The sequence below is a fragment of the Motacilla alba genome, chromosome 1A (assembly GCF_015832195.1).
Source record: "Motacilla alba alba isolate MOTALB_02 chromosome 1A, Motacilla_alba_V1.0_pri, whole genome shotgun sequence".
Classification (NCBI taxonomy): Eukaryota; Metazoa; Chordata; class Aves; order Passeriformes; family Motacillidae; genus Motacilla; species Motacilla alba.
This window is the reverse complement of record NC_052031.1, coordinates 23,609,444-23,753,622: the sequence shown is the minus strand read 5'-3', so window position 1 is coordinate 23,753,622 and position 144,179 is coordinate 23,609,444. Positions and strand designations below refer to the sequence as shown.

Sequence of the window (144,179 nt, the reverse complement as noted above, 5' to 3'; positions counted from 1 at the left end):
ACAATTGTCTTTTCCCCTGAGACAAACTGCAAGCCTTCTGGTCCCACCCTTGCTTTTCTACCAGCCATCAGGCTCTGCTGTTGTACTGTCTGGTCCTTTCAAGACTCTCAAAGCCAACAAGAAAAATCACATTTAATTTCCAAAGAGAATTTCAGCTCAAATCCAGCTCCTAAGATTAGTCTCCATCAATCCTTCCTGAGCATTAGTGGCACCAGCCTGTGTAACCTTTCCCAGTATTTGTTTCACACTTATGAAAGTACACAGATGGCCAATTATGCCAGTGATGGCACTGAATTATTGTGTCTAATTACAGATGGGAGCAAGATTCTAAGATGAGAAAAAGAGGCCTGATTCTATCAGACTTGTGGGCTTGGAGAATTCAGCTGTTTTTCCTCTTATCTGTACATGTAGTGCTTCTGCACAGACATTTAACAAACCATTCACGTGATGAATATAAGTGGGGCCAAGGAGGTGATGTGAGGCACTGCTGCCAGGAGCCCAAAGGTGGGTGGTGGGTGAGAAGCAACAAAGGAGAGCTCAGCATGTGGCCAGGGCCTGCACAGCACAGACAGGGAGATGCACAGGACACTATTTTTCCTCTTCATAACTCTTCTTGACTGCAAGGTGTAGATTGCTCAGCGTCTTGACAAATGTTTCAGATTGAAAACAAAAAAAGCACCGTGAGAAAAATGAGGCAGCATTATTATTTATATAAATAAGATGGCTGAGGAGTGAGCCCACTTCACCTCCTACGTAATCTTGGGATGAATTAGTGGCATTCATTGCTACACTGCTAGGTTCTGTGAGAAACACAAGATTGCACTTTTCATTTTAGGGTTGAGTGGAAAGACTCGACTGTGAAAAGTCAAAGCTTTTTAGACAACTGCAAATTCTGATTTAATACTAAAAGAATTACATGCAGACTGGTATTTTGTTCTCTTCTTTCAAGTTACTCAAGTAAAAAAGTAATTAATTCTTCAAGCACAGTTGAACCTTGCCTATTTTACATTAAACTGGGTGACTCACTGGAACCTGCTAAGTTTTTTCAACTCATGAGCATGAAATCAATGAATAGCAGAAATTAATGCTTTGCAAACCATACTTATTTTCATTTGATAACTTTTGTTTAATGTCATTTCAAATACTTTGGAGTTGCTAATCAGTCACCAAAATACAATTAGGGTATATTTTATAAGAAATGACACCTCAATAAGTGGCCCATAAAAGACATTCAGTGTGAGTCTCTCCTGAAATGAGGGACAGACTGCTGATTTTATGAACCATCTAGAAAGTGGATGGAAGGTGTTTGATAACTACTTTTTAAGCAAATGAGCTACTGCTTCTTCTATATTTTTTTCAATAGTGGCACATATATTTAATGCAGCAAAATATAAATATTTGACAAAGCTCAATAAAGATTGTTTGCTTGGTATTTTTTTAAATTTCTATAACAAAAATTCAAATATATTGTTTGCATTTATTTTAAAATTTTCCTCCCTACTTGGTCAAATAAGGCATTTTTCAGCCAATGGACTTACCAAAACATTTCCTTAAACTTCCATTCCATTTCTAAAGGTCTGATCTTTGAAGAGCTATTACAACATTTTAATGCTGTATTTATGAAAAATAAAATATAAAGAATGTATTCATCACAATTTTAAGGTGATCAAGTTTTAAAAGATCATAATGATACAAGTACAAACCTCAGAAAAAAGCAATAAATGTGATACATGTGTGTCATGCAATAGTCCAGTCAATCTTGCTAATATGTAACAACATGTACTTAATTCTTCCTGTCATGCCAAATCTAAAAAGAGCAATCTTAAACATTTAACACAAGCATCTCCTTATGATACACATTATGTAATAATTCCCACAGATATATAATATATCCAAACCCAAAAGCAATGACAAAGAAACCCACAAACAAACAAACCACAAGACCAAGCCAAAAACAAGTAAGTAAACAAATAAAATTTTTAAAAAAAAGGAAATAACCCAAATTCCAAAACTCTACAGTGTCAGCATGACTTTTACATGGGTCTAAAGCTTGTTAGACGCTTTCTGAATTGCTGCTGTTGCTGAGTGAGCTCCACTTACACAGGTTATTATCAGTGAGCTCCACTTACACATGTTCTGCCTGCATACTGACAATAACCATCTAAGGCTCTGCTATTTAAGTGTCTCATTGTTTCTCATTCTCTCCCTCTCTGAGTTTTAGAGCACGAAGTACCTATTCTCATAAAAATAGCTGAAGTAATTATCTGATCCAAACAGCATCAGATTAGCTAAAAAGGAGTGTGGCCAAAACAGCTTTATGCTACACCTCAAGTATTGCCCAGCTTAGCCTTCTCCTTTCATGTAGAGCCATAGAGTCACTAGTCCAAGCTTTCACTGTGATCCAGAGGTTATTTTAATGCTCATTGGGTTGGCTTTTCATCCAGAGATGGAAATCTGGGCCTTAGTTTCCATGAGAGCCTATTGCTTCTGGCTCCCCAGTCAGGGTATCCTGGTGAGTATCCAGGTATGGCCCAAAAAGGGAAATAAAATAACCAGAGCTGGTCAGAAGACCGTCTTTTGTTCCAAATTGCTTTATTTTTGAAAGAAAAGCAAAGCTATGCTGAGCTGGGACACAAAAGCTAACAATCAGAACATTTTTGTGGGAGGGAAATGCCTCGGAAGGATGGAGATATTTTTTCAGCTTGTTTCCTGGGCTGCCCAGCTCCTCTGGCTGCCCGCTATGTAGGCAGGCTCCCAAAGAACTGAAAGCCTCCTCTGCAGAGAGGGATGGGCAGAGAGCATGAGGGAGAAACACTAAAACCTGCTGCCTACCAAGAGAGACCAACCAAGGGACCGCTGCTCTCTCCTTCACTGGGCTGATATGGAGACTCTGGGCAGCAGATACCCAGCTAACCAGCAATCTATTCTCCTGGTGACCAAGAGGCTGCTGCCACCAGGAGGGCCAGCATTTGGGGTGAGATTTGCAGAGACAGCCAAGAGAGCCCAGGAACCCCAACTCCAGTGACAATTTGAGTTAGTATTGCTCAGACACCAGTTACCTTTCCCTGCAACCACCAGCTGGGGGACTTGGTAACCCCAGCCTACCTCCAGGTCACCAGAAACAAGCAGAGACATTGAATAAAATCAAAGAGAAGATTGAGCTGGCAGAAGAGTTGGCTTGTGGAATTATTTTCCAACGAACTGTTATTTCTCAATGGAAATTATTGTCATAAGGAAGCTCTTGATCACCCCCATAACCTGAGGGGTTAAATACACTGAGGCTGAGTGATAGGCTTAACACATGTACTTTTAAGGGAAAAATGAGCTTTGATTAGTTTCAGGGAGCATCACTGTGCCAGAACCCACCAGCTGTTTGGTGGCCAAGAACCTACCACGGAAAGCAGATGTGGGCAGTGGGGTGTGTAAGGTCTCTTGCAGCAGGGATCTGCAACTGCCTGTGCTCTCTTACTAGTGAAGTGCCATGGTTTGCTGAGTTACAAAGCTGGGGTGAACAGTTTTGTTCATTAGGAACCTGATATGTTCTGGAAGAGTTATCACACAGCTGGTAGCAGTCTCTGAAATTTTCAATGGAATAGTTGTTTGCTGAAGAAAAAGAAGATGACTGTGTGTCTGGTCATGTAGTTCCTGTCTAAATTAGATCAGCTGCACCTGGACATTTCAACATTTAAGGTGAATTTTTTCCTGATGCTATTAACTGCCCAAATGTGGCCCAAGACAAAAATTAAGACTAAAGCCTCAGAATCATTAGATTAGCTGCCTGAAAAGAAACGGTCATTCATAAACTATCTAGCAATGGAAGTACATTTAGCAGAGCCTGACATCCTTCTGCTATACTTTTTACTGGACAAGAAGAGCTCTAATACCCCATATTTCTTGTTTCCGCTACTTTTTATCTATTTTTTTAATCTTTTTTTTTCTTTTTTTTTCTTTTTTTTTTATCTTTTTTTATCTTTTTTTTTCTCTCAAAGGGCTAAGATAAGCGTATTGAACAAATGTATTAATGTATTTTTAGCTTAGGCCTCTGATCACATTCTTTCAGGACAAAGGAATTGTAGATCTGCTTGCAAATATTATGTTACTTCTTTTAGTTGTCTTCATGCAATTTTGGATTAGGCTTTCAGTATCTACCTGCAGGGAATTCGTGCTGAGCCATAAAAGCCTATTAAAGGAGTGACTGGTGAGGCACTAAAAATACCTTAGTCTGAAATAGCTTGTTTCAGCTCTTTGTCAGACACTAAGAAAAGTGTGCTGCCTAATATCTCACAGGAGAAGGATGATTTCCAGAGGACAAACACAATACCTCTGGAAGTATAGAAGCAGAAAAAAAAGAGTGTGACAAGCTAAGCACTGGATGTCCCCTTTCACAAAAGCAGAAAATCTTCACAGCACAACTTTTATACAGCTGAGACAAGCTACCCTGGAAAAGATAGTCCCAGTTCAGTGTTCTTGTTCACAAACTTGGCCTGCACTGGCCGTTCTCTTATTCCTTTCTCTAGTTCAGCTTCATATTTTCTCTTCCTCCTTCTCTGCTTCATCATTTAATCTCCCTATAATTTCACAGTCATTCTTTTTAATGATTTCTCACCTGTTCTCGTCTTTCACCTTCTGATCCTCTCTCAGACTAATGTGCCGATACAGCAGTGATTAATTAGGTTTCAGTCTTCAGCTTTGGTTCATTTGTCCTTCTCTCCCATCATAAGACCTTCCCTTCCAACTCTGACACCCATTTCCCCTATTTCTGCTCCTATCCCACAGAGTGGACTACCTTCCCTCATGTGTATTTCAATTGACATGTTTTATTTTTACTATCTTCTATTTATTCTGTTTCTCTAATTTAGCTGAAGGCTGAGTCAAGGTCAACAGCTCAATGTATTTTTTATTCTTAGACCCTACTCACAAGCAGCTCTGCTGCATGAAACACAGCTGGGGTTTTCTGACCCTTCCTTGCCTGTCACAATCCAGGGAGCTCTTTCTTTCATAATACAGAACTGTTAAATGTTTTTTTGGTCTACAATTTACTAATTCTTCATGTCTGTTTACCAGTATTGATGTGACATTTGGTGTCACCACTAGAAATACTTAATGCCTGTAGGCCTTAGCCTTTCAGGAATTACAATAAGTCATAATCAGCTGAAGATACAGATACAGATACAACTCCAGATAACTATTCTCAGTTTTGGAGATAAAATTCAGTGTTTCTGTGAGACCCATTTGGAGATAAAGAGTGTATATCTAAATAAAAATATTTAGAGACTTCAAAAAATACTTAGGACTGTCTATAGTTTTCAGTTCAGATCTCAAACTTGGGTTGGAAATACAATTTTTTGGGAGTCTATCTACCTTTACGTGCAATTATTCCTTCCAGAAGTCAAGCAGTGGATATGAAATACCACCAGCCATGAAAATCAGTAATTCTGACACAGCAACTCTTTTACCTGTCATGACATGGTGTGACATGATTTAAATGTGACTTTTTAGCTAATCAGAAAAGAAACTATTCTCATTTTTTCCCACTGTCTGATGTTCCTACACTTCAGAGGCAATGCATTATGCAGCAAACTTTACCCAAAATAATGTGGCTGGCCAGGTAAGGTAGCAGCAGCAAAAAAGATATCTGATGCATTGACTATAATAATTATTCAGAAAGACTGAGCTTTAAACAGCCTAAATTGGTGAGAGCTGAGTGGCTCTTGCTCTAGCACATAAGGCCTTCAAGTGAAAAAAAAGAGCAGGTTCTGTAACTCACACATTATTATTATTTTATTAATAATCTTCATTTGTCTGAATAGTTCTGGTCAGGAAGGTGTCTGGGACATTTGGAAGCCCAAATTTTGCCTGTTTTTTTGCATTTCCTGAGGCCTGAGAAGCCACAGACATCCACTTACCTGCTCTAGGTGATCCCGAGCTCCAGGGGTCCCTTCCCACCCTAGCCATTCTGTGATTCTGTGATTCTGCTTGCTCCTTCTCAGTTCGTCCTAAGGTAGTAGGGCAGCTGCCCCAAGAGCCTTTCCTAGTTCTCATCCTGAGTAACACCCAGCTGTACCCTGGAACACCTTGCTCCAGGGAAGAGTAATCCCTGAGCATCCACCAAATTTCAGTGTTAAAGATACACTCATATTGAAGAGAGGCATTAAGTAACTTGTCCTTTGGATAAAGCGGAAGGCCCCTTTAGAGACCAGTTGACCCTAGAGAGAAATAGAGAATAATAAATATGAGATGCAGGAATTTTTAAATGCTCCAGCAGCATGAACCGGAAGATATTAAAAATCTAGAAAGGAAATGACAGAGCCTCACACAAGATCTACACAAAGTTCAGACTACACAAGCTAAACTTATTGTGTAACACCACCAGCATGTTCAGTATATCTTTTTTGAATGCAGAATAAATAGAGTTAATTAATTTATTAAGTGGAGTCTTCCTTCTCTGTTGAGGTTATGTGGAAAGATTTTGTTTTCTTTTGAACTAGATAAATAAATTACAGGCCAACCCCTGCCCTGTTTGCAACAATCCTTTCCTCTTCCAAGAAGCACCCCTGAATAAAGATACACTACATCAAGCAGCTCTATAGAAGGTGTCTTTAACACAATAAACCAGTTGTATGGTACTAGCATGAGGCAATAGTGGAAGCTCTGCTAACAGTAAGTTTTACATTAGCAATGAAACAGTTGAGTAAAAAGTAGGGTCTTAGCCTCCATTGTTTCTGCTTTTAGAGTTACAACCCCAGAACCATTTATTTTTCATGTTGCTTCTAATTGATGCAAGTGGAAAATCAAATCTAAGGGGTTTGGGTGAGCATCAAAACTGAAAAAATAAGCCAGAAAAGGCTCTGACTAGCTCTCTGCCACTGACCCAGAAGCCCAAAATATTACACAGTCCTTAAAAGAAAAAATCTGAAGAAGCAAAGAGAATACCTTTGTTAGGAAGTTTGATAAATATTTTATCTCCTCCTTAAATATTCCTCCTAAATTGTTAGTCTGACACCTATGAAGACAGTTACAGCAGGTTTGAAACAGAGCAGCACCCAGAGCAGCAAAAGATTTGTCACAGTCTCGCTAAGCCAAGTGACAATGATTATGTTATTATTTGATGTCATCATTAAGTAATAGACATTGTCACCAGATTACAGTGAACCTCCTAAAACTGTCCAATTTGTCCTTAGCAATCTGATCCTTGTATCTAACATGGAATTGTCTACCATGATGAGTCTCACATGTAGCAGTTTTTGTTAAAAAATATTTCTGTGAAGACCTATGTTGAGTGGTTTTATTTTGCCCCAATGACACATCTCTTCCACTACATGTACTTGCAAAGGATGCTCAAGTGAGTCGTTGGACACTCAGTGTCCAACTCAGTGTTATGTTTATCAGTCACATTAGGGCTGTTGCCATTTCCTCAGGAAATTCCTGCAAGCCTGTTCTGGCTCATCTCAATCTTTGCCCATCGATCAAACATTATTGATCTGAGTAAGGTTGCCTAAACACCACATGAATGGTAAGAGAACAGCTGTGGTACGAAAACAGGACCTTATCTGTAAAGACCAAAGACCTTGAGTAAAAGTTGCTGAACTACTGTGGAAATAAAAATTTAATCCTTGATCAAAAGCTGACCGAGGTCAAATCTCAAGCTATAGTGTTCAAAAGAGTTCTAGAATTCCCAAGGTGTTTATTGGGCTGGGGAAACTGGCCATACATGCTTGAGGGGCAATGGGCTCCTTCTGCTTACTGAAATGTGTGTGCTTTCAGGAATAGTATCAAAAAATGACCTTGTTACAACCTGCCCAGTAGCGCTAAGCCATCGTCATTGTAGCAAAGCCATCCTGCAGAGATACACATCTAACTACCTGAGTCCTTTTGAGATTCTGGAACTCTCCATTTCAGTGTGCACCCTTTGCATTCTTCCTGAAGGAGAAATATTTGTCAAAACTCTGAGCCATACTTGTTCAAGAAACTGAAATATTGAGAAAATATTACTGCTAGCTCAGGGTTTGGGCAAACCCTTCTCTTTCAGAAATCATCTTATCAAATCCTTTGTACAGCTCAGAAAGCTACTATGAGAATTACAATTTACTTTGGTAAAAATCTCCAGAAGCTACTGTCAAGTCTAAGCAGGCAAGTAATCTGTTCTAGATCTTTTGGTCACTGTTACATGCTATATGCATTGCTTAACTCTTGCAAACCTTAACTGCTTGCAGTGAAGACTTCCAGTGAAAGGCCTTGGTAGGAACTGACTTTGTTAACTGAAGTGTTCAGTGTTACCACTAGTGTCTGACCACTTTGCAAGCCTGGCTAGCTCAAAAGACCACAAATGAATATTAATCAAGCACACAAAATCTGTTTCAGATTTCCCATGAAAATGCATAGTAGTCTTTGTGGGGTTTGCTGATTTTTGGTTTGTATTAAATATACCTGGTGGAGCTCTGTTTAACCAGAATAAATGAATTCACTGAAAATGCAGAAGACAAACAAGACAAAAATGACTGTTGACCTGGTATTGTTGGCAAATTCTTTGGCTACATTTCTCACATTGGTTTCATCCCACCTAAAGTAGTGATGCCTGTGAACAACAGCTGTGATCAATACCATTACAGAATACACTTTTGACAGACACACTTTCCTAGAAAAGGAAAGAAATCATTGAGACCAAAACAGAAAAATGTAAGAACTTCCTGAACTCTGAGCCAGTCAGTCTGTATCACTGACATATAGTCATGGACCAGACAATGAGATGTTCTTTTCTCTGAAGTTGTCATCTGCTGACTTAGCTATGTTTGCCATAGATACTTTGAATTACCACACTTTTCATCAATCACCTGAGGAGGCAATCCAAAGCACTGGGGCCAGACCCAGCAATATACTGAGGCCAGCTCCTTATTTGAGCTCTGAGGCCATTTTTTTCTGCATCATTTCAGTGAAAAAATGCTTGTTTATGTTCTTCCAGTTACAAGCGCGATCATTTGGGAGACAGAATCTTGAAGGCTATAATTCATTACCCTCAAGTTGTAGGTAATTAAAGGTGTAGATCCTTGACTGTTGAGTAAGCAAACAAGGAGATATACTGTAAGGCACACTGCATCAAAGTAATGTTAACTACCATTCTGAAGAAGAGAGAAGAGAGGAGAAGCTTAGAAGACCTATGCTGGTAGTTGCCCAAGTTACCTGTACACATTATTTCAGAAAAAAAGTCATTTCAGAATACTGCAGGAACCCTGTATTAAAAATCAGAGCACTGAAAATGCAAGACTAGAATGAATAGTGTGTCAAGGAATAATTTTTGTTTTCCATTAACTAAAACAGCCTGGAAAGATCACGTTGGGCTGAAGTCTCTTCAAGGTTGATATGCTCCAGATCTTGTGACTCCAGCAGAGAAAAGGAGAAGAGGTTTCTTTCAACTTGAGGAATGATCTTGCACCAAACCATTTGCTTTTTTTCCCCTGAGTTCTTAATAAAGAGGTAGACGTTCCAATTAGTAAAAATAAGATGAAAAACTTTGTCTATACTGGTCTCATCTTATTGCAGAAGTCTCATAAATATTTCAGTACTGTATACAGGATATATGCACTAGGTATTTGGCAAAACAGAGATGACAGTCTCATTATTCCTTTAGGACAAGTTAAAAAAAAACACATTTGGGCATCTAAATCACTGCAGAAGCAGAAGATATGAAGGTTCAAGACAGTGATTCAAAAAGAAAAAATCCTGACCCCTCCTCTGATGCCTGAAAGTCTGTCTGTACCTAAGCCTTATCCAAAGAAAACTTACTGGGGTGCCAAATTCCATGTGTGCACAAATGGCCAGAGATATTATTTTCTTACTTGACCTGAACATATGATATAATCCCATCTCTCACCGAAGATTCCATCTCCATCCTAAGAGTCACAAAATAGGCATGCCTGTTAGGAGACCCATCTGGAGGCCTGATCTGCTCACACACTGAATTTAATAAAATGGCAACAGCAACGGCTGTTAATGGCAGTGGCAGCAGTGACTGATCACTGTTTATACAGTACCTTAGCTATCAGGGCAGTTGCCAAGTAAAGAGGAGACTGAAGATACTTTTAATCACTCAAATGTTCTCAACGAGATGGAAGACAGCCCAGTTTGTCTTTTCACAGGACTGAGCCACTTGGTATGTCTGAAGGTGGACATCCAAAAGGACAGTCTGAGCTAAACACAGGCAGCAACCTCCTCAACCAATGCCTGCCTATAGTGACTTTTGTTTTGAGCTGCCTGGTGGTGCCCAGGCAGCCTCTGGGGTCTCTGCTCTCCCCCAGGAGCATTCACTTTGGGTGCTGCAGAGATGGGTGACATAGCCTTCAGCTCCAGTCTGGGAGTTGCCTCCAGGATCTTGATGCAGAGGAATTTCTCCACTGCATCCTGCCAGTCAGTTATGGGGGAAAGGCACCCTGAGGCAGAGGTGGCTTGGGGGTGGCTTTCACCACTCCCCAGGAAGTGGTGGATGCCCCAACATTGGACACTCTTAAGATTCAGCAGACACAGTTCTGGGCCATCTTGTCTAGACTGTGCCTTTGACAAGAAAGGTTGGACCAGATGAGGTCCCTTCAAACATGCTCTCCTATGATTCTACGATTCTATGATAATCTCTTATTTTTTCCTTCCTAAAAGTTGTCTTGTTCAGAGCTTCTTGTTCATACAAGAAGCTCTGGTTTCACAGGCTTTTGGGCACTGTGTGCTGAGAATGACCATGCTCGGGTGCTGCACTGCCTCAAAAGGCAGCATGGCATTGGCAGGAGGTGTGAGATGGGCCTCCTTGGTGCTTCCCAAGTTAGCTGAACTTAGCTGCCACAAACAAGGTGTCTGCAAAAGCCCTGGTGGAATTAGTGTGTCAGAAACCATGGCATTTTCAATATTTCTGATTAGAAAGTATATATTCAAAGGAAATAATATAGAAAATGAAATATTTAAGGTCAAGCCATGTTTTCAAGAGTCAGTGGGATATTTGACACAGACTTTTAAAAAACAAGGATTACACTCTAAATAGTCTATTTATGATGAACAAGTGATATTTTAACGTACCAGTATTTTTCCAAACTGTTTCAGGAAAATTATTAATAACTGAAGAAATCTGAAAAAACCCAAAAATGTTGAAAAATGCTTAATTACCATAGCAACGCCTGCTTTACCACTGAATATCATAACTCTAGAGAGACGCAGAGCTGCCATGATCAGATGGCTTCTTTTAAAATTTCCTGACTGCTAAAATCAAAGAATTTTACTGCATAATCCTCTTTAAACACAATAACAAAAACAGCTTCCCTCAGCATTAGTCACAGTGTGCCAAATGGTTTTCCACACCTTTCCATACATGAACAGAGATCACCTTCACTTAAAGCTGTTAAAGACCACTTTTTGTTACAAAACAAAATACAGAATTGTGTTAAATAACAAATATACTGCATGATCTGAAAGGAATCTTTCCTTTCGTGACTCAGTCTCACTGAGGGAGGCAAACAGTCTGAGTTATCTATATATCCTATACACATGCACTGTGACACTGACTTGCTGCACAGTAGACAAATATTAGGAGCCCCCCAAAAGCATAAAATAAAATAAATTTGTCATAGTGTTATTATCAATGAACTTGTCTTGGTTATAGATCCACAAGTTGACCATCTGCCTCTGAAATATAGTTAGTAATATATGTGATAATTTTAAAGGCACAAAAATATTACTGATGTGCTAAAAGCTATCATTCTGCCCCTCAGAGGAAATGACCTAGCTCTGACTTCAGAAGGTTTTCAAACAGACTTTAGAATTTCTGAGCTGGAGGATTTGTGGTCAATGGGAGCCAGGCAGACTGAGAGGAATAAAGCTGGGCAGCACATCACTGCTCCTGAGAAAGTGTCATGTTCCTCCACTCTGGCCTGTGGCTCCTTGGAAAACAGATGTAGCTGCAGGTACTCATTTGGTATTACCAAAATGTGTTAAAATTTTTCTTATTCTAAGAAGATCTATTACAGAGGACAAGAACCACACACTCTTAGCATTGATCTCTTACAACTGATGACATTTTTTTGAGACATTGAGATTTTGTCAACTCAGAGCAATTTTGGCACACATGATGAAACCTTTTAGAAGAAAGATCATGGAAATGCCTGACATGCATGTATCTGTTTGCCAGCAAGAGTTCTGACAAAGCTGAGGACATCCTTGCTGGAGCAGACAGCAGAGGGTGCAGGTGGAGGCCTGGCTCAGTGGGAGCAGTGCAGCCGTGACATGGCAGGGACACATTTGCACAGCGCAGTCTCCAAACCCAGTTCTTTCCCATTATTTTTGACTGATGAGGAGCAGAGACCCTATTATAACAAAGGATTCTCCAGATACGCATGAAGTACCATAGGGAAAAACAATACAACTTTGTGGAGGCAGCAAGCTGTTTAACTTGATTTCTGCCTATTTATAGCTCACTTGAACATTTTGACAATTGCAAACAATTCTGTAGACTAGCTATTTAGGCACTCTGCTGAATGCATCCCAACAAAAACTTGAGGGGTTTAATAATTTTATAGCCAGAGAGAATTAAACTTGTAATTCAAATAAAGTCAGATACTGAATTTTTAAACTTCCACTTTTTGTAAATTATCTTTTAATTAGATTGTTATCTGCTCACCCTCAAGTGTAAGTCAATTCTTTTATATGCAACCAAAACCTCAAATACCTCAAGATTTCAGCATAAGAAATTGCACTAGTACTTCACTTAAAATCTTGAGCACTGATTTAAAGGAAAAACTTTTTGCAAGGCTGCCCCACAGCACCAGCTTTACCACGCTATAGGAGAACTTTCATTCAGCCATTACTGTCACCAAGGAAATTGAAGTTAATTCTAGCTTCCACCTTCTCAGATACAGACTTCTGGTAAAAATGTATAGCCTATTTTTGAAACCTCTGTAAATATCTCCAATGACTTTTGTTGCTGCCTAGATCAATTTCCTGACTAGCAGACTCCAAATAGACTAAATTAAAATATGTTTGATATTATGTGTCATTAGTAAGTGAGTGCTCTTACCTTTTCAGATAGAAGACATCTTTACAACATTTGCATTTGAAAGGGCTGAGTAATTTTCAGCTTTGAGAGAACGTAACTCTCACGTTTGCTGCATAATTCTGCATTCCACTTAAAAATTCTCTCTCCTGCCATATCTTCGTATTCCTTTATGCTTAGGTTTCCCAGTATCTCTTGCCCTGCCAGTTTATCCATATCTCTCATGAGTACTGCTTGCATACCCTCAGAGGAAAGATGAAAGCTCAGTCTTTCTCTGTTTGTCTTCAAATCCCTTCACCATTGTCTGCTGGGGATTATCCATGGAAAATAATTTACAAAAATAATTTATTTGCTACATAAAAGGCAAAATAAAAATAAGGTTTATCTTCTACCTAATTAAAATTTGTGCAAACTCAGAATTAGACATCTTTCTTTTAAGTAAATACTCATTCTCCATCTTTACAGAGTGCCAAACAAATCTGTTTCTACACAAAGCAAACCAAAGAAAAACTGCCCTGGACCTTCCCCTGCACATTTTAGCTTTTTTTAGTGGAGTCATTACCTGGTGCTTCTTCACCAATGGAAGCTAACATTGAAAAAATATAGAAGTCATCTCTTCTGTTTGGGTAAACAAAAGCTACTCTTCAAGAAGGATCACAGATCATCTTATGAACCTTTTAATAGTGGTGCCAATGAAAGGATGTTCTCTGTACTATGTACAGGATCTAAAGGATACATTTTGCTACTGAAAGTTCTGCCCCATCTCCTTTTAGTCTGTATGTAATGACCTATGACAAAACAAGGCAACATCCATGATGTGATGGTGAGCACCACATCCCTTTGTCATGTTTCACAGACACATCGTTATAATCATTTGCAAGAGTGACTTTTTGTTATTTGTGTAAATGATGTATTTGTCCTTTTCCCCCCAAATTTTCCAGTTGCAATTCTGACTTCTTGATTTCTTAAACCTTTATCTTGATAGCAATAAAGATCAAGCTTTGAGTAGGAATTCTCAGAAAATGGCTGTAGTGTATCATACTGTCTGTGTTTTAGCCAGTCTACAATAACAGTAAGTATTGCATGTCTGATGTTTGCTTTTGTTTTACTGTTACAGGTTTAACTACATTTCTTGTTTTATTTGTCTGAGATGAGTTGAATCAGGTATGAAGAACAAACTCCCTCTCCTAAAGAGATTTGACCCCTATTCTTGTGGACCCCACTGGTAGCTAATCTTGCTGCAGCAGAAGCGTAGCCTCCCTTTTATAAAGTTGTACTTTGAAAGGTATCAACTACATAGTCCTGTTCAGCTAGATGTCAAGAGAAGCAACACAAATTATTGATTCAAGTTATACAAACATTCACCAAAAATTACTACACCATTTTTTGTGGGCCACAAATTAAAAGAAACACTATTCCTAAACACTAGACCAGTTAGCTCAGAGCCCCATCCAACCCGGCCTTGGCTTTTCATGACTTCTCACTGCACAATCTAATGTTGTCATCAGAAGCCATTACTTTTGGAACAATATTTGTGCATTTCCATTTAGCTGCTGTACCAGCATCATCATCTTACTCTGCATTGCTGGGTTAGTTGCACTAGAAACAAGGACAAGAGGCTTAGCTGCACTTTAGTTTGTGTGGCAGGAATCACTACTTTCAAGGAATGACATTGAAGTAGAACCAGCAGAACCAAGTCTCTAAAGCTGTTTTCAGCACCTCTACTGAACTATTTTCTGCCACTTCTATTTTGGTAGGCTCAGACCAGCCTGTGATATATAAAATCACCACATGATTCCCCTATTTATCGAGTAGTACCTGTAAAGATGGGGTTTTTTCCAACATTATTTTTCCTTGGTCAAGCTTTGATTTAGTCAAGTTGCCAGTGAAACCACACTGACTCACAAAGATTTAAAATTAGCTTTTATTAAGTCTAGGCATATCTAATCATCTCAACAGGTTTAATAAAATTATTGTCTTCTAAATCTTCTGGAAACTATGCTACTTAATTTAAATTTACATACTTTACACTAGACCAGATAGTTTCTTAAAAGTGATGAAGTAGAAGGTAAATTCAACACAAATTTTATTATTTTGGTAATAAATTTCCATGAATATTGCTGTGCACTTCCTAAAAGAAAGGAGGGGAAAGCACACAAATAGAAACAAAAACGACCAGAAATAACCAGAATCACAGAAAAAAACATATGACTTTAATTCAGAGATTTATCTGTTGATATCTCTGCTTTCCCTACTGCTTTCAGATGATATCTTTCCAAGGCATTTACAAGACTATTTCAGGCCTGAAGTCTGCTTTGCCATTGCTGCTTCTTTGGTAAAATAATTATGAAGCATTCAAATAAAAGTCAATCTTACTTAACAAAAGAGGGGGGACAGGGGGGAAGAAGGAGAAAAAAGGGACATTTGCTTTGCAATATTATTTAACAAAAGAAAAAGAGGAGAAAAAAAACAATGTAATTTTGCTTTTCCAGCCACAGAATAAATATATGTAGAAGTTTTCCTGCCTCAGAAGGTCTCAGGCTTTGCTTCTCTGGGTCATATTTATAGGTACTTTCCTGACATTGCCTTCAACTCAATGGGCATACAGATACTGTGCACACACAGGCTCCTCTGGACAAGCCATCCTAGTTCCATTAAGTTTACCATCAAGTTTAACCCCAGGTTACCATGAGGCCACTACTGCAGCTAATAACAGTCACAGTTTTTATCTGTCCCCACTGTCTATCCACATCTACTTGCTCTTCTCATTGAGCCTAAAGTAAGCTTTAGAGCGACTCTTGGTATTATTTTTCTATTAAAATCTCCTGTAAATTAAACTCTCACACCTCCCAGAAAAGAAAAAAACCTTCAAATTAATTCATTTTATAATTGCTTCACTTCCTAAGGTTTAGGCTACATAAACTAATCCATGGCCAGGCTCATCTCTCAGTTCTCCATAACCTTTATAAACCAAACTACATTACCAGATCAGTTGATAAGCCAACATTTGGTTCTGTAGCCACAGTTCCTTTTGCCCAGACTGACCGGAAATGCCAGCACTCAGAAGGAGCAAGACAGGCTGTTTCTGGACTACTACTGCTTTTAAAGAGTATTTTGATTTTATAAAAAATGTTACAATGAAGTCTTTATTTCAATGATCATATACTATTTATTTTCACAGGCATTCTGACACATTCAGTTCATGAAGTCTGTGTTGTCCTATGGCAAATGAAGGGTGTGAACCCGAGGAAAATGTTGTCCCCCCCAACACCTGCCCCTTTCATTCCAAATCTGAGCATTAGCATCCAGAGCTGGGATTGTATCCCTGCATCTCTGCTCAAGCTCTGCACGGTGCTGAGAAGGTCATCCAAACCACAGTTTTCAAAAAGTGGCCACAAGTTATGCTTTCTTCATTTTCTGGATATCTAATATGAAACAGCTGTGGATGAATTTGCAGGCATAGTGAATACTCACAGCTCCAGGTGGGGGTGGTTCCCACTGCAAAAAACTTCATTAAATGGTTTCTTCACTAAAAAGTGCTCTGAAACATGATTTTCTAGGTGGCTTTCTAAAAGCAGCAGATCTCTCTGACAATGGGATTTTAGCATAAACCATTTCGTCAGGAATGCAGTGAAGAGAAGTTCACTAACAGTTGTGAATCGCTGCAAGTTTGCAGAGATTCTGGCAGTGAACAAATAGCCATCATAGTATATAGAGGACCCACAACTCTGAGTTAGTAATCTGCAAGAAACCAGAAGGTTTTGCATAAAACCGGTGCCAAAACTGAACCACATCTTCCCCTACATGTATATATAGTGTTACATGCACAGGCACACAAGCAAGGAGAGTTGAAGAAAGCAAAAGGAATAAACAAACTTTCCAGAATAAACTATCTGTAGGTATTTTTAAATTAAAACAGTTGTGGCAACACTGCAAGACTCTTTCCAAAGGGTTAGCTATTTGTCCAGTTTAAAAAGCTTGTGAAGCTCTGCCTTCCATACAGCATGAGGAAAGAGAGGCATCTCCCAGAGATTCCAGTATGTCAGGTTATTTAATGACAGCATCCAGACCATGTAAAGAGTGACCACTTTTACATTTCTCAGTGTGAGTACATACCCATCCTGCTTAGGTGGGGCTGGACTCTCAGCTTTGTGCACACTGTTTCCACAGAGAGGAAGCCCAGCCATGCATCACAGAGACTGTCATATTTGTTTCATAAATGACCAATATTATTTAAGGGATCAAGAGTTACATGTAGGCACAAGCTAAGCCAAGATAACCAAAAAGATACAGCAAAGAAAAGCTTGGATCATAACACCCACCTGTCCTAGCAAGGCTTTGGGAGGCTTGAGTTAAATTTCTTTTGCTGCCTGAGGGAATCTGACCTGGTATCTCCCACTTGGAGGTGAATATGCTGATCACTTAAGGTCGGCTATTTTAAGGCACAAGGGTGAGGCATCCCATTATTTCTGTTCAAACTGTTCCACTTTGCATGGAATGAATATTCATTGGGTTCCTGAGAGAATGGAAGTGAAGAAATGTGTCTATAACTGGGCTGTTAGGCAGCCTAGCAGAGAAGGTGGGTGAGAGGAACACATTCTTTTGAAATACGTGAGCATTTCTGGCTAAGCACAGCATGGACATGGTGTTAATGATCTGTGTTTGGGACTGAAATGTTGATACTGGAGACAAAATGGAATTTGAATGTTCAAATCTGATTGTGGCAGCAGCTTTCAGACACCCTACTGAAAAGGCTACCTGGAAATTAATAGTTATCTATTTAGTTCTGGACAATGTGAGGAAAATATAATGTGAAACTACTCACAGAATGATGAAAAGGCCTCTCCTAGAGCTGCAGGAATAAAATTGCTCCTTCTAAACTAGCCTTATATAGAGATCTAGGAGTACAAATGATGCTGGCAGAGAAGTAATTAAGTAGAATGACTGCAAAGACCTGATAATAGAATGTCCTATATTAGGCAAAAAGCCATTCATCTAGATAGTCTAAAAAGCAAATTAAATAACTGTTCATATGAACTCCTCTATGAAGGTATTTTCCCCTTTAGACTGTTGCTTTAATGACTGTGTAATTATTGGAATTAATTGGGTTTGAAGGAACACTAGTATTTTTAACATGGGTTTTATCAGGTAGTGACAGTATTTTTATCTTATTATAGGTTTGCATTTTCATTCTCAGATGCATTACTATTGGACCAAACTTTTCAACTGCAGAGTTAGTGATAAATTCATCTGCGGTAAAAAAGGCGCTCATATAAGTCTGTTTATACTGACTTCTGCTGTCTTTCCTCAGGAATGAATCTGTCCCACAAAACTTATGATTAAATTATTCAGAGAGATGTTGATGAAGTTACACTGTATGGGTAAAGAAATTTCTGTATATTGCCCTGAAATGACTTTGCTATAGAGAAAGGCACTTAGGGATGGCTTCTTTTAGGGACAAAATCCATAGAATTTAACAAAAGAGAGCAACACTGTTTTAAGATTCAGCAACAAAAATACTTTATGGGATCACTATGCACTATAAATTAGGCCATTTGGAATTACACTTTAAAAAATCAAGAAAATATATTCTTAGATTGTATTAGTTCTAGTGAGGAACAACACAGCATCCACAATAATGAGTGCCAGTTTACACTGACAGAAATCAGTGACTGCTCCACTAAGGAGAAGGACCTTACTGCTCTGAGTGCAGCCTATCTAGCTGGAAAGAGAGCAAGGTTTTAGCTGAGGAACACCCAGGGGTGCCTGTGCCTTTTCAGTTTAGTCAAAGTTCATTTCAGATTTCCTGGCTGACAAAAAGCAGCAGGTTTGCTTCTGAATGCACGTATGCAGCTGGTTTGGCACTACAACTGTATTTTCTGGGGGAGAGCAGTAGCAGCCATTGCCTTCACAAGAGCTTTGCTGTGTAATTAAGTTTTACTAATAAAGACTGAATGTACCAGATTAATAACCTTGTCTTTACACTGCAGACTGGTAAATTAGAGTTGGATTTCTGTCTCTCTAAGAATTGTTGCCAGATTCAGAGGACGGCTTTGATACCTTTAATTTAATTACCTACAAAAATTTGATGCCATTCATCTTACACAAAGTGCACATTCTAGCCAATGGAGGGACACTGATTTACACCAGGTCTGGGGTCTGTGTAGGAAAAATTTAAGTAATATTTTTTCAGGACACTTGAGAAAAAATATCTGGGGCTTTTGTTCCTGCTTATCCTTATCCACCTATAGACTGTGATAAATGTAAATCTTTCCCCTTCAAGGTGTGTTCTTTGCTGGAGCCAGAATTTACATTTGCCTGTTAAGTCACTTTGAGACTCATTATCCTAAAACCACAGAGATGCAGATCTGGGAAGGAAAACAGGATGCTGTCTTGTGTCCATCCCATGCACTGTCCCCAACAGGTGCTGGTATGAACTGTCCTTAAACACATCCAATAAAACACATTCACACATATTCTTAAATACTTCAGTATCAAATACTTCAACAGTCAAAATACTCCTTCTTAAAGGACTACACTAATTATGCAATTTAGAAATTACAATATTTAGTTGCAATAGGGTTTTTTGTCTTTAATTTCTGGTCTTAAGTAACAAGTGACCATTATTCCATTTATAATTATCTTCTTCAGATACTAGAAGATTTAAACATCCCCTTTAGTGTTCCCTTTTGTAGCCTATAGGAAGGGGATTACCTTTATTTATGGATTATATTTGCTAAATCCTTTAGCATTCCTTGCATCATACTGTGGATTTTTTTCGAAGTCAACTTTTTTAAAATGTGGTGTCTAAAAGTGGACACCTAGTCTGAGATCCAGTTGGCTCCCAAGCAGAACAAAACAGTTACTTCCCAAGGGTTGAATACAATATTCCTAGGAATGTATTTCTGACCAAGACTTTTTCTTGGAAAATATACTGTGTTGTTACTCATAGTCAATTTCTGATTCACCACAATCCTCAGATCCTTCTCTGTGTAAAGTCACTTCTGTTACATGTCTATTTTCATGTATTTGTTGAAGTTCATCTGCTCCTAATTTCAAAGGATGTCGGATTTTTTAGACTTATTATTTTCCAGTTTTGATGCTGTCAAAGTCAGAGCAACTTCTCCATTCATATTGACTGTAGATTTTCTAAACATATTAATTGAACTTCATCATTCAATCATTAATAAAACTACTTAGAAGAAATGGGACTCTGCATGAGAGTTCACATTCTTAATGTGAAAATTATTCTTGGCAGTCACTCCATAACCACAAAGCCGGGGCTCAGCCCTCACTTTACCTGGGTATGGGTAAACCACAACCGTGGCTGTGGAAGTGCCTAGCATTATAGTCTGTTATGACATCTTTTCCCAACATCCAACTTTCCAGAAAAGATAGGCACTGGGAGGAAGTAACAAAGATGGACCCAGTCCCTTCTCAGTCATTCCCAACAGGCTTCGGCAATGATAACAAGCTGAAATGTGGAAATTATACTCAAACACACAAGAATGTTACTTTTTTTTTCCCATGAGTGTGGCCAAACACTTTAACAAGTTTCCCAGAAAGTTTGTGGAGTCTTCAGCTTAATGACACTCAAAACTTGAATGGACATAGACCTAAGCAACTTGTTGTAGCTGACTCTGCTTGAGCTGGGCATGGATTACAGACCTCCTGAGGTCTCTTCCAGCCTCAAACATTCTGCAATTCTATGAATTTATAAGATAGTACTATTTGTTTTACATGTCCTTCCTTGAATTCAGAGAGTGTTTTGCAAGCAGTTTTAACTTTTCATGACAATAATGTCAAATAACCTGAAGTCATGGCCTGATCTGCAGCTGAAGGTCAGTCTGGGAACAAGGTTAGACATTTTGCTAGTCTCTGCAATATAACATGAATGACATGTAACATTTCAAACAGTATTTGAAATTCTGTGGTTGGCTCCTCTGGATACTGAGACCGCATCTTTTTAACCCTAGATCAAAGTCCTTCTCCCAGCTTGAGCACTGGTAATAAACAGTTTCCCTGTCACAGTATCCCTCTTCCCACCATTCCACCTTTAAAAAGCAGTATGTTATTTTTAAGGAAGTTGAAGCCCAGCACTGACATTATTAGTAAAGATCTTCATCCAAATTCATGACTCATATGACCCAGAGTAGGCCTCTGCAGTCAAATGGGAGTATTGGCAAGCATCACTTGTGACCTGGACTCCATTCCCTGTGTTCCCAGAACCTCACAGTCACTTCATTAGTGCCCACATGGATGAGTAACATGAATAGCATGAGTCACAGTCAGGGACTGGATATGCCTCAACAGTGTTTCCACTGTGCCTAAGGTTTTTGAATTAGTCAAGAAGCCCATGTCCCAGCAGGACGGTCAGACGGGCAGATGGATGTCTCTGGCCCCAAGACAGAGAGTCTCTAATCACAGTCATCCACTGAGAAGTTTGTCACTGGAGCAGCACAGCAAATAATAGGATTGTACCTTACTGAAAAGCTGAGCCAAAATGTATTTGTCTTGAAGCAGGAAATTTTCAACATTTATCCTTCCTAAAAGAGGGATTTCTGCTGCAATGGGGAATCTCTGGCATCTGAATTCACTAGGAATGGGGCCTGACTCTTTAAAGAACCAACAGCTTTTACAAATTAACTGACTTGGAAACTGATGGGGTGGACAAAATACTCTCAGCTAGTCTTGTAAACTGATTTTGATACTTGGCAGGAATTTTTAAGTATTCACACTCCTTTTTGTTCTCTTGTTAAACAGATTGTTTTTCAGCACTTTTCCACTTTCATGACAGTTTCTGGTAGTGAAATAATGTAAAATACACTTAAATATAATGCAGGGTTTTAAACTATCTGTTCAGACAGGGTACTAAAACATACCAGAAGCACATGCCCTGAACAAGAGTGCAATAGCAGAGTGTGAGAAAAACCCCAAACATTTACCATAACTGTTTCTATGCATATTTCTTAGTTATATAGTTGAAATCCACACTAATATAGAATTATATCATACTATAAGAGTGACTCTTTTTTTTTTAATGTTATGAACACCAGGTTTTTCTTCAATTATTGGTAAACCTGCTGGTAATTTCCTTAAAAGGCTAAAGGGGACTGTTCTGTTAAATCTTCCCTTGGAATTTAGGTGTCCATAAAGTTGTATCTTCTACTGAGGGACCTTCACATTTCCTTGCTCCAAATGAATGATTTTCCACAGAAAATAATTATCTATAAAGACATGAGCACTTTTATCTATAGGTGAGATACACATGTGAAAGGCCAAGTCTTGCCAGAGCAGGAGGTATGAGATGGACCCTGCGTAGCTGAGCATTCATTGTTTCTACAGAAATTTAAGAACTTGGGGCAACTCACCACTGGAAACTGAGGTGCCTAGAGGTTGTAGATACAAAGTAGCTCAAGAGGGGTTTGTGAAACTCAAAATTATGTGATTTAGGCACCCTGAAAAGCAGTTAGTAACAAGCCCTCCAGCAAATCTCGCCTCTTGACCTGGGTATTTTATCTTCTTAGCCAGCCTTGAGCTAGATGGGGAAATGGTGAAGCCTGACTGCTGAGGGAAAGTAGTATCCACACAGTATTCAAACCTGCCACTGTTTGTGTCTACTAAGAATTATTTTTGATCCTATGATCTCACACTTCTAAAACTCCTGTGTTCCCTACCAAAGGTTATTGAAATGTCAGTTTTTCAAAACCTGGCTGCCTAGAGCTTGTTTTACTAGCAGCATGACCCTCTAGTGAAGCTAATTCACATGATTTTTACCTGACTTGAGGACATATGGATTCACATTCACATAGCTAGTTTAGGAGCTTGAAAATTCAAACCCACAAGAGAAACACAAAAGCATGAGTATTTCTCCCCCTTTACCAGACAAAGCTCTCAGTAACTGTGAAGATAGAAGGGTGTGTGTGAACTAGCAAAAAAAAAAATTAAATAAAACCCTAAGAGTAATTCCTAAGAATATTTTTTGTTAAGATACTTCTGTCTTACTGCAATAAACTCTACAGCTAACTCCTTCCCAGCTCCAAAAAAAAGCAAACAATCTTGCACATTTCTAACTGCAAGTCAAGACTTCCATGAGGCATGTCCTTAAGTGCTCATACACCATTGGTTTCTTCTAAGTTATATCGGGCCAAAGCAACTGCGCATTTCTAAGATAAATCTACTGCTATAGCATTGAAGGCAGAGCCCCACTCTCACACAGACTCCACTTATTTCAGGAATCAAGAGTTTTTAAGAGCTCCCCAAGGTAAAATACAGCATCCTGTGTGCAAGCCAAGTTGCTATGGTGACACTGCTTTATACTCACACTACTTACTTGGTAATATAGGCCTTTGGTCTCCTATTTTCTAATTGCTGATGGATAAACTATCAAACTGTCTTACATTAATGGTACAGAGGTGGTGTGAATCGTATTTCAAAACATCAAACTAAACGTGGTGCAATTAAACCTGAGAAAAATGCGTCATCCCAAATACAACTCTGTTAACAGAGATTTTTGATTAAAGCATCACATTTTAATTTGAAGTAATAGTATTTCAACCTATTAGACTCAAAATATGTTCCAGAAGGTAAAGGTGGAAGAAAGAGTTACAGTCAGAAAAGCAAGACGTCAAATGTCAGGAAAGTATACCCTTGTCATCAAAAAACGACAGCAGGACAAACTAAATATTTCTAAGGTTCTGGTCTCAGTCCTGAGTGTCGTCTTGGTCTCCACCCACTGGGAGCTGAAGCTCATTGCCTACTACTTGAAGGAGTAAATAAAAATAGTATGTTCCACCAGATGCAGTAATAATAATATTTTTCATTTGCACATTGTTTATGTCTTTATTTACAATTTGAACAGTATGATGCTCGTGCAGAAAGCTTTCCAAGAAAGCAATATATTCAATATATTCCTTGTCTATGGCTCTAATAACGATGTTGTGAGAGATGGCAACCTTCTTTAGGCATTAAATAAGTAAAAAACTTCTGGATAGGGATCTTAACAGAGATCACAGCTCTTTTCACAGAGATGGTTTGGGTTTTTTTTTTAATCTCTACTAGAAACAATCAAAAATGTGTGAAAAGTTAATATATTCAAAAACCATTAGGCCTTTTGTTTTAGAATTTGCATATAGGCAGATGGAGCAATTAAGTAGTCCTAGTGCATTTTTAAGAAGCAAAATATAATCAGAGTAGAGATGCTTCTCAAACATCCTTTTATCCACAGTGAAGGAAGGCTCTGATTGCATTTTTAAAAGCTCCAGAACATGCTGCAAGTGAAGGTTTCTCTTCCGCCTCTTTTCAGCATTTGGGCTTTTCCCTTAGGATTCTGTGTCACTCAGCAGCTTTTGCTACCCAGTGACTTCTGACTAAATGCATGCCAAAAGAGAAAATCTGAGAGACATATTTCATTCCCTATCATTTGACAAAAATTATCCTGAGGTGACACTTTTTTTTTCCTTTTTTTCTGACATTTAGCATGTTGCAGTGTCACCATCAGCATGCAAAACCATTTTGTGTACATTTCACCTGATTAGATGTATCCAGGCATATTTTTAATTTGTAACAACAAGTATAATGTTCTAAATGTTTTTCAAAAACTTCATAATTACCTTTTTTCTGAGGAAGCCAGAATTTAGGCCCAGAACAGTAAGTGCTAATCCTTGGAAAAGGAACAATATGAGATAATTTATAGAAAAATCCCTTGACTATTGTGACAAGCTCATTGAGGTGACAAGTTGCCTTAAATGCTGATGAGGTCAATATATTCTTATACTCAGAATGCTGTTCTGAGAATACTGGGAATACTAAGCTGAAGGTAAGATTTTTCTTAATTTCAAAGTTTCTGTAGTTAATGGTTATAAGAAAATAACTTAATACTGTCCACTCATGTTGTTGAAGAAGTCTCTAATACATTTGAAATATTTGGGGGATTTTTTTATTCATGCATTAAGTAGGGAGTGGATAGACTGAGACAGCTGATTCACAACAGATCAAGAGGCACATTTTTAGGAATGAAATCTTTCAAATACTGCAGATTTCAGCTTTCACAAGAACATCTAGTTTCATCCTTTAATGTACGTTCCTATGGAGACCTGAGGAATTTGCAGTTCAAAGACCAGCAAAACATTTTCTGTAAAAAACATGAGTACATAGATCCTAAACAGGAAAAAATATGTCTTACTTGAGAAAGGAAAAGTAATTATGATAGTTACAACTTTCAGCTGCTGTCTTGAGTATCTGATGCTTGTGTCACGTGCTCCAATCTAACACTCAGACTTCTGAAAGCTTCACAGCCTTGGTTGTATATACCTTGCAGTAGCAAATTGAAAGAAATGCTTAAAAAAGTTGAGGCTAGTTAACTAAGAAAAATGTCAGGCAGTGAATGGACTATTTGCTGGGCAGGGAATGAGCATGTGTATGCAGATGCAGTAGTATCACTGTACCAATTAAGGACATGGTTTGGAAATTAGCCATCCCAAACTGATCACCAAACCCTCTAGTCTCTAGAGTCATAGTAATGAGATGCCACTTGAATCCCATGTTGATACATATCCGCAGTAAATTTAAGGTGCCCTGTACAGCATGACTTCAGGATGAATTCTACAGAATGCCAGCGTAGGAAGAGCATTTTACCTCTCACGACAGTAAAGATTTGCCAGCAGATTAGACAAGCCATGATAAACAAGCCATGTTTACCATAAGAGAGGAGATGACTGTAAAAGGGGCATTAACATTTCCACGCAAGGAAAAGCAGGCTATGAGGATCAGCTTCCATCTTGAAAAAGTTTAGGATCACCCGTCACAAAGGAGGTAGAAATTTCAGAGGAAACCCAGTCCCAGTACCTTGCTGCTCCCTTGTAGGCATCATCAAAAAGATTAAAAAGAAGTTCACCCACTCTTTTACAGTCCAACATTAATATACCATCTCCCAGGAATGCAATATTTGCATACTGTGTGCAAATTCTGCTTAATATAGATCATATGGACTGGGCAACTACTAGTGTTTATGGCTTGTGAGCTAGATGACTTCCAGATACAAGCTTAGGATCAATTGATGGTTTTCTTTAATGTTTGTAGCTAGGCTGTTATTAAATATTCACAATAGTAAACAGTATTCATTTGGGCATTTTTAAATTGAGTACTTTTGTTTGTTTGAAGTTTTATCTCTCTTGTATTATAAACTCAGAATATCTAGGTAAAATTAAAATATATTAATCCTATAAGAATATGTGACTCATTAGTATCAGTGTCCTGGGCAATACTCAGAGAAATACAAATACATTGCTCCACAATATTAAAAAAAGTACCAAGACATTCCTTTGTTGAAGTATTTTGGGAGCTGGATATGAAAAAGTGCATTCTCAAGACCATGTATTATCCACATAACTTTTATCTTGTACATTGTTTCCTGGGGAGAGAACTGGAACCTTGTGGGTTAGAATCCTAGATTCATAGAATCACTTACTTGGAAAAGACCTTTAAGATCTTTAGGAAACCAACCACTACTGTGATACTTCCAAGTCCCACTAAACCATGCTCCTAATTACCACATCTATTTTACGGGAAGGATCTGAAGGGGTGAGTCCTGAGAAAGGCCACCAAGATGTTAGAGGGATAGAGCAGCTCTCTTATTAGGGGAGGCTGAGAAACTTGGGATGGTTCAGCCTGGAGAAGAAAAGGCTCTGGCAAGACCTTATTGCAGCCTTCTGGTGCTTGAAGGGGACCTACAACCAAGATGGGAACAAACTTTTTAGGTTTTCAATTAAAAGAGGGTTAATTTCAATTTGATATAAGGAAGACTTTTTCACAATGAGGTGGTAAAACACTGGTTGCCCAGTGAGGTGGTAGATGCCCCACCCCTGGAACCATCCAAAGTCAAAGGGGGGCTCTGGGAAACCTGATCTCATTGAAGAAGTCCTGCTCATGCCAGGGGCATTGGACTAGAGGACCTTTAAAGATTCCTTCCAAATCAATCTTTTACATGGTATGAAATGCCCCCAGGAATGGTGACTCAACCACTTCCCTGGACAGCATTTTCCAGGGCTGGCTGTGAAATCTTTTCACTGCTTCTAGTGAAATTTTTTTCCCAATATCTAATCTAAACCTCCTCTAGTTTGAGGTCATTTCCTCTTATTCTAATTGTTTCTTGGGAAAAAGAGACCAACTCCCATCTCTCCCAACTACTACTTTCAGGTAGTTTAGGAGAATGCCTAAAGGTAATCACTTTCAGAGCTTGTAGGGAGACTGGTAGGTTGAGCTCTAAGTCTGTTGTAGGGATACTCAACCTTTTTCAATTTGATGGGGAGTGTGGAGTGACATTAGAGGTTTGCTGCTCCTAAATTTAGGCTCTGAATTTTAATTTGGCAGAATTCACCTCTGTATTGATTATACAAAAATTATGAAGAAAATATCTTATTTCAATGGACTTAATTATCTTCAACTTGTATCAGTCAAGACAGATGTAAATAAACATGGTGGTGTGAGTGTCATTCCAACAAAAGATTATAGTATTTAGAAGCCCTGCAGAACTGTTACTGGTTTTCAATATGAACTAATGAAGGCTGTCTCTCTCCTTTTTATGGGTGGGCCTTCTACATCTGCCTGGAGTAGACAGCAATAGAACAATGCAGGACAGCTTGAGCAGTCACTGCCAGTGTTGTACCCATCCAACAGACAAAAATAGGAAGCCAGTCTTCAGAGTTGTCAGCTTGGTAACTTTCAAAGGCATTTCAACTCCTGGCAAAATTAAAACAGCCTTTTTCAGATAATGCCAGAAATCTTGCGCTGTGGCAAGTAGGTAGTAGTAAAATAAGTCTCTGTGCTGCCTTCCAATGTAAAAATAACTCAGTATGTCTGAGTATGCTACAGAAGACAAAGCACCCTAACAGTTTTTTGTATTAACTAGGCAATTCCTAGATGTTAGATAAAGATGTGCTTTAAACAGTGTACTTAGATGAAATGTCATGGGACAGATGTGTACCTGTTCTACATTTTATCTACCAAAACAACTATTTTTAAAAATTACATGGACTTAACTGATACTCATGTAAGTTCCTTCTCAGTCTCACTGACAGATGCATCTTAAAGCAAATGAAAATGCCATTTAAAAGCTACAATGAAATAATCACAATTATACTGCATTAAAATTTTATAGAGGACACCTTATTACCATGGACTTTGAAAGACTTTTCCATGCTTTCTACTTTCGTACGTGCAAGACCTTAAGTAACAGAGGACCCTTCTAACCTGGTTATGTTAGGAAAAGCTCCCGAGACCCATTACTGACTCAGAGGCAACATGACACATATTTGAAGAATACTATCAGGACAGCAGCACTTTGAAGTCATTCTCATGTACAGCGATAGTCCTTGATAATTCTTCAAATAATTCTTCTCTAGATAAAACAGACACAGGAAAAGAAAATAAGAGTACTTACACAGATTTTCTAAGGTTGTCAAGGAAGACTGGTAAAGACCTTGGAAAAATACTTCATTAGTCATTACTCCATCCTTCCTCTCTGATTATGACTTTCTGCTGATAAAGTCCTGCTCTAAATTGAATTATCAGTTAATTAGCTTTCAGAAGGCTGGCTGAGAAGACTCAGAAGCTGCAACCTACTAATTTGAAGCAGAAAGTCTTATTTTTTCCTAGGTTTAATGCACAGTTCTTTCTGGAGGAAACCCCTTTACTATATCAATATGCTGTATGCCTCATGAAGTCTGTTTAGGGACTTGTAAAGCAAAGACTACTGTATAAGTGTTACAAAACGTGTTACCGCAGCTACATGCACTTGTGGGACAAAATTAGAGGGAAAAGACTCCAGGTTGAGGGCACAGTAACTTGGTAATTGAGATGTTATCCACAGCATCCTTTAAATAATGAGCCAAATGCTAAAGACTTTATTATAAACACTGCTTATTATTTCCTTTGAAGCAGTGTTTAGAATAGAATACCAGCTGGTAATGTAGGATTTTCCCAACTGTTTGTATACAATTTTCTTTTTGAAATACAAGAAGAAAAGGAAACAAAGGTTTCCTGATGAGAACAAACTGAAATACAAGAACTTCTGCAGGAAACTGAAGGAGTAACAGGATTAAAAGCAAAAAATACATGCATCCCACAGACTCCCTTCTTGCCTCTGAGGCCTCTCATTCAAGCACTGACCAGGACCACTGTGGCTTTGTTTATGGCATCTAACAAGCTCTAAGCCTCTGGCTGTAGGACTGCATTATGTACTTTTTAAAGCGCTTTTTGAAGTTCTAGGAAACAATGAAACAGTATTATGAATCAAATTCAGCTTTTTCATGCTTGTCAGCACTCCATCTATACTGTTAATGTAGAGGTAAATGTATTTGTAGGCATGGATAGATGTGTATATATACATATACATGTTGCATGTATGTTGAAATACCTTATTTACCTATAACAGAATTGCTAAGATATCCCATTTATTTACATTAGAGAACTACAGACAATTTAATGTGATGTGATGCTTTTATATTCTTGTTTTGTAAAACTGATCAACAAGATACATATATTTTTTTAAATTATATTTAACAGTCATTCATAGCATCTTAGCTTAAATGAAATAGCTTCTTTTCCATATTTTAGGGCTTTGGGGAAGTTTTTAAGAATTTGAGTAAGCAAATGGATTTTTAAGGTTTATTTTAGCACCACTGGAGCTAATAACTTCTCATCAACCTCAGCATCTGGAGGACTGAAGTCCCAAAATTCAGATGGCTAACAGCTGTCAGCTTGCCCTCTAGTGGTATTTCTTTAAAGCCACCACTGATGAAGAAAACAGATGGACAAAAGTATTTTAAATTTAAGAAAAACATAAATTGACTTATGTTGCTGCTGGAGAAGAAAATAGCTATAAAAATGCCTAATTATTCTAATTTCCCCTAGCATAGCAGGCAAAATAAAGCTGCTACACAAACTCTGAAAACCTCACACAGAAGTTTGAAATTGTAGGTTGGGCAACTCAGGTAGCTTGATTTATTTCATTGTTACACAATACCCTCATTTTTTTTCAACTTCTCCAATATTTCAATGTCCTTCATCCCTGCTAAGAATATACTACCATTTTATTTCCCGGGCAGGGGCTATGGACTTGTTGGATCACTAAATATCATGTAGTTTAGAAAGGACTGAGAGCAAAAGTTAAAGAAACCATCTTAACTGTGGGAATTCCTGCCTTTGATTTTGTGCAGGTAACTCTCTGGCTTGCTTACAGTATGCATAGAGGCAATGCTTAGATTCAAAACCTCCAGGAGAGTGGAGAAGACAAAGGTCTTGCCAGGCTCATGGGGGAAGAGGCGGCCAGGTACTATTAAAGAACTTCTAGGCAGGCTGAGCTGAAGCTGATTCACAGCAAACAAAAGGGATGCAGCATTGATCTAATTTATTTCTCACGTCACTTCTGCAGTATGTTACATGCTTATTATTTTATGGTCTCTACTTGCACCGTTCTGCAGGTAGAAACAAAACAGGCTGAGGGCAAAATCAAGAGAAAGACAAGTTGTTCTTAGGCACAGAAGACACTAGCCTATAGCCACCTAGGAGTTAAATATCTTTCTTAAGGCTTGTCACATGCTTCTACCTGGATTTAGAGTGGAGTAGCATGGTTAGGCAGAGGTTTGGAGAGCTGATCTAACTGCACCCCAACCCAGAACAAGAGCAGATGATTTCTTTATAACTAAATCAAGCCTTCAATTCACCAAGTAAGTCACAGGATTGATTTAAGAGAGAGAAGAGCTTCCCTGAAAATCTGGACTTTGAACAGCTTCATCAGCAAAGCTGCAGCTGCAAAATCTAGCAGGTCTGTGAGAACTAAACTTGCAAGTGTCTACTGTCATAAGGTATTCTCACTTTTACAGATTGAACTTAAGATAATTAGAGTCAGATATTGACAGTGTACTAAGCATACATGCCTAGCAATTCTCAAGACTTGCAACTTAAATCCATTCAACAATTCCTTAAAATGCTTTTACATTTTTGTCTGAATTACAATTGAAGTATGTTACCATTGGAGGCAATGCCAGTGTATGCACTTTATCTATATGTGGATGTACATGCATGCCTATTTTAATGCTTAAGGCATACATGTAGATATTATGTATGATATATATAGAGAGATATAGATATATTCATATAGAGAGATATAGAGAGATATATAAAGAGATAGAGAGAGAGATAGAGAGATAGATAGATAGATAGATAGATAGATAGATAGATAGATAAACAATTTGTAATGGTGAAAGACATTTCAGTTGTTAGAAAGTTCACTTTTGTTTCCAAGTAATGGTAGGATAGTTAAAACATTTTCAAAGACCTCTCCAAATACCAGTCCCACAATGAAGATGGGACTAGTAGTATAAATGGAGAAAAATAGTCCCCAGCATAAGCATTTGCCACCTGGCAGTCTAGCCACTGACTTGATCACAAAGTTTCTTGCTCATACTCTGACCTAACCTGAGCGGCACCAGTACTACTTAAGAAGTACTGGTAGGACTTAAACACTACTACTAAGAGACAGGGAGCTATCATGCAGCTATCTACAGGCTCTGAATAACAAATATTCTTGAACATACAAATGTAGACACAATTATATATTAACAAAGAGAGAAAAGGAAGGAATGGAAGTACTATGCCTAACAAGTGAGAAGCAAAAAGGAGATCTGTGAAAGTCTGTGATTATGCATAGCTGACCTTAAGAGGCACCCTACAGATGGATGTGTCTTCTCTGCAATGAGCCAAATTTCACCAAAAATGCTCCATCTGCTTCCTTCTACCTGAACTGGTACTGTAGGACTACCTCAACTCCAGGAGGACACTGGTAAAATCGCTCTGGTCAGATGGAGCTCAAAGCTCCATGAGTTCAGTGACTGAAGGAGAAAGCCTACACAAAATGGAATAATGGTCTTGCCTGGTCTTCGCTGTAGGACAAAAAGGGCAGCAGACTCTATTACTCACCACCTAGGCTTTGGTGTGATTTAAAGCTGAGAAGACACCACCAGTCAGTCTCTCATGTCCTGGCCTGAGAGGTGGAGACAGATCTAACCTTCGACAAAGTGAAGTCTTTAGAGACCTTTGTTTCAGTTTTGAGGGCTGTGTTTCTATGGGCAGAGGTACCCATAATAGAGCACAGAAACACAGAACATGTGATTACTGTGTGCCAGATCTCTGGTGAGAGGGTAGGAAGTGTTCATCTGCATATGCTGTAAGAGTTCATTAAACATAGTAAACTGCCTGCAAAATTTGCATAATGAAAAGTCACCATTTCATTTTCTGCTCTCCATTTAAGACAGAGAACACCAAATATTTCTCAGCAGTCATCATATTAAAGGATTGTGTTCATTAGAGTACCTGGTAACAGTTCAGTGGGGTGAGGCTTTAGCCTTGCATTTGTCAGCTGCTCTCAGGTCCTTAATTCCAGAAATCAAAAAAATATGCTCCTAAACTAGAAGAAAATTTCCTTCAAGATTTTATGCAACAAATCTTCACCACTACATTTGTTTTATATAACTTACACACTTGTAGAGTCATGTAAGTGCAAGAGAAAATATCACAACAGCAACCTTCAAAATCGCTGTGAAAAAAATAATCAATTGTCAAGAAGCAGGACTTCATTAACAGCATCATACAATAAAGTTTTGCCATCCAGTTTGGGTGATCTCAGGTTACCTGTCATTTAACATTTGAACTCTGTCAGGAAACTGACAGTCATTCCTATTTTCACTAAGTTACTTCCTCCAAAACAAGTCCTTAAGCAGCCTTCTCCTGCATGTATTTGCACTATATAATGTATTTGCACTATCTAATTATTTTAAACCAGAAAGAACAAGATGCATCCAGTCATCTTGGATTTCAGTGAAAATTACTCAGATTGAAAGGGATGCGTTATTGTAACTCAATCCTGTTTATATGCCCCAAAAATATCACCCATTGTGGGTGGCGGAGGAACCTCCACCATCATGCTGATTTGTTCTGTTACTACATGTTCTTTGAGATTATCAACAGCCTGCAAAAAATGAATTTGCCATATGTCTATACTCAGCCATTCTCCATTCGGTTGAATGGACAATTCCTATTTTATAGAGATCTGGATTTTACTCTCTTGAATCATGCTGAATGGAGAGACTTAGTACCCAAGTAAATCCAGTGATCCAAAGCCAAGCAGGACAATTACGATATCTATCTGACCTTCTGCACCACATAAAATTCTATGTAGTCGTAGCTCAGTCAATTTGTGTTTGAGTCAGGCTGTCTATTTTAGGAAGCTATCTGCCCTTTTAGTGAGCTGCAGAGAGCCTATAAGAAACAGGCAGAGCATCAAACATTTTTCTAAAGGAACTGGAACAAGCAGAAGACATCGCCATGCAGTCTCATCCATAGAAAACTAAACTTTTAGGAATGCTGAGAGAAATCAGCGTTTTTGCAATAGTGCATCAGGTTTAGAATATATCCTTAGCTACTGTGCAATGCTGCTGAAGAATTTCAGGTTCTCTGTGTATCTTCTTCTTTTGTCTCCTGCCGTTACATGAAGACATAACATTTTCTATAAAGTAATGATGGGTCCAAAAATGTTTGGCATGTCAATTAAGGGCAGTCAGATCAGCCAACTGCAGGAATACTTCTGGTTCCTTCACTAATTCTTTGGGGAGCAGACTCCCTTCAGTCACTGTGAATACTTTTTCTAATCTGACATATTACATCAAAGCACAAATACAAACGTGGCTTTATTATCTAAAGTTACAGGATACACCACATTAACTCTTATTTTCTATCAGGTAAGAACAGCTGTAGCCAAATAAGATTGACCAGATCTTAAACACCACCACAGTAGGCAGTCGAGGTTCTGGCACTATTTCACAGGGTTTTGTGCCAATCTTTGATGAGATGAGATCGGAATCTCCTTTTCTATTGTTTTTTCCTCTCTTTTCTTGTACCACATCCATCACTGAATGCAATGCAGAATTAGTTTCTTCTGTCAAATCAGGAGATTATCACAGTCTGCCAGACAACTATTGTCATTTTGCAATCCCTGCCGGTCACCATAGTGCTCAGACCTGCCTCACTCTAGTCAATATTATCACTAGTCTATTTTCAAGACAAGTAGTATTCTTTTTTACTACATAAGTTTCTCTTTGGTTCCACACTCATGAACTTCCTCAGACATCAATATTAACTGAATGACAATGCCTGCCCTTGACCCTATAAACTGCTTTTGTGACTCACAATGTTCTGCAAAGCCTTTCAGGAACCTCCACCTAGAAGAACAGACATATGGACTGCAGGCTGCACCTTGGTATGGGCCATGGCCTATGAGAACAGTGTGTGCTATTTAATGGTGCAAGGCTTACCTTCAGTCTTCTCTGCTCACCGTACAAGAGTGAGCCAGCTAGAAGAGAAAAGCAGCTACACCAGCAGAGCTTCCTCATGGCTGCTGCGGGGAGCCAGGGGCAGGGGAAGAGAGATGATATTTCACTAGGGGATGCTATGTTCATGCCAAGCACAGAAGCAAGAATCCACCAGAGAGGGGCAATGGCACCTGGAAGACAGAAAACTTGTGGGAGGAGGACTGTGGTTGCAAGGACTTGCTTAAGGAGAGATATGAATAAGAAAGGAAAAGCCAGGTACAGGATTATGGAGGTGAAAAGCAGGACATTGCACATGTGGCTTGGCTGAGGTGGAAGTCATTTCTGAGGGGAAGAGGGACAGAAAGCATTTTGGCAGAGAGGTGGAAGATAAAGACTGAAGATCTGGCACAGGCCAAACCATATGTCCATCTAAACTATCACAGCAAGGAAACTTGGGAACTGCTACTTTAGTGAAATGACCAAAAAGTAAGAATGACCTCTAATCTTAGTTCAAATATTGATTCAGTCTATTGCCTTCGGCAAGGAATTGGTTAGATGGAATTAATTATGTCTATCTACCTATTTCAAAGCACTGCTGCAAGGATTAATTCGTCATTGTTTGCAGATTTCTTTGAAGATGAAAATGCAAAACTGTATAATGAAATGAAATCATTAGTCATAAAGTTATGTGACTTTGATGTTTTCCAAAAATACATAAATTAATACCATAACATCTACTTCTATTTCATTCTTAGGCATATTTGTAATCCTGGATAAGAATTAATAGTGCCTGCAAAACATTACTACACAGTGGTCACATGAATGAATTCCATTTTAAAAATAAGGCTTGACTCTTCCTCTCCATCAAGAAACTTATTGATTCTTAATTTATTCAGGAGATAACATCAGTACTCACACCCCTCAATCTTCATTGCTTTCACCTTATCAAACATATCTTCATAACACAATTGCGTCATATTTGTATTTCAAGACATTCAGAAAGTCTTGAAATATGTTTTAAAAATCTCTGCCAGGCAGATTGTTTGAACAAAATTTTCTTAACCAATGGCAATGTGCTGTTTTTCCATACCAAATGCATTTTGGATATTAACAATATGATGAAGTTTTATCTAAAGATCCCCATGATTTATGGAAGTTGCTATTCAAGTGACATTGCTCATTTAGTCTAAGTAATTACAGCTCCTAGAGTGAAATTGGGAAGTCATGTTATACAACATCTGAACTAGATGAGACTATATACATGTAAGAGCTTTGCAATTTAATAGCATACTTACATTTCTAACAGAGTGATAATGCTTCCGAGGTACAGAATAGAAATCAGATTCAAATCATCATGGGTATGTACATGAACATAATGAACACTGAGTATGTTCTTTGAGAAATAAACATAACGTCCTCTTGCAAAAAAATAGCAATGCTTTTTAAAATTATTTCCTCTTTAACACAGCCCCTTTTCCATGTGCAGAACAGATCATCTCCTGTTTAAATACCACAATCGTGACTACAAAATACCAGAGTCAGCCAATACTAAAAACACTTACATGCTGTATATGTTCATAATAAAGAGCAAAAACACGAAAGCACTTGCAAAAACAGATTGTGCACATCAGCTTCAGAGCAGCAGAGACTTGCACAGTGACAGCCTTATCTTGCTACTGTGATTTAATTTGCAGTGGCCTTTTTTGCCAAAGAGTGGTACCTGCCCCATCACTTATTTGACATAAAAAAATCACAAACCATTTTTGAAAGATGTATAAAGACCCTAATATGTCAGGCCAGTATCACCAGGAATGGCCATGAATATCATTTCCATTCTAATTATTTATTTCAGATGCCTGTAATTATCTTTCTGTTTGTTTGGTTTTTTTTAATTATTTAAAGTCAGACAAGTAGGTGAGGCCGATGACAATAGTTACTTACGTCACATGCAGCGTCCATATTCCACTCTAAAACTTCTCTTTCTGAGGCTGAAAGAGAATGAAGGTGATTAGCAAAGTCCTGAAGTCTCTGGAAAGGACATGAGAAGGGGCAAGATGGGGAATGATCTTACATATTCTGTATCAAGTTACATGCTTGAGGAGGAAGCAGAAGAGCCTTCCTCAAAGACCAAAAGGGTGTTGTAAAATAAACAATTAGAAATTGCCTAAAACATAGATCAGAAATCTGATTTTTTTTTTCCTATGGGTGGAACAGCCCAGCCCTAGACAAATTACTTTTCTTTGCATTCTCTCTGTAAAATACTATAGAAAAAACCGTAACAGTTATTTTCAGGTGGAAGGGAGCTTCAATGATCATGTAGTCTGTCTAACCGCTTCTGGGCTGAACAAAAGTTAAGGCATGTTATTAAGGGCTCCAAAATGGAGACATTAATACCTTCTTCCCTCTGCACTTTCTCTTGACTATTCATTATGCAAAGTACTTGTAGCCAGAACTTTTTCTCTCTCTCCACATGCCTGCATAGAGGGTTTACCATAATGAGGCCCTAATATTGACTGATGCCTTCTGGAGTCATTGTAATACCAATATTTAAAAATTAGCTAATTCCTATTTATAGTTCCACCACTGAATTCCAAAGAGATTCTGCTATTTCAGTGAACATCTATGTAGTTCAATTTGCAGATTTAGTACATGATTAGAAAAATATTTACCGATCATTTTGAGACATGGTAATGCTCAAGTAAATGGAAAGAGTAATCTTAGCCTCTACAATAAATGAAGCATATGAGTCTTCAAAACATTAATAGCAGCACCACACCCAGCAGAAATTGAGTAAAATATTTTTAAAAAACCAATATATTTGGAAATTTTATGCCTTCAGGATGGGTTCAACATTCAGTGACATATATATTTTTGTCAGACTACAAAGGGAGTGCTTATGAATTGTACTTCACTCATTCCTCTTGCTATTCAATTAGATGTGGCTGATATATTAAGTGCTTTTCAGTAAGAACATAAGAGACCAGCATGGATGGCTTTCAACAGCATTAATCAATAATGCAGTAGCACAGCAGATGATAATGAAAAGGCAGAAGCTACCAGCAGTCAGCACTGTGCTCTCTGAGACACTGCTCCTCTCTCATGTGAGATACTGTGCAGCGCTGGTAACCCTTCTACACCAGAGCCAGGTAAGCAGATAAGACTCCAACAGAAGGACACCTCTCCAGGCCTTTTATCATTGCCCCCCTCAGCTATCACAGCACCACAGATCTGCAAAACCTAAGCAGCACTTTCATGTCAGATGTTAGATGCACCAATTCAAACAGCCCAGAAATTTCACAGAGTTTATCTGTGCCACCCATCACTCCAGAGTCACAATTAAGCCTTGGACACGTGATCATGGTATTCTAAGGACAAATATGTTTCCTCCTATTAAAAGGGGGGAAAACCCTAAGCACTGTGCAACTTGCTATGAAACTGATCTGCCTCAAACAAAATTCCATCTTGTCATGACCCAAAGCCCTGGTTTGGTTTTTTTTTGTTTATTTACAAAGGTGTTCCCCAATTTAGACCAACTGTACAAACAGAAAGCCAACCAAAATTATTTTTCCTGCTGTCACTTGCTTTTACATCTATTAATCTCTGCACTCATAGTTCCTCCTTCCCCTCCAGGTGCCCCTGTGCTGGCTGCAGCACAGTGTCCAAGGTGCAGCATATAGAGTTCTCTTTTTCACACCAAAGGCCTCAGTGCTGAGCCTGCCATTGGCATCAGCTGCCCACCCGAGTGAATCACGAGCTACCACAGCTGGGACAAGCAAGGTCCTCAATAAAGCTCAAATATCTCACTGAAGCTGTTTTTTCTCCCCATACATTAATCAACCTCAGTATCTCAACAACAGCAGCTAAAAAGACTCATCACTAGAAGGTGCCTCAAGTGCCAGCTGAAACATGAACCACAGGACATGAAGAGTGTGCCTAAAAGTACAAGCATGTACTCTGGCAGTGAACAAGGATGCCAGCTGTGATTACCAAGGAGATCATGGAAATAATAAGAGAAAATACCCAGCTGAAGCAGTAGCTTGTAAAATCCTAGGCTAGAAATAATGAAAAAACAGACAGCCTGCCTCCAGGCTCTGAAGAAAGAATAGCATCTGCCATCCTCGTGTGCCACCTCTCTTCATTCTGTTGGTGCAATTCTGTTTCTTGTTCTTCAAGATTTGCTTTTCACAGCATAGCCTACTGATAAGAAAAATAGCCTCCTGCTGCCCTCTGGTCTTATGCCTTTTATCAGAAAAAAACACAGTGCCTATTAAAGGAAAGCAGGTAGTCCTATTTATCTTCTGATCCTGTTGATCATTTTTCATTGGGGTTTCCAGCAAGGATTCCAACACCACTTCTGGGCAGGACAAAATCTGCAGTACAATCTTTTTCCACTCTCATAATTGGTTCAAAGGTCCTGGTGCCAAAAGACTGCTCTGTGGTACAATGGATAACCTACTTCAAAAAATAATGATGCTATATAAATTACAAAGCAGAAATATATTGATTTTTTAGTGCAGTCTACATTATATCTGGCAGCAGGCAAAATGTAAGTCACCTCTGAACAGAGCCCTTTGACAATGTGCTGCTCCTTTTACATGGTGATTATGTGCCACAGAGCATAAGAAACAAGAAGTGGAATGGGGTCAAATGGGCATCTCTGCAGAGTATTAAGATAAAGGACTTTATAATTAAAACTGGAAGATCTAGTCATCTTAACGCAGACTAAAGATTAGGATCAGTGCTTTTACAGGACGATGAATTATACTTTGAGAAGTAGGGAATCTATCAGAAGGAAAAACCTGCTTCATGAAAGCAATTTAGCAAATGCAATTTTACATATGACTGTAAAAACGATTCTATGACATGCTAGTAAATGTCAGTTACTTGAAGTTTATTATTTATTCTAGGTTCAACAGAATTGTCTTTATGTTCTGCTTAGAGCAACTGAAAACAAGAATCCATTTGCTCTGTTATTTTGTAGTAGGTACACAACCCATTACCAATGGCATTTTTCCTACCAATAGTTTGTAACATCCCCTGAAATTATCAGCTAAGAGGATAATGGTACTGAACTTCTACAGCTGCTATCCATTTCTTCAGAAAAAAAAAAAAAAAAAAAAAAAAAGGAGGAAAACGGAAAAGAGTTTGTTTTCCTGCCAACAGAAACATGCAAAGTTATTTTTTATGCTAACACAGAAAGTAGGGATATTCTCATTAAGATTGCTATGGTATTTTGCATATTTTAGCAAAAATTACTGGGGAAAATATGCACTTTCTCATATAAAGTAGCACTTGGAGTAAATTTTTTTTAATGATCCCCATAACAGCAGTTGCTATCATAACAAAATTTAGATCAGGTGTTTGTTAATGAATTTCTAAAGATAAATAAAAAGTACTTTGAGACCTCATGCTACAGATTTGTTTCTAATGCATTGCAACACATTCACGGTCTACCAGCCCTTTTCAGACTGTTAACTTTCTATGATATTTTCCAGTTGTTTTACTGCAAACCCCTGTCATTTGATATAATAATATACATGAAACACATCTCAGCTTAGATTGCAGCTAGTCATTCATGAGATGAGCGAGACTGCTACTTTTCTCCAGCTACCAGAAAAAAAAAACAACTATGTCCTTGCATTGCTGATAATGGGCCCTAAAGTCTCTACAGATTCAGAGGAATAAAGCAGAGGTGAAAGGATGTTTGTGTTTTTCCTGAACACATAACCAATCATGTTTAGCCAGCTTAGGTGTGTATAAACTGAAGACAAGCTAAAGGGCTAAGTTCTTTCTATGAAGTGATATTCTTCTGGGCATGTAGGTGAAAATCACAGAGATTTAAAACTTTGAGTCTCAGAAAGTATTAGAAAGGCTATCGGATTAAGTAAATGAAATATGTGGGATTTGGAGATGCTTAGTTTTCTTGTGGAGTACATACTGCCTGATTATTCTTCTTCAGTATGTACCACTCCATTATTTTCTAACGCAGGTGCTATTTCTTTCTTGAGCAGCAACCAAAGGATGCAATTCTTGTTGAGCAGGCTGACAGATGTTACTAATTTGGGGAGTCTTGTTATATTAAATTCTTTAAAGCTCCTGTTCCAACAGTCATCAGGTGATTATACTAGATTTTCAGCTTCCAAGGAAGCTGGAGGAGTAAGTCTTGCATCTTTCTCAATCTGATCTGACAGGGACATGGCTTGACATGTCATGGCACAGCAAAGAGTGGTCAGGGCCCCTCTTCTCACAAGAGCATCACAAAGCCATTTCACCCTTCAGCATGGCAGGCTCCATATAACCTGGCTACTGCTGAGTAACTAAGGAAAGCACAGCCAGCAGCAGCTAGCATGGTTTAAGAGATGTAAAATTGATAAGCATTATACAGTGACAAGCAACAAAGCATTTACTGAGGCATTCTACCAGCCTTAGGCTAGATAACAATTCTGCACACAGCTGTTTGCACACACACCTTACAAGTACTATTGCAGGGTTTCCTCCCTGCCCTGGCAGACTTCAAGGAAGCTGGAAAGTGTGCAGGCATGATTAGCTGGTCACATATTCTGCAGAAAGCATAACATGGAGCAGTCACTTGCCATAGCAACCTATAAGTAGGGAGAATCAACAGCAGAAATAAACTGATTTTAATTACTGGAGCAAATGTAATTAGCAAGTAAGCCATATCTAAACAATGTAAGAGAAAAGGAAGCTTTTTTAAAAGGGTCTTTTGTTTCTTCATCTGAGAGCTTAATGGGCATTATTATTACTTATATGTCCCCAAGGGCAGCTCTGCAGCAACTGAGGAGAAGGAAGGGGCAAAGCGTTGCTAGCTACAGTCTTCTGATCCAAATGTTGCCAATGCTACATAGTCACCAGAAATGTGTCTGGTCTAATACAAGCCTGAACCTGTGAAATGTCCGTGTCTGTGGCAGTCACAGTAGGCTCGCTTTGTAAGCACTGGAGAAACACAAGTCTCTTTAGTGAGGAACGCATCTCATTCTCGGGTGGAAAACTATTTTCCTGTGTGAAGGAGGCGAAGGAGCCTCGCAGCGGCCGAAGAGGGCGGATTCCCGGCGCGGGCCCCGCTGCCCGGCCCTGCCCTCAGCGCCCGGGCTGCGCGCCAGGCGCGCCCCCTGCTGGGCACGCGGCCGAGCCACAGCTTCGCGCCTTCCCTGCCGGCGCCGCGCCCTCCGCACCGGGCACAACCTCCTCAAAACTACTCAACTTGCACGCCCAAGTTGTAATTTAGCCTGCCAAACCTTGCTCCTGAAGGGGAGAGGCCGCCAATATTCCCTCCACCCGCCCCAAAAGGTACGGGTTTAAATTAGAATTCTCCATTTCCTCTGTGTGTGCAGGTGTTTTGTAAAGAAGAAAACGAGAGCAGTGGTGGCTTCAAACAGGAGACCGAAGCTCAGTCAGGGCTGTGAGAAGAAGGGCTGAGCCGCCTGCCTTCAGGAACAGCCTAAGAGTAGATGAAGCCAGGAATTCTCTCTTCAGAGTTCCTTTATACTGAGGGGGCTACCTGCTTATAAGCACCTGGTTTGGCAAAGCCTGGGCACCAGACTTCAGGAGTCCGCCTTACTCTTTGGTTTCAATCTTCCTTTGTAAAATAAAACCAGTTTTTTAAAAAGCCCTTCTCTGGTTTTCAGGGACACTCATAATATAAACAGATAGATCAGAGATCCGTGACATCAGGCGTTGTGGCAAAGTTCTGCAAGTATTTTAAGATTTCGTCCTGTATCCTTGTATCCCAATGATCTCATGCTCTTGGCCTTTGAGAATGTCTCTTTACAGAGAGAAAGAAGAGTATGAAAAGGAAAATGTAAATCCTCCTCACAAAAACCCTTTAGCCTCTTACATGAAATACAGAATAATTACTGCAGTCCTGGTCTAACCATTAGTGGAAATTGTTAAGCTTCTTATAATAAAAACTTAAGAGGATGAGACTTATGTAATGCCCAATTCCAAGAGTATTTTGTTCTCTGACATCTTTTGTCATGTTTCTGATAAAGGCTGAGCCATTGGACAAATTCTTTGGAGACTGCTTTGGTGTAGGTACCTTCATAAGTGCCAAAAACACCTATTTTTTTTTTTTTTTCTGGCTAATTTGCCTTAAAAAATTAGTTTTATTTTCCCTGTGGTTCAGGTAACTATAGTATGCAAGAAAACATTTGGCACACTAGGAGAATAAACAATAGCATTCTCCTTTCCAGAAACTGTATTCTCTGCAGGAATTAAACCATGGGCTGGACACCAAGTCCTAGTTTGGACCTCTTGCCAACTTGTCTCTTTTACTGAAATAAAAAGAAGTAGGACTACTGACAGGGACAATCTAAACTGGGATGTTGGGAGGAGACACAGCCGGGACAGGTGACCCAAACAGACCAAAGGTATATTCTGTACCATTTGACATCACGCTCTGTACATAAAGTGGGGAGGAGGTGAAAGGGGGGATGTTTGAGGTGATGGCATTTGACATCCCAAGTCACCATTATGTGTGATGGGGCTCTGCTCTCCTGGAGATGGTGGAACACCTGCCTGCCCATAGGAAGCAGTGACTTAATTCCTTGTTTTGCTTTGCTTGTGTACATGGCTTTTGCTTTCCCTATTAAACTGTCTTTATCTTAACCCAAGAGTTTTCCAGCTTTTATCCTTCCAACTCTTTCCCCCATCCCACTGACTGGGAAATGAGCAAGCAGCTGTGTGGGACTTGGTGGCTGTGTGGAAGGGCAGCAGTCAGGCCTCCTTGCTGCCCACCTCACACCAGCAGCCCTCAGGAAACCAAGGGAGGATTACATGGCTCCCGTACTAGCAAGACTCATATGAATTTACAGGTTGGAAGGGATCTTAAAGATCATCTAATCCCAACCTTTCCTGCAATGGGCAGGAACACCTTCCACTAGACCAGGCTGCTCAAGGCCTCACCCAACCTGACCATGAACACTGCCAGGGCTGGGGTATCCACAGCCTCCCTGGGCAGCCTGTTCCAGTACCGCACCACCCTCACAGTAAAGAATTTATTCCTGATATCTAACTTTAATTTCCCTCTTTGAGTTTGTACCCATTACTCATTGTCCTGTCACTGCAGTCCCCGAAAAAAGGGTCCCTCTCTGGCTTCCCCGTAGAACCCCTTTGAATACTGGAAGGTTGCCGTGAGGTCTCCATGCAGGCTGAACATTCCCAACTGTTACCCTGTCTTCATAAGGAAGGTGCTCCAGTCCTCTTATCAGCTTCATGGCCCTCCTCTGGACTTGTTCCAACAGTTCCATGTCCTCCTTCTGCTGGTAGAGCCTGTGACCCGTGTAGGGTCTCACAAGAAGAGAGGGGAACAATCAATTCTCTTGACCTGCTGCCCACACTGCTTTTGATGCAGCCCAGGGTATATGGTTGGCCTTCTGGGCTGCAAGTGCACTCTGCTGGCTCATGAAGAGTTTTTCATCAACCATTACCCCCAGGCTTTCTCTGAAGGGCTGCTCTCAATCACCGCTCCCCTCAGCCTGTAGGTGTGTCTGGGATTGCCCCAACAGATGCAGGACCTTGCACTTGGGCTGGTTGAACTTCATGAGATTCACATGGGACCATCTCTCAAGCCTATCCAGATCCCTCTGGATGGCATCCTTTCGATGACACCACACAGCTTGGTATCATCGCAATTTTGATGAGAGTGAGCTCAATCCCCCCCCCCCCCCCCCCCCCCCCCCCACTATCCATGTCGCCTATAAAGATGAACAGAGTTGCCCCTAGGACCGGCGCCTGGAGGGCCACCACTAGTCACCGGTCTCCACGTGGACAAGGACTCTTTGACCTCGGCTCTTTGCCCGCGGCCGCGGAGAGAAGAATCGCTGCCGCAGGCGCTGAGGTCGGGACAGCCCTTCCCGCCTCCCGCCACACCGAGCCGCGCCCCGGCCGCTGCCATGTGCCGCGGAGGGGGCGCCGCAGCCCCCCCCGCGCGGCGCAGGCGATCGCTCGTTGGTACGGCCCTCTGCCGCCTCCGGAGCGCTTCCTGCCCCCCGCGCCTGCGCGGCCCGCGCGTCAGCGGCGCGCGCCGGAGGTGGCGGGCCCCGCGCAGAGCCGGCCGCCATGAGCTCCGCGCTGGAGAGCTACATCAACCGTATCCTCCGCCCGCCGCCCGCCCCTGCGCCCCGCCGGCCTCTCCTCGCGGGAGGTCGGCCTGGCAGGCCGCAGGCTCCGCGGAGCATGGGGTCCCCTGGAGCAGGCAGTGCTGCTGAGCTGTGCCCGTGAGGGGCGGGATTCGCGGTGGGCCTGCTCCCTTAAAGCGCTGTTAACGTGCGTTTAGATAACAGCTTCGCATCACTTGCTCAAAACCTGTGAGCTGGGTTCTCGCGACGCTTTTGGTGTTAGTTTTTTTGTGCTTCTTGTAACCCATGGGCGTTTTCAGTTTTATTCACAAATAGAAAGCTAGTAACCCAGAATTAGTCAAAATGATGAATATATGATCATCAAATTGGGATAATCACATGTTCAGGACCACGGGATGCAGAATACTAGCCTCGAGATCACCACTGCAGAGCTTTTTTTTTTTTTTAAGTTTTTTAAGGACTTAAAGTGTTTATGGAACTGATGTTTCCATTTTAAGGCAGTGCAGTTAGTAATGGGAAGAGAGGTGAGCTCAAATCTGTATTCTGTTTTTAAGGCTTTTCATGTTTGTGTATGACTGTCCATGGTTGGGTGAAGAGAGACTTTCAAGGAGATGTTAATGAAAAATACTGTATTGTCACATGTTAGTGTCAGCCATACTGCTTTAAAAAAATGTGCTGATAGGCATTTTATGCTCTAAATGGCTCATAAAAGCTGTATTACATATGAACGCTTCCAAAAATGTTAATGATTCTATTCCAGATATGACTAAATGTTTCCTTAATGAAATATCAGGTACTGTTGCAGTAATTACTTCTGATGGAAGAATGATTGTGGTAAGACTTTTTTTTTAACATTTTATTTTCCCCCATAAAGACTTCCCATCATGGCAGTAAAGAAGCTCTGTTGGATAGTCTCACATATTTACACTACTAAATTATACAGTGTAGAATAATTGCCATAGAGGTTAAGAAATAATTTTATGAACACTTACTGTTTCTTGCATGTGGTGTCAGCTTTCTTCCATTGATAATTTTGTGTGTGCAGATGCTCTGGCCTTTTTGTCAAATGGCTTTTGCTGTGGGAATACATCAAAAAATGCGTTCCTCTTCTGTTCAGTAGTTTAGTTTCTATCTAAAACATCCACTTTGTTCTGTAGGCTCTTCAGCTTCCTTGCTAAAACAATTTCTTCCCTATGGCTGTAGAAAAACATCAGCTGGAGAAGTGTTGTGGGCTTCTGTTTGTACCTGAAAACCTGAAGATAGGCCAACTTAATCTATTAGGCTATTTTTGGTTTTATTGCTTCTGCATTCTGGGGCTTTTTGTTCTTGCATCGCTTCCCCCATCTGTTATTCTTGTGTGTTTTGAGTGTAACTATGTAGTGTGATTGTTGCAGGAGGATTGTATCCTTCTGTCTGCACTTAGCTTTGTGCAGCCTCTGGAAAGAGAAAGCAGAAATCTGTTGGCTTCACCAAATCTGCTTGGCTGAAGTCACTCTGGTAAACTTTGTGTGTGTGCTACAAGATACTGCCTATCAATAAAGGTTTGAATGGAGTTGCTATCTATGACTCGTTGTTAGATGATAGCAAGGCATATTATGGCTGTTTGTAGGGCTGTTTTATGTGAGTTTGAATTTCCTAATCAATTAGTGGTGGTAAATTTATGTTAGCAATTTTCCAGACATACTTAAATGCCACAAAATCCTGTATTTTTAAGTTTTTTTAAAAATAATTTAGTAAACACAAGGTAATCTCCTTAAAGAGATACCACTTAAAATTGCTTATTAGGAATGGTTTCAGTATTGTTGTCCACAAGAATCTAAAGCTGTTTTTTGTTTATTTAATAATCTTTTTAATTTCTAGAAACATTCATACAAAAAAAAAACCAGTGTAGAAATAGTAAAATTGGTTGTCTAGAGGAACATTATTGATAAAATGAAAAAATTAATTTTTTTTTAGTAATAAAGCTTAAGCTTGTTGTGCCTTTTAGCACACAGTAACACATGGGTGCTTTTAAAAAATGGTTATTGCTTTTAAAATCTCATTCTTTAACTTTTGTGTTTAAGCCAAAGAGTAAAACCTGCATAGAACATCTGTTCTCCAGTACCTTTATTTTGCCACTCTGTTTAATATATCCTTGACAGCAAAGAGGAAATTTCTAAGGACAATGGCAATGTGCTTTTTTGTGTTTTTTTTTCAGGGAACACTCAAAGGTTTTGATCAGACCATAAACTTGATTTTGGATGAAAGCCATGAACGAGTGTTCAGTTCATCACAAGGAGTTGAGCAAGTGGTGCTGGGCTTATACATTGTAAGAGGTGATAATGTGTAAGTGTAGCATGTTTTCATTTAAATCCTTCCATGCAGACTTGGTGTGTGGATCACGTGTGCTTGTGTGTGTATATTTACAGATCCATAATCTTGTAAATCTTGATAGCCCCACACACCTTGCATCTTGGTGGGTAGCACTGAAAGTATTGTCAAAGCTGAAGGTGTTGAAAAGCTGTGTAGAAGTGACACTTGGGGACATGGCTTAGTGGTGGACTTGGCAGTGTTAGGTGAATGGTTGGACCTGATCTCTCCCGACAAATGACTGTGATTCTGTATTCAATAGCAAACTGCTTTTACAGAAGTGATTGCCTTGTAATGTTGAGATTGAAGATGATCTCAGGGCTGGAGCATCTCTCCTACAAGGACAAGCTGGGAGATGATGAAGGAAAAGACAGAATAATCACTAAAAAATGAGATAGAGCTTGTGTGCAGAAAGTCAGCAGTCTGGTATACAAAGCTGACTTGCAACAGTTTTGGTTTTTTTGGGGTTTTTTTTACTTTAGAGCAGATGTTCACAGTGAGCACTTTATAACCTGGAAAATCCTTGAAGGTTCTGACTTGACGGTGTAGCAAGTGTTGAAGCCAATGTAGTGATGTGTCAAATGCATGAGTTGGTATTTGATATAGAATTCCTTTACAAAATGGAAAGGAATGAGGGTGAAAGCTCATTGAGTGCGGAGGGAAGTAGCTGGTGTGCCAAACCCAGGGGAGGATTACAAGAGAAGTGGAAGAGGCCTGGTAAGTGGGCCAGCTTCAAAGATTACTTTTGCAGCAGCATTGTGAAACCAATGGCAAAAATGAGATTATTTTTTATCACAGCTGGGAGAAGAGTATGTTGCAGTGACCAGCACATGAGCCTGGACAGGACTTTTCATCTTCTAATTGTAACGGATACTTCTGTACAACAGAATGCCAAGGCTTAAATTGATATCTAGGTGCATTTATCTAACATCATGGAGAAAGTGGATCACTCTGAATACTTTCATCACTTTTGACCTAAACTTTTAAGAAAAACTAATTTGCCACATGTACAAATGTGGGACTATGTATGCCACTCTACCAGTAGCTTTTCATCCAGATAGTAAAAATGTGCATAAAACAGCAAAAAATGGTTTACTACTTCACTGTTTCATGATACAGTTGAAATGTATGATGAAAGACATCATCATACAGCCACGTTACTGAAATGTATTCAGAATATGCTTCTGTGATACAGAACTATTTTTGCATTCTTAACAAATTAAAACATTTTATTACAAGTAATAATTATGTATTCATGCAACTCTTCAGCATGCTGAAACTCAGTGTCCTTATAGGAAGACGTAAAAGGAATCAACAGCTAAGTAACAGTAACTTCAAAATACAGGACTCTCATGAAATAGGGAAGCTGTTGAAAAATAAAAGAAACAGTACATGGTACAAAGTACATTAGATATTCCAGTGTGCATCACTAGAAGCTTTCATGGAATAAACAGCATCAATCAGAAGTTGGTATAGTTCAGCAGGAAGTAAGGCTTGTTAGAAGATAAAATACAGCTTCTGTTGTAGAACTGTGTGATTTGCTTTCAACAAATAATAACCTGATTTATTTTTTTTAATTGCAGTGCTGTGATTGGTGAAATTGATGAAGAGACAGATTCTGCTCTTGACTTGGGGAATATTCGAGCAGAACCTTTAAACTCAGTTGTGCACTGAAAAGATAAAAATGCACAGGGACTTTGTAAATCTTTGGTTGTACAGACCTGTTTAGCAATGTGGACAGTTTTGACAAATTATGTTTAATTTGTTTAGTCACCAGTTTTTTATTATGAACATGTTGTAGTTTTGCATGTAAATTAAAGTTTCTACATTTTGCTAAAGATACTTTTATTGAATTTCTTTTGGGATTTCATGCTGCATAATTTCACTGGGAAACGCAATCAGTATCAGTGATGGTCCTGATACTGTGTATGTATACCTTGTTCTTAAAATAAGATCTCATTCCTGAAGGTAAACCAAGGTTTTTTTAAGTTAACCCAGGATTATTTGAAGGTAGATGTGTGACAGTCACTTCAGCCATCTCTAAATGTAGTTGTGGCTGTATGTAGAAAACTAATTTTTTTGTGTATGTGTGCAGTGCAGAAAGGAAGAATGTTAAAAGCTTTCACAGTAAAATTAATGACTTATGCACATAGTACTTTTTTTTGTGGTGTCAGACCTTGCTGTTCCCCAAGACTCCACTGGAGGTGCAGGAATTTGTAATGCCTTAATCCTTGCAGATAAATTGGAGAAACAGACTTTTGAGCAGGAACAAAAAAACCCAAATGCATGCATTTATTTGAAGCCCATTAAATTCCAGACCAGCTCATTCTCTGTCTTTACCTTTCAGCAGCTGTTTTCTTGCTCAAAATTTGGATAAGACCTACAGAAAGAGAATTTTGTGTTTGCTAATGTGTGAGCATTAGAATGTAGTTCAGAAGACTCAGAAGTACTTTTGGTATGTAAATTATTTATTTTGAAAGAAATTTGCCTTAATATTGACTATAAGGATCCCATGTAACAATGATCACATACCGACCTCTTGTACATCAGCCACAGCCAGGCTGAGTGGGACAAGCTCTGTGCAGCATAGGGTGTTGGATGCCATAGCAGCATGAGGTCTGTACTCTTGAACAAAGCTCTTTTTGTTCTCCAGTGTCCCACAGGTCCAGTATTTTCCCCCTGTATATAAATGTGCTGTCAAAACAAACAAAAAGGAATTTTAATGTGCATATTAGGAGGTTTTATACTAATTTTAATATTAAGTGGGATTTGGTACTTTTCATTGCAAGTTCACTGTTTGGGAACCAAATACATTGGAGTGAAGATACTTGTTTTCCATAAAATGTGTCCATTCTTGTAGCTTCCACCTTTGTTTTCTAAGATTGTTCTTGGTGGAGCACATGAAGCCCAGCAAACCTTTTTTTGCCTTTATCCATCTTGAGATCTAGTGTGTTGTGTTCTGTCCACATTTCTTCTGGGAACTGCTGAGCAAACATTGAATAAGTCAAATTAGGGTTTTCCTGTGATCGCCAAAGTCAGTGCTAACTGGCTATAATTGATTGTGTCAAGAGAATCAGTTTCATTAAACAGTCAAGAAAAAAGCCTTTTTGCTACTGAAATGCTGATACCTTCACAAGAGAAAAGAAAGTATAGGAACTGAATTGTATTGATAAAGAATATTAGGTGTTTTAGAGCTCAGCAAAAAATGTGGAGGCAAAGAGTGGAGTCAGGATGAGCAGATTGTTAATGCACTACTTATTGGATGTATTAGGAGAGTTACAGTTGAAACATGGATTGACTACTTCTAGTAGCACTGGAAAAACTTTGGAAATATCTTATAGCTGAGAAATTATGTTTGAAGATTAATCATGGAATGCTAATGCGTTTTGGAGACCATCTACCTCAGACACATTGTTTGCAATGGTGAAGGGATCGAAGCCAGTAGGCTTAGTCAGAAGGGATTTCTTAAAATCAAATGTAGGACTTGATAATTCTTTTAAAAATTTTAAGATGCAGTTAAAGCTTTGTGAACTTTCAGGAACTCCAAGCTATAGTGGCTAACCAGGTACCTGTAAGTATAGAGAAATCACTCAGTAGAACAATATTTAATGCATGAAGTTAATTATAACCAATCTGAAAGAGCATTTTCATTGAATCAAGATTGTGTTACAGTCTAGGCTAAAAAACATCACCAATGAGAATCTTCATTTATGAAAACAGTGACATAAATTAAAGATGGGAAAAATCAATGCAATTGAAACCACGAAGTGTACATAGACTAGGCCTAGCACTAGTGATTCTGAAGAGTGTTAATCCCCAGAGGAACAGTGGGGTGGAAGCTCAGCACATTAAAGCCTGTGTATGTGTCTTCACACTAGGGGAACTCTGCATGAAAAGGTACAACAGGGTAAATAAAGCAGAGCTGAATTTTTGAGAAGAAAACTCCTCAGATGCTGAAAAGGTATGAAAGAGGACTGGGTGGAATGAGAAAAGAGCACCATAGATAACAGTTCTGTGTTGAGCAGGGCTATGTTGATCGCTGTTTGCCAGCTGGCTGGGTTGAAGGATCTCCTATTTAACACTGATTGCAGAAATGTAGCAAAGCAAAATTTCTCCTGGGAGATAAGTAGTATTGTCTGCAAAAAGCCTTTGCTTTATTCTTCCTGGAGAGACAAGTACTCTCAACAAAAAAAAAGAGTAACTCTTTCTGGAACTGAAGGTACTCCCTAAGAATTCTGACTGTTGGTGCCTTAAGACTGTCAGCTAGTTCCATGGGTTACATGGAGAGCCCTGCTGAGATCATGAATACTTTTTTCCTGAAACTGTCTTCCTGCAATGAGCCTAGATTAAATATTCACTAAATAACAGGGGCTATTCAATAAAATCCAGTGAGTCCTTGCAGAGTAATAAACATACTATACAAAAATAAGAAGGGCAGAGAAAGGTGATACTAAGGCCAAAAGGAAGTAATGCTGAATTGGAGGTAATTGTCATATGGCATTAAATTTCCTGCATTGTCAGAGGTTGGTCACTTCCTCCTTTTGTTTGGTTAGTAGAGATCTTAGAGTGAAAGGACAACTCTACACTAGTAGTGGAAAAATCCTCCAGTGAAATGAATGAGCTGGTTTATCAAGAGATTAAGTAAATTTGGTGTGCATGAAGAAACACAGAAACTATCTTCTGTGGTCCAAGGGCAATTTCTCTGACTGCAATCCACGTTAAATTTACCTCCATGTCCCTTTCACATACTTGCAATCAAAGTGCTTCAAATATTGTGTGGCCTGCAAGCACGTTACTGGCTGTACTGGATTGAAGGAACACGGATACTGTTTGGAGGATGTAATCCCACAATGCACAATTTCTGTACAACTTGACCTTTCCTATCAGCTATAGCCCATTGTCCTTAGCTCTGGAGGTAGTGTTTGTTCTTCAATCCATTTTATAAGTAAACACTGAGATACACGTCAAATACTCGGTGCTAGAACTGAAGATGAAGTGCAGCTTGATGGTATTTATCTCATGGCCACTACTGCTTTTGTAGCAGATGTTCCAGATCTCTGTGCCTGAGTAGGTGTTTTGTACCTGTGGCAACACAATTCCACCAATCAGCCTCTGCTGCGTGCTGCTGCACTCTGCTAAGAATTTTATTCTGCAGATTAATACAGAAATTATCCTTAAATACCAGGGTTGTGTTCTCCATGCATTGGTATGAAAGGATTTAATTTATTCCATTGTTAATGACAAATTCTAAGTCATGGGCTGTTGCTCCTTTAGGAATTAAATTACAATGACAACAGCACTTCTCAAGAAGGTGAAGCCTCAGTTGAAGATACTTGGAAACTGAATGTGAGTTATGGCTGTTAGAACACCAAGGTGTGTTTGCTAGTTATATTTGGTCTATGATACATTTGTGGCACCTGTGTATGCTACTCTACTAATTTTTACTAATGGATTCTTATTTCTGCTTTCTAATTGAGAGAGCTGCAGCTTATTGATAAGAATGATGAAAATAATTCAGTGGAGTAAGTGGAACTTGAAGTAGCCAGAAAAACTGTGTCATATCAATTGGTTTTAACTTCTCCATTGCTTAAATAATAAGGCATTATAACTTCAAGTATCAGGTATTCATGGGCAAACAACTCTGAAACCCAGATGTGCCAGAAGTTCAGGATTGTTGAGGTGAGGGAGGGAAAGCTTGTACCAGACCTAGATTAAAAATACATGACAGAAGATAGTAAAGAGCCAGGTATTTGCTCTGGAAATCCTGTTCCTGATGGCCTCTCTCAGAGTGCTGTATTTTACCTTAGGGTCCTTTTCAGGGGCCTCTTTTTCTGTAATTTTTCCAGTACTGGCAGAAATGCTGATATTTCTTACATCAGTAGCATTTTCCCTGAAGGAAATAAAGGCTCCACTGACGCAGGTGAAAACCAAAGCTGAAAACACAATAGCATTCAGACTTTTGCCAAAACCTGCTTACTAGCCATGAAAGCAGGACTTATCTACTTGTTAATGTTCCTTCCTGGAGCATTGCGGCACGTTCCAGGAGCTCTGGAACTTGCTTGGAACAATGTGCTGCTGCCGTTCAGCCTTACATCAGTAACAGTGCCACCGGATGCCAGGTTTCACTCAGTGCTCGACTTCTTTCCGGCTCCTTGCACCGTTAGATAAAAGGCTTTCATTGCTTTAGAGCAAGCACATGTGCATGTACTGCTTTTGTCTGCTGAAACCTCTTCAATGGCTTTCCTGCCATCTTGTTTTATACTCTAGGTTTATTTTATCTTTGGTGTCGAATCCAGCAGTGATGATTACAGTGCGTAAAAATGGGAGTGGAAATTGTTCAGTGGAGAAATTGAAGAAGTTGGACCTGAAGTACTCTAATGCATGAAAAATAGAAATAATTAGGATAGAAACCTGCTGAATGTGAACAAAGTTGGGCTTTACAGCAATAGTCATTGTAGTGAAATTCTCTTAAACAGGTACAGTTACTGTATCTGTATAAATCATTCATCTTATAAGAAATACTGAGAAATTGTGAGAAAACATTTTCTATGTAGAAGTATTTTAAAGCACTGGAATCTTATATGGAAGCTTCCTATCCTAAAATGGTACTTTTCAATTATGGTTATTGTTTTGTATTTTTGTGCTTAAATTTTTGGTAATTCTCACTTGTGTAATTTTCAGACTTCATCTCTGTTTATGATGCAGGGGGAAACCTGTATGCACATAAATTGCTGTCATGTTTCTGCAAATTGGCCAGAGCTGCTGGTGCTGTATGGCTGGGGTCTGCAGCACTGACACTGATGAACATGTGTGTGATGGAGAGACCTTTGATACAGGGGATGGGTTGGCTTGCATTCAAAGCCATGTGCATGCAAAAGACCAAGAAAAAACATGCAGCAATAAACCCCCTAGCTATCTATAATTGTTGCAAATTTGATTTATAGCATTTCCAATTAATAAAACCATTTCTTGCCAACTGCCACGTAAATACCACCTCATCTGTACCATTTCATGCATACAGACCAAATGTCTAGCTCTGTTTTGCACTGAGTTACAAGACTGAACAGAAGCCAAGGCAGGAAGTGATAATGGCTAAGGAGCTGATGCTGATTGAAAATGTGTGATGCTGTGGAGGAAACATCAGACAATAGAACCTCAGTCAGTTTGGAAACAGATTTAAAAACCAGCACATTAGGATGTAAACAGTCAATAGGACTGGGGCCAGCCTTTCTCCTAACAATCAGATCATTAGCAGTAGGAGCGTGCAGAATGATTTCCATTATTAAAGTGCAAAACCCACGACCGTGTGTGCTCATCAGTGCTGAACGGAAGCAGCCTTCTTGCTTTTTGCTGTGTTTCTTCTACAGGTTGTCCTAACTCATCCTGGATACAAGAGTCAGGCGTAAGTGCAGTTTAGATCTAGGAAGTGCAAATAGTCAAGGACTTTGAAAAGAAAGGTTTAAGATTATTTTGTGTAACTGTAATAAGGTAGGATCACTCTGGAATTGCGCTTCTGATTTTCAAGACAGCTTCTGTGAAAAGTCATCAGCTCACATTCAATTAAAATTGTCAGGATCCAAGTGGAAACAGTCTCTGGTTGGAAATGGAACAGAGCGATTGCTGTAATTTAAGTGATGATCATTATGTGGCTGAAGGGGACAGCTTCCTGATTTGTCTAGAGACTAGTTTAGCTTCTTGCATCATTTGTAACATCCATGAAGTAATTTTGAGTTTTATGCTGCATCTTCTGATTGCACCATTTAACAGAAGTCGTCAATGCAGAAAGGAGTAAGAAAGGCAAACATTAATATGTTTGTATGTATCCATTTCCTTTATGGATAAGACATGCACAGTGTTTTATAACTACATGTATGTGTCAATAGTTTTGAGTTTGGTTCTAATTATGCTTTTTCTGAGTTTCAACAGCAAAGTGCAGATGGCAGCAAAATGGCCCTTAGCTAAAAGGGAATTACCAGGCTACCCTACTGTTAATGCCACTCTCCAACACACAGGTATGCCTGAGCAATGCCCTCCATCGTCTTGGGTCGTTAAGCAGCAGAGCATTCGTTATGAAAGTACTGAAGCTCCCATGCTGTCTGCCATAGGCCACCTGAGCCCTAGTAATTTAATGAAGTGAGAAACTTGTAAGATGACAAAGCTTCTACTACAGGACACATTTGCCTGGCCTCTGGCTGTTAAGATCTGACCAGTTATTAAAATTATTAGAGACAAGCCGCTGTCTGACTAGAGGTGCAAGCGAGACCGTATGCCAAAGGCATTAGTACAGATTTTTATTTATCAGTAAATGTGAGGTAGAGAGAGAGAGAGAGGCAAAAGACAAGTGGAGGAGGAGAGAAGGGAGACTGAGAAATAGAATAACCATCAGAAGTATCGCCACCCCATAGATTCCAATGAGAGCCTGTTGGTTCTCTTGTCTTGCTGGCAGTTGCAGTCCTGTTGATGTGGTGGTTGCAGACTGTACCCATCACGTGGGGAGAAAAGAGCTCACAAAACACCAGGTCCATGGGGTTTCTAGTAGCTGAGGCTAAGTGGAAAAGCCCCTGTAGTTCCCCTGGATGATGCAGTACTGGATCATGGGACATTCCATGAGTCATTGACATCTTCTAAGGTGTTGCAGCCAATTAATCATGGCCCATCAGCTGAGATAAATACGTTCATCCTATGGTACTTCAGAAGGGAGTTCTCACAGCTGAGCCATTATGTACGGGAAGATACTGGCATGGTAAGAAGGACTATCCCACTTTGCAGGATTTGCCTCTTATCAGCCTCTTCCCTTATCTGCAAACCCAGTTTGTAGGCTCAGGTGTGCACACCCACCTGCACTGGGGAGGCCGCTCTGCATCACTGGCCAAGCACCCAGCTGATGGTTTGAGCCAGTCATGTGTAGCAGGCCAGTCTCTTACAGGGGGACAGGCAAGGTGCAGCTGAGAGCACTGCAGAGTTCTGTGAGCAGGGGAGGGGTGGAAAGCAGTGTCAAGAAGAGGAACAATAAAACAAAGCCATGTTCTAGACTGCAAAGTTTATTAAATATCAAGTTCAATTAAATACAGTGTAATAGCTTCACAAAAATGTATTCATATAAAAAGGAAGGGTGTTACAGCAGCATTTAATGCTTTTCTCACTATCTGTTTACTCAAGTCCTTAAAATAGTGGGTAAAACCCTAAAATTCTTTCAGTATTGATTCATCTCAGTACAATTATTCTTACTTTTCCAGAACTGGGACTTTGTTCTATACTCTGCTGGTGACTTTTGCAGATGGGAAATGACAACACACATCTTAATTAAAAGCCAGTAACTCCCTGAAATAAGTAAAATTGCTTATATAGTTGCTATCAATTTTCCACCACATCTGGGCTACAGACACCATATCATCAGCTGCTAGCAGCAACAAAAAGATTGGGTATCCTATCACAAAAGTTCTGGAGAGTACTGAGGAGTGTTGATAATATTAATGCTCCTTTTCTACCCCTCCCACGGAAAGTGTTTTCAGGTGTACCATAAGTGTTCAAGGAAGAGCTGCAAAAGTCTGAAGCTGCAGCAATTTTTAATACAGAAATCAACACTAATACCATGAGAGGTACTGAGTTTGAATATCCCTCATGATATTCAAATGTACTGTGACAGTGACTGATCATGAGGCAGGTTGCCTATAGAGGCTTTGGAGCCTCCATTTTTTCAGTAATTAAAAAACCAACACAGATCTGGGAAGCTAGCTAAAGGTGGTGCTCCTGGAGCAGGAGGGCTAGAAAAAATAGCCTCCAGAGGTCCCTTCCAACCTCACTCATTCCGTGATACAAAATAAAAATACCAAAAAAGACCATAAAACAAGTCTTGGCACTACTACACACAGTCATTTTAAACTTATGTTGCATAAAGTGACAACAATGTAAAGTGCCCTTTTCTCCAGCTGGAAGTAGAGCCTCTCATTCTTTCACTCTAAGTTAATTAGCAGAACTTAGTACCGCATCAGGATTGAAGCACTGGGCTCAAAGAACATCAGATGATGTCCTAAGCACTGAAATAACACTGGAGAACTTACAAACACATTGAGGGAAAGGATTAAACAGAGCAAAGGGAATGCTTTTGCTAAAACACAGAACACGAATAATGCAACATAATGAAGCTACTGTAAGAGAAAACATTTCTGACAGTTGTGTCAAGCTCAAGAATCCAGATCAGTCAATCTCCTGGACAGAAAAAATGGATGTGGTTCTTATTGTGAGTGCAAAAGAAACCAGCTATGCAGAAAAAAACCAACAGATGGGTGCACTGTGCTTGACATCCATTTAATGGAGTTTATATTCAGACTGCAATGAACAAGTTTTCACATCTGAACTGGGGAGAAGGGAAACCATAGATGTGCTTTCTATAAAAGCAAAAAGGGTTCAGAGCCTTTCCATAGCATTTCATTCAAATCATGTAATTTTTGGTTAAAACATCACGGTACTCCTCTATTGCTCTGCAAAGGGGATCCTGGTCCACATGAAGGTTTTTGGAAGATCCAGCACATCCAGTTTCAAGTTCAGCAGTGGCTGAGGGGAAAAGAGACAAGATTTCTTATGTTACTTCTATAGCAGACAGGGAGAAATAAGGCACTGCAAGAGTTGAGAGTCTGCATAACTCAAGAGTCTGCAATACCAAACAAGACTTTAAAATTTCCAAGGACACCTAATAAGGGAAGAGCTGGGCACAAAGGAAGAAACACATTTTGTGCACATTTGTGTATCAGTCAACCGCATTTTTAAAGCTAGTGACAGCTAGAGGCTACACACTGAGCATCCTGTGGGACTCCACACGCCTCCAGTGGCCCTTAACAGTGCTTCTTAATGCAGACCCTGCAGAGCTCTTCAACCTGAAGTCTGCTTTCCTTAAATGTTCAAAGCCATGCTTTATTACAACACTACAACTACAGAGCTGCAGTCCCTGCAAAGCAGTGACTCTGGAGGACCAGCTAGCATGAAGCAAGTGGATTTCCTCTTTGCACACCTGGCCTCAAGTTACAGAGCGTGTTTTATGCTCCGTGTTGCAAGCACTGAACTCATGTTTGCCTAAACACTACTGAACCGTCTCTTCCTAAAGAAATGCTGTCTTTTATCCCTGATCATGTTCTTCTTAATTATTCAAAACAAGACTGACTGCAACACCTAAGCTACAAAGACAAGCCATGAATCACAGCAAGAAAAATCAAGATCTAACAGCAGAGAATACGTACAGTATGGTTTAGTACTGAATGCAATTCATGTACAGGGAAGAAAGGGATGGCTGAAGTCTATAAAGATCTCTAAAAATCTGGGGGCTTCTTTGATGATTTTGCTGGAGATTAACTCTAGTGAATAGCAACTTCCTCCAAGTGTTTCTGAGTGGAGCAGTGGATGAATTTTCTTTTTGCTTGTTTTTTCCTAGGCAAGTGCATAACATTCTATGCAGTATTTTGGGAAGCAGGCATTTTTCACATTCAAGTCTAAAGTAGAGAGCTTGCAGAAAAAAATCTCTGTACTTAACAGAAGTTGAAAATAATGGCTTGCAAGCCATAGAAGAAGCCAAGAAATAGACACCTTTTCCCTTAATAACACTCCAAATGTAATGACACATTACCTTCTTTCAGTTCCTTAGTGATTTTTTCATCCAGTTCCTGTCGTACCTAGAATTATACATCAAATATACAGTTAAGACATAATACACATAATATGACCCAAATGTAACTGCTAAACTTTCTAAAACATTCTTACATCCCATGGACAATGTGATAAAACCTAAAAATATCATCCCCAATGGAGATGATGGCCTGTGATGGCTAAGAAGATGCGAAGGCCCTGGACCACATGAGCTATGTGGAAAGGTGAGAGAGCTGTGACTGTTTCAATGCTGGAGTAGACAAAGCTCAGGTGACCTTGTTTGTGTGTATTAACTACCAGGGGCGTGGGGTAACAGAGATGGAGCCAAACTCTTCTCAGTGGTACCAAAAGAACAACTCTCCCCAAGCCTCAAGTTTTTTTGAAGCATGGAAATAAAGCCAACACATGGATTTCTCTGAAAAGGACGGAAAAGGTCTTTGAATGAAAATACACCTTTGAGGACTGACAATATTTCCACTTCTCCTCTGGAGAAGACGTGAAGTACCAAGGACTAAACAACAGGCCCTAAAGAGGCCTCAACAATTGGCCCTTAGATGAACCTTCCAACCAAATGTTATTTTTATATCTCTGCTCATTAACCAAGTGTTACATGTGTGCATTATTGGCAGAACATGTATCTACCTTTCCACATCTACAAACTAGATGAGGCCATATCTGGCCTAACCAAGGGGGTATAGGATCAAAGACTTGAATTCTCCTTCAGCCCTGGCCAGGTGCTGGGAGAAAGCCAACAGGTGAATGAAATTACACATTATGTCAGCTTGTTTGTTTAACAGTATAAAAGCTGGGCTATTTTCACAGCAAAGTTGGGGAATCCTGGTAGCCTGCAAGGTGGATGCACCACGGGAGTTCCCATTTACCTTGGTTCTCCAGTCCTTCACTGTGACACCTTCCCCTGACAACTGAGGTGCCTCAGACTTGGATTATGGCAAAGTACTGGAGTAACTGGTGATGTATCTTTCTTTATCACCATAGGCATTCTTTTGTAGTAATCATTAGGTGCATTGCAGAGCTTGTCCTTTATAATTCTTTGCTAATGATTATATGCTTTGCTTAGCTGAGCATATCCTTCCAGAATTCACTGCAGTTTCACATTACAGTAAATTCCACTATTCCTCAAGTCAGTGTCTGTGTCCTGAGCAGGTATCTCTCACTGCTTAGCTCTTCAGGCAGTAACATACTGGGTCACTTGCAGCAGTCACCACCTCAGTAATTCAGTTTCAGGAGGTGATGTTCATTTACTGCTTACTCACAGGGCTTCTTGAGCACACAGTGAGCTGGATCCTCCAAGACTCCATGAGATGATACTCAGGGTCTAGGAACTCGACTTCAGAGCAGTACTGCTACTGCACACACAACTGCTGTTGCTACCCAGACCTTCTTGACTGTCAGAACAGGCAAGGGTGGTAAAGAGCCTTCTCCTCTAGTTTAACCAAGTTCCATCAGAAGAGGTGAAATCCATACACACGGTGCCATCTTACAGAAGCTGAGCTACCACAGAAGCCATAACTTCACAAAGACACAAAGCACAGAACTACTGGGCAGCAAGTCCCTCTTTTACTCAAGAGAAACCAGCAAGTTCAAAGTGGCTCCAGCTTTAGGCCAATGTGAATGCCTCAGTAGGTTTGAATCAAACCTAGCAGCATAAATAGACAAAACATTTGCAATAGCACCCAAGGTTAAACAGTACAGGCTACAAACCTTGTCATATATCTGGCTGCAAAGAAGAGAGACATATTTTTGATTAAGGATCTGAAGATGAAAGACAAACAGCCTTAAGTTCAAAGGTCTTCAGTGAGACACAAGAACATGGCCTACATGTACATGAGGCAAGGAAAAAAGCTCACAATAGAAAGACCACTAAAATACAAGAAGGCAGCTGGAAAATGAAACCAGAAAAGGAACAGAAGTTGAGAGAGAGCGTAGGGAGCTGACATTCCCTTTCTCACATTATGTAGGGAAACTGGTTTCATAAATGCACCACTTCACACTGGTTGCAGCTAGCAAGAGTTCACTATTCTTTTCTACATCAAGACACCCACGTTCATTTGCAGCAGCCTTTGGCACAGCTGTTAGGATGGAAGCTTGACAGTTTGTAAGTATAACAAGTGGCCTTGAGTCCCAAAATCTTCTTGCAATACTTGCAGCAAGTAGACAGACATTCTCTGCCTTGGGCTATGCACTACATTTCCAAATTCTGGTACACAGACCACCAACAATACTTCCTATTTATGACTCAGAGAGGGAAGACCTGGTTTTAAGACTTCCCTGAACACACTGAACATTGAGGTACTCGAGGCTACAGGTGGTGCCATGACAGTCTCAGTTGTTCCCTAACTGGTGATTTCAGGAAGACTTATCACAATAGAATGTGCAGCTCAATTTAGTATGAAGGCAGATAAATTCACAGCAGGAAATCTGAGTCCCAGACACCACCCTTCTGCTTTCATTGACAGAAATCTGGCATGCTGAGATTTCCATCTTTCTCTTAAAAGAACCTGGTTGAAATGGTAAGAAATAGGTACATTTTCTGTGGGTATAGCAGTTGTTTGTCTCACCCTTATTTAAGGAAGAAAACTTCAGAATTTGATACAGTATTAGAGCTCAAAGGGAATCCTAAGAAGACAAACTGTGTATAGTGAGAGTGAATTATCCTCGGCTCCTCTGGTGACAACAACCATAGGTTGTGATCAAGAGCAGAGAGAACTTCAGGGGACTAAGTCCTACCAACAAAACTGCACTAGGAAGGAAAAATATTGGTATAGAAGCCCCCAAATTAAGAAGAAAGTACTGGACATCAGTAATTGAAGACTGGGAAAATGTCATACATAATTGTTCAACAACTTCCTTGAGAGTATGCTCAAAGCTGTGAGACACACATGCTCTGGAACGAAACTCTATGGGTGCTCTTGAAGTCAGGACACTGAGAGGGAACAGTATCACCATTCTCAGATCTAATGCAGACTTGTCTTGGAATCAGCTCAAATATTTTTCACAAGTAGATTTGGAAGCATTTTTCAAAAAGCATTGAAGAGGCCTACACAGCAGTTTGAACTACATATCTGTATTAGCAGCTGTATAAAACAATGAGCCACGAAATAGCCTGGAGAAATATTTCATTTCTGTAATTAGATTTCCCTACTTAGGGGAAGGCAGCAAACCCATGAAGGTGTTCTATCTTGATACTGACAAAAATTTAAGATTCTCAGAGAGTCCCAGTGTCTTCTGGAAAATGAAAATGGAAAGGACTATCTGAAAACTGTAGCTGTAATTGAGTTTTAAGAAGCACTGAATACTCCCACTTTCTTTCTCTTCACTGTCTGTCTTCTTCATTCTTCTCCAAAAAAGCCAAAACTGTTAAGCTTTTCCTTGTAACCTAGGGCAGCTTTTTTTGCCTAGAAAAGGAATGGTTTCCTCGTTTGCCTTTTTTTTTTTAATGTCTTGATCCTATCTGTCCTTTCTTTCCCTCTCTTGTTCTGTGCTCCCTAGCGCTCTTGGTCTGCTCTTTATTTCCCTTTCAAAGTGGGTCCCTGAATTTTCCTTCCTTTCTAGTGCTTGTATGCAGAATAGCCCCTGCAGATGACACAGTACTAACAACTTCATGAGTTCTTTCAGTAATGTCTGTCCACCTCTGCCCTCAAACGAGTGTTCATGGCTACACAGAGAAGTTCATCTCTGCAACTGCCACAGCTACACATTTCCAATGCTGCTTTGGTGCCATCTGTTCTCTTGGCTTGTTTTTGTAGAACAGGTGCTCTATGTAGACACATGGTTCTTTCCAATGAGGGGGGACCATCAAACTGAGATGGACTTAAAAGCGAAGAAATACTTGTCACATTCCCTTGACAGCAGAATACAATGACTCAACCGAGAAGCTTGGCCATGTTAAGTGGATCTCTCACTGATTACAACTATTGGTGTGGAGTTTTCACAGCATAATGTTCAGCCTCCTGTGAGGCATGTGCTATCACAGTGACTGCTAATTACAGGGCATACTTGGACCAGAGGCATTGCAGAGGTTGCAGCATTGCTGTAGAATCAGAAAGCTGCAAAGACTTGCCAAAGAGTAGGTAATTTTACCATTTCATGAAATAACACATGGTAAGAACTACAAGGACAAATGCCTCCTACGCATAGCATGTATTCTGCAATGAAGTGTGAAAGCAAAGTTATGCCATCCCATTCATATCATCCTATTTTTGAAGAGTCCTTTTGTTGGTATTAACATACTAATGCAAGTTCTGTGAAGAAACTGCTGGAGTGAAGATCAAGGAAGAAGAAAAAGGTGTCTCAGAGATGTCTGACTGGATTTGTCACTCAGCGTGATGTTAGCCACTCTAAAATTGGGTTAGCCAAATCATACATTGGAATTTCATGATGAGCTTAGCTGGGAGCTCCCTATGTCACAGTACTCCTTGTCACAGTTCCTCTTTTAAAAGAATGTGATGGCACAGTTCACTGCTTTGACTTAAATATTTTATGGCCTTGACCCTCTTGAAAATTTTTACAACACTAATGACCAAAAATCTTCAGCCTTAAAACATACAGCTGTGCACTGTTCTGAGGATTAGCAGTTGCTTTGACCTATTAGAAAATGTGGCATGGAACAATAAATGAATTCTAACTTCAGGCTAAAATGGAGAACCTTGCATATGGCTACTCTTCAGCAGGAGTTGAGAACAGTATTTCAAAATGCTTACCTTGGCCACAAAGGCTGCAACTCTGTTTCTCGGGGATAATGTGTTCTCAGCTGGGGTGAGGAAGCTTCCTCCTAGACTGAGACTTCTGCTCAGTCCCAAATTGTTGCCAAGATGTCCCAGTGCAGTTGAATACAGAACTGGAGATGCAGCCAGACCTCCGCTGACAATGCTGCTTGTGATTAATGATTTGCTTTTATGGCGCTCCCGGAGGAGCTTAGCATTGGCTTCTTCAAGTCTCTCATTAGCTCTGAAATTTGGAAGCACACAAACAGTCACCTTTGGTAGCAACACTGTCCCAAAGTTACTCTCCAGGTTCTTGATTATTGACTTCTGAGATAAAAAGCCTCCAAAAGTAGTACATCATTTGACCTGAGCGTGTTTGGGGGGCCCATTTCTAAGATGTCACACTAGGTGCAAGGAGCAGCGTCACCAATGCTTAGGAGTGCTCAGCATGAGGGCTTGAAAGCCTTCTGTGAAAGCCATGTGTTTACAGAGCTGCTTCTGGAAGGTACATCACCTCTGTAACAACTCTGGGCTGGACCCCCTTCCCAAGGAAAGCTCAAAGCTCAGAGCCACTGCTTAAACAGAAGCCAAAAAAGGTAATTTCTATTTTTCCTTCACAGAATCCAATTCTGTTCTCTGAGAGGCCCACCTTATTCAAACAATAAAGGACATTAAATTAATTTAGTCTGTTGTACAGAGGATGAGATTATAGAGACTGGCAAAAAAAAGCTGCCAGTTAAAACAACATCAACTTGAAAATTCTCCTGTTAACGTCATGATCAGTTGTGTTCCTGTTGAAACACTGAAGAGAAATGAAGGCCTGCTAATCAGGAAGGGTCTTAAGGTACTTTTCCCACAAACATGTCATCATAGGCTTTCAGTGCTGGCCAGGTGCAGAAGAGGAATTAACAAGAAACATGCATGAGGAAAAAGGAGTCTCTTATTACCAGTCCAAAAAAAGCACAGACTTACCTTTCCAGTTTCTTTGCTAGGCATCGTCTAGTTTTCACTTCCTCCAGATACAGCTCCTTGTACTTTTCCACTTCTGCCTGTACACATTCTTTTGGAAAAGTACTGTCTTGTTGAGTATTTTTGATCTTGTCCAATTCACATTCAAGATCTCTAATTCTGTCTTTTAGCTGGCTTCTCAGAGAAGCATGATGACTTGCTCTGATGTGTTCTAGTCTGTCCTGGGAGGCTGCCTGTGCCTGAAGGAGACAGTGCACCTTCAACACCACAAAGAAAAAGATAACTCTCCCCACCTGTCAATTGCATGTACCCAAGGTCATGGGCCCAGCTTGGCTCAGAGAGGCAGCTGTGCCTCTTCACTACCATCAGCAATCAAGGCAGAACCCTGGAGCTATCACTAGGGTAAATAATTATTTTCACTGAGGATGAAGCCCAAATCAGTACCACAAAGTAATAATGAAAGGGCATTATCTCTATAGGACAGGGCATGGAGAACAGGATTCCTCAAAGACCTTAGCAAGATGCCTCACCTCCTCCCCATGTCCACACCTGCACCTTCAGTCACTTGTTTTCTGAGCACTCTCCCCTGTACAAGGACAAAACCAGATCTGTAGGTCTGGCCGTGACAGCTGGAAGGTGCAACACCTCTTCAAGCACAAACAGCAAGAAGAAGCAGACCAGTGGACAGAGACAGCCCCAAGCACTGTGGAATGGAAACCTACCTTGGGCAAGCTTTTGCTTCAGGGACCTGCCTTCAGGGACATCACACACCATAAGAGCACTCCTGCCCAACCATATGCCCATCTCCCACTGCCCTTTGGCACAGACATTGACACACACAAGTACAGCACTAACATACTGCAAGCAAAACACTAAAAAATGGTGACCACAACCAGAGTCTACAGAGTGCCTACAGACACACATCAGAAAGTCACTCACTTGCAAAAACAGATTGACTTCTTGTAGTTTTTGTCTTATTTCTTGGCCTGCTCGTTCATCAACCTCTCTTTTATACTGTTCTATTTGGCTGTGATCCACCATGTTAGTCTCCAAGTGATGTTGGAGTTTTGCCACTTCTTCTTTCAGCTGGCATTTGCTCTTCTCCAGTTTTTCACAGTTCCCATGCAGGGTAGATAGCTCTTCCCGCAATTCCCGGTTTTGGGCTTCTAGCTGCATGCTTTTTTTAGACTCCATGTCCAGCTGCTGGGAAAGTTCAGCAACCTGTACGTGGGGAAAAAAAAAAAAAGAAACTCAGAGGCATCTAAAGGCAGTGAATTCTGTTAAAATTGCTCAAGGGGTTGTCCACGGAGACTGTATTTATCATCTGTACACTCAGCCCTGACCCCTACCCATGGACATGATGTCCTGTAGGACAGCAGAACTGCCCATCTCTAAGGCCTGCCCTGAGGATCTGCACTCTTGGCTGACCCCCCTGCTGTCACCGGACCTGTTCTGTTCTTCTTGGTGAGTGCCTGTGGGACAGCTCCTTGGCCCATAAGGTCATGGACCCTGCCACCCTTGCTGTCATTCTTGACTTGCCCTTCCTCTGCATGACAGTCTGCCCTTCTGGTGCCTTTGCAGATGCTGCTTTGCACTTAAGGATTGCATCTTTACCCCTAAGGACAACTACATCAGTATTAGTATAGTCACCTGCTTCTCTAACAGTAGAAAAACCACTGAGACCAATCAAATCAAAAACACAGCCAAGGAAAGCAAATCATCAACATGACAAGAAATACAGGCAAAGCTTCACACAGGTTTGAAAAGAAGTAACACCACAACCAAACAAACTCCAAATTAAGCAGAGCTCACCTTTGTTCTCAATCTATCAACTTCACTGACCATTTCAGAATATCTGCTCTTCATTTCTCCCTTCAAATTAAGCTGTGACTCCATTTCTCTCTCCTCATACACCTTTATTTTCTTTGTAGCTCTACTGAGAAGTCTCTTCAACCTAAATAGCAGATCAGTTCAGAAAACAATAAAACACAGGAATAAGCAACCTTCTCCATATGCTCTCCAGTAAGGCATGCAGAAACAGCTTTCTTCATCTTTAACATACTTGAAAGCACCAGGAATTGATGATAAAAAACCTGCTCTTTCTCTGCCACAAATCACCTGGCACATTCAAATTTCAGCTGAAAAGATAAATTGAAGAGTACCTTCCCCACGCCTGAAGAACTGCAGGGCAACCTGGATAGGCAATTCCTCTTGCAGCTGTTAAGTATAGGCTCATGCACAGAGGTACCTTGCAGGAACTAACACAAGACTTCAGTTTGTTCAGAGTACTTGTACCTATTCTTACATTACTGTTCAATAAAACTGGACTTCTATTCAGGGATATCTCTTCACCATGTCAAAAAGCCATACCTCTTCAAGTCTTTCTGCAATTCTAAGTTTCGTCTCATTTCTTGGTCCAGACGGAGTTCAACTGGGCGTTTTAACTCTATCAGTTTCTTCACTTTCTTTCTTTCACTCTCACACTTTCAAAACAGAAAAGACACATGACACACACAACATGTAAGAACAATAGCTACGTGCAATATGTGTCTCTAGCATTTTCCATGGAGAAGCTGCAGGCCATCTCTGTTAGCCAAGTTAAACGTTAGGTTTCACAGCAAACTGGACCAATACTGAAGAACAAAAATAGATGCCTCCACTGAAACAAAGGTGGAAAAGATGCTGGACTACTTTCAACTCATAGTAAGGATCATCTAGGTATGCTTATCATGGGAGAATACAAACTAATCTAAAGCCTTTACAGGATCTTGAACAGCAGGCAGAAGAATTTGATCTTTGGGAATTTTTTCAATATACTATTCCCTTCCACCCCTTCTTTGTGGCTACTTATGTGCTAGTTGCTTTTTATTTCCTTTATTCCTCTACAAAGAGGGAAAGGCCGCCCCATTGCAACTGTCAGCCATTTCTGGTTTCCCAAGCACTAGTTCATTTTCCCAGAATTTCTTCACTGTTTTTCTGCAAGTCTTTTAAGCATCCACTACCCTGAAAACATGCTGCTGCTACTCCCTGCACTGCACTGGAAAAATGAAATAATTCAACCCTGCCCAGAAAACAAGGGGTCAGAAGATGGCCAGAAGGAATCCAAGAAAGACCTGAGGAACTGAAGCCCTACTTGATGTGTTTGATGCAAACCATACTGGAACCAAACCATACTGGGAACTCTTTCAAAGAGAATCACTCCAGAACTTACACAAGATACCCAGATAGCTTTCATTTGCTTCCTGGATGATCCACAAATCACAACATATCCAGAGCCTGAATGGCAGGGGTAATAAAAAAATGCTCTTTATCTAAGAACTCAACCAAAAGGTTAATGTGGTTCTCTCAGGTACTGGCCTAGGTCTCTGGAGAATTTTCAGGATTTACCTGTTCAAAGAGGTCTGCCTTTTCCCTGTCAAGTTGAGCAACACGCTCTTCAAGGTTTGATCTTGACTTAAACTGCTCTTCCCACATGCTCTGCAAGTCCTTTGATGTCAGAGCCAGCACATTCTGCTTTTGCACCTGTAAAAGCAACAATGGCAGAACAAGAAACTAAGGAAACCATAAAGAAAACACTGGAACAGAAAGCTGTAACTTAAATGGAAACTCTCTCCCCTCCCCATCCCATGCCTATGGTTAATGTTAATGTGGGATGTAAAACACAGCTTGGGAAACATAACCAAGAAGAGAAACTGAAGATGGTAAAAAGAATGAATGTTTTTCATTCTTTCACCCATTTCATGCTTTCATGAATGCTTTCATGCTTTCGCCCCTTTCTTTTCAGAACAGGGGTGGTTAGATGAGGTTGAACTTTGGGGAATAACAAACACACACATAAAATCACCCTGTAGCTTTCTTCTAAAGGTTCTCCAGAGTTCATTACATACTTTCTTAATGCAGTTTTTTCTAGTGCCTACCACACAATATACCCTACCCTCATGGCTTCTCTGACAGCTGTATATCTCCTCAGAGCATGAAAATATTTTGAAATTGACAATGGTATTGATGGTTCTATCTAAAGGGACAAAGATTTGCCTAACAGATGCCTTTGAGTTGAACACAACTTGCTGATGCAGTTCAACGATAAAGACTGGAAGTTGACTAGATGCTTTTAGTGGCATTTTTAAGGAAAAAAATATTACAAAAGCAAAAAAGGAAAAAACAAGAGATGCTTACTGGCTACAGAAAGTGACAAAAAACACTTAACACAAAGTCTCAGGTCCTCACAGAGGAGGTAAAACACTGGGTCTCATGACAAAAACTGACATGGCCTCAAGACCAGCTCTGACCAAATTACAAAGAAAATATGGATCTGTAAAGTCTGTTCTCCTCTCTCAGCTTTCAACCACAGATCCCCATGCTGTCCACAACATCCACTCCATCAGCCATCTGCTATGGCTTAACCCTGGTAGGCAGCTAAGTATTTCACAGCCACTGGCTCACTCCCTGCACGTGGCATGGGGAAGAGAATTCATCACATCAATCACACTGATGAACACAACTACCTTGCACGCCTCAACACATACAAAACACAGAAGGAGGAAAATGAGGAAATATTTACAGCCTTTTCCCTTGAGGGTACCTTGCCCTAAAGCCAGATGGGTATTTAACATCTGTGTGCTTACACAGCCCACATGATCTTTTCATCAATTACCTATACACAAAAAATTCAAAGACTAAAACAGTCATTCACAGAAGCCTGTCATGTACCTGCTTGTGGTGGTCCTCTGCAGCTGCCTGTGCTGTCTGTAAGCTCATTATCAAGTCTTCCAGGCGGTTATGAACCTACAGAAGCATTACAAGAAGCAAGAAGGCACACTATCACTTTCTAGATTGAAGTTACACCTCACTGACCAAAGTAAGTATTACACAAAACCTCTAAACCTCTTTATTCCTACACTATTTACAGCCAGCAGCAATGGTCACAATGGCCTTGGTTTGATGCCACTGTAAAATTGTTAGCAATCATCACCTCTGCCATTTGATGTAGAGAGAGAGAGAAAAGACCATATGGGATATAAAGAATCTTCAGTGAAAACAGGCAGGAGTAGCTTCTCTCATCCCCAGTACACTTGAAAATCATGCCCTATTAATCAAAGTGGAAGGATTTGTCACTGCCTTCCCACTGGCAGTCACAGTATCAGTACATCACAAAGTTTGACCATCACATGTAGTGATTTTCAAAATATCTTCAGCTATAATTGATAACTACCATCGTAACAAGAACCCTAGTTCAGTGGCTACAATACAAAAAACCACCACCAACAAAAAACGTCTTAATTCAGGCCACAGATGTTAGCACCTTATCTGAGCAAAAATTAACCACTGTGTAGAAGCTGTGGTAAATGCCAAGGCTCACACTGAGTTTTGCAGATACCACAAGCAGTCCTCTTCTCTGTTTCACAAGAACAGACACAAAGCAAGTAGCCAAAGAAAAAGCAATTCTGCACAGCAAAAGCTCTGGGACATGTAATTTTTGTTTCAGTCTGATGCTGTCAGCCAGGTCTCTGGCATAAAGGGCTTGGCATCAATATACCCTGTGGAATTTCCACCAGTAAACTTGATGAATACCTTAAATGGAGCACATTGCAGTCCCCAAAGCAGCATCTGACGTTATGAAGGGTCTAAAGCAGACAACAGTTACACCAGTGTATTGCTGTTAAATCCTTACCTTTTAGAGTGTTATGTTTGACTTGCTATAGCATGGGAAAATTTTCAAAGCTGGATGGCTGGAAAGTAGAGCAGGCTGCTTTCTGAGCAGCCTCTATTCAGAGAGAATGCAGGCACTGAGCATCCCTTGACTCTCCAGGAAAACCTCACCATAAAATTTCCCCACAGAAATAGGTAACTAGGCTCAGGAGACACCAAAATGGAAATTTATGAGCAGCTTACCGAGGCAGAGGCTTGCAGGTCTCTTTGCAGGGCTTCAATCCTATTGCTTTGTTGCTGGACAGTGGCTTCCAATTTCGTGTTTTCAATTTCAAGGCTTAAAAAGAAATACAGGTCTTATTATAAAAATCTGCCAGAGCACCAATTCCAAAAGAACAGTGCAAAATAATAAAAACCAAGAACATTCTTCATAATCTTAATAATTTGCTGTGACACAAAAAGGCTCCCTATCTATGCTGTGGTTTCCAGCCAATCCCTGCAAGTGACAGATACCTCATCCCACTGTGTTCTCTTACTGTTGCACGTGTTCTTCCAGTTGTTTTATAGTAGTGTTAGTCTCAGAAGATGCCAACAGCTGGTCCTGCAGTTTCTGGGCAGAAGCTGTTGCTTCTCTTTCCTTACCATCCAAGGCAGTCTTCAAGTCACGAACACAATGTTCAGACTGAAGATACTTTTCTTCCACCTCCCGCAACTGTAAAATCACATAGAGTCCACAGTTGTCAGGTGAGCTTTTATACAGGGCAGTCAGCTGCTGCCCAGGAATTCAAATGCTGCGGATATCTGCCCATGCCCTCTGCCCACAGAACTGTAATCATCTCAACTTTCAAATCTTCTACTAGCAAATGAACATAAGCTGTGTTACTTCCTAATCTTCTACAGCAGCCTCTCCCATCCCTCCACAGATTTCCTACAGCACAGTTTTAAGCACTGATGCTGCTGCTCTGACCCTTTTGGGGACCTGTGCTGATGCTCTTTGTATTCACTCATTTGCTCCTCTGTGAAAACATGAATTAAGAAGTTCATCTGTAGTGACATCACAAGTCCCTCATAAGAATCAGATTTTAAATTATTTTCCTTTTAGGCTCCAAGGCCTCTATTTGTCCATACCATAGAAAAACACTGTAAAAGGTAGTCCCTAACTCAGAAATAACTTATTTCCTTGCAGGAAAGCTACTTAAGGATGGCAAATTATAGCAGGGCCAAAGGGGAAAAATGCAGAATAACTTAAAAAGCATTCAGAATTGTGTTTCCTGGTGACAGGGCAGGGTGGGAGGAGCGGGGGCAAGGGGAAAGCAAGAGCATAGAAATGTCCAAACACAGCAGTCCCAATATTTCTACTGTTCTTCAGAAATCAGACAATCTGCTTTGCTAAACCAAAGGCATCAATATGGACACAAATTTATTGTGAGAAGTACCTTCGCAAATAAAAAATTTTGTCCATGTTAGGGCATAATGTCTGCATGTCAAAGACGTGGACACCAAGTTTATAAAACAATGTAATTGATTCACACATCATTAAATCGATCCTGTTTATTTTTTTCCTGGGGTTTTAGGATAACATCCAATCCTACTTTTAACAGCCACCCTTTGATTTATTAATATAATTACAGACATTATGCACCTTGGTTTTAGCCTTTTCCAACTCCTTTTGCAAGTGCAGCTTGTCCTCCTCCAGGTCACTGCGGTAGCGCGTAGTAACTTCAAGTGAAGCTTCTGACATAGATTGCTTTTTAAGAGCATCAGCAAGCTCCTGCTGCAGCTGTCTGATCATGCCCTAATGAAACAATTAAATGAGCGTGAATAAAGTTGTAAGAACATGAAAAATGCTTTACTTTGACTTATTTGATAATAGAGTTAGACTTGTCTTTGGATTGAACTCAAATGAAATTGTCTGTCACCAGCAGGCATGTGCACAGACAATCACCTCTCCCTCTTTCTCAGCTGAGCACCCCCAAACTGTCAGCAGCTGTTCATGAGGACTTCTGTTTCCTAACACATAAGAAAGATCCAGATATTGTTCTTCTCTGAAACCATGCATAAGCACACACTACAATCATGGGAATTGTACCAACATAATCCAAAGAAATCTGTTGTGATGCAAGAGCCATAATGTGACTGCAGATACTATTTTGTTGACCAAAGGTAGGACTTGTATCACATCATTTTTTGTTCTATCCCTACATTTTACAAACATAATTAAATGAATACCTATATTTAAAAGCTCTTTTTAGATATACTCTAAGAATATGTTGAATCACATCCTCTTACAGCCGTCTTAATAAGCATGTTTTAGAATAACAACTGTCTTTATACTGACATATTTGGTTTGCTAAAATCTTGATAGCTCATACAGTTATACAGAGTATAACTGTATTTCCAGAGGGAACGTGTTGTTTTGGTATGAAAAATACACAGCACTTCACAGATTAAAATGACTGACAGTATTGCTGGAGTTTTCTCCCCACACATACCTTACAGTAACTGATAAATGAAGAATAAAGCAGTTATCTCACATATGCCTATATTTATCTCACTCAAAGATTCTGGACTTGTTAGGAAGAAGGAAATGTAATTTTAAATCACTGCTCAAATCATTAAAGGCGACAAACCGAACACCAGTGTGTCTAAATATTGACTTTTATTAGCTCCTATTTTCTAGAAAGTAAGGGAGATTAAACAAAATGGGTAAGGCAACTTTTAAGTCATTACTCTACCTGAAATTGGCCAGAACAGTCTACCACAGAATACCCTACCTACTCCTAGCAACACAGATATTGATGCAGTCTCTAGGCAGACCCCTTAGAGCCCCCAGAATATTCATAAATTAATACCTGGACACTAAAATACTCTTCAATTTTGATACCAACTTAGGGAGAAGCAATGTTTTTCCTCTGTAGGAACTTAATATTAAATCCATCTCACACCATTCACTCATCTGCATCTTCATTTCTCAACTGTCGTATATTAGATCATTCTTCCTTTTACATCACTCTTACTTTTGTCATCAGTACAATACTTAAAAAAAATCATCAAATACCTAAACCAATTCTACAGGGCAAAAAATGGACTAAGGAAAATATATGAAAGAAGTTCTAGAGAAAGATCACCTTTCTTGATCAAAGCAGACTTGGATACCTTCTTTCTGCTCTCTGCTTGGATCTGAGCAGTAACAGCCCATTTACCAAACCCATCCACATTTTCAAAAGAAACACAACAAAACAGAACAAATCATCATTACCTGGTCCCATGCATATGGCTCATATCTGATACACTTTAGAAACACAAAATAATTTCAAGAACTGGAAAACTTTAAATTGCTGTAAGTCTGTATTTTACCTCTCTCTCTATTTTGTCAGTCTCATATTTGAAGACTTGTTCTCTTAAATCAATACACTTGGCATTTAATTCCTTGTTTCTCTCTTCCACTAGGTAAACTTGCTTTTCAGTATCAGCTCTGAGTTTGTTGAAAATATCATTAAACCGATCTTGCACATCATTAACTACTTTTTCTTTGATGATCCCCCTGTTCTGCAGATCTTCCAGTTGCTGACGGAGCAAAACGTTTTCACTCTGGAGCTGGGCCAATCGCTCCTGCATGGATTCCTGCTTTATTATAAGTTTGTTTACTTGTTCTTTCTCAAGCTGTCGAGCATGATCATATTCCTTTGCCTGACCCTGGGTTTGACTTAATTCTTTTTGTGTCATTTCTAAAAGCAATGTTTTCTCTCTGAGTGTTTGTCTTAACTGGTGCAGCTCATTTTCTAGACTATTAGCTTTGCTTTCAGCTTTACTCAGCTGCTGGGACAAGCTCTTGTTGGCTTCTTGCACATCGGAGAGGTCATGATGGAGCTTGTCTTGCAGGCGAAGCCATTCATCGCGTTCCCTCTGAAACGTTCGTTCAACATCACTTCTTGATGACTGGTGACGCTCAAGTTCTTGAACAGTAGTGTTCAAGCGGGAACGAAATGATTCAATTTCTGTCTCTAGTCTGTCTTTGCTTTCTTTTGTCTGCTCAAGTTTGGAAGTTAGCATTGCAGATTCTGCCTTTAGTAAGTTCAGTTGTCCATTGTACTGAAAAACTGTTTGTGTTAAGGCTTCCTCATTCAGCTTAAGTTCTTTTTGGAGATCTTCATTTTTTTCTTTCAAGGTCTCATTTTCCTCTAAATATTTTCCTTCTTCCTCCTGGTGCCTAAGTCTTATTTGATCAAGTTCTAGTCTTAGCACGGCAATCTCATCTTGCAGTAACTGATTTTTGTACAACAGATCCTTTTCTCTCTCAGTGTCGGACTCCTGAATGACAGGGAACATGAATAAATATCCAGGTGGGAAATAAATCTACAAAACCACTTCAGCATTAAACTGCATTTTAATTTTTCTAACACTGCAACATGACTGCAAAGATGAAAATGAAATTTCCTATAAGACATAAGCTACTCTATGAACCAGTGTATGTGTCCAATGCAGGCACAGAAGGAAGGCGTAACATATTCATAAATAAACAAGCCAAATACATAATGCCTTTATTTCTGTAAACCAGCAACTAAATAATAAAATTATTTTAAATATTTCAGGTATAAAGGTTATAAAATAACAGTGCTTTCTTGTGTGTGCATGTCTTAAAAATTTTCCCTTTTAGATTAATTTAGCTGTGTTACCAATCTGGTAAAATCTCTGTATACAAGGCTAAAAAGGGTATTTTCCTTTTGAAATGTTTTCTTGACACTTTTTTTGGCACTACTGAAAGTTTGCTCTGCACCTGAATCATCTCTGGAATGCAAGAGTCTTGTATAGTGCCTGTTTATTATATAAATTATTTTCCATGTAAACATATTCACCCTATATTTATTAGGCAGCACAGCCAAGAACAAATAATTCTTCCATGAATCCAGTAAATTCATTAAACTTTTCAAGACTTCTTTTTTTTTTTTATAGTGTCCATGATTGCTTATTCTTCTTCAATTATTTTAACTAGCATTGAGAGTTTAATTTATTGGTGATCTTAATTCATAAAATTTTAATACGTGGAGGTGGAAAGAACTTCATACTTCAAGTTTGATAAGGGAATAAATAATTTAAAAAACCCCAAGTAATGGGAACACAGAGTGAGTGTCAACTTCCTTCCTGGTCAGTCTGGATGTAGGTAGCTAAGTGTTTCACTACTAGAAACCTTAAAAAGTGATGCTAAAATGCCAAGGAAATAAAAACAAGACAGTTTAAAAAATAGTGTAAATAGTGCTTTCGTTAGCTTTCTACTTGTACATACAGCACTGATACTGCTTTCCAGAATCTTTAAAGACAAGGGAAAAGAGAAGAGGTATTTGCACAGCAAAATTACACTGTAAATAATCCATCAAGAAGCAGAAAAAAAGTTATAAGTTATAATAAAACTTTAGAACAAACATGGTGAAATTGAATTAATTAGGAAAAAAAAATCTACTTACATCTGAACTTTTTGCTATAGTTCTTCTTGTCTCTTCTTCTAGTTCCTTTTGTCTCCAAAGGTGGTTGTTCAAAATGCCTTCTTGCAGGGCTCTGGCACTCTTTTCCTGAGAGAGCTGTCTCTGTGTTTCATCACGCTCATCTTCAACCTACAATAATACAATTAAATTACTTGCACCTTCAGAAAAATTAAAGCTAGCAATATCGTCCCACTCTCTCTTTTACTCTTGTAAATATTTTAAATTTACATTATAAAATATTTTAAACATTTGTTTTTAAATATTTTAATAATCCAGATATAAATTTTAATTTTCTTCTGAAAATTAGGAAGAAATACAGAAAAAATTAGTTATTTTAATTATCATTTTGTAATAATTTTGAAAAATAACTCAAAGTTAGGCTGTGAAATACAAACAAAAAAAAGGGAACACACTACTTGGAAACCAGCTGTTCGCAAAATCTGGAAATAGTTACCCAATGCCTCTTCCATGAACAAAGTACCTCTCCTTTAGGCATACTGGAATTCAACACCAATTAAAAAGAAGCAGAAAATAAGAAGACAAGTGTTTAAGTCATTATCTAACATACCTGTTTGAAGAGCTTTCTCAATGTTACTAACTCCATTTCTAAATTCCTTGATTGTAACTCAAGTTGCTGTTTCTCCTCCATCTCTTTACAATATTGCTCTTCTTTCCTTCTGAGTTTTTCTTTTGTTTTCTCATATAGTGTTTCTACTCTGAGCCTCTTTTCTTCTTCTTGCTTCAAAGTAAACCTGGGAATTAAAAGTATAGTTGAGAAACTAAAGCACTGATATAAAAATTAGATATTCTACACTATGCAGAAACCTGCAGAAACAACTCAAACCATAAAAATGTTAAATATTTTCAGATTTTATATTTTTACTCCAATTTTTAACTTTTTATAGAATTCTATTGTCATTCTATTATCCATGGTATCACATTTACAGTATATGGAAATAAACTATTGACTGTTTTATCACTTGTAAGTTTATCTAGGTAAATATACTGTTACAAGGGAACACGTTATCAGAACACAAGATTACGTACTTAAGGCTTTGGATATCACTTTTCCATTCCACTTCTTGATGAGCCAATATGGATTTCAAATCTTGAGTCTCTTCTGCTATTAATTTTGATTCCTCCTTTTCACTTTGCAATTTTCTTACTTCTCTCCAGACGGCTGCATACCGATTTTTTTCATGCTCTATTATTTGTTCATATTTAAGAAGTATGTTTTGAATTTTCAGTAAAATAGCAGAACCTATTTGAGATAGAAAAGACAAAGCTGCACACATGCATAAATACTTTCTATGTGTAAATTATTTGATTTGGTGTGGGTGATAAAGTTTTGGTAGTGGGAAGACTGAAGGAAGGCAGTGGGAGTTCTCTGTGAGAAGAGGCCAGGAGCTGCCCCATTCCAGACACAAGACAATGGACCAACTGCAGGGCACAACTGAGCCTTTCAGCCATGCTGGTGGCATCTCATAAAAATATATTTAGGAGAAGACGAAACCACCACTTGGGCAAAGGCAACAAATAGGAAAAACAGCTGCTCTGTATACACATGGGTCAGCGATGAAGGGGGCGGCGGGGAGGTATTATCCTAAATATAAATAAACCAAGATAACTAGGAGTGCACATAAAGAAACCATGTTTTAAAAAAGAAACTTGTAACATCTGAGGGAAAACTGACTTCAGAATATACCTGTATGATCCACAGTAAGCTGTTCTAAGAGCAACACAGCCTCTTTGTAGGTAGATGTTGGTAATTTGACGTCCTCTGATGTTGTGTCAGATGAGTGAGTTAAATCGAGGTCATCAGTTACATCCATTTGTATGCTGACCTGCAAACAATACAGTACTTTCTGTATACAACTATGTAATATTACAGATGCATGAATGACTCATTCTTTCATTCACAGTCTGTATCTGATTGGTCCCATCTGAGTGATTAAAAGCTGATAAAACTATTTATCAAGAAACTAATTTTACAGTACCTTGTTCTTTTCACTCGCTGTTTTTGCTGCAGGTCTGGAAAACAGAAATGTATTTCAGTTCTGGAATGTTTATCTTGCATTAAGAACAATATCTAAAGTTGTTTTGAAAATATAATTTCAGTAGGGAATTAAAGTAAAATTTAATACATTTTAGACATAGGTGAATACTGGAAAAAAATTATCATCTTTATTGGAAGAATATTTTTTCACAAGATATTAAGCAAGTAGTGGAAATAACTGTTCACTCAAAGAGACAGGAATCATATAGCGACAGACATGGAGATATACAGATAGATAGTTATGTGCATTCCCTGTTTAATACTACAGGTTTAGTTCCTCTTCAGTATTTAGACTCTTTCCCTTACAGTCAAAGAACTGCAATTTTAGATTCTTGAGTGTACTTAGGCTGACTGGAGTAGAGTTAATTTTCTTCAGAGCAGCCCAAACAATGCTGTGTGTTACATTTCTGACCAAAACAGTGTTGACAACACACCAGTGTTTTAGCTATTGCTGAATAGTGCTTGTACCCTGTTGACAATTTCTGTTTCTCATTTTGTCCCCCACAGTTAAGTCTGAGTAGACAAGAAGTCAGGAGAATATACAGATGAAGAAAAAAAAATAAAAAGAAAAAAACTCAAACGCTAAGATGCATGTGATGAAATAGCAATTTTGTTCTTGCATAAGTCTCTCCTCTCCCTTTTTAAAAAGATATGTTTACATACACACTGACCTTCAGGTAATTTTTCAGCACTTGTGCACACTGTCTTTTTAATAAACTTGGGTAAGATGTCCAAAGCACATAAAGCAAAAAGGTTATGTTTTGGAACACAAAAGGTATCAAGTCATATTGGCACATGAAGGAACAAAAACCACTGTGCACATCAGGTTTACAAAAAAACTTACCTTTGGCCTTTACCCTCAGGTCAATTTTTATCATTAAGTAAGTTTTAGTTAAAACATTTCTTATATTCAGTACCTTCCTTCCTCTTGAGATGTTTCACTGGAAGTGCTATCATCTGGTACTCGAAAATTCTTCCCACTGGAAGAGTTCATCTGCTGATTAGCCTTCTGCTTTGAAGTCTGTCCTTTATTGCTCTTTGCAACATCATGATTCAGGGCAAATTCACTACATTAAACAGGAAAAAATTTATTTGAGTAATTGAGTAACTTTACAGAAAATTGAGTAACTACAGAAAATATTTCCTTGAAACAGACATAAGGTGATGTCAGAAACTGTCAGATCTCAGAGATTAATCTGAGATTAAAAATATCTCTGACAAAACACAGACTTAACTCCAAGGGTTGTGGAGTATTTAAAAGTATTTAAAAAACCTTGCCCTAGGAATGAGGGGGGAATGTGGAACATGAACGAGATTCAGGCAGCATCTTATATCCATCCACATTAGAGGAAGTAATAAGAGCAGAGATTCCTCTGAAGGACAAACAGGAAAACCCTTCTGCTTAGAATTTCATAAAAATATCAATGTCTCCTTCAAACTTTTCATATTCATTTGGTAATATCTTTTCCCTCTTCCTAAAAAAAAGTGTTTTTCTTAAATGCTTGTGAAGCAGTGGTCTGCTGAGTATTGCTTTCAGCATCAAAGAAACTGCTTTAATTGAAGCAATAGAACTAGAACAATATTAGAAAACCTAAAAGATACTTAAGTAATCCTACAAATATGAATTAGAGATCATGTCTTTAGTTTCTACTTTCATTGGCATTTTAATAATTTCTGACCTCTCCTCAGGTGAAAAATTCTTGACTTTCTCTTCTGTAGTGTTTTCATCCTGCATTTTCAAAGAGTCATTCTTCCTTAGTGAAAGCTTTTCTTTCGTTTGCTGATTAGTAATGTTGCCTGGTGGTGTATTTAATTTATCAACATTTTCCTCTTTTGCTACTGTCTGCATATTGAAACATCTTTCTTTGTTTTTTTCCTTCTCAACCTACAAAAATAAAGTAAAGTTTCAAGTATTAATCAGTCTTTCCATAAAAGAGAAACACAAAATCCAAGACTGAATAATTCAGGGTTTACCTCTGAAGAAGTGTAAAATGAAAAAAAAAAATACAGACAAGTATTTTCACAAAAAATACATTACAAAGTGTATTGTCATTGAAAGTACTTCAAATTCACTCATGATCCCATGATGTAACAGAAACACAGCCCTTAGAAAGAAAACAACGGTGCATCTTAAACCATGAACAACAAAAATGCAAAAGCATTACTGATGGATTAAAGAGTTAGAAGGACTGCACAATGTTTGTTACAAAAACAAGAATTAAAAAAACAAATGGAAGTGTGCTTGGTTACTGCTTCCTCCATGGAGGGTAGGCAGGGTAGCAGGGAAAAAGATGCCAAACCCACAAGTAGAAACAACTCCACTCACAGCAAACAGAAATTTAAGTGAAGGGCAATGAAGACACACCATGCAGAAATCACAGTAAATGAGTTCAGTCAAGACCCTGTTCAGAAGCTATTTTCATTCTTTGTTTCAGAATCAAAACTGATTTGATTGTGTGCACTTCTTTTTATGTCAGTGAAGTGATAACTTCTTACACTGGAATTGAGCGCCACATACTGTTAAACTGGAACAACAGTGCATTCTGTGTTTTCTGAAAAAGGGAAAAAGGCAACTCTCCGCTGCTGTCTTTATTCATAAGTATTGTATTTTCATTCAAACAACGACTAATTTGCACAAAGCATCTTCATTTAATGAATAGCTGAAGTGAACAGGACCATTGATATGGAGAAAGACTAAAGAACAAGGAGTAGCAGGTGAACTACCTCTTTTTGCAGCTGTACCTTCTCTTTCTCCAAAGCCAGGAATACTGTTTGCAGCAATCCTACCTTACTCTTAAATCTTTCTATATCTCGTTTTAGCTCTTCATCAAGATTTCTTTTCAGCATGTCACACGATTCCTGAGCACTAATGAAAAGACTTTCAGTTTCTCCTATATTACTGTTGATACAGCAGTCCTTGGGAACATCATCATTAAATCCAGAGTACATTTTAAGTTTCATTTCTGTTACAGAAGGTACACTTTCATCACTTGTACAAACAGGTCTTATTTGAGGAAGAGTATTAGAAATGTCACCCAAAATACTTGATTTTAAGCTATGTCTCAGGGAGTAAGCAAGCCCTTCCTCTGCATTTCTACTATTTCCATTATCATTCTCTTCTGTTTCCATAGTAGGCATTTTCTTTTTCTCTCCTTTAGCTAGAGACACCTTTCTGTTATCTACATTGTTAATGTCAGATTCTTCATTTGTATTCCAGGTATCTTCTCCATTTGTCTTTAAGCTATTTTGATCAACCAGAACACCATGACTTGGAAATACAATTTCCATTTGGGGTATTTTTCCACCTAGTGCAAGTTTAATATCCCCAAATTCACCTTGTCTTTCTAAATTATTACTTGATTCGGTCACAGGAGATGAAAAAATGTGAGAACTCTTCAATTCTTCACCAAAGCCATCTTCTGGTATTTCTTCCATGAGTGAAGCAGTTTCCCCAGCTTCATTTTCACCAAACAACTGCTTCAGCTCTGCTGTAATGTTTTTGAAATTTGTTTTCAATTCCCTTTTCTCATTTTCAACCCACATTCTTTCATATCTTTCTTCCCAAGGTTTTCGATTTAACTCTTTGTCAGCACTGTGCGATTCCTCATTTTTTGTTAGGGCTTTCTGATGTGAAACTTCTGCTTTGTCGGTCTGATTTCCATGTGCTGTTTTTTCTATCAGGTTGGTAGTTTGTAAAATAAATTTATCCTTAAGTAAACAGGTACAGACAAAAAGATTACCAAGGAAAAAAGAAGTTAATCTAGGCAATTTCCATTGCAAACTCATCCTATCATGTAACAGAAATAACAGCATCAAGATATTCTGAAAGCAATTTTTATAATATAAACAAGGGATACTAAATTAAAGGTTCGCTGACTCACCTTTTCCTTAAAAATAAAGGACTTACTAGCTACTAGGACTTTATTAGAGACAACAGCTTTTCTAGGATTGGAGTTGGCTAGATGAGGGTTACTTTCACCTTTAGGCCTGCCTGCTTTCTGTAACCAGTGGCCTTTGTTAGAAAACAATTTATTTTTTCATGTTTGCTGCTTTAATAGCATTTTTCTTTGGAACTGCCCATGTTTCCTCACCTTCCTTCCTCCATACTGTCAGGCATTTTACAATCCCCTGCCAGCTAAGCTAATATAGTGTTAATGAACATGAAAACCTTTTTATTGTCCACCACATAGAGAACTGGGCCTATTTCTTCACCCAAGGCACAGAAATGTTAAATTTCATTCCAAGATCCAAAGAAAAGTGTTTATGAGGGAAACGTGTCCATTCCTTCCCTCATCCCAAAAGTCAGGAACCCAAACTTATGTGAAAACCATACCATGCCTCACTCAACACCCCCCAGTCTCCTCCCGTCCCTGACCCCACACCCTGCTCCTCACATGCTCCTTTTCCCCATACGTTTCCTGGTGCCTTCCACGCAGGCCTGCAGCCTCAGTCCCCAGGGGCTAAGACCATTCAACTGCTCTCTCTTGTTAGCCAAGCCCTTCTCTCTCTGCCAAAATTCCTGGTTTCAGAAAGGGAAGGAGCACCTCAGGCAGCTCCCCTCTGTCTCAGCCTCACCATTCCCCAAATTCACTGCCCAACCACTACCACTTCCAGTAGGCCTAAGTTCCATGCTCTGCCTGTCAATATTAAGCATGTTCCTTTTTCATCATACCTGGGTATGGGGTAGAAGTGATTTGCTCCACTGTCGCTTGAGGTACTACAGAAGACTCCAGACCCGTCTACCCAGCCCTCTCCCTCTCCTGCTGTAGGCCCAACACAAACAGGATGCCTGCCTTATTCCTGTCTAAAATGCCCTCTGAAAAAAATCTTTTCAAACATTTCCTAACACGGCCAAACAAGCACATATTTTGCAGAGACAGGGAAAGCATTGAGGTCACAAAATTTAACTTCTTTTTTTTGTTTCTTCTTCTGTTATGAAGTGTAAGACCAGGCATACTTAATCAAATACATAACATAGACAAATTTCCTTCTTTACTTGAATGTGCATTTTGCATAGGGGGGAAAAAATGAATTTGACTGCACTGTTTCTCAGCACTGTGCAAAAGGAAACACACTGAAGAAAGTCTAAGCAAACCAGCTGGAAACAAATTAGTTTAACAGCAAGTATCAAATATAACAATAAGGATTTTTCCCCACCATAAGAAGACTGCATCCCATTTTACTTCAGGCTGTTATACAACCCTTTATCTACAGGATTCTCCAGAATTATTCATTCCTCCACTTTACACGTGTATAATATATAATTCTTTACTTTACAGTGTACAATACAATTTACTGTTTCAGACTTCTAATTCAAAACCTTTGGTGCTACATACCCACACTCCACAGTTTTCAATGGCATCCTTATCTTCTTTTTCAGCTGCTGATGACATATGAAAAGTAGATCCTGAGTACTCACCTACAGTGAGAAAACTGTATCTTGATAACCAGCATGACCCAATACTACTTATTTACATTTAGAGTGCATCTTGAATTATATTTGTGATAAAAATCTTAACACAAAATAATGCATCGCCTCTAATTTGTGAGCTCTTAGAGACAAAAATTACCATAAAGCAGATTGAAGATGTATCTGTGTACGTTGCTTTCTCACAGGGCATTTAAAGGAAATTTTCTGAAAATTGCTGCAAGTGGTCACAAATCAACCAATCCTGTTTCTTAAAGGTGCATTATCTTGATCTTTCTCTTTGAAACACTGTGAGCCAGTAAATAGTTACATGGCTCCAGCAACTGTAATTCCCCTATGTGCAGTACACAAAAAATCATGAAAAAAAAATTCCATCTTTGAAATATTTTAAGGCCACATCTTTATCCATGAAACAAATCTGTCTCTAGACATATATGGAACGAGTATTTCAAACTGCTACCTTATCTGTTGCAGAAGACACTAATGGGAACTAAAAGGCAGATTTGTGTAATGCTGAGAAACAATCCATGATCTGAACACTTTGCCTATACTGTTGGAAACCGGATTCCACTCTTCCCTCTCTCAGAATTTCTACATAATATGGGGAGGTCACAAACTTCTCGGATGTATTCACTCGGATTGGCAGCCTACCCTGAATCTCTGTTACACCAGAGAACTGCACTCCAGATAATCCCAGACACAATCTAGAAGCAGCACCTCATGTCATTGTTCTTGTGGAAGGCATATTGTACACTTTCAAGTGACAAGTTTTCAGAAAGAAACGAGTCTTAACAACTCAACTGAGGAATCTAAAAACAAGCGATGGAGACTTTTCACTCTTATCACTCTGCACCTCCTGTCTTGCTCCATAACCCCATGGATTCTACACAGTAGCCTTCCTATGTACAAAGTTTCACTGCTAAGAGGGACACAATATTCTTCCCAGAAAAAATGAGCCAGACTGAGAAAAATACATAGATATCATCACAAAAATACAGAAGGGCGCAACCTCACTTCTTGGCGTCTTCTGCTTTAGGTGAGTACTTTTGCAAGCCTTCCTTGAAGGGTTCTTAACATTTGATACAAGCTCAGAGTTACAACTTTATGTCTGAACTGGAGTCTGAGTTCCTCAGTCTAAGGTCTCCAGAGGTCAATTCTGACCCCAAGTTACACAGTGTGAAGTAACAACATTTCCTCCCACCTCACTGCTGCGTAAAATTTCTGACATTTTTGTAGATTTGATTGTTGGGTATTTCAGTACAAGGCATTACACAACGGTCATTAGTGGATTGACAGCACTTATTTCAAAGGGTTATGATGATCTCTTGATAACTCCGATGCATTTCAGATAGTCTGATAAATACTAAAGACAATAATAAAAGCAATAATTAGGGATTATCTAAGGATAATGTTCTACATGGAACACAGGCATTTTTCCTTTTCCCTTGTTTTTCAACAAGAGGAGCTTTAGACTTTACTCATGCTTATAGATATCCCAATACCAAGCTGTTTGCTGGTGCAGATGAAGGCTCCAGCCAGCAGTAAAACCAGACAGATATGCTGGTGGTTGAGCAACATTTGTAGGTAGCATCAGAGAAATTACTGCAGAGGGAATCCTAAGTTATCACTATCAATACCGCTGTAATCAAAAGCAACTCAAACTCCCATTTAGTCTTGCTCATCAGAGAAGTTTTCAACAGCAGCAGTTGAGTTTGAGGTCTCAGTTTTCAAGTAAGATTTTAGGATCTTTGGAGCTCATAAGACCGATTTCACATAGTGTTTAATCAATCTTGAAATTTCTGTGTAACTGGCAGAGAACAAGGGAAAAGGCAGGAAAGACACAAGGCATCAATGTTCCTCCATCTTCAGGACTGCCTGAAAAGGGGAGATGACAGCATGTATGCTGGAGGAAGCCAGCATCATGGAAGGGTAGACTGTAGGAGGGAGCAAACATGTACAGGTGCATATCTCAGTAGTCCTTCTGCTTCCAGAACACCTTGTTAGAACCATTAATTTAAAATTAAGAAAAGATTTGCAATTACAATGTGTCTGTCCATGAAAGAACATGAAAAAGAAACTGTCATTAATACCTTCAATATCCTCAACATCTTCTAAATCAAATTCCTGCAACAGATCTGCAAAACATAAAACAGATGCCTTATTAAATACTCCTAAAAGATTATGAAGCAAAATCCAGAACCACTTAAGGCAAATATTACCTGATTTCTGCTGCCTGTTTTCAGGAGAAGTTTCATTCATTTCCAAAGCAGATATGGGAGTCTTCAGCTATGAAAGACAATTCAATGATAAAACACCAAATTCAAAGTAACTACAAACTACTTAATGAGCAGAATAAGTTGTCAGTCTAACATGAACAAATACTTACCTGTGAATTGTTGGGTTTCTCCAAAAAGCCTGGAAGTGAAAAATATTTTGGGAAATGTTATTTTTTTAAATTGTGGGTACGTTTTACTCCATTCAACATCAGCAGTTTCTACAATTAAGTATTAGTCACAAGCATTATTTCATCAAGAGTACAATATTGAACATTCCATTTACCTCATCGTGCAGCATGTGTCTTAGTATACAAGAAAAGAACAATGCATACTCCCCATCATACACCTTGGATTTAAAAAATTACCATCACAGAACTAGGATAATATAAGTAAAGCAGCAAGGTCATGCTTGGTACCCGAACAAGATTAAAAAACTTAGTCCTTTTGAGGAGCTGAATCCTGCTTTCTAAAAGGATTATTCCAAAAGCCAAAGCTGGTCTGCTACAATGAATGATCATAAAACAGCACTATGACTGTGATTATTCTACAAGTGCTTAATATTGAGGAGCATTTTCTGTTCCATTGATGGGACTAAGAAAGCACAGGTGTAGACAGAGAAACCTCACATATGTCTAACAAGGTAAAATCAAGGTAGTGTTCATCAGATTGTTGTGGTTTAGCTTGCAGGGGAACAACAGAAACAAATGTTGTCTGGTTTTAATCTACATTTATAACATAGTTCCAAATATTTTTTTTTAAATTTTGTCCAATATTAAATCATTCCCATACCCAACACAATCCCACCTATACTTCTCAAATCCTCTGCTTAAGTCATCTTATGGTTTGAGTTCTCTCACTAAAGAAGTATGTGAAAGAACACTTAGAATTATTAAGAATGGTTCCATGGCAAGAATTTTACATTTAAATAAAATTGTTTACATTTTATATTAAAAAAACTCCCAAACCAGCATTAAAAAACAAAAAGTATTCTATTTCAGAAAACCTGGTGGTCCAGCAGTGTGGAAAGACCTTAGAAAGATTACCATAACCACCTTTTACCATCTTTTCACACTGATCCTGAACTTGTCCTAGTAGAATTCTTGTCTAAGCAGAATTCCGTGACAAATAGTTAACAACTACACTTGAAACTCCTGGAAGCTTGTAAAGTTTTGCTCAAGATACTCCAGAGACAGTGTCACAAACTACAGGCATAAATCCTCAGCAAAAATCCCTGTACTTGTAGTCCGCTTTAGCTCCTAGGCAAAGCACAACATAAAGCTATCAAACTGCTATCAAAGGTTAAGCCAGGAGCGACAAAAATGCTAAGCCAGATCATAGCTGTCTTCTGCTGCATTATCATCTAAGAATATTAAATGTTGAGAAAAGTCAGTCCTAACAGACATACACTGTCATTGCTATGAAACAAGAACCTGAATCAAAAAAACTAGATACTCACGGCAAGAACACAAATAAGGCAAAGATTTTCCTTTACAAACTGGCCAGCAAGTGCTGCCATTACTGGCATTAGTTAACAAACAATAAGCACTTCATAGGTATGGTTTGCACTCACACCAGGACAGCATTTCTAAGACAGACACTGATAAAAGTTTACTTTAGCTTAAAAATGCTTACAGACAAACATTAGCCCACCAGGAAGTTACCATTGTCACTTTCCCCTGAAACAAACTGGGAGCATGTTCCATGTCTCTCTGCAGCTGGGAGCAGCACACCACATGGTATTTTGCTTGGCATTTCAGAATCTGCCTGTGTAACCTAAAACACATAAAAGAGAATTGGTAAAAATGCATTTTCAATTCATTTCTACACAAAAAGTTCCTGCTAAACCAGTTCATGTAGCACGGTATCAAGTATATTCTAGAACCAAAAATGGTTTTTAAGGTCCTTGGCAAGAATCCATCAAAACACAGTATATTGGAAAATCACAGCAATTGCGTTTGTTTTCAGATCTTAAGCAAAAACCTCATGCCACTATTCTGCCACTAGACAATCACAAACAAGAATTAACATGGTAACTCAAGATACAGGTTGTGAACCAACAGCTACATGTCTGCAGTGGTCCAACGTTTGTATTGAACTTGTATATGACATTCAAGTTGGCACTGACATTCCCTAGGCATATATCCTGTGGTAGTGAATGAACACAGTGCTGCTCCCAATTGCAAGAGCCATTTGGATTGAACAAAGATTAGCAAGGCAGAAAATTACCTTGAAACTAACAATGTTTGAGCCTTGTATTTTTAAGAAGGGGATGGAAAGAGTTCTTTTTTCCCAAAAGAAGAACCAGAGGGACTTAGCTACAGACCTTGCTGATTGCCATGGACAGAAAGAATGAAAAAGGCAAACAAGGTCAGCATGTGCAGTGCCTCTGTTGAACATGATTTTAAAGAGGGCCAGAGTACACCTACAAAAGGTAGAGAGAAGCAGCTGCCATCTGTTCAGAAGCAGCTAGCCATCTAGTTAGCCCCCAGGGCAACAGCTAACCAGGTCAGCAGACTAGGGCTGTATGGTGAAACAGCAACAATCCTGCCAGCCTCTGTGAAAAGGTCAGAATATTTTAAGCAGCAAGGAACTTCACTGTTTCAGGACTATACTAGAAACCAAACTCAGCCAGTTGCTGTGACCCAAGCCATTAGCTCAACCCAACTTCATCCCAATCCTAACTGAGCAGCTGGCCTACAGCAGAATTATTTCAAGGGTCCCCAGTTACGAACATACAGCAAAGAAATAAGCCTTATCAACAGTAGTGTCTAAATGAAAAGGAAGCTCTCAAGTGATTCTGGATCTTCTACTTCCTGCAGTGGAAACCCTTGTGTCCTTCACAAAAAATACCTCAGAATCCCAGGGAGATTCAGCATCTTCCTCTTGCTCTGTTCCCACTGTTGGGAGGGCATCTACAAATAAGATGAGAGATGCTTGAGTGTTTGTACATCCAAAGATGGTCCATTGATGAGGACAAACTAAGAAGCAAGTTTTACTCAAGTTTCTTCCCACCCAGACACATCATGTTATCTCCTTAACACTTCTAGTTCCTTTTGCTTCCTTTCTATCAGAAGATGGCTATGCACAACAGTTAACAAAGCTACAGGCAATATCCAACATGCTTGGGTAACATTCAGGAAGATATTTCAGTATCCTGCGGTTTTGCTGTATACAGAGTTAAGGCCTCTCCAGCCTACAGCTCCAAAATTTGGCATTTGCTATCACTTTCCACTGTAGAGGGGGTACCACAGAAACACTATACAAAACCTCCTCACACTAACATGCACAAAGTCACCAAGAAACAATCTTCCCAATCGTCCCAGACAAAGTTGTTACCCTGCCCCTTCCCAGAAGCTAGACACCTAAGCACTGACATTTAAAAATAGAGGCTCACACCTCAAACACTTAACCCAAACACACAAAAGCCATTTCTGTCTTGGGGGGGGGGGGGGGGGGGGGGGGGGTGTTAAAGTTCAAACCTCTTCCCTACAATTTCAAGGTTCAGTCTCAGGGGGTTACTAGACAGATTTTACTATGGTATTTCTATTTTAAGCTACTCCATTAGGAAAAATTGATTCAGGATTCAATTGTGTGGATACATACACATAAAGAAGGGGGAAGGACCTGGATGCCTGTGAGGGCACCCACCCCAGAAGAGGCAACTGCTGGTTCCAGTCTGAACTCTGACTACTTACACTATGCCAAATACATACTTACAGTAAAACACATATAAGGCTAGAACACACAGATGAGCAGGGATAGGCACAACACTAGAATACAGCAGGTTCTGCCAGTGCCCCCTGCGCAGCATCTGAGCAGCAGCTACACATGCTCTAGTAACATCTACTACAACAAGATACTCCCAGAGGATAGACAATGGAAATGGGGCTTTGTCTTCCTACTGTCAGACCTCAGTAAGTATCAAAGTGCTCTACTCTGACTAGGCTGGTAATGTTTTCAAGCATACACGTGTGGTGCTGGAGAGACCTTCTACATTTTAAAACTGGACAAGGTGAGGGACTGGAACAGCTTTCTCTCAGCTTGACTCAAATCCTTCCCTGGCTTCAGCCAAGAACAATTACAGCCGTTCAGTGTGACAGTACTCGTGATAAAAGGGAATACTGTTGTCACTTGAGACATTCTAGTCCTCCTTCTCTTTGTCATCTGTGCATTTTGTTCAGATCACTTCAGAAAGAACACAGCAACAAATCAAGAATGGCACTGGCTTCATAGTGCATTGCTTCATACCCAATGCTACAATTTCAGTTCTTTAAGAATGAATGAAAAGCAACACAATCTGCTTTCCTTCTCTGCCAATGCCCACTGAGACTCACAGGAAAGAGAAAATTTTGCTATTGTAGGAGTTAATCACCATTGTAGTTCATTTTCTATGCATGAATATTTGTAGAGGAAGAACTTGGGTCAGGATTTAGAGTCATTTCTCTCACCACAGTTGTCCTTTGAAGCTTTGTGGACTTCATGCCTATCATTACAAAGAGAGTTTTTCACATCCTCAGCAACTGCAATTTTTAGCTTTTTGCCAGCACCCTCCTTCTCTTCATGTTCAGATGATTCTTCCTAAAAGAGATCAACCAAAACAGCTGAAAAGAACAATAACAAACATCACCTTTGCTGTACCTCCATAAGCAATTCCTCATGTCAGTATAACTCCAGCTTCATTTAAGTTCCAACATTCCAGCGCCTATTTCGTTTTTTCCTCTACTTTCTCCATGGAAAATTATTAGTTTCCTGCTCTCAATCTTATTCAAAATTCTTTTTGTTTCCTCACTTCCAGCTATCGCATCATGAATTTTCCTAAATGGTAGAAAAACTTCACAGATAAAAACTGTAACACAGAACTAAGAAAAATCTAACAGATTCCAGAGTCCACTGCCTATTCTTTTTCCATACTATAATATATTACCATACCATAGCAAAGTTTTTGTTTTGACTCCAAGTAAGACACCAACATCAAAAAAGGATGATCAAAAGATGGATATATGTGAGAAGTAAGTATTAGGAGAAATCTGGTTTAGTATGTGTTTCTTACCTATCTGAGCCTTAGAAAATACCCTTGTGATTGAATCATCCTTATATACTTACTTCGCTACTTGAATGAAATGCTGCTCTCAAATTTTCTTCTTGCTTATTTAAGTGCGAGTTTTCACTTTCTTTTTTCAGTGGTTTATAGACTTTATCATCTACTCCTTCATATTCCTCTTCTTCAGTATCTTCACCATCCACATGTTCAAGCAGGACAGAAGTTGGTCTTTCACTTTCAGGTCCCAGGGTTTTTTCTGCTAACCAAGAATTATTGCCACTTTCAAAGCCATCACTGAAGTTTGACCTTTTCTCCTTAACACCACAACTATCTAAGAGAGGCTGAGGTATCTCTTTTTTCCAGTCTGTCACTTCAGAGTTTGGAAAACAGGAGTCAGCACTTCTCTGAAATTTCTCCTCAATCACACCTTTTCTGTTCCAGCTTTCTTGTGTACCTTGCAGATTATTTAGATTTTGAAAGACAGCTTGTTTTGGTACTGACTTGCAAGATACTTCATTATTCATGATCTTTGGAGACACTGCTGTTTTATTTTCTTGAATCCTTTCACAAGACCCAGCTATGAAAGACACAGGAGTATCAACAGATTCTTCCACCTTTTCATCATGTTCTTTATTTATTTCATCATCATCACAGACATTTCCCATTCCACATTGAGCATCCCCTTCATACTTTGCTTTACTGAAATACTCTAATTTCTGATTAATTTCCCCTTTAGGTTCTGTTTTCTCCTCCTCCAGTATTTCATTAGACTGAGTTTCTTCATCCTTCAGTTCCTCCTCCTCCTTTTCATCTTCAGTAAAATCTTCACCATCATCCTCCTCCTCCTCCTCCTCTTCCTCCTCATAATCTTCATCACCATCTTCATTGTCATTTTCTTCCTCTTCCTCCTCCTCTTCCTCCTCCAATTCTTCTTCATCCAGGTTGCTTGCAGCTGAGACATCTTGATTAAACAATTCTTCACTGTCCCCTTTGTTCACATTTGCACCTGATGGCATTCTTTGTTTGAGACTTTTCTTTGGTGACTCAGGACTTTCAATTCTAGAACCACCACCATCATCTTAAAGTACAAAAAGAAAAGAAAAATGCATGTGAACAGAAAGAATTAGGTAAACAGTAATAGGCATGTTATCAGATTAATGTACAAGAGAGAAGCCATTTGGGAATGTCTAGAAATGAAGAGGTTGGACAGGATGGAGGATGAACTTGATGAAGGGGCTTAAGAGGTGATTAATATCTTCATTTAATTGACTTATTTTATTCTGAATTATTCAGTGCCATGTTTACAAAATGCCACTTTTCTCATTTACTATTTAAAAAAAAAACCCCAAAACCCAAACTAACCAAAAAAACCTACTTAGCAAGCCTACTTTATATATCAATATATCATCCAACCTTTTGCAAATTAACTTACTGTTTTTCCTGAACTGCTGTGAAGCATTCATTAACAGTGTCAGGTTTGGCTTCTGCAGCTTCTGTAAATAAAGATTTAAGATTTTTTTTTTAACAGTAACAACAGCAAATCCTTTGTTCACATCAAATCTTGAACAGTAAATCTAATCAGACCATCCTTATGATAGAAGTATAGGATGGAGCCAGCACTAACTACACAAACATTCCTCTCATATCCAATTCAGTAAGTATGTTCAGGCACCCTTCTGCAAATTGTTTCCAAAAATGTTTGCGTGCATAACTGTTCTAAAAATCTGTTTCTAATATGTGTAATACTTAAGTAAAATTCAATTATATTTAAAAGTGCATTTTCAGGATGCTTACTTGCAAATGTGCACAAGGTATTTAATGCATAAATTCAGTCCCTGCAAGTACACTTAAAAATACCCCTAAATTTCGAAATCATGGCAGAAATATGTATAATGTCTATTTAAATCAGTGCAAGAAAATAAAATCAAGTTAAAACTAAACATGCTTGCATTTCCAGCATTAGAGAGTGGGTTGAACTACCACACTCAGGTTCTACATGACAGCACAATGCCAATGCAACAAATGATGCTCCAGACATCACTCAGAAGTTCATAATTCTACAGATCATTAGTAAAAACAGTAGGCATAAGAACTTGTAACTAACAAAAAGAGTACTACTCGAGCATTAAAAAATAAAAAGAGGAAAAACATGCAGTGTGAGATCACATGCAAGTACTGAATGTCATCTTATAGAAGAAAACAGATGACCCATGTGAGTAACTCATCTGTTCATTGAGCACACTTGAGGAACCTGCTGAGGAAAGGCGAACTAGGTGATGAGGATTTTCACAGATCTTGATAAATAATTGTCCTTTATCACCTATGAATCTATCCCCAAATTTAGAGAAAATAATAACAATGACTGGACAAGAACAGGATAGGTTATAATAATAACTTACAAATTTTTGAAGTCTGCAAATCTGACTCATATAAACAAGAAAAAATACAAAACTGTGTGGTTATCTTGTCACCTACAGCTTTTTGGCTTCAAACTACAAATCTACTGCATACTCTGTCACAGCTACAGGTCCTTCAGGAAAAAAACTCACAGCAGAAGGAAGGCTGGCTGGCCAGAGATTACTTTAAAGAGAAAACAATATTGGCTGGAGCTGCAGTTTCTTTCAGTTTCAAAGAAAATTTGCCTTTAAACCCCTTATTTTTACAGGATATTTTTCCTGTAAATGCACCATACCTTGGGGGTAAAATCAAGTTCCTCTTCCTCAGAGGTATGCCAACTGTCATCGCTCCCCTCTTTCTCAGAGCTTCTTTAAAAGCAAAGCAAAATGAGTACCATGTCTCTCAAGTCATTCCTCAGGTAGGTGTTATTATTTTTAAAGTCTCACCTTATTGAGTCTCCTTGGGAGAAGTCATCTATTGCTGTTCAAACATTAATCAACATGTTGAAGTTAAATTTAGCATGCTAAAAATTAACTATTTGAAAGTTAAACATTTTACATGGACAACTCCACACATCATAATAGAACGATGCTTTGGGTAGTAAATTCAGTACAAGGTGGCATAAATGACTGCATTTCCAAGACAAATATGCATCTTCAAACAACACTGAATTAAAAAAAAATAAAAAAGGAAATAAAAGGACCAGAGCTATATCTCTTCTGGAGTCTTATACCTAGAAGTTTAAAAAACATAGAAACACACTAAACTAAAAATAGAAAAAAAAAGCATAATATTAATATCCTATATTAGTAAACAATTAACAAAATGGTGGTGGTTTAGCGAGACATTAAGAACTTCCAAAGTACTCATCTTACACACAAGTACACCTCACATGCAGAGATTTATTATTTTATGCAGCATTATGTATAACATTATGCTAGATATTACACTATCTGCTACTCCACCTAGTTACAGATTGTTTTGCAAAGGTAATGAAAATCAAAAAGCATAATCAAGCTCTAAACTCAAGTAGAAGAATCACCAACACTTCTGTACACTGCATCAAAAAGGAAATTCAACAGACAAAAGTGGCAAACCCAGGGCATTCTATAGCACACTCCAAGCTTTCATCAGTGTTACAAACGCGACTTGCACATAGGATAATAGGATAAATTGGGTCGGAAGGAACCTCAGGAAGTCTCTTAGCCAGCCTTCTCAAAGAGGGCTCAGTATGAGGTCATATAAGGTTGTTCAGGGCTTTATCCAGTCTGGTCTTAAACACTTCCAAGGAGGGAGACTGTACAACCTCTCTGTTTTACTGTTCCCACATCCAATTTGAAACTATTTTGTTGCTATTTATGCCTCTTATAGCTATGCCTCCGGTCAATGTACCACTGGGAAGCACCTGGCTTTGTCTTCTCACATATACTATAAGCTGCTGCTAGGTCCCTGGCAAATTCACTTCTCAAGGCTGAAAAATTCCAGTTTCTTCAACCTGTCCTCAAAGAGCAAATATTCCTGTCCCTGATGAATCTGATGGCTTTCCACTGAGCTTGCTAACTTCTGAAAGACAAATCTCTTGAACTGGAGGCTCAAATTACACCCAGAGCACTGGACATAATCCAGAGAGTGCCAAGTAGAGGTGGATAATCACTTTCCTCAATCTCTTGGCTATGCTGCTCTTAATACAACTCAGGACACTGTTGCCAGGGCACTCTACTGCTGGCTCATTCTCACCTCACTCTGCCAAGACCCATCAGGCTTTCTCAGCAAGGCATCTCTCCTGCCAGGCAGTGCCAGCAGGTTTTGTAGCAAGGGGTTGTTCTTTTCCATGTGTATATTTTGCATTTGCCCTGGCTGAATTTTGCTAGACAGGCCTGAGAGTTCATTTACACAGTCTGTCAGAGTAAATGCCTCTGAATGACAGCACTGCCCTGAAATGCATCCACTGACCCTCCTACCTGAGGGCTATTTGCAAACTCATTGAGAGCGCACTCTAGCACATCACTGGGCCACCAAAGAAACCTGACCTCTAGGAATCCAGCTTCAAGAGTGCTAGAACCTCTCAACTATGAACAGCTAAGATCATATAAAAGGGCTCTTCAATTCCCAAAACAGAAGGGGAAAATAAACACAACTTCCAATAGTACCTATTTCAGCAGTCCTCAAGTTCTTGATAATTCTTGTCAACTATCATAACAACCAATCCAAGGTCTTTGGCAGAGTCATTAAAGGGAAAAGAAAACAAAGGCATATAATATGCCTGAAGACATCTCCTTCACTAGCATTAAACACAAAAGAGCAAGGAAATTTTGTGTGTTCTAAAGACAGGGCACATGTATAAATGTTGCTGAGTACATCTCCTGACCTGCACTGGGCTTTTGGACAATGAAATACATGTGTGCATGTCATGCAGAGAAAGCCTAGAAGCTGAAACAAGGACAAACTAACAGTTAAAAATACCAACTGAGTCTCTAATTTTTACTGTTTCCTTTTGCAAACACACAATATTTAAATAATATTAATTACTTGTACCTACCACAGTTCCTGTTAATCCAATCAGTACCAGCAGTCTAACCTACCTGCTGACTTCCCAAGCTGAGTAAAAATGTCTCCACCAGTGTGGAGCAGTCTGTTATTGATGGTGATGGGTGACTTCAGTTATATTTTCAATTAGTGCAGTTATAAGTAATTAAAAGAGCTGAGTAAGTTTTCTGAAATTTTGCTTCCAATGAATAGATTAACTCAGTTGGGTAGAGCATGGTGCTAATAATACCAAGTTTGTGGATTCAATCCCTGTATGGGCCAGTCACTTAAGAGCTGGACTTGATGATCTTTGTGGGTCCCTTCTAACTCCAAATATTTTGTCATTCTGTAAATAGTGACTTTAAGCAGTGATCAAGAACAAATCACATTGTCCTTTAGAAGGCAAGAGAGGAAGTTCATGAGCTACCTCTCAGACAGAACTCTGATTACAGTAGAAACGGGATTTAGAAAAGCAGTCTCTGAGGATTGCTTGTTTCCACTTTAATTCAAGCCCATTACCATTTCAGAGTAAAAAAAGGGCTTATTTAAAAAATTATTTACTATCACCAATGACACAAAGCAAACACTAAATTCAATAATAAAGAACCAAGGCAAAACATGCAAACAAACAAAAATCACACCAAGCCTGCTCTCAAATGTAGTTCATAAAACCAGTACCACCAAAATAGGGGCCTCCAGGATAATAAACATCATAGATATGTTGATATCTGTATGCTACACAACATGTTTCATATTTTAAATGCTACTGTATAAAATACCTTTCCTTGATTTTCCTGTTCTTGATGTCTGGTTAGGAGATTGCTGCATTCCTATATCCATTTAGGAAAAGGCATGGAAAGGACAGATGGAACAATGACATCAGAATAAACTGAAATTTCCAGAAACTTGGAAAACATAAGCAGTACATCAAAACAGCTACAGCAATGGGAGAACATACTGTGACTATCAGCCTATTCTACAGCTAGAAGTGCTGGAAACAACCCAACCAGAGTCTAAAGACCTCTGCTCCCAAGGGACAGTGTCAAACAGTCACTTAATGTACTTGCTCCAAGTAAAACATCCATATTTCAGTATTTCGAAACACTGAAACATATTATCAGAAATATAGTCTCCTGACAATTTTGTATTTCCCTAAACTTGACTGCCTCTTGTCTAGCAGAGGTGTTAATTAAATTCCTTCATGGTTGTAGAGTACCTTACACATACAGCACACAAAAGTCCTTATTCTAAGCATCTCAAAAATCCGATGTGTCAAGAACCAACTTTGGAAACTATCCAGAAGTTTCAAGGAAATCCTGGCTCCCTGTACTCAGACCAGCATGCAACTTGGAGACATTATGTTACTTACACACACTTAAGTTACAGTTTTAGCATGTTTGTTATCCCTTGCTAAAAAAGGAACCCAGTAACTTGCTGCCTTAAACCAGCTCATCTTAAAAGTTGTGCCAGTTGGTGCCTGATACAAATATAGGCCACTTCTACCTCAGTTTGAAGAGTCCTGCTTATATTTATTTGACCATGCTGAACCTTGTCAGACATGACAAGAGAGCAGCATGTTCCTCCAGGGCTACAGAGCAGGCCACAACTGGGCCAAAATGGGTGCATTGACTGGTGCATCAAGCATGTGCGTTTGTGTGTGTACACGTCTGTGTGTTGTGGAACACAGGTTCAGAATATAAATCACTATGCATCTGCTCTACCCATCCCACCTAGTAAAACGCAAGAATTCATTCTGTTATTGCAGCTAACTGACACCAAATTCCTTCATGATGCAACATTTGTCTCAGAACATTTGTCTTTGCTTCTATTCATTTTACCACAGGGAAGGAATGTGGCAAAATTACTTGTATCAAAACAAGATACACTTAAAGAGTTAAGAAAGGACTGCATGATGGTTTCTCATCTCTTCTACATGTCTCAGCTTTCTGAAGGGATAATACAGGACAGCTTTTACTGAACTTGGGAGACAGAAACCACTGAATTCTTTTCAAAGAGCTCTATGATGGAAATCCAACAGTTTCCATAGGGACCCAGGAACATGAAAGGAACAACACATCACACAGTAAGTATTCATATAAACAAAAGCCAACTTTTGAAGTAGGCTGAATTGCTCATTAGACAAGAGTATTTTGAAAAATATTCAACAAGTGCAAAATCAGCAAAAGGAAAAAAAACCTGAAGATCCCAGAAAAATTGTATAGAAGAGCAACAAAAATGAAAATAATTCCAAAATAGCTTTCTCTGCTCTCCTGAGATCATTCCAACTTCTCCTCTAACAGAGGCTGCAAAGTCTGTTACTGCAGCGTATTAGAAGGACTCTCATGCTACAGGACCTGTTCTTTTTGTGTGCAAGTTAGAGACTGCAGAATTAAAGCAGGTAAATATTCTCTTTGTTACTAATCTCTAAGAGACAGTAACAGTGTGCACTGTTTGGGCAAAAGCAACATTTTCCTGATTAAACCACCTGTATCAAAATCTTTAAAAAAGAAAAAATTCCTGCAATCTATCAAGAAACTTTCCAAATCTCTGACTAGGTTAAATCAAGTGTTCCTCAGTCAAAGCAACAAAGCCTGATTCCAAATTAAATTCCTGTATCTAGGAAAGGTCAGTAAGGAAAAATATCCCATATTTTGTTCATTTTTCTAGACATATTTAAAAATGGAGTAAGGAACTGTATTTAAAGGAATAATGAATTGTGTTTGAGCAGTGTCTTCTGCCCATTTGCCACACAGTAACAAAGTAACGCCCTTAAAAATTCGGAAAGAATAACATCTCTCACTGGCAGGGCTTGAAATGTAAAGTACAAGACACACAATTTCATTTATACTAATGTATTCATTTTCTAAGATTCCTCTAGGACTCTGAGCTCATAACCATAGACAGAATTTTTTAACTCACTGAAGGAGTTAATTTTTTGATCACAAGGCAATAAAATTGTTTTTCTGGATCACAAGGTAACAATTATTTTCTAAAAAAAAATTCAAAAAAATACTGGAAGTGGAAGAAAAGCATTATTTTTATTGTAAACCAAATTTATTGCTCTAGCCAATACAGCATTCACAGACTCTGCAATGTTATTGCCAACAAAGTTACTTTTCCAATATATTTGCTAAGTATGTCTCTACAGCACCTACATGGAAACAGTTTTAACTAATTTTGAGAAACAGGATATGCAAAAAGGACCTTAATGCAGATGGAACTATTAATATTAAAAGGAAGACAAACTCCATGAAAATCAACAAGACACATACCTTTCTGCTCATTTTTCTGTTGCTTCCCAAGTACAGAAAGAGGAACAACTACTCGGGTGGAACCCACTGCTTTTGTAATTGGATTTTCACAATCTGAGTTGCCATCTCTAGGTAAAAGTACACTCTTGAAAAGTAAACACTTTTGTCTAGTTCCTTCCCTATCCTCCTCTCTCTCTCAAGGAAAACCCAAATAGGTGGACAGTCTGACAGACAGAAAGTAACAACCCGAAGAAGTGAACACAAAATGCAAATCAAATGCTTTCACAGCCCGACAAGCAGCACTTCCAACTATCATCAAATAAGCACACATGCACAAAGCTACTCCATCTGATGCCTCCACTAAAGCCAATGGTAAGCACTGTAAGCGCCAACAACACAAACCCACTAAGGAAAAGCCACACTGATTCTCCTTGTGAGCTACTCCATGGTGAAGGCTCTTACCTCCTCTGTCCACAGCAGGTGCACCCAATGTAAAGCCAGCAGCTGCTGCCCTGTGTGGAGTGCCAAGTGCTGTGATGCCTCGTGCACCACCACCTGCAGAAGCTTCTCCTGTGTTTTCCCAGTCTGCATATTCTGCCAGTTGTTTGCTAAGACTGTGCAGAAAAAGAGAGGAAATGCATTAGGTAAAAAATAATCCCATACCTGCATACACCATTTAAGAAAAGAGTTAACAGCCACTTCTTATCCAACCCACTCTTATCCTATCCATAGCCATTTAGATTTATATACTCATATGCACTTACTGCACGACTATTACACACTTCAATATTTGCTAGAGTCACGTTTACCCTACAGTCATATTCAAACCTACGAAGGTATTAACTCCTGCTTGGCACCTGTCAAGTTTCACCTGTGGATAACTGTAGGATACAGAAATATTTTAGAGTTTATAGTGAGCAAATGTGAGCTTAGTAATAAAACTTGAAATCCAACAGAGAACTCTGGCTAAAGTTTTTCCTCAACTTTCAAGTTAACACTAGACACTGGAATGATACATATCAGAAGACCGGAGGAAATGACCACAAATTGTGCCGGGGAAGGTTAAACTGGATATCAGGAAAAATTACTTCAGTGAAAGGGTTGTCAGGCATTAGAACAGACTGACCAGTGAAGCTGTTGAATCACCAGCCCTGGAGGTATTTGAAAGATGTTGTAGACTGGCACTTAGGGATGTGGTTTAGTGGTGGGCTTGGCAGTGTTAGGTTGATTCTTAGAGGCCTTTTTCAATTTAAATGATTCTATGAAGACATCACTGAGCACAACTTCAACAAAAGTCTCAGCACACTATTAAACCTTGGTGCTGTTATCAAAAATTACCAAAAACCACACTAATAACAGACAACTTACTCTAATGACACAGTTTAAAACTTACCTAGAATATCCATGAATAACAGCATAATCCTCAGCTGTCCATCCATTAGTGTCTTTCTGGGAAACATCAGCACCATACCGAAGAAGAACCTTTATCATATTAAGCTCCCCACCAGAAGCAGCAGTCATAAGTGGCGTTCTGAAGGATCCAAGAAATATGATATGAAATAGATTGCTTTACAGTCATCATAAATGTTTTTGTTTCTGTTTGCCCTCAAAAAAGTATACTCTCCATTACTTTAAAATGAACAAAAGTAAAAGCATTTTTCATTAAGAAAAACAATAAAATGGGAGAGGTTTCAAAACAATTAAACGTTTAATCTTAAAACAAAGCTTCCACACAGACATGCTTAGAAACTCTAGTACTATGCAGGAGATGGCTTTTCAATTTGAGGGAATGTCACTGAGCTAGTGGCAGGCTTCCTGCCAGAAAAGCCATCATAGACAATAACATTTTGCAATCCTCAATGTGGAAAGCATTGAATGAGATATGACAGCAAGCCACTCAGGTACGACCATCTTTCACAAGTCACATAGAAGTAACTGCTTCTGTGTGGCTCCTTGTTTTGTATTTTTTCAAACCTCACTCCCATGTCTCTCTCAAGCCAAGCTGAACATTAGAGACCTATGTAAAGTTCTGACAGCCCCTGACCTTTCACATTGATCTCGAGCATGCACGTCAGCTCCTTTTTTAAGGAGAAACTCCATTATTTCTTCATGATGTTCAGAGACAGCAAGAATAAGAGGGGTACATCCCTCCTGAAAGGGCAGATAAAGTTAAAAATCAGAGTTAAAAAAAAACAAAACAAAAAAAAAAACCCAACTAAACAAAACTTTAAGAAAAACGTGAATGCGACTTTTGGAAAGCACTTCATTAACAAATATAAAATTTACCTTATTTTGGGCATCAATATTGGCATTATGCCGAAGTAACAGCCCTGCTACAGTAGTACTACCAGACAGGACAGCCAGGTGAAGGGCAGTGTTGCCATCAGCATCTGCCAGATTTGGGTCAGCACCATGTTCTAGCAGTATAGCCACACATTTTTCTTGCTGGCATTGTACTGCCTGGAAACAAAACACAAAAATCTTCCAGCATTTACAGTTTCACTTTGTAGCAATTCCTCCATCTTCCTAATACTGGGAATTAAGAGCACCTTCAAAAAAATGGCTAACATACACCCATTCCACAACAATCACAATATGCACAATTTTACAAAGGTCTACATAAAGAATACCGAAAAATACATCATTTAGTTCAAAATCAGTAAGTCTCACTTGCAAGAACATACCATAGTCCACATACCTTCATCAGTGGTGATCTGTTATCATTGTCAAAAAGATTTAGCTTACACTTGTTTTCTACTAGAAATGTAACTACATCCACATGGCCATTTGCACAAGCAAGATGCAGAGCTGTCCTAAAAATTAAATAAATTGAATTAGCACAGAGAGGGATAATTTCAGGTTTTTTTGATAAACAGATATGACCACAAGTTTCACTTTGCAAATCTCAAGCGTAAGAACCCACTCCATTAGCTGCACACCAAATGCTTGGGACTTGGTAGCAAAAACCCTCCACAGCATCTACTTACTAAGGGGACATTTCCTTCACAGTAGAACAGAATCTGCAGAGATTCCCGTGCCCAGGCATTGGGTGCTGTCCTCGGTAGTGTGGGACCACACAAGTGGCAAAGCAACAGAGACCAAAGCTAGGGAGTCTGAGGACTATGGCAAGTCAACTTCTAAGTTTTTCTTTGATCATTCATGGGTCAGAAGTGTATTGCATATGTTACAGATGGGTTGAATTGCAAGAATATTAGAGCTTCCCCTCACTTTGAGAATTTTTCCTTTTTCTCTAGCTTTTTTACTACTGAAGCAAAACCAAGAACACATTTGCACCAAAGTTCCTCTAACAACATGGAGCAAACCAGAGAGCAGAACACTCTGATCCTGACTACAGGAAAGTAGTTTTTGACTTTCCTGTCATGTTTAACTATGACAGTCATTAAAAGCCTACTACAGTTTAAGTCCTCTCCAAGGAGGCAGTACTGTGTTTCCACAATATATAACCAGCACAAGAAAACTGAACTTTCTTCTTCAATTTAAAGCCTTTCCAGAAGGAAAAGCAGTCCTTCTAACCACAGCATCTTAGGTCTGATGTCAATTAACCAGTCTACTTGAACACAAAGACACAATCACAGAGGAAGTCCTTGCATGTGCTTCCTCCTACAAATCTAGTAGGTGTTTTTAGGGCAATAAAACTAGATGACCTTTATTGCTGCCAGAAGTCCAGCCTTCTAAACAGCCAGCCTAGGAAGCTGAGCTACTCTGCTAAAACCAGCCCCTCTTCAGAGTATCACAAAGGATTTGACTCTGGGCCTTTTCAGAAAAGGTTTTTGCTTATGACAGATCACTAGGAACTATGCTGCAGCCCAGGGCTTCTCTGTAAGGTAGAACTGTTAAGTGCCTGCTGTGCTTAACTCAAACCCCCACACAACACCTGCCAGAAAGCAACAGCTTCTCCTGCAAGTCACTGACCAGATATTCCAGTCCAAGGTACTGATCAGCTGTACCAAAGCCTCAGAGCAAAAAGCTAACTGCCGCCTAAAACCACACTGTGGCTTAGGCTGCTACATCACACTCAAAAAAGGCAACTATGCATGCACTACCAATAAACAACATGTTTATTTTGCGTTATAAATCCTTCCTAACTGCAGTGTCTGCCTTTCTTTAAGTTGCTCCCAGTTGATGCAGAGCATCCTTCGGGCTCAGCTACTGAACCCGCACGCTGAGCCCTCAGAGGGGCATAGAGATGGGTGCGATTACACTCAGACTTCAAACCCTGGCTAGAGAAAGGCCACAAGGCTCCTGTTGCAAGTCTCCTCTGCCAGGCTAAGAGCTCGCTTCCACCCCTGCGCTCCTGGGCAAGGACACAGGAGTCCGGGAGTGAGGGCACTGAGGAAGCCGGGTCAAAAATGGTAAGGCGACAGTTGGCCGAATTCAAGGGGTTTTTGGCAGCCCAAGCCGGCTTCCCACAGCCAGCCAAGGGCTGCGCTGGGCTGCGGCGCCCGCACTCCCTCTCCTCACAGCGACGCCGCCGGTCCGCTCCTGCGCCGGGGAGCTCCCGGGGTTCCCACAGCTGCACTGGGGCTCCCGAGACCGCCCCGCGGCTCCCGCCCTTACCGCTCCGCCTTGTCCCGCCCGTCGATGCCGTATTTCCTCAGTCCCTGCCGCACCTGGGCCAGGTCGCCGCTGGCGGCCGCGCGGTGTAGCTTGCCCAGGTCCTTCTGCCGAAGCTCGTAGGCACCAGCGGCGCAGGGAAGGGAGGCGCTGCCGGCCGGCGGCTGCCCCTTCCTCTTCCTCCCGAACCCGAAGATCCTCTTCATCCCGCAGCAGGAACGCAGGCACAGTCCCGTCTAAGGAGAGCGACGGCGGGAAGCACCGGCGGGCTGTATCGTGCCTCAAGCAGGGGCAGGGGAGGGAAGCTGCCGGCGGCGAGCCCGACTCGATGCGGCTCCTGCAGAGCGAACCCCGGGCACGGCGGGAGCCCCAGGGCCGGGGCACAGCCCGCGCCCACTGCCCCCGGCAGCCCCGTCCCACCGCCCCGCGCACGGCGCGCTCCGCGCAGGCGCGGCCGGGCCCGCGCAGGCGCGACGGCGGGAGGCGGGGAGGGAATAGTGCCCGGTGGAATTAATGTCCCAGGGCACTTAGTGCTGCGTGGGTGCCGCTATCAGGCTTGGGAGAATGGGTGACAAGAACAGACAGCAAGGATTACTACAAGAGGAAAGGGGATGGGGGAGGTAGGGAGGGAAGAGTTCTCGGATGGAATTAATGTCCCAGGGCACTTAGTGCTGCGTGGGTGCCGCGATCCGGCTTGGGTGAATGGGTGACAAGAACAGACAGCAAGGATTACTACAAGAGGAAAGGGGATGGAGACTTCAGACATCATCTACTTACGTGCCTGACCAGATGCTGAGGAATACGTCTGGTTCAGGTAGCTGGGATCGCAAGCAGCCGACTGAGATGCAGGTAAAGCTTTGGGTGGGAGCCCGAGACCGTGAGCTGCCAATCTTCGGGATATCTAAGGGCGCGAAAATGGGTGACGCTAAACAGGTGAACAGACTCTGGGAGACACAGCAGGAGCCTGGAATTGCCGACTTTTTGGGTAGCAAGGGAGATGAAGACCGGTGACGCCAGCGAAGTCGTTGAACATGGAATGGGACAAGAGCCGAAGACTCGGGCGGAAGAGCGAGACTGGCTCGGGGGGCGACTGTGAGGCTGTGAAGGCCCAGAGGTTCATTATGTAGGTGCTCTCCTCAGAGGCACCAGCTGGAGCTGTTTCTGTGTTACTGCACAGGAATAAACTGCTTTGTGGAACGAGATATCTAAGACTCTGCTGTGGGAAACCGGGGTAAGGAAAGCTGGTGTGACGGTGTGAGAGTCGCGGTGTGGGGAGATGAGTGAGGCGAGGCGCCCTCCCCTCACCGGAGCCGCCCGCCACGCAGGGGCTGCGCTTCCCGCAGTGGGAGCCTTCGGCCCTGTGACACCTTCGGGGTGTGTGACTGTCAGCTTTGTGAGTGGTCAGACCGGGAAGTTTCCCTAACATCCATGACAGACCCAGAAAGTTACTTTCTGGTAAGTGGGGCTGAGCTGGCACCGACACACAGGAATACAAACATGCATGCAGACGGCCTGTATGAAACTGTAGTAGAGAAAGCAAAATATTTGGTAAGTTTGAAATAATTAATAATATTGTACTGTTACAGTGATGCCACTGGGTAGTTCAGATACCATATAATTTGGGGGTGATGCCATGGTACAGTATACCCTAGAGTATTTGGCTAATGGAACACCTTGCCAAAACAATTCTTCCTATCTTTACAAACCACTTCTTGCATATGGGTTTTTTCAGATGGCAAACAAAACCTGATTCAAACAGAGGAATGCATTTCACTATGATAAGCAGCAAAAATATTTATTGCAACTGGACAGGAATATAGTACCAATTTGTAGGGAGGTGATTCAGCCCTTTGAAGTATTTCCTTTTTCTTCATAACTGAGAATGGTGTATATATATTAAAATCATTATTTTCCTTTCCAGAATGAATCTTCCCAGCTTTATCAAACGTTTGCTTCTGGCAATATTCTCTTGTACTGTGGTGACTGATGTACAGACACTTTCATTCGTTAATTCTCAGTGTATTAGCAGTGTTCTGTTTTTTCAGACCTGATTTCTAGAAGAGCCAAAATAATAATAACAATAATTTTAAAAAGATGTAAAAATACTCTTTTGCTGAAACTGTGGCTAAGTAGATTCAGGTTGCAAAGCCTAAATTTCTATGAGTATTAGGAAATAACTACTAGTAACTATTCTGAGAGTGTCTCTATAGTCAGTCTGATCATTTAATGGAAAAATGGAGAGAAAAATGCATTTTTTAACTAGATGTATTTGTTTTCTTCCAGCCATCTTAGAAGAAAGGCAAGTTTTTATTTACAAGATGGCAACATGGGATAAACATGAGTCATCTCTATGCTCTTCAGGAAGAAGTATTTAATCTCAGCTTTTCAAGTGGACACATGCTCAGCCACAAGCAGTTTTGTTTTTACAGGTTACTCCCCAGCTAAGACCAGGAAACCCTAATTTTATGTCAAATATTTCAGAATGGTATCAATAAAAAGCCCTGTGATTACAATGTCAGCTTCAGTTGGTGACTTTGATAGCTGAATAGGCTAAAATTTGGTTTCATGCTTTTGAAGATAAGGGGATGCTGATGGGGTCATAGAGTCATATGGGTACAGCAGGAACTGTTCATTCCTTACTAGCCAAGAAAGATGCAAAAGAAGTAGCTAGTCTCTGTCACTAAAGCAACTGTCAGCTTTTATCAATACTACTTCTTTAATTGTGTTGACACAGGGTGCTGTTCTATGTTTTTAGTTTTGATCCATTTCTATTTTAAATTTCATTTTTATGGTTCCTTTTTGGATTTAGGTTTGGGTTGTTTTTCTTTTTTTTTTTAATTTTGGTATTTCCTATTCTGTTTCTTTTCCTGTTCAGTGTTCTCTATGCTTATCTGTAGTTTTCTCAGTATCATCTAATAGCAGCTCTTTCTTTTCCTGTCTGCATGAAATGTTTCATTCCTGTTCCTGAATTCTGGTTTCATTACAAGACTCGTGTACCAGAGAGAGATTTCCAAATAGGGCTTAAGTGTGACTTAAATGTTGCATAAGCACTGGTATTTGGATTAGTCTGCTAGAGGTACACCTTTCCTTCAATATGATTCACTGTAGCTGGATTATTTAGCTTTAAATTAAAATAATTTTTTACACAGTCTTTCTACAGCTGAAGTATAAAATGACATTCTGAAATTCCCCTTTGCCAATATGGCTAATTCCCCTAGTAGACCACCTGGTGTATTTGGTCTACCAGGAAGGCAAAGTGTCAGTAAAGACTTGGGCTGATAACAATATGTTGCTGAGAATCTGGTTTAGTACACCTGCTGTGCAACTGCTGTATTTATAGAATAAATGGTACAGCTTAGAAAAGCTGCCTGGGAGGATTGCATGTCTCAGTAATGCCAACTCTGAGGCTTTGAAGGGGATGGGGTAGTTAGAACACACCCTGCAGACAGTGATTTCAGCAGCTTTTGCTCTAAGAGCAGAGCTGCAGCTGTGGGGTGCTTCTGGCGTGCCACCTCTGGAGCCTTCCAGAGTCATTGGGTAGTTGCTGAGTCAAGAGGGAGGAGTTTACTTGCTCCCAGTCCAGCCTGACACACCATATCCTGTGCACATGGTAGGATTAACAGCTAGCTTTCCATTCAGAATGCAGAAGGGATTTCTTTTGGCTTCTTCTAAGTGATGAACAAGAAATTTTATTTTCTTTTCAATACAGTAAAAGAGTTACTATATAAGATTGGCTCAGTTGGTCAGAGAATGGTGGTAACACCACCAATGTTATGGGTTCAATCCTTTTATGGGCCATTCACTTAGGAGTTGCACCTGATGATCCATCCTTATGGGTCCCTTCCAACTCAGAATCTTCTGTGATACTGATTCAGAAGAGGCTTACTAGCATACTCGGAATCACACAAATTCACTGGCTCACACTTTCTGGGCTACCAATATACAGTTATCATGGAAATGAACTCTGTGGCCTCAGGTAGGTCGCAATTGGATTTGTTAGGTTTGGTTCATTTTAGTTTGACGAAAAATGCAAAGTAAGACCTTTGTCTTCCATCTTTTTACTAAACTGCTTGGAAATTATAGACCATAAAAAAGGGAGAAATGTTTGCTGACAGTAGGACTGCGCTGCATTGAGAACTTATTTCAATTCCTAAATGCTGTGGCTTAATCCCAGACCCAAACATCACTAACCCCTGCATACACCCCAGCACCCCAACCCAGTGGGATGGGGAAGAGAATTGGAAAAAGTAACAAAAAACCCCTGACCTGTGGGTTCAGATAAGAACAGTTTAATAACAGATACAAACAAAAAGGTAAGAATTGTCATTTCTAAAAAAGGAAAAATTAAACCCATAAGAAACAAGTGATCCACAATACAGTTGCTCACCACCCACTGATTGATGCCCATCCTGTCTGACTAACGTGACCCAGTCTCTATGGTGTGAAATATGCCTTTAGGTAAACTGTCCTAGCTTTGTCTCCCAGCTTTTTGTGCATCTCACCACTGGTTGAGACATGAGACATTGAAAACTCCCTGACTTCTAATAAGCACTGCTCAGCAAAAGCCAAAACATCAGTGTGTTATTGTGCTGGTTTGGGCTGTGGTAGAGGTAATTTTCTTCACAGTGACTGGTATGGGGCTGCGTTTTGAACACAGCAATGATACTGTAGAGGTGTTTTTGCTATTGTTGAGCAGTGCTGTTTGGTCCCAAGACTGCAGTCCTGGGCCACCTGCTGTGGGATAGCCACGAAATGTCAGGTCCCGAGAGCATAGCCCTGATAGCCCTGGGCTAAATTAGCCAGAACAATGCCAAGCAATCAAGTATAAAGTTTTATTCATGGCAGCAATGATGGCGGAACTAATCTCAATTTCCAATCTTACTCATTCTGAAAAGTGCTGAATGTTCAGAATCCAACTGCCATTAAGGCTGTACATTCCTCTTCAATGGAGAGTCTGTCAGTGATTCCAGTAATGGCAATGAAATAATTTGAGCTAAAATGCTTTGTAGGGTTAGAGCTATGTTTGCGTTTGGTGCATCCTTACAGTGAACTTAACACATCAATTATTCTGAGTCTGCAGTGCAAATATCAGCCCTGCCCAGAACTGTGCTTGAGTACAGAGAATGTGTGGGAAACATTCTGATGGGAGAGGTATGGGAGCCTTCATCCTTCCAGCAGTGAACTACTATACTAATAAGAGAGTAGGCAGAAAGTTAATGATGATACCATTCACTTTGTTGTCTGATGAAATGTTTTGTTGTGCTTACAGTTTGTGCCAGCTGTGTTTCAGATACTGATAAAGTTTGAGTTCAGAATAGGCTTAGACATGGTTTTCAACAGGGAGAGAACCATGATTGTTCCCAGAAAAGTCCCCTAAAATCTTCAGCTGGTAAAGGGTTTTTCTGTGACTCTCACATACTGATTGTTAGCCTTTTTTTTTCAAGTTCAAGTTAGTTTCAATTTCTTGAAAGACTGAGACCTTCTAAAATAATTATGCATACTTGGTTTTTAAAAATCAAACCAGCATCAGACAAAAAGAAATCAATGCTAAATCAAAACACATATGCAAGTGATTTGCTTATACCACATAGTCCTTGATCGAACTGCTAAGCAGCCAGATTTCATCACCTTGCATGGTATCACAGAGTTTACTGCTGCTTCTTACATCATTTGCTTTTACTTAGAGCTTACAGTACTGTTGCTCCTCTCCTCCTCCTAGCAGAGGTCTCATTCTCAATTATGTGAAGAACTCATGCAATGTACTATTTAAATTAATTTGTTAGCCTCCAAAGGGCATTTGGAATTTACAACCCATACATTTGCCAATAAATGTAGCTTTCACAAGAATCACCTAGAGAGGAGGTGGTACATTATTTTTAATGTACTTTTTGTCAACTGTACTTTGGCGTATGTGTGGAGAGTGATGTATCAAAGTTCTAACGCCTACCTTCATGAATTTGAGGAAATGAGGACGGGTGAGGTAGACTTTCATAGATGTCTACTTCCCAGCAAGACCTGGGAATGGTTTTTCTTCTTGACTTCCAGGTCTCGAACATGTCTCTAAGCACAAAAATAACACTGGAAACATTCCAAACACATTAAGGGAACGGATGAGAAAAAAAACAAAGGGAAACTTTGGTTTAACTTGTTAAAAAAACAGAACACTAATAATGCACCATAATGAAGCTACTGTAAGAGAAAACATTTCTGACAGTTGTGTCAAGCTCAAGAATCCAGATCAGTCAATCTCCTGGACAGAAAAAATGGATGTGGTTCTTATTGTGAGTGCAAAAGAAACCAGCTATGCAGAAAAAACCAACAGATGGGTGCACTGTGCTTGACATCCATTTAATGGAGTTTATATTCAGACTGCAATGAACAAGTTTTCACATCTGAACTGGGGAGAAGGGAAACTATAGATGTGCTTTCTATAAAAGCAAAAAATGTCCAGAGCCTTTCCATAGCATTTCATTTAATTAGGTAATTTTTGGTTAAAACATCACGGTACTCCTCTATTGCTCTGCAAAGGGGATTCTGGTCCACATGAAGGTTTTTGGAAGATCTAGCACGTCCAGTTTCAAGTTCAGCAGTGGCTGGGGGGAAATGACACAAGATTCCTTGTATTACTTCTACAGCAGACATAGAGAAATAAGGCACTGCAAGAAGATTTTACGTAACTTGAGAGTCTGCAATACTGAACAAGACTTTAAAATTTCCAAAGACACCTAACAAGGAACAAGCTGGGCAAATAGGAATTAACATTTTGTGCACATGTGCTTATCAGTGAACAGCATTTCCAAAGCTAGTGACAGACATTCCAGAGGCTACATGACACTAGAGGTACTACTGACTCTGAAGAAGGTTCTAAGCATCAGCACTTTTTTTCAGTACGATCTTTTATGCCATTCATCTTTCATGCATTACAATTACGTGCTCTCTCTACCCCCTTTTTTGATTGGTCAGTAAACCTCAGCATTCCACGTTTCTTTGCCTTCAATACTGTTCGCCTGTCCTACACAGCTGTTGCACATTAGGGATGAGGCTCGGCCACGGCCCCATTCCCAGTCACCACAAACTGTGTGCCTACCATTCCCCCTTTTTTTCCTTTGAAATAAATGACTTACTTCCCATCCTTCTACAGGGCCCTTGCAGAAGAAATAGCAAACATGGTACAAGTATAATTTTGTGTAGGTTCCACCAGCTCTGGAGTGCGTCTGTGTACTGACCCCAAACCTACATACTCTCAAAATCCTTATACCTGCACTTATAGAATATTGACAGTATCAATAGCTGTACAACTTTATAAGGCAACATACAACAATAAGCTAAAAGCTATATATTAGGATATTAACAAAATAAACAGCTATATAATTTTATCAATAGCTATACAACTTTAACAACATCAATAACTATACAACTTCATAAGTAACATACAAGGATAAGAGAGAGTCTATATGTTCCCATCACCCACATGTTTCTGCTTATTTCAAGGAGTCAGGTGAGCCACAGCCAGCTTCATTTCTTCGAGGGGTGTTATCCAACACAGGCCAAATGCAATGAGCAGGCACCCATCAAACTCCAATATCTGTCAAGTGCACTTATATCTAGGGATACCTATGCCTATGGAACATTAGTATTCATACTTATAGCCTTTGCACTTATGCCTTATAATATAAACTTTTATACCTATGCCTAATCAAAGATTAATAGCTGCAATTCCCAAACACAGTACACGTTTCACCAGCAAACAAACACACCGTACTGAACAATAGAGCCACTCTGTCCCCAGCTCCCACTGCTGCCTTAATAAATTCTCTTGTTCTTTCTTCAGTTTTTATTGCATTAGTTGGTCACTACAAGCCTCCCTTAGAGCTTTCAGTGCAGCTCTGACTCCGCCTCTCGGCACTCCACCTTGTTTTTGTTCCAGCTCTCGCGCAGCAGCGACTCGGCAAGCCTCCCCTACGGGCCACGCCGCTGCTGCGGCCATGCCATTCGCCGCTCCCGCCGCAGGCCCTGGCATTCAGGGAACCCCACCCCGCCGCACTGCGGCCATACCTTGGCGGGGGAGCGCGGGACTCGCTCCACCGCGGCTGCAGGGAGCGGCAAGCAGCGGCACGAGCCAAAGTGAGGCTGGTAGTCTCCCCCATTTTAATAAAAAAGGCAATTTGTATGTTAGCTCCAAGCCATCTCCTTCCAAATAAGCAAAGTGTGTAGCCTTACTCTATTTCTTTCATACCAAATAAGCAAAGCGTGTAGCGTCTGCTCCTCATATCCAGTACGCTTCTTCTTGGGGTTGGTGTCTCGTAAGTTTTCCAGACTTCTAGGCTCTCAGGTCTACCTACATTTCTTCCAGGCTCTCAGGTCTGCCTGGCTATAACTCATGCCGATTTTTAGGCTCTCAGGCTCTCGGACTACTGGGCTCAGTTCGGCTGGGCTGCACTGTCATACTGCTCTTGGATATGTAGTCATCTGCCCGAGTCACCTTGGCATCACCAAACGACAGCAGAGGTACAACTGACACCAAAGAAGGCTCCAAGCATCATCAACAAGTTAGTGTTTCTCAGTACAACCTTTTATACCCTTCATCTTTCATGCATTACACCTGTGTGCTCTCTCCACCTTCTTGTGATTGGTCAGTACACCTCAGCGTTCCACACTTCTTTGCCTTCAATACTGTTCACCGTCCTACACAGTTGTATCTCATCAGGGATGAGGCTTGGCTGCAGCCCCATTCCCAATCACCACAAACTGTGCCTACAGTTACACACTGAGCATCTTGTGGGACTTCACACACCTCCAGTGGCCCTTAACAGTGCTTCTTAATGCAGACCCTGCAGAGCTCTTCAACCTGAAGTCTGCTTTCCTTAAATGTTCAAAGCCATGCTTTATTACAACACTACAACTACACAGCTGCAGTCCCTGCAAAGCAGTGACTCTGGAGGACCAGCTAGCATGAAGCAAGTGGATTTCCTCTTTGCACACCTGGCCTCAAGTTATCAGAGCGTGTTTTATGCTCCGTGTTGCAAGCACTGAACTCATGTTTGCCTAAACACTACTGAACCGTCTCTTCCTAAAGAAATGCTGTCTTTTATCCCTGATCGTGTTCTTCTTAATTATTCAAAACAAGACTGACTGCAACACCTAAGCTACAAAGACAAGCCATGAATCACAGCAAGAAAAATCAAGATCTAACAGCAGAGAATACGTACAGTATGGTTTAGTACTGAATGCAATTCATGTACAGGGAAGAAAGGGATGGCTGAAGTCTATAAAGATCTCTAAAAATCTGGGGGCTTCTTTGATGATTTTGCTGGAGATTAACTCTAGTGAATAGCAACTTCCTCCAAGTGTTTCTGAGTGGAGCAGTGGATGAATTTTCTTTTTGCTTGTTTTTTCCTAGGCAAGTGCATAACATTCTATGCAGTATTTTGGGAAGCAGGCATTTTTCACATTCAAGTCTAAAGTAGAGAGCTTGCAGAAAAAAATCTCTGTACTTAACAGAAGTTGAAAATAATGGCTTGCAAGCCATAGAAGAAGCCAAGAAATAGACACCTTTTCCCTTAATAACACTCCAAATGTAACGACACATTACCTTCTTTCAGTTCCTTAGTGATTTTTTCATCCAGTTCCTGTTGTGCCTAGAATTATGCATCAAATACACAGTTAATATACATAATATGACCCAAATGTAACTGCTAAAACTCCTAAAACATTCCTACACCCCACAATGTGACCACCCCACTGGATCACATGAGCTATGTGGAAAGGTGACTGTTTCTTTCCTGGAACAGACAAAGCTCAGGCGACCTTGTCTGTGAGAATTAACTACCTGGGGGTGGAGTAACAGAGATGGAACCAAACTCTTCTCAGTGGTACCAAAAACCAACTGCCCCCAAGCTGCAAGTTTTTTTCAAGCATCGACAGTAAAATCCTGGGGAAGAGGGATCCCTCCAGGACATGAAATGAGACACGGGTAGTGGAAGGAAGCAGGAAATCTCAGGCCTAGAGACCTACAGCAGGACTAATCCCAAGCAAAGCCATAGTAGTTAAGCAGTTGGAAGAAAGCAGTTTTTACGAAGCCTTCACAATGATCAGAAGATCCACATGACCCTATGCTACATGTGTGGATGAATCAAGATAAGAAAAAGGTCTTGTTTGCCTCCTATTTATTTTAGTAACCTTTTTGCGATTCTCATCCCTTCCCGAGGAAAGAGAAATAGATGGAAATAAAGCCAACACATAGATTTCTCTGAAAAGGAATGAAAAGGCCTTTGAATGAAAATACATCTTTGAGGACTCTGACAGTGTCTCCACTGTTCTCCTGGTGCCCAAGCCCTCTGTAAAAGACATCACAGCTGACTAGCCCAAACCTCCTGAGCAGGTATCTCTCACTGCTTAACTCTTCAGGCAGTAACATACTGGGTCACTTGCAGCAGTCACCATCTCAGTAATTCAGTTTCAGGAGGTGATGTTCATTTACTGCTTACTCACAGGGCTTCTTGAGCACACAGTGAGCTGGATCCTCCAAGACTCCATGAGATGATACTCAGGGTCTAGGAACTCAACTTCAGAGCAGTACTGCTACTGCACACACAACTGCTGTTGCTACCCAGACCTTCTTGACTGTCAGAACAGGCAAGGGTGGTAAAGAGCCTTCTCCTCTAGTTTAACCAAGTTCCATCAGAAGAGGTGAAATCCATACACACGGTGCCATCTTACAGAAGCTGAGCTACCACAGAAGCCGTAACTTCACAAAGACACAAAGCACAGAACTACTGGGCAGCAAGTCCCTCTTTTACTCAAGAGAAACCAGCAAGTTCAAAGTGGCTCCAGCTTTAGGCCAATGTGAATGCATCAGTAGGTTTGAATCAAACCTAGCAGCATAAATAGACAAAACATTTGCAATAGCACCCAAGGTTAAACAGTACAGGCTACAAACCTTGTCATATATCTGGCTGCAAAGAAGAGAGACATATTTTTGATTAAGGATCTGAAGATGAAAGACAAACAGCCTTAAGTTCAAAGGTCTTCAGTGAGACACAAGAACATGACCTACATGTACATGAGGCAAGGAAAAAAGCTCACAATAGAAAGACCACTAAAATACAAGAAGGCAGCTGGAAAATGAAACCAGAAAAGGAACAGAAGTTGAGAGAGAGCATAGGGAGCTGACATTCCCTTTCTCACATTATGTAGGGAAACTGGTTTCATAAATGCACCACTTCACACTGGCTGCAGCTAGCAGAGTTCACTATTCTTTTCTACATCAAGACACCCACGTTCATTTGCAGCAGCCTTTGGCACAGCTGTTAGGATGGAAGCTTGACAGTTTGTAAGTATAACAAGTGGCCTTGAGTCCCAAAATCTTCTTGCAATACTTGCAGCAAGTAGACAGACATTCTCTGCCTTGGGCTATGCACTACATTTCCAAATTTTGGTACACAGACCCCTAACAGTACTTCCTATTTACAACTCAGAGAAGTTTAAAGAGTTTAAAATTGTTACAACCCTGATGACCAAAAATCTTCAGCCTTAAAACATACAGCTGTGCACTGTTCTGAGGATTAGCAGTTGCTTTGGCCTATTAGACAGTATGGCATGTAACAATAAAGGAATTCTAACTTCAGATTAAAAAATGGAGAACCTTGCATATGGCTACTCTTCAGCAGGAGTTGAGCATGGTACTTCAAAATGCTTACCTTGGCCACAAAGGCTGCAAACCTCTTTCTTGCTGATAAGATCATCTCACATTGGCTTAGGAAGCTTTCCCCGAGACTGAGACTTCTGCTCAGTCCCAAATTGTTGCCAAGATGTCCCAGTGCAGTTGAATACAGAACTGGAGATGCAGCCAGACCTCCGCTGACAATGCTGCTTGTGATTAATGATTTGCTTTTATGGCGCTCCCGGAGGAGCTTAGCATTGGCTTCTTCAAGTCTCTCATTAGCTCTGAAATTTGGAAGCACACAAACAGTCACCTTTGGTAGCAACACTGTCCCAAAGTTACTCTCCAGGTTCTTGATTATTGACTTCTGAGACAAAAAGCCTCCAAAAGTAGTACATCATTTGACCTGAGCTTGTTTGGAGGGCCCGTTTCTAAGATGTCACACTAGGTGCAAGGAGCAGCGTCACCAATGCTTAGGAGTGCTCAGCACGAGGGCTTGAAAGCCTTCTGTGAAAGCCATGTGTTTACAGAGCTGCTTCTGGAAGGTACATCACCTCTGTAACAACTCTGGGCTGGATCCCCTTCCCAAGGAAAGCTCAGAGCCACTGCTTAAACAGAAGCCAAAAAAGGTAATTTCTATTTTTCCTTCAGAGAATCCAATTCTGTGCTCTGAGGGGCCTGTTCATACTCAAAGAGTAATGGACATTAAATTAATCTTTTGTGTGGTCCGCAGCATGAAGAGATTATAGAGACTGGCAAAAAATGCTGCCAGTTAAAACAACATCAACTTTAAAAATATCTTGTTCATGCCATAATGTTGCTACTGTGGTGTTGCTGTTGAAACACTGAAGAGAAATGAAGAGAAGGCTGATGAAGGGGAAGGTCTTTCACCAGAATTATGCCATCTCATGCTTCCACAGATAACGCTAAGCAGGTGGAGAAGAGTGATTTGGAAGGAAGATGCATGAGAAAAAAAGAGTCACTTTTATTATCACTCCAGAAAATATGGACTTGCCTTTCCAGTTCCTTTGCTTGCCATTTGCTAATATTCACTTCCTTCAGATACAGCTCCTTGTACTTTTCCACTTCTGCCTGTGTACATTGTTTTTGAAAGGTACTCTCTTGTTCAGTATCCTTTATCCTGTCCAATTCACATTCAAGATTTCTAATTCTATCTTTTAGCTGGTTGGTCAGCGAGTCATGGTGACTGGCTCTGCTTTGTTCTATGAACTCCTGAGTGGCTACCTGTGCCTGAAACAGACAGTGCACCTTCAACCAGCATAAAGAAAAAGAGAACTGTCCCCACCTGTCAGTTGCATGTATCCAAGTTCAAGGGCCAGGCCTGGCTCACAGAGGCGGCAGTGCCTTCTCACTACTATCAGCAATTAAGGCAGAACCCTGGAGCTACTACTCTAAGTCATTTCACTCAGGATGAAGCCCAAATAAGTAGTACTGTTCAAATCTACTAATGAAAGGGCATGATCTGTGTAGGACAGGTCATAGAGAACTCTCAAATGCCACTTGCTATGAAAGCCGGATCGGTCCTCAGCTGCTTTCTGAGGAGCCTCTAGTCAGCAGAATGCAGGACCTGAGCTCCCCTTGGCTCTCTGGGAAAACCACACTACAAAAATTTCCCTATAGAAATAAGTAACTAGACTCAGGATTCATCACTAGGGAAATGTATGAGCAGCTTACAGAGGTAGTGGCTTGCAGGTCTCTCTGCAGGGCTTCAATTTTGTTGCTTTGTTGCTGGACAGTGGCTTCCAAACTGGTGTTTTCAAATTCAAGGCTTAAAAAGAAATAAAGATCATACTTTAAAAATCTGCCAGAGCACCAATTCAAAAAAAAAAAACCGAGTAAAATATTGAAAATCAAGAGCATAATTCAAAACCAGATTTGCTCTGATGCAACAAGGGCTCAATTCCTGGTTTCCACCCAGCTTATGCAAGCACCAGACACTTTGTCCTACTGGGTTCTTCTCTTACCGTTGCACGTGTTCTTGAAGTTGTTTCACAGTCTCCAAATACGCCGACACCTGGTCCTGCAGTTCCTGGACAGACGCTGTTGTTTCTCTTTCCTTCTCATGCAAGGCAGCCGTCAGGTTCTGAACACAGCGCTCGGAATTTCGGTATTTTTCTTCCACCTCCCGCAACTGTAAAATCACAGAGGGGATGCACAGTCTTCAGGTGAGCTTTTATACAGGGCAGTCGGCTGCTGCCCAAGGAGTCACATGCTGCAGGTATCTGCCCATACCCACTGCCCAAAGAACTGTGATCATCTCAAGTACCTTCAAATCTTCTATAAGCAAATCAACACATGTTGTGTTACTTCCTAATCTTCTACAGCAGCCTCTCCCATCCCTCCACAGATTTCCTACAGCACGGTTCTAAGCGCTGACACTGCTGCTCTGACCATTTTGGGGACCAGTGGTGATGCTCTTTGTATTCACTTTATTTGCTACGGCAGGAAAGCATAAACTGAAATGCTTTTAGTCCTAAAGAATGAAGGAGTCTTGGAAATGTCAGATGCAAACTGCTCCAGTGGACCTGCTCTGGAGCACAGTATGGCACCAGGGAGAGTCTTCTGACGTGGCAAAGACCTCAAACGCAGCACCAAGAGAGGTGCCCAGCTCCTGCTGAGCGGGAAGCAGTGGATTCCTGAGGAATGGCACCTGTGCCTCAGCGTGGTGGAGCCAGGAGAGATGGCAGCAGTTGTATCCCAGTGAGCACCATTTCAGCAAAGGCTCCAGGTGAACTACACCATCAGACTTGCCCGGGAGTCGGGAATCATGCCGAGTGCTTAAGGAGCGTTCTTCAACCAAGAAGACCTCAAATGTAGAGCAGAGAGAGGAATCCCAGGCCCTTGACTGAGGAGTGCGGAAACCCTGAGGAGAGGCAGCTCTACCTGACCATGGTTAGAGGAGAAGGCAGGAAGGATAGAGGTACATCAAAGCTCAATGTAACCACTGCTCCCTAGGTCTCTCTCCTTTCCCCTGGAATACTGTCTTGCTCTTTTTCAAGATGTTTTGGATGAGATAGGCACGCATAGCTTGATTCTAAAAGCACAGGCTTTCCATAACTCTGCTCACACCCTAGCCAATTCCTTATGCAAGTACAAGCTGCCTTTCTCCAAGTCAGCCTCAAGGCTCACCATAACTGACAGTGAAGCTCTGGATGTAGATTGCTCTAGAACTGCATTCTTCTGCTGCAGGTGTGGCACTGAGTCCTAGGCAAACAGTGTTCCACCAGCAGAAGTTTTTCCTGAGCCTGTTGTGGGTGCTTTTACTTCTTCAGTTGCAGAATTATGCCTGTCTTCAGAGTGAATTCAAACTAAGAAATGCTGCTGGCCACCAGCAGATAGCCAGAAAACCAATGAACTCTCTCTCCTCCTTTTCCAGCCAAGCAGCCCAATGCTGCAAGGGAAACAGGGAAAAATTCACTGCTTCTATCTGAGACTAGAAAGGCCACTTGCTATGAATGCCAGGTCCTCAGCTTCTTTCTGAAAAGCCTGTATTCAAGAGAATTCAAGCACTGAGCTCCCCTCTGGTCTTTAGGAGAAGTCCACAGTACAATTTCCCCACAGAAATAGGTAACTAGGCTCAGGAGTCTCCACAAAAGAAATTTATGAGCAGCTTACTGAGGCAGTGGCTTGTAGGTCTCTCTGCAGGGCTTCAATCTTGTCGCTTTGTTGCTGGACAGTGGCTTCCAATCTGGTATTTTGAATTTCAAGGCTTAAAAACAAATATAAATGTTATTGCCAGAAAATGCATCAGTACAAGCACCAGTCCCAGCACGAAGTCACAGAACTGAAAACAAAAGTGCCCTTCAAAATCAGAGTATCTATTCCGAGGTTTCCACTCAGCCTCTGCAAGCAACAGACATGTCATACCACTGAATTGTCCCTTACCATTGCACGTGTTCTTCCAGTCTTTTCACAGCAGTCTGGTTCTCCAAATATGCCGACAACTGGTCCTGCAGCTCCTGGACAGCAGCCAGCTCTTCTCTGTCCTTTTCGTACAAGGCAGCCGTCAGGTTCTGAACACAGCGCTCGGAATTTCGGTATTTTTCTTCCACCTCCCGCAACTGTAAAATCACAGAGGGGATGCACAGTCTTCAGGTGAGCTTTTATACAGGGCAGTCGGCTGCTGCCCAAGGAGTCACATGCTGCAGGTATCTGCCCATACCCACTGCCCAAAGAACTGTGATCATCTCAAGTACCTTCAAATCTTCTATAAGCAAATCAACACATGTTGTGTTACTTCCTAATCTTCTACAGCAGCCTCTCCCATCCCTCCACAGATTTCCTACAGCACGGTTCTAAGCGCTGACACTGCTGCTCTGACCATTTTGGGGACCAGTGGTGATGCTCTTTGTATTCACTTTATTTGCTACGGCAGGAAAGCATAAACTGAAATGCTTTTAGTCCTAAAGAATGAAGGAGTCTTGAAAATGTCAGAGGAAAACAGCTGTGACAGATGTGCTCTGGAGCACAGCATTGTGCCATGGGAGCATGGGGAGTTTTCTGACATGGCAAAGACCTAAAATGCAGCACCAAGAGAGGTGCCCAGCTCCCGCTGAGCAGGAAGCAGTGGATTCCTGAGGAATGGCAGCTGTGCCTCAGCGTGGTGGGGCCAGGAGGGATGGCAGCAGTTGTATCCCAGTGAGCACCATTTCAGCAAAGGCTCCAGGTGAACTACACCATCAGACTTGCCCGGGAGTCGGGAATCATGCCGAGTGCTTAAGGAGCGTTCTTCAACCAGGAAGACCTCAAATGTAGAGCAGAGAGAGGAATCCCAGGCCCTTGACTGAGGAGTGCGGAAACCATGAGGAGAGGCAGCTCTACCTGACCATGGTTAGAGGAGAAGGCAGGAAGGATAGAGGTACATCAAAGCTCAATGTAACCACTGCTCCCTAGGTCTCTCTCCTTTCCCCTGGAATACTGTCTTGCTCTTTTTCAAGATGTATTGGAAGAGATAGGCACGCATAGCTTGATTCTAAAAGCACAGGCTTTCCATAACTCTGCTCACACCCTAGCCAATTCCTTATGCAAGTACAAGCTGCCTTTCTCCAAGTCAGCCTCAAGGCTCACCATAACTGACAGTGAAGCTCTGGATGTAGATTGCTCTAGAACTGCATTCTTCTGCTGCAGGTGTGGCACTGAGTCCTAGGCAAACAGTGTTCCACCAGCAGAAGTTTTTCCTGAGCCTGTTGTGGGTGCTTTTACTTCTTCAGTTGCAGAATTATGCCTGTCTTCAGAGTGAATTCAAACTAAGAAATGCTGCTGGCCACCAGCAGATAGCCAGAAAACCAATGAACTCTCTCTCCTCCTTTTCCAGCCAAGCAGCCCAATGCTGCAGGGGAAACAGGGGAAAATTCACTGCTTCTATCTGAGACTAGAAAGGCCACTCAAAGGCCACTTGCTATGAATGCCAGGTTCTCAGCTTCTTTCTGAAAAGCCTGTATTCAAGAGAATTCAAGCACTGAGCTCCCCTCTGGTCTTTAGGAGAAGTCCACAGTACAATTTCCCCACAGAAATAGGTAACTAGGCTCAGGAGTCTCCACAAAAGAAATTTATGAGCAGCTTACTGAGGCAGTGGCTTGTAGGTCTCTCTGCAGGGCTTCAATCTTGTCGCTTTGCTGCTGGACAGTGGCTTCCAATCTGGTATTTTGAATTTCAAGGCTTAAAAATAAATATAGGTCTTATTGAATAGAATTCCACAAGGAGAGCTACAATTCCAGATGAACAGTGTGAAGTAACAGAATCAAAAGCAAGAGTGTCCTTCAAAATCAGAATATGTAGCCTGTGCATGCCCCTGTCCCAGCCCCTACAAGCAACAGACACCTTGTCCCACTGCCTTGTTCCCTTACCGTTGCACATGTTCTTCCAGTCCTTTCACAGCAGTCTGGTTCTCCAAATATGCCGATAACTGGTCCTGCAGCTCTTGGACAGCAGCCAGCTCTTCTCTGTCCTTATCATCCAATGTAATCTTCAAGTCATGAGAAAAATGCTTAGACTTAAGATACTTTTCTTCCACCTCCTGCAACTGTAAAATCACAGAGGGGATGCACAGTCTTCAGGTGAGCTTTTATACAGGGCAGTCGGCTGCTGCCCAAGGAGTCACATGCTGCAGGTATCTGCCCATACCCACTGCACAAAGAACTGTGATCGTCTCAAGTACCTTCAAAGCTTTGCTTCTACTAGCTAATAAACTCAAGTTGTTAATGCCGCTGGCTGGGCTACGGGGTGTACCCAGGAGCTGCATCAAAGCCGGATACCATAGCTCTGAGGGGAGCTAATCAGCCCAAGCTCTAGCAGTGCCTTCAGCCTACGCCTCAGCAAGCCCTTAGTGATATTCAGCTTTAGTGATTCTCAGCTCATGAGTGATTTCAGCTCTTAAGCTTGCTAGGCTCGGCTGGGGCATGCAGCAGGCATTCGGAAGACAGGAAAGAGAGGAGAGCACTGTGTGAGGTTCCAAGACGATGTCTTTATTGGTCTTCTTCATAGCTCTTCCATGGAGTGTCTCGAAGGGTCTCAGGGACAGCAGCTCCACTGAGCCAGGCAGAAACAGGGGTTTATATAGGGCAAGGGAGGATTGAGAATTGTCCAATGGTAAGGGTTAAAGGAAAGTGACCTATAGCCTTACAGAGAGAGAAGCCAGGGTCCGAAAGCGGGAGAGCGGGGCTCCTTTTGTCCAGTCATCCTGACTCAGCATTCTGCCTCTGAACGCCAAGGCAGGTTTGCAGGGCCTGCGCCTGCTACAAGTTGTGTTACTTCCTAATCTTCTACAGCAGCCTCTCCCATCCCTCCACAGATTTCCTACAGCACGGTTCTAAGTGCTGACACTGCTGCTCTGACCATTTTGGGGACCTGTGGTGATGCTCTTTGTATTCACTTTATTTACTACGGCAGGAAAGCATAAACTGAAATGCTTTTAGTCCTAAAGAATGAAGGAGTCTTGAAAATGTCAGAGGAAAACAGCTGTGACAGATGTGCTCTGGAGCACAGCATTGTGCCATGGGAGCATGGGGAGTTTTCTGACATGGCAAGACCTCAAATGCAGCACCAAGAGAGGTGCCCAGCTCCCGCTGAGCAGGAAGCAGTGGATTCCTGAGGAATGGCAGCTGTGCCTCAGCGTGGTGGGGCCAGGAGGGATGGCAGCAGTTGTATCCCAGTGAGCACCATTTCAGCAAAAGCTCCAGGTGAACTACACCATCAGACTTGCCCAGGAGTTGGGAATCATGCCGAGTGCTTGGGGAGTGTTCTTCAACCAGGAAGACCTCAAATGTAGAGCAGAGAGAGGAATCCCATGCCCCTGACCAGGAAGTGGTGAAACCCTGAAGAGAGGCAGTTCTACCTCAGCATGGTGGGGCACAAAGGCAGGAGGGGCTGAGGAAGATCAAAGCCCAATGTAACCACTACTTCCTTAGGTCTTTCTTCTTCTGGCTCACAGAATACTCTTTTGTCCTTTTTCGTAATGGACAGGAAAGCATCAAGCACCCCATGGTTTATTCCTGTAAGAACAGGATTTTCATACCTCCACTTCAACCTTCTCCAGCTCCTTCTGCAAGCGTAGATTGTCTTCATCCACACCAGCCTCATGGCTTGTAGTAACCACAAGAGCAGTCCTAAAGCATCCAAAATTTGATAAGAAACATCAAATTCAGCATCTTTTTCCCCCCTGCTTGCTCCCAAGTCTACTCCTTCCCCCCTTCCTACAAGAACAGTGAAAGGGCAGCCAAGTACATGGAAGTTTGGAGAATTCAGCTTAGAAGGAACCTCAGGATGTCTCCAGTCCCACTACCTCTGCAGTGCAGCCTCAACTACGGCGTAAGGCCATGCTGTTTAGTGCTCCTTCAACTACTCTTCAAAATACCCCTGAATGCAGCTGTATGAACTCCTGGGGCAAGCTGTTCAACTGCCTGACCATCTACACGGCAAGATGTTTTCATGTGTGGTTGGAATCCATCAACTGTTGTTGGAACCCATCACAAACCCTTGGACAAGTTGCTTCTCTTCTCCCAGTGCTCCCATTCATAGCACTTAGGTCCTTGGCTTAAAATCCCCTCCTACAGACCAACCTTGCTGCTCATCTAATGGCAAGTTTCCCAGTAAGTCTGGGTCTGTGTGAGGAGAGTGCACCACAGACAACACGTCCAGGCAGTCCTCAGCAGACAAAGTACAAGACTACCAAAGGTCAGAGAGCAGCCAAGAGCAGACCTGCATTTACTAGTCAGACTAGAAGAGCTACAAAGCAGAAGAGAACGCGTGATGTTTAACCAGCTGTGAAACAGCCCTGCAAAGAGACACCGGCAAAGCGGCAGGCCGGCAGCAGGCACTTCCAACAATGCTCGAGCCAACCAGGCTGCTCCAAACCACGAAAAACTCTAAGAGTTCACTCTCCCAGGTGACAGGACAAATCTCGCTTCGCAAGTCATTAGCTTGAACGTGATCCCACACACAGCCTTAAGGGCGGGGGTTTCCACTTGGCATCTAAAGCTGCTGGGGTGGTCGCACCACCTTGTTCTGCAGTTTTCCTGAAGCGTGCTTTAGACTAGTGGAGCTTGGCTCAGAAAATGCTGCGGCAGCGGCTGCCAGAAGCAGCCAAGGTGTCCCATCTGTGGCCCCCAGAACTGACCGCCTCCGCTGGTCCCGCGGGTCGATGCCGACTCTCTTGAAACACCAGCGCCACGGCCTCAGCCATGCCAGGTGGCGGCGGGCAGCCGCGCCGCGCAGCCTGCCCTGGGCCTTGTCACTGAGCTCGGAGGCACCGGTGGCGGCGGCACCGGGCTGCCCAGACGGGCTGCTGGAGGACCACTGCTGTCGCCTACTGCCGAACAGCCACCCGGCTCTCTTCTGCCGGGCGGGCGACGACATGGCCCTGCTGGGGGCGATCAGCACCAGGAAGCAGCCGGCGGGCTACTTGGCCCCGGTTGTGGATGGGGGATGAAGGACACTACGAGAATGAGGAACAGAGCAGGAATGAAGGATAGGGAAGCGAAAAGGACCACAACTGGCGCTCGGCACAACACAGAGGAGGCAGGCCCGCGTAGTGGCGGCGGTCTGTATCCTCCGAGAGGGCGGCAGGGACGCGCAGTGCTGCCAGCGTGGGACGTGCTGCGGCTCCGAGCAACAACAGAACCTGCGGCACCACAACGGCCGCCGGACGCGCGGGGATCTACCGGGGGCGTCACAGAGGCCGCGGCGCGGGCGGAGGAAGCGCCGGGCGGGTGACGGCGGGGCCGTGAGGGCGGCCTCGGCGGGCGCCCGGGGAGGAGGCGGCCCGCGGCTTGTGAGGCTCGCCTCGGGCGCCCCGGGGCACGGCCCAGACTGCCCCGGCCGGGCCGGAGGCTGCGGCAGGCGCTCGATCAACTCTCGCCTCATCCGCTCTGGCCTCTTCCCTCAGCGCATGGCCAGGGTGCCGCTGGGCTCACGTCCCCGAAATGAAGCTCAGGGTGGGGTCGGATCCCAGTCCGAGCGGGCGGGGACCACCGGAGCTTTCAGTAATCTCGGAGATGATCGCTCTAAGGCTGCAATGCCGGAGCTCCAGGACAATTCCCCAACTCTGTCTTGTCCCGCTTGAAGACCAGGCAAATCCCTTTATCCCCCCACACCACGGTAACTGCTGGCACGTGCTGCTGTGCCAGCTGCCAACGCTGATCTTTTTCTTCCACTGCTCCACCAGCCAAGCGACAGCACGCGGCCCACTGCAAACACTCTTGAAAACACATCTCTGTTGGTCCCAGTCCCAAGAGAACGTGAAGGCCCAGAGGTTCTGCAGTCCACTTCTAGGCAGCTCCAGTTTGCTCTTTCTTGAGTCATTGTGCTTTGCAAGGTGTTGCGAAGTCTTTTAAACTGAAGAAGTGCTGGAAAGAGAATTTTTATGTGAAAAAGGTTAGTAGATGCAAAAAGGGAATGAATGGACACTGTAGCACTGTGCCAGAATACTTGAAACTCACCAGTAATATTGTCCTCTGCAGCAGATCTGCCAGGATGTACAGCATAAGTCTTTGCTGCCCTATTAACTTGTGACCCTTGCAGTCATTCAGCCCTCAAGGACATTTCAGTTTGTGTTCACAGAGGTGCAATGACAGTCAGAGTCACTTCCCAGTCTAGCATTAAAAGGAGATAATGCTGTATAGATGAGTGAAGTATGTTGGGAGATCTGTTCCCCAGTATGTTTGGAAAAGAAAACTTACACCACATTCATTGTGGCAGTGTTTGGCGCCTGTGTTTTCTCAAGTGACTCCCACAGTGTTGCCTGTCCCCAGGCCTAGTGTAGGTGAGGTCATTTTGTGTTATTGAAGTCTCTGTTCATATCATGTGGTGTGTCCCATAACCACTCCACAAGTCAACAACAAGACTTCTAGAGTAAATCCTTACATATGGCTCAGGAATGTCCTGTGTTCCCTCCTCTTTCACTATCCTCACAACTTCATAGTCACTTGCACCCAGAGTTCTGAACTCTATTGTGCGCTGTCTTTAAAGCTTCCCTGAACAAACTTTGAGACTTCAGCTACAACTTTGTTATTGTATTTGTTGTTAGCTAGCTTTAAAACACAGCTTGATGCAAGGGCAGGTGAAGAATTAGGCAGCATTGGTATACAATACAGCTTTTCAAAAGAAACAGCATGCACTCAGGGAGGGTTTTTGTGCTGCCCTGTTGCCTTCCTACCTCTGTCTCCCCATGACGAAGTAAACTCCTCTAAATGAAGAGACCATTAGTTGGGCTCTCAGAAACGCGTTGCTGCTTTTCATGGGCACTTTATGCCATCTAGTGGCAGCAACATCTTCGTGTACTGTTTGCCTGACAATTTTGCTTACTAGGTACGATACAAAACTGTTTGTTGTACGGCTCCTCCATCCAGCAGCAAGGCGCAACTCTCCATCCATGCTACTGACTGTACTGCTGTGGTGAAGGGTCAGCAGACTCAATGGAATGGTCAGGTTGGGTGAAGTATCCAGTGTCAAGTAAAACCACAGGAGTGCTCAAAATCAGTGCTTTTCTGAAGCTTAATGGAGTTGTGAGTTAACCAAATACTCATTATGTGATCATATGGAAGCCTGGTTGCTGATTTAGGGACGCATCCTGGAAGGTAACAAGTCTTATGAGGAATGACTGAGGGAACTGCAGTTGCTCAACCTAGACAAAAGTAAACAGCAGAGGAACCTTGTCACTCTCCATCGTGATCTGAAAAGGAAATTGTAGCCAGGAGGCAGGGGGGGGGGGTCAGGCTCTTATCCCAGGTAACAAGTCATAGGACAAAAAGAAATGCTTCAAGTTGTGTCAGGGGAGGTTTATACTGGATAGTAAGAGGAAAAATTCTCCATAGAAGGGTTTGTCAAACATTGGAAGAGGCTACCTAGGGAAGTGACTGAGTCACCATCCCTGGAACTATTTTAAAAGATGTGCAGAAGTGGCACTCAGGGACATTATTCAGTGGTGGACTTGACAGTGCTGGCTTAACAATTGGACTTGACAACCTTAAGGATCTTTTTCAACCTAAACAATCCTGCAATCTATGATTGTAGAGCCCCTAAAATGAAGAGCTGTATTTTGATGGGAGTGTGTGTTTCATGAGTGCCTCCCATAATCATTAGGTATGCTGTGTCTCTGAAATACAGCAGTTGTGTTGGACATGTAGGTACTTAAAACAGCTCCACAACAGTGAAGCCAAGTTGCTTTAGAGGAATTTGTTCACTGAAATACAGTTCTACACATCTGTAAGGATTGTATGTGACCATTTTCCTGAGCTTCCACCCACTTTCAAAACAAGGTATGAAACAGAACTAGGTCTGTCTTTATTGATGACTTCTCGCACTTGATATGAGACTTTTAAAATATGTATCTTTTCATATCCACAAATTAGACATCTGCTGTTGGTTACTCCATATCTGAAACATGCTATAATCCCGCCAGTTAGCAAGTGATAGGAATAATATCCATCCATATTACCGTTGAGGAACTCAGTCCCTGGCATGGGTGGTGCATGCAAAAAAGTCCATAGCACATAAATCTGTGGTTCTTTGGGATAGTTTCACACAGTAGACATGACAAAGTACTTATATTTGTGGGTTATTTTGGGCATGCTCTAATTTCCCCAAAAATGATTTGGGAGCATTCCAGATTTAAAAAAAAAACAAAACACACACACAAAAAAAAAAAAAAAAAAAACAAAAAAAACAAACAGGGGGCAATGCCTAGGAGCAATTTTGCAAAACCTTACTGAAATGGCCAAATACTCTCCAGGAGATTGTAACATCTGAAAAGTACTATACAACATCTACCTTTGATAAGCAGGCTTTTTAGACAATGCACTTTGCTTTAAACCAAGCATAATTTCCCAAGACAGAGAAATACTGTGCAGAATACAGTCCAGTCAAAAGGAATATTCGAATCACAGCTCAAAGTTGCATTGCACTGGAGGAGGGAAGCTAAGGTTTCTAATCTAAAGAAATGGACGGTTCTAATCTACATTACATGATAGGGTTAACTTTCTTAGCACAATAAAATTATGTTGTAGCTACATTTGCACCCATAAGCACGTGAGCTTGTTTAGCAGTATCTCCAGCTCGTTCACCAAGACAACATGAGGACTAGACTCTTATCCCACCCTCTGCTGTGTGGCTACAAAGCTGCTCCCCCAGGAACTCTAGTGGCTTGCTTCAAATATGTGTGAAACTTGTTAGTTTTCTTTACCCTATGGAAACTTCAGACAGCTACTCCTCAATAACTAAACTGTTTGCAGATGTGTAGTTGATATATGTTTGTTTAGCAAAAAAATGTGGTGATACAGGATAATTCTGCCCCTGTGCTTTTGCCATCCACTCAGAATGAAAGAGGTTGCCCTTATTCCTTCATGAGCTTTCCCTTTTAAAGTGATTAATTGGATTCCACCTGAAGCAGTTGTGGGAAACAAAACATCCAAAACAACCCACAGGCTCAGGATAATAGCTTTAAATGTGGATATTGACAGCTGTTTGCAAAGTTAATATGCTTCCACCCAAAGATGGCAATTTGTTTCCCCATAATTCTGAGACAGTGCCACTAACCAACACCTCAAACCAGCTTTACCGTCTGGCTGAATCCAGGGAGGTGTGAATGGTCCAACCTGAATGCTGCACAGTATAAAGGATTCGTATGTTTTCCATGCATCTTCTTGGGATGAGCATTTTATTTATAAAAATCTATCACTTCAAGACAAGAACTTCAGCTGAAATTAAAGAAGGCTAGCAAAGAGAAAAAGAATACCAATAACAGATATATTGAAGCTGTAATTGGGATACTGACTTTTTCATAACAAGTCAAAGACTTGATATGCTGATACGTAAGGAGCCCAACAAACGTCAATGTTACAAGTGTACTCACATAAATAATCCCAGTAAATAAACCCTTTTTTTTTTTGTGGGGATGTGGAATGGCTACAGAGTGTTCTAATCTGGGGCAGAGCCCTTATCTCAAAGGAGCTGAGAAACTATACCTGTAAGAATGATAGGAGAAAGTGGCAAATTCTTCTCTTGAAGTGATATTTTTAATTGAAACCTAAGTAGCTAGAAATGGTGAAGCAACTCTCCTTCTGTGGTTAGTGCTCAGCTGGCTGATTTTGGTATTCTCAGAGCTGGACAGTTACTTTGTTTTATTGGGGTGTATTTGGTATTGGATAATACTGAATCCAGTTAGGTCTTTCAGAATGCAGTTAGCTCTTTCTTAACATCTTTCTCCATATTTTCAGTTACTTAACTACTCCTTGCTTCTCACTCCATATTTGAATGGCCATGTGGCTCACTATATCAGTACGGAGCTTGATACAACAGGCACTGAGTGTTCCACTCCTATTGTAGAGTTATAATAGTTGAGGTTTTACAAGTCTAACATGTAACTAGAGGAAAAATGGACATTTATAATTTCATTAGCCTACCAGTGACGTGCTGCGCTGTGTCCTTCTGCTTCTAGCCGGAGGAGCAGGATTGGCGGCGGCTAGCTCCAACACAGCCAGCACCGGGGGGCACTCTCCAGAAACGCGGTGGTATCCAGAGGGCACCCGGCTGGAACAGCAGTCGGCAGCGGCGGCAAGAAAATAAAGAGAGCAACTCCATCCGGGAGCATAACACAGGTTCCTGTAGACAGACTGGGCAAAGCCAGGAGAGATCGAGTGCAGGGGTTTATAAAGGGGAGGAGAACTGGGGCGGAGCTGACATGAGAACCAATTGGGAAGCAGGGGGTGTGGAAAAGGGTGGGACTGATGTGGGGACAGACCAATGGGGTTGACTGGGAGGAGGGACCCTGACTCCTGAACCAATCACTCGACAGTAAGGACAGAAGGTTCCAGAAAAAAGGGAGAGGCTACAGAGTGATGGACAGGGAGCCAGGGCGGGATCAAGGGAGTGACTTGCCAAGAATGGACAATAACAGGGGAGGAGATAGAGGGATTGACACGTCTCTGGGCGGGAAGGGAGAACCAGGGAAGAACCAAAACAGCAGGGGGAATACAGAACATATCATGGTGAACATGAACAATACCTGAAACCAAACAACACACCACAACAGTGATGGACAACCATCTTTTCAGTAACTGGGGTAAGAGGTAAATAAGCAACAAATACAAAGGTGTCTAATGAAATATAGTGCAATATTTTCACAGATTGCAGGTTTTTGATTTGCCATTACATTTTATTAAAATGTAATTAAAAGGCAGAAAATAATAGAGTCACCCATACAGTATACAAGCTTGGAAGTGTAGATAAATTTATTTTTCAGCATCACATTTCTAAAAACATCAGCCTGTATTTTAAACTCTAAATAATGTAGTGTTATTGAAAGACAGGATATGAATTTTGCATAAGCTAATGAAAGAATTACTTTTGATGATGAAAATATTAATTGTGTAAGAAAAACATTTTATAAATGTTGTGAAAGAGCTGGGTACATTTCTTTGATTTGTCTCTGGGTACTGCTGTTATGCCAGGTATATAGTCTTGTTTGGTTGGTTTCTATTAATTAAGATATTTAAGTCAGTAATTACAAATCAGTCATTTTCTTCTTATTTACAAAGACTGGAGCTTTCCTTGCATGTTGCTATAGATTTCAAATTACTGTGGTGTATTGTATACACCTTGTACTATTTGTGTCTTTATGTACATAATAAATATGTACGTATGTAGTTGAGTAAGAATGTATATAAAATACAATTGATAGTCTGCTTGAAACTTGTAACTAACTTTGGAATACAAACCTTGTTTTCAGAGGAATTGTGGTGTCAGGCTACTTGGGAAAAATCTCCTTTGTTTTGTTTATACAGGATACAAGCAAACAAAAAAAAAAACCCAACAAAATGAAATTCATTGTTGTGATAATTAATTCTAATTCATCAGGGATCAAATTCAGAAAAGAATATCTTTCTCCTTGTTCCAAGAGGGGATAAAGAAGGACAGAAAGAAGTACATTTTTTTATATAAAAGCCAAAGACATATATTTGAAGTGCCTTATTTGTCATATGTGTAATATCACATGTCAGAAGGCTGTCCTCTGCACCTAGCAGCTATGTGCAACATAGAGTGAATGGGTCAGTAGTGAAGACTCGTGCTGCTCCCAGAGATCTGATAGCTATTGCTAAGCTCTTTACCAGGCTGCTTTTGCTTGTTCTCAGGGAAAGATGTTACGGAGATTTTGATTCTACTTAATCTCAGTAATATATCTCTAAGCTTGGCCACAATGAAACAAAAAAAAGGAGTGCAATTATTACTGTCACTGTCCTCTAGGGACAGCTTACCTGTCTGTTTAGTGCTTTATCTGCAAGAGGCTTTGGCTTAGTTGTGTCCCACCCTAGCAATCAGAATGCTAGCTAGGTAGCTGAGTTCCTTCAGTTTCCACTAGAGATTTTTATTTGTATATTGTGGATTCCGTTATTTTCTGAAGTTTTGGGGAGCTCCAGGTATGGATGAACAGGAATGTTTATTGAAGAGCTACTAGATTTCCATATTATTTGGCACTATCTTAATGCCTCTTTGTGTTTCCTTGGGTTTTACTCAGCTGGCCACTTCTTTCTCACAGAAGTACAACATGTAGGCATTGGTAGAGTATACAAATTTAATTATTTCTTCCTGATTCATTTTTTTGCACAGGTCCCCAGGGTCTGTGACCTACTACTAAACTACTAGCTGTGCTGTGTCTGTCAAACATCTTGGGAGTAATGGTTTATGGCAAGATAACAAACTGTACAGCAGATTATTTAAGATTAAAAACACCGGCCTCTCATTCCTTGTATGTTCAAGTTTAGTTTAGTGGCAACACAAATGAATTAGCAGGTGCACTGATATGACGAGAGCAGACAAAAACAGGTGTAAAGAAAGACTGTAAAGAGAGGAAGTTACAAATGGGGATACTCAAGAGAAAAATATTGAAAAGAGACCAGTACATACAGCCTGTAAAATGTTCATAATTTGGATCAGTCTGAACTGTAAAGATGTGCAACAGTGTGTCTGTGTTTACACACAGAGCAGACCTGTTCTGAATTATAAGGGAGCAGCAGCCAAACTTCTTCAAGGTTGACTGCTTTTGAAATAAAACTTCAGGCCCTTCAGACACACAGCAATTGGGTGCAGGCTGACTGTGGGCTTCAAAAGTCCTTGACTCAGTGGACTCAAGTACCATAATTAATATGTCTAGGTGAGTCAATAGCAGAGTAAAAAGTCATTGTCCATAGACGGCAGGGATAACTGGTGTGGTTATTCTGGTCCCTAAGATCTAAGACACAGGCTACGCATCCAGTTTTCATTGGATAGTTTGGGTAACAGGTCTCTATGTCCTGACATTGGTTGACATGCCTAAATATTAAATCCTCCAAATCAGCACTAGCATCCTCTCTTTCTCCAAGACAGCCTGCCTAAGATCTGCAGACAGTACCTCTGATACAACCACAGGAAGACAATCTCCTTGGTCACCTGGTGACGACTAAGCTTCTCACTTGCTGTGGTCATGCTTTTTTGCTTCCAGAAAGCAGTGCCACCCATGAAGCCCATCAGGGCTCCACTTCCCCTTTCACTTCTCTCCCTCAAAATCCCTTCAGGGCTGTCACTGACTGTAAGGTTTATGACATCACTGAACAAAACACCACTCAAAACAGCAGTCGATGTGATCTCCAATCTCTTCAGCCTTTTCTCTGTCTGAAAACAGGGCAGAAGAACTCCTATATCAGCATTGTAAAAGGGGTCTTGTTCATAACACAGAACAGTCCATGGAAGAGCGCTGACTTTCTAACAAAACGGTTATTGTAAGACACTTTCTGACCATTTTCCCAAGTCATTGGTCAAAATGTGGGGAAGGTTTTGTCCAGAACAAAAAGACCCATGCCTTTTTTTCATGTATGGAGAGATCTGTCTTATCTTGAGAAGATTATTTGTGACAAAAGTTTGGAACCATTTTCACAGCTGCTTTATTGGGTAATGTTAAAAGGTGCTTGGAGGCAGACAGCTATTCTGAGATCTGCATCACCCATTACCTGTGAATATTTAGAAATCTCTGCATCTTGGTTACTAGAAAGGCAAACCTGCACATTCATTCAAGGTGTTTCATTGGAGCAGCATGGAAACAGAATTTCCATGTGAAAAATAATGACCAAAAGTTAAATCCTTCTAGAGTAGACTGTTGCTAGCAGGAGGTTGGGCTCTGTCACTGAGCTGGTAATTTTCCTCAAATATGTGATAAGGGCTGAGATCTCATCTCTGACCCTTTAGCTCAGTTTTTTTGAAGATCTCAGATAGTTAATTATTAGTTTTTTCTGCATCAGTAGATATCATAATGTCTCATGCAGCGACCAGTGGTAAACTACGGAAAAGTTGTTCCAGAAACCTATTCCTTGTAGCCAGATAAAAGGGAGGATGGCCACAGCTGATCAATTAGAAGGTGAGAGAGGTTAATTATTTTTGCCTGTTTGCTCAATACCAGCCTTTTCAGGCCTCTGGAAGGAGAGGCTGTAGAAAATTAAGTGACACAAAATAATTTCCCTGGTGAATTAGTTTATTTACACTCTGTGCATATGCTCTGTAATAAAGAGAGAGGGGTGAGGCTCAGGGGCACTGCTTCATCTCTGTTGGAACAGTGTGAAGCCTTGCTGTCCATAGGGGCTCTTCTCTCAGGCTGAGGAGCACCACTGGGTAATCTGTGAGCCTGAGCAAAGCACCACAACATTTGCTAACACAGTGCTGTCACCCAACAGAGAAATCCCTGGCAGAAGATGTAAGCCAAGCCAGCCTGGGGCATCATTCCTGTATGGAGTGACAAACCATGTCTGTTCCCACTGCCCACAGGTCCACATTACGGTTGTGTGGTTCCTGGCATGAACGTGTTCATGGCTCAGTGGTAGGGCATGGGAGAGAGAAGCTCAAGACAAGTCCATCTGTGTAGACATCCCCCACTTGACCTCCATGGCCTCAACTTCCACTGAGAATTTCCCTTTTTTTGGTGTGTTTCTATGAGATAGAGCTTCTAGAAGAGCAGGTAAATTCAGTGGTGCATTTCCTTTAGAGAGAGTTATGCAGTGATCATTGGAGCTCATAGTTCTTATTTAATTAGCAGCTTTTGGCTTCCTATTTTATATGTATAGTCTCTTTTCTGCCTTTTTGTTATCATGGCAGAATATCAATCATGTTTTGGGAAGAAGAGTTAAAGCAAAATTTTACAAACTTGCATTTTATTAATGTTTTGCATTTTTTACATAAAAGTGAGTTTTCTTCTAGATTTTCTTCATATGCAAATCCCTCTCTAAGATATATTTCCAATAAATACACTATCTGAAAGGTAACACAAATGCCTGATGCCAGATAGGAGCGGTGGCCTGCTCCAGTGTATCCTTCACTATCCAGCTAGTAATGTTAGGGATACTCCTAAGGGAGAAATGTAGAACACAGCCACATTAAGAAAATTCAGGTTTTCTTCAACAGTAACTTTTAGTTTGAATTTTAGGGCTTAAGTGTACCATTATTATTGTAACATATCATGCATGGCAGTTCCTGAAATCCTATAATTTAATGAATTAAACCAAAAAAGGAGTGGATTTTAAACAATTTCTATGGAAAAAATAATTAGATTTGAATTTTTCAGTTTAGAGAAATGGTAATTAGCTACTTTGCTAATTTTAGAGTGGATGAAAGAGTCCTGATCAGCCCTGTGGACAGTAAATGGGGCCAAAATAGATATGAGGAAATCCTGCCATCACTATACATACATACTTACAGTAAGGGGGTGCAGGAGATGCTTGCAGGCTTCCCTAATCTCTACTGGAGACTTGATTAAGAGCTGCCAGGCTGCTGGTTGTCTCTTGGCATGAGAATGTATGGCACAAGGCTTTTTTGAACCAGCCAGCTAGAAAACCTGACACTCTAAAAGTAAGGCACTCAGCATTGTTCAAGCTAGTGTGCATGAGCAAAGGTTTGTGTAAATATGGTCTGGGTACTGCATATGGGACCCAAGCACAAATCTGGGTAACACTGACATCTGCTCTGTGGGAGCACTGGTTTATCTGGAGATAGACTCAGTGTTTCTGTCTGACACTAGTTTGAACAAAGCAGTGTAACCTCTGGTAGGATGCCAGAGAGATAGGGATGTGTACACCTTTTCTCTGTAAAGTTTTTTCTTGCATTCAGATATTACTGCATGATGTCTCAGATTGAACAAAATGGCATTTGCCGCAGGGAAAGTATTTTCTCAAATAAATAAAAATAATTATTAAAAAAAAAGAGTTCTAATTGACTCTAATCATAAATCATTGCATTAAAATTAATGAAACTGTTCTGAACAAACATATTAACAGACTTTTGTTGGTACATTGCCTTGCTTTGTTATGTATTCATCCATTAGTCTCTAATTTGATCCTCTTAATCATTAATGTTAATTAATGAGGTGGGGCTCTTCCAGAATGTCAGTGAGAGATTTAAAATATTTACAATTAGTGAACTAGTACAGGATATTTTCAGCAGTACTGTAACTCTACTTTTATAGAATCATATCATCAGAATATCCAGAATCCAGCATTCATCATAACGATAAGCTGTACTGTCTTCTTTTTATGCCAAAACATAATGACACAAGTCATGCAGGCTTTTTACCACAGATGATATGTATGGGAGTGGAATTTTTTCTGGCTTTTAAGTCATTAAAAAGAGCAGTTTTATAACTTGATCACAGATGATAGGTGGGTTTTGAGACAGAGAAGGAAAGCAGAAGATAATTATGACATCTTTCTCCATCTTTCTTTTGGGCAGTTGGATATCAGCTACTAATCTATAATATGCAAAATTTTATGCTTCCTTTCTCTTGCTCTTGGTATGCTCCACTGTAGTTTTTCAGTCGGGTTTTCATGATCTCAGGTGATGAAAAACAGGTAAGATAAAAACAAGGACTTTGATGTTACTATTTCTGGTGCTGTAATTTGGTTGCATAGTAAAGGCAATGCCAAGTAATTTGCTAATGTAGGAGGACTCTAAACAGAACTGAGTTCTTCAGATTCTCAGTCTTTTTTTCAGAAGGCATATGAGTGGAAGTTCTCAGATTACCTGTTCAACTTCAGTAACTTGCAAATGGCTCCCAAGAGTGTTGTTATGTCTCACACAAAAATTGATGGATAAAGAACACAAGGAAGGCTTTAACAGAGGTAAGGAAAGTGCACATGGGAAGATAGTGGGGGCCAGGCAAGACCAGTATCTGAGATTTTAGGAAGTTTCCCTCCAGAAAGTGATTTTTTAAGGTGACAGAGTAATTTACTTGAGAATGAAGACATTTTAGGATTTGCTAATATTGGGAGTGATTCATTTTACAATAAATTTTTCTATTCAGACTGCTTCTTACATTGATGCAGCTAAATGTTTTAATTTTTTTAAATAGCCCAACTCAGTATTAGCTATCTCTTTTATTTCAAGATACAAAAGCATAACATGGAACATGTGCCCACAGGACAACTTCCTAAGATGGAGAACAAGACTCTATTATGTACCCTTCAAAATTCTGTAGTGACATGATCTACGATACAAATTAGATTATTTGTAGTACTCTAATGACATGAGTCCTATTGTTACCTCCTAGTGAGCAATGTGTTTCTTTACATATAAAATCTTCTGTATAGATCAATTTTGTCTGATTTGGCAGACAAATAATATAATTCTATTCCTTCATTACTCTTGCTGTATGTAAACTATAAGCCCTAGCAATATACAAAGGCAGATTTTTAGCATTTAATTATTACTCAGTTGCAGCCTGGAAACAGTATTAATCAAGACAAAGTCTGGTATCACTCCTTCCAAATGTATGCATTTTTTGAGCTGTATTGTTGAGATTGGGATTATACTGGGATAGTGCTTCTCCATTAAAGTCTTATGTTGCATCATCTTCTGTAGTTCATAGGATTATGAAGTAACTCACTGAAGCTAGGCAATATTAAAGTGAATATGGTCGAGATGTGCTTCACTGTGGTGGAGAAAGAATTTTAGCTCTCTTATGAGCCCTCAGTCCTCATTTTCTGGTTTTGGTTTGCAGTGCTGACAGCTGCCCCAACCTTTGCTGCCCCTCCAGGTGAGCCTTTTCTTTAGCTTCTCTTATGTGGATATGCTTAAGTGGATGGCATGGCCCTCTTTTGCTGGGTCTGCTTCTATCCCTGCGTTCCAATTAAACTGGGGAAGGGACCATGTGCAGTGCAGGAGATGGGTACTAGGGGAGGATTGCAGGATTGATACCCTTCTGTATGAAAGAAGGATGATGTAGTGGTTTAAAACCTAGCTGGAAAATTAAACACACTCAAGCTTCTTCCTTTTCCCTTCTCCTTCTGATAATGGAGGAACACTAGGACACATTATGAATTGGAATAACAATTTACTGAAAATTGCAATAACCACAACAATATTAATAACAAAAAGTTTACAAAAGAGACAGAGTGTCTTACCCAAAAAAGGATATTCACCACCAAGCAAACAAGAGCACTTCCCTAAGGTAGTGCCCTGTGTGGTTTCCCAGACAAAGGCAATGGCAACTGGCCCTGCTCTGGGGCCACATGGTTTTTGGGAAGACAGGAGCAATGTGGCTAATGAGAGCCTCCACAGCTTAATGCTCCCACTGCCCTGTTTGACAAAGTAATGGAGATCTAGGGCAAACAAGCCCCCTCAGAAACTAGATCATCTACACTGTGCCATGCTGCAACCTCAGACCGTTCTGAGCAGCTGCCTCTGGCACTGGTGTCACTCCACTGGGGCTTGTGCTCTGCGCGGCTTGGCTCTGTACTGCCACCACTCTCTTGCTTGGGGCAGTATCTTGGGTTCACTATCATGCAAATGCTAGGTATAGATCATATTAGAGCAAAACTAGCTTGGAGGTTAAGTAAGTACAAATAAACATTGTATTACAAACAACAAGCGTTGTGGTACAAACCTCAATGGGGTGAGAGTAGGTGATGGAGAAGAATAAAGAAAGGAAAGAAGAGTAAATGAAAATCTGTACATTTCAGAAATACAGTTCTCATTTCAGATCTCTTATGTCATGACTTCAAATACATTATATTGTACCAACTTTTGGAAGATGGGTAAATATTGCAAGAACCCATACCTCTTAGTCATGACAAGTTAATTGCATGAGATGTGCGTGAACTACAGGGCAGACAAATTAATTGTGTTGATATTTTTGTGGAAATCCAAGTAATAACCAGATATAGGTATAGCAGCAGGGATGAGGCTTTATTCTTTCCATTAGGATCAGCTGACACAAAACATATTTTTCCATTGATGTCTGTGCTGTACAGCTGCGTGGCTGCCCCCTCCCCTCTCTCTCCCCCTGTTTGGATCAGGACTCTTTCCATCCCTGTTATAATGCTGCAGGCTGCCACGGCCTGTGCTGAAGTTAAGTACATCCTGGCATCAAGTGTGAGAAATAGATGAGGATACTGTCAGACATATTTAAGACAAGACATTAGTATTATCCATTGCTGTAATCAATCTGTTGGGTTGTTTTTTGTTATGCTGCAGCTTGTTTTTATTCACTGGCCCAGCATAACACTGGAATTTGTGCAGGTGCAGAGCCCTGCTGCATTTCCCTCACTGCACCACTCTGACATAAATTGATGGATGGCTTGGAAGACATTTTAAACAGCAGGGAAAAGGGAACAACTATTGCAGTTTAGGAGATATAAATGGGAGAAAGGGGTCAAAATATAATACTCTTCTGGGTGGGGGGGGGGGGAGGAAAGGAGAAAAGGAGATACTGTAAATTGAAAGTAGTCAGGGAATATCAAACACTGTACATCTATATACAGTACATTTAAGCTGGTAGGCTGCTGTTAATGAAGAAACTATAGTGGTGGGGATGGGAAAATTTTAAAGCTATTATAAAGCAATTATCTATCAAAAGTGATAAAAATTAGGGAAGCAAGTATTTTAATATGCTCTCAGACATCAGTGACAGTTGCTAGGTTCAGCAAAACTCTTGCTGATTCACAAATTAGGCCACTGAGAAATTTGATGTCGCTGATTTGCATGAGCTTGAAGCAGATCAATTCACCAGTGATTTTACCTTTGTTGATTCCTACAGCTGAATCAGACAGAGTAATACGCTGAAACAGGCAACTGAATGAAATTTGATCACCAAGTTAGCTACAAATAGGACTATTTTGAAGCTTACAGATTTAGAATAAACTAGTTTTAATATTAAACACCATCTTTTAGTGACAAAACAAGCAATTTTGGTCCCTTGTAACAGCTTTGGGGCTAGGAAGTGACAACAATATCCTTTCACAGATTTTCATCCTGTAATTTCAGCATCTGAAACATCACAGACATGCATTGCAAAGCTACTGGCTACTTTGAAGCTTAAGTGAGAGAAAATGAATTAAAAAAATCCAAAACCTTTTTTCACACAAAGCAATCAACACAGGTCTTCTTTTCTGAAAACCCTTGCTCCTAAATAAATGTCATTAACCATGAACCTTCACTTGACACTCCACTCTTCCTGACACTCCACTCTTCCAGGGGTTGTAGGAAGGCTCAGCTAGGCTTGATCCCCTCCTGCCTGGGAAAGGCTCCCTGAGCTACCTCTGGAACTTCTGCTCAGATTTAGCCCAGTGCCCCTGTCTGGCTTGATTTATTCTGTCAATGCTTAGATCAGTTTTAGATTTAAGCTGCACTTAGGAATTTTACTAAAGGAGGTTCTAGGTGACATAAATAATAGTGGTGGGCAAGTGCTCTCAACAGCCAAAAGGAAGAATGTTAAATTCCTCAGCTTCTTTATTAGAGACTGTCTAGATCTCAAAGAGCCAGAAAGCATGTATTTGCAATGTTAAAAGAGGATGGATTTATATATTCAGGGCAGATAGAAGTCCTTTTTCCAACACAGAGGACTCAGAGGATTTAAGTACACAGCTCTGTGGCTTCTTTTCCCAGAGCCAACAGCAAATACCATAATAAGACTTTTGTGTCACTGACAAAACACCTTTTCAGTCTGATGTCCTTGTTCCTATCTGTACTAATGACGGGTATTTTTCCCCATCAGTAGTTCCAGGAAGGCTTTCAGGGCCACAAGAGGCCTTTCTTCCCTACCAAAGGCATCAGGCCCAGCACCATGTAACCAAAGCACAGCTGTGCTTCAGCAGCCCTGTCTTCCATGCTGCAGTTTGTTTCCTTTGCCTGCAATGGCTCTAAGCTGTGTGCTTGCTGCGCCAGCTGCAGCAGGATGAAAGAAGTAAAAAAAAAACTTGTGCTGAACCTGCCTCTTCCCAGACTTGCTTTGGGGAAGGTGCCTGTGTAGTTTAAGGACACATGCACTCAGCAGCGTGCATCAGAGTCCTTGTAGTCTTACCCCTTTTTATTTTTGTGCAGCAACATTGATTTCAGTGCTTAAATGGGTTTTATCCTGGTTTTTATTCCTCAGCCCTAGAACTTCTGTCCACCAGTGAAGCCCTGATGGATATGCCAGGGACCTGTGGAAGAGAAGACTTTGTTCTGCTGTAACATAGTTTGTGGTTTGTGAACTCATTAGGCATGCATGTGCCCCACATCACGCTGATGCTAGCCAGGCACTGCCCTACTTTTCTTGCTCATCAGTAGGTTTGAGAATTCAGAAGTCATTAAATTGACTAGAGCATTTGTAGCTCAGACTTAAACTGTAAAGGAGCAGGAATTTTTTCTTTGATCCTGAGCAAATGATTTAAAATACTTGTGCCTCATTCCACCCACCTGTGAGAATAGGAACAGTGCTATTTCTCAGACCACAAGATTTTAAAAATACATGTTCCTCAGATTAGAAACTATATCAGTAGGAGCCAATAAGTATATTAAGTAGACAAAGAGAGAAATAGAAGAGATTGGTGGACCCAAGACCTACACTAGCAGCTCAGCATTTTCTGTCATAAATATCATCTTCCTTCCCTACAGGAGACAGTCCAAAGACATACTTCTTCTCAATGGGTGACATATAAATCGCATAAAGGAATGCTTTTTGAATAAGCCAAATTATCCAATCATCTGTACTGATCTGAATAATGGTGACCTGAGGGGTACATTTCTCCTGTGCATTAAATGTTAAGTTATCAAACTGCATTTGCAAGGTACAGAATAACTTGGATGCATATATCTTGTTTTCTATAGCTATGTCATCTGTTTCACATGTATTTGTGAAAAGGGGTGCTTGCTTCATGTAAGTAAATGTTCTTTCACTAGCAATAAAACCTCAATGGGGTGAGAGTAGGTGATGGAGAAGAATAAAGAAAGGAAAGAAAAATAAATGAAAGGAAAAGAAAAATTCTTAAGAGGGCAAATGCAGTCATTGCAGAGTTTCTTGCATATAAAATTTCGGGTAGCAATAAATGGAAGAATGCAGTAGATGAACCTGAATGGGTCATAAAAAGCAATCTCAGTGACAGGAATGCATTAAAAAACCTTTATAAAAGTAACCAGTTACTTACTCTTTAACAAGATAAACTAAGACACATGCATGAAAAGCACTTAGTTTCACCTAGCCATGATTCCAAGAGAAAAGAAGGAAAAGGGAATTCTTGGATTTGCTTAGTTTTTTTCAAATCCCTGTATAATTTTGTATTTTATTTTGTCCTGGTACTTGTTTTATAGTTTAGTCAAAATACTGGGCAGCTAGAAAAAGGCAGCAGCATGTAATACTTGAAAAATGCTTGGTAACATGCATTCCTTTGTTCTAATGCTTTCTGTCACAAAGGACGGCAAACATCTTTAATGTTTTATTACATTTTCCAAAGATTAAAAAAACATCTTGCTGGACCAGCTCATTGTCCCATTGCAAGTGAGGTCGAGATCTGGATGTTTCAATAACTCAGTTGGGAGACCATTAGACTGAACAGAAAAAAAGACATGCTACATGCTTCTTTCAGTATTATAGATGCAAAACTGAGTTCTTATCTAAATGAGTTTATTCATTTCAATTTGGTTTTTATAACGTAGTATTTTGTAATGTTATTTCATTTATATTTTTGTTAGAATTTGTTGATTAGGTTTAAGGCTTGATGTGGTAAGTAGCTATTTTGGACTGTTTGCAAACTTTAGATTAAGAGGAAGAAACACTTGGGCTGGTTTTAGCCCCATCCCAGCACAGCCATTTCTCAACATGAAAAGAATAACTAGATTACTTTTTGCAGTTTCTTTCCAAAGCACTTAAGGTTAAATACTGCAAAATATCTAAGTTTCCAATTCTAAAGCTAAAGTTGCTGTTAGATTAAAACATTACATGTTCATTGACAAAGACATACAGAAAAGTTGCTGCTCATGCATTTTGATGCTGCTTTATTTTTTCCTCATGTTTTTTAAGGTGCGTGATATTCTGAATTATTGAGTGGAAGTCTATACAAAGGACTTTCATTATATTAGGTGCTCATACACTTAGAGCTATTTTAAGATGCTTTATGGGTTTTATTACTTCTGTTCTTACCATTATTTCTTTTTCTTGAGTATTTACTCTGCTGTCTCTCACTTGTGCCCAAGGAGACCTGTAACCAGCTATTTAATATTTGTTGCACTCTAACAAGAAAATTGTCAGAATTTAAATTCATGATAGCTACAGCCTGAAATTTGTCTTGTCACTATTGCTTGAGGAAAGACTAATGCAGATGTCTTCACTAGATTTATAGACTCATGTTAATCTCTTTTACTAGTGTTTCAAGATTTCTAGGAGTATAATACTTTCCTGATAACCAGAGAGTGGTTATTGCCTGTCACAGTTTGTAGTTAAACACACTCCATTATTGCCTGTCAGAGTCTGTACTTCAAATACATTCAGTTCAATACTATAAACCAGTGAATTATAACACAGAGAGATAGATCCTGAACTCAGCTCTTCAGGTAATGAAATATAGTGTCCTCTCTACAGTGTTATGATTAAGTGTGAATTCTTGTTAAAGCCATGGCTTTACCAAACATGTATTTTGTATTGTCAGTGTATTTTGTGGCCAGCTTCTAGCTCAGCGGGCTGGTTTTACTACCAGTAGGGAAATTAAACTCCAACTAAGCCATTCCCTCTGCCCCTTATTTGTAAGAAAGGGACAATAAATGAGATTATAAGTTGAAATAACAGTTTACTAAAACCAGCACAATCATTTAGTGTACTTGGATTCCACACTCCAAGTGATGATTTTACTTGAAGATAAAATTTCCCTACATGATGAAAGGTAATACTGTGTTGGGTAGACAGTAAAGACTAATCAACAATTTCCATTATAAAGCTTCACACTAAAAAATATTTTTCAGAGAAGTAATTTAGGCAGGTGGAGAATTAAACGTACAAAAAAGGCCAGATTCTTATTTTGAAAAATGTATTTTTTCCTATTTTATATAACTCACGTTTTAAAAGAAAAAAAAAAGTGCATGTGTTTCTGGACAGTCAGCTGATAACTAATTGAGATGGAAGCTGCCGTGTGATGTCATCTACTTGCAAAGTTTCTGGCTCCTAGAACTGCTTGCCCATTTCTGAAAATATTGTGAAATGTTCATGACTTAATGTCTGGATTCAGTAGTGCCTAGTTAGTCGCTGTTGCAGGAAAGATCATCCATTGTTCGCAGAGATAACAAAGAAAGTGCATTTCATTCCTTCCAGGCACAAATCTTCCCTGTAAAAAGTCCCTTCCATTCAGTTCTCTGCATGTAGATGGGTCATGTTACAAGGGCGATGAAAGGGACAGAAATGAAAAACTGTATGGGATTTATAACATCAAGCAGTGTGTTCCCATCACTGAATTTCCTTTGGGACTAACATCACATCTTCTGGAAAACCTGATAATAATATTTTAGATTTCAGTTAGAAAATCCATTTACCTGCCTCAGACTTTGTGTACTTCTGTCACTGGAATATCAGAGTGCCTTCCAAGGATTTAGAAGTAGCAATGGCAATGATCAACTGACTTTCCCAGCCTCAAGAAAAAAGTGCTGAGTTAACTGACATCATGGTTTAACCCAAACCAGCAACTCAGAACCATGCAGCCATTAGCTTAGCCCACTGCACAGCCCCTCTGCCCCAGAGGGATGGGTCAGAGAATAGGAAAAAAAGTAAAGCCTGTGGGTTGAGATAAGAACAGTTTAATAATGGAAATAATATTTATATTGATATTAATAAAAACAAAAACGTAATGATGATGATGATGATGATGATGATGATGTAATGAACAGGGAGACAAAAAAAAGACAGAAAGTTAGAAAAAGTGATGAACAGTAAAATTGCTGACCACCTGCTGATGGATGCCCAGCCTGTCCCCAAGGAGAAGTCTGAGCCAACTTCCACCAGCTTATATACTGGGCATGATGTTTTGTGGTGTGGGATCTCCCTTTCTCCTGGCCATGCTCTCTCCCAGCTTCTTGTGCAGCTCCTCACTGGCAGAGCATGAGACACTGAAAAGTCCCTGGCTTAGAGTAGCTACTACTTAGCCACATGTAAAACATCTGTGTATTATCAACAACATTAGAGCTATGTTAAAATTTTCAGTCTTCTTTTAAATTTGATCATTGAGCTTAAGTTGGCTTCACATTCAAATACGAATATTATCACTTTCTGTGACTGTAAAGCATATTTCTCTTTGATTGTAAGTGGAGACAGTTCCTCATTATTGTCTAGTGTGAGTCAGTAAACCAAAAGGGAACCACAAAAATTTGTGAAGCTAACAGGAATTCTCTATATCCATACTGATTCCTCAAATCTCGAGAGCATCTTATGAACAAAAGTGTATTCCCTACTGCAGACCTCTACCATGTAATGTTTAGCACGGTGTATTACAACTATGAATACAACCTGTATTCTAGAAGCAAAAATAGAGATTGTAGTAATTATGTGAGGCCAATACCAGGTATATCTCTGAGGAGCTGCATGGATCACATAAATAATTCTGCAATAACATGTTTTTCTCAGGTAAGATACATTCCAGTGTAATGTGCACCAACATTTATTCTACTTTTAATGACATGATGCAACGGTGAAAGTGTACATGCCACTAGTCCCTGCAGAAAAGGCTTTAAATCCCACTGCATAATGCAGCGCAGCAGCTATATATGATCAACTGGATTGCAGCCAAGAGGAACTTGGAGGAAATGGTAAAATGTGTGCTTTACAGTAGTTCAGTGAAAGTTGTCTTCTTTGTAGGAAGATAAACCTTTTCAATTATGTTGGTAGCTGTAGGAGTTTAACATGGGCCCCAGTGGTGA

The 144,179-nt window shown here is 40.4% G+C and overlaps 2 protein-coding genes and 1 long non-coding RNA gene across 10 annotated transcripts; 1 reads left to right on the top strand and 2 right to left on the bottom strand.

Annotated features, from left to right (window-relative positions):
• The first annotated feature begins 44,409 nt into the window (after window positions 1–44,409).
• Window positions 44,410–48,674, top strand: LSM8 (LSM8 homolog, U6 small nuclear RNA associated). 2 transcript variants are annotated; one of them, XM_038153702.1, is made up of 4 exons: window positions 44,410–44,494; window positions 45,277–45,317; window positions 46,681–46,808; window positions 48,416–48,674. In XM_038153702.1, exons 1-4 carry the CDS (start codon window positions 44,464–44,466, stop codon window positions 48,504–48,506), a joined length of 291 nt encoding a protein of 96 aa, XP_038009630.1. In that variant the 5' UTR covers window positions 44,410–44,463; the 3' UTR covers window positions 48,507–48,674. The 2 variants fall into 2 exon arrangements, with proteins under 2 accessions (XP_038009630.1, XP_038009629.1); XM_038153701.1 differs by lacking the exon at window positions 44,410–44,494 and having other exon boundaries at window positions 44,515–45,317.
• Window positions 48,675–55,857: 7,183 nt separating this feature from the next.
• On the bottom strand, window positions 55,858–103,275 carry LOC119707980 (ankyrin repeat domain-containing protein 26-like). 7 transcript variants are annotated; one of them, XM_038153700.1, is made up of 39 exons: window positions 102,845–103,275; window positions 100,965–101,079; window positions 100,553–100,726; window positions 100,311–100,417; window positions 99,660–99,797; window positions 98,729–98,880; window positions 95,795–95,845; window positions 92,936–92,969; window positions 92,785–92,857; window positions 91,525–91,585; window positions 90,155–91,170; window positions 89,500–89,629; window positions 87,902–87,963; window positions 86,713–86,824; window positions 85,162–85,190; window positions 84,995–85,061; window positions 84,866–84,910; window positions 82,684–82,766; window positions 80,072–81,055; window positions 79,027–79,232; window positions 78,265–78,414; window positions 77,289–77,322; window positions 76,997–77,135; window positions 76,339–76,552; window positions 75,860–76,043; window positions 75,274–75,420; window positions 73,169–74,122; window positions 71,454–71,606; window positions 70,348–70,523; window positions 70,055–70,148; window positions 68,873–68,947; window positions 67,550–67,684; window positions 66,533–66,645; window positions 65,975–66,116; window positions 65,102–65,383; window positions 64,166–64,401; window positions 63,191–63,437; window positions 58,450–58,495; window positions 55,858–57,386 (listed from the first exon to the last, which is right to left on the bottom strand). In XM_038153700.1, the coding sequence occupies exons 1-39, from the start codon at window positions 103,045–103,047 to the stop codon at window positions 57,265–57,267; spliced, it is 7,485 nt and encodes a 2,494-aa protein (XP_038009628.1). In that variant the 5' UTR covers window positions 103,048–103,275; the 3' UTR covers window positions 55,858–57,264. The 7 variants fall into 7 exon arrangements, 6 of the variants coding, with proteins under 6 accessions (XP_038009628.1, XP_038009623.1, XP_038009626.1 ...); XR_005258924.1 differs by lacking the exons at window positions 100,311–100,417; window positions 100,553–100,726; window positions 100,965–101,079; window positions 102,845–103,275 and adding an exon at window positions 60,192–60,207 and having other exon boundaries at window positions 57,315–57,386; window positions 99,660–100,233; XM_038153695.1 differs by lacking the exons at window positions 100,311–100,417; window positions 100,553–100,726; window positions 100,965–101,079; window positions 102,845–103,275 and having other exon boundaries at window positions 92,785–92,854; window positions 99,660–100,233.
• Window positions 103,276–108,803: 5,528 nt separating this feature from the next.
• On the bottom strand, window positions 108,804–114,552 carry LOC119708256. Its single transcript, XR_005259007.1, has 3 exons — window positions 114,541–114,552; window positions 112,434–112,479; window positions 108,804–109,434 (listed from the first exon to the last, which is right to left on the bottom strand). It is a non-coding gene; the product is annotated as an uncharacterized LOC119708256 (long non-coding RNA).
• Between the last annotated feature and the right edge of the window lie 29,627 nt (window positions 114,553–144,179).

What these genes read in the sequence shown, in the direction of transcription:
- LSM8 (XM_038153701.1), top strand. Translation starts at nt 45,207, where the DNA reads ATGAACGCTTCCAAAAATGTTAATGATTCTATTCCAGATATGACTAAA. An exon ending in CTGATGGAAGAATGATTGTG is followed by an intron (nt 45,318 to 46,680) that starts GTAAGACTTTTT and finishes TTTTTTTTTCAG; the next exon opens with GGAACACTCAAAGGTTTTGA. An exon ending in ATTGTAAGAGGTGATAATGT is followed by an intron (nt 46,809 to 48,415) that starts GTAAGTGTAGCA and finishes TTTTAATTGCAG; the next exon opens with TGCTGTGATTGGTGAAATTG.
- LOC119707980 (XM_038153700.1), bottom strand. Translation starts at nt 103,047, where the DNA reads ATGAAGAGGATCTTCGGGTTCGGGAGGAAGAGGAAGGGGCAGCCGCCG. An exon ending in TTGAAAACTGTGGAGTGTGG is followed by an intron (nt 81,056 to 82,683) that starts GTATGTAGCACC and finishes TGTTTACTTAAG; the next exon opens with GATAAATTTATTTTACAAAC. An exon ending in CTATAGCAAAAAGTTCAGAT is followed by an intron (nt 74,123 to 75,273) that starts GTAAGTAGATTT and finishes CCTGTCATTCAG; the next exon opens with GAGTCCGACACTGAGAGAGA.